At 36.4% G+C, this 144179-nt stretch overlaps 1 protein-coding gene across 1 annotated transcript; it reads right to left on the bottom strand.

Moving 5' to 3' along the window:
- Positions 1 to 31218: 31218 nt before the first annotated feature.
- On the bottom strand, positions 31219 to 125100 carry LOC6040790. Its single transcript, XM_038257272.1, has 8 exons — positions 124526 to 125100; positions 98815 to 98981; positions 80675 to 80909; positions 64159 to 64370; positions 40979 to 41156; positions 40594 to 40916; positions 35541 to 35826; positions 31219 to 31602 (listed from the first exon to the last, which is right to left on the bottom strand). Exons 1-8 carry the CDS (start codon positions 124880 to 124882, stop codon positions 31354 to 31356), a joined length of 2007 nt encoding a protein of 668 aa, XP_038113200.1. The 5' UTR covers positions 124883 to 125100; the 3' UTR covers positions 31219 to 31353.
- Between the last annotated feature and the right edge of the window lie 19079 nt (positions 125101 to 144179).

Here is a 144179-nt window from a genome sequence, read left to right as displayed (position 1 = left end):
AGGAGTGCAGAGAGGAGTACCGGTCTGCAAAGGCCGCGCTCAAGAAAGCGATCAAATGCAGCAAGACAAACTGCTTCAAGGAGTTATGCCAAGACGCTGATGCAAACCCTTGGGGGAGCGCATATCGTGTAGCGATGGCGAAGATCAGAGGCCCATCGATGGTGGCTGAAACGTGTCCCGACAAGCTGAAGGTCATTGTGGAAGGGCTCTTCCCAAGACATGACCCAACGACATGGCCTCCTACACCGTACAACGACGAAGGGGGTAGCAACGCCGAAGGTCATCTGATCACCAACGAAGAACTTGTGGCAGTAGCGAAGAGATTGAAGGTGAAGAAAGCTCCCGGCCCGGATGGAATCCCGAATTTCGCCCTGAAATCGGCGGTTCTAGCATTCCCGGACAGGTTTCGAACAGTCCTGCAGAAATGCCTGGACGAAGGACACTTCCCCGACCCGTGGAAGGTTCAAAAGCTCGTGTTGCTGCCGAAGCCAGGCAAACCACTGGGGGACCCATCATCGTATAGGCCTATATGTTTGCTGGACACCCTCGGAAAGCTTCTGGAACGGATCATCCTTAACCGGCTGACCAAGTACACGGAGAGCGAGCATGGCTTAGCAGCGAGGCAGTTCGGCTTCCGTAAAGGGAGATCCACGGTGGACGCCATCCGGAAAGTGGTCGAGAAAGCCGACGAAGCGCGGAGGAAAAAACGCAGGGGGAACCGTTGCTGCGCAATAGTCACGATTGACGTCAAGAACGCGTTCAACAGTGCGAGCTGGGCGGCCATAGCAGCAGCGCTGCACAAAATGAAGGTGCCTGACTATTTGTGCAGGATCTTGAAGAGCTACTTCGAGAACCGCGTGCTGGTCTACGACACTGCCGATGGACAAAAAACCGTTGTTGTTACCGCGGGAGTTCCGCAGGGATCCATTCTGGGTTCAGCACTGTGGAATGGAATGTATGACGGAGTGTTGACACTGGGACTACCCAACGGCGTAGAGATTGTTGGCTTTGCAGACGACATAGTGCTGACGGTAACCGGCGAAAATGTCGAGGAGGTCGAAGTGCTGGCTATGGAGGCAATCGCAATGATCGAGAACTGGATGCTCGAGGTGAAGCTGCGGATCGCTCACCACAAGACGGAGATGGTGCTGGTTAGTAACCACAAGAAGGTGCAGCAGGCCCAGATACACGTTGGAGAACACGTCGTGCACTCGAAGAGAGCGCTCAAGTACCTCGGGGTGATGGTGGATGACCGGCTGAACTTCAACAGCCACGTCGATTACGCCTGCGAGAAGGCGGCTAAGGCGATCATGGCACTGTCGAGGATGATGCCGAACAACGCTGGACCCAGGAGCAGTAGGCGCCGCCTCTTGGCAAGTGTCGCGACGTCCATACTTAGGTACGGCGGACCGGTATGGTGGACGGCGCTGGGGACGAAGCGAAATCGAGCGCTGCTCGACAGAACGCAGAGACTGATGGCCATGCGGGTTGCAAGCGCGTACAGGACCATTTCGTCGGAAGCAGTTGGCGTCATAGCCGGAATGATCCCCATCGGCATCACACTGGAGGAGGACACCGTGCGCTACACCCGGAGAGGCACGAGAGGTATCCGGGAAGCTGCGAAAGCCGAATCGCTGGCAAGGTGGCAACGTGAGTGGGACACCACGGAGAAAGGCAGATGGACGCATCGGCTTATCCCGTCCGTATCCACGTGGGTGAGCAGAAGGCATGGAGAGGTCACCTTCCACCTCACACAGTTCCTGTCGGGCCATGGCTGCTTCAGGAAGTACCTGCACAGGTTTGGACATGCAGAGTCTCCTCTCTGTCCGGACTGCGTCGATTGCGAGGAAACACCGGAGCACGTGGTGTTCGCCTGCCCTCGCTTCGAGGCAGCGCGAAGCGAAATGCTGGCCATTATCGGAGCGGATACCAGCCCGGATAATGTGGTGCGAAGAATGTGCAGCGACATCGCCAAGTGGAATGCGGTCGTCGGAGCGGTGACGCAGATCACTTCGGCTCTCCAGCGGAAATGGAGAGACGATCAGAGGAGGAACGACTAGGAGCCTAGTCGAAAACCCACGAGTGTGGCTGTGAAGGAGAGCACGTTATGATGGTCGGCTCTACCAAATCGGTACACGTCTCGATGGTCACAGGAGTCGAGAACCCACGAGTGTGGCTGTGAAGGAGAGCACGTTATGACGGTTGGCTCTACCAAATCGGTACACGTCTCGATGGTCCAAGGAGAGGGCTGCATATGACTAGCCGATCAAAAGCAACGCGATTCTTGGGCGCGGTTAAACCCTCGCATGGACTCATATGTATGTAGGACAGGAAATGGTTCTAGCACCCGGCATGGATCCTGTAAGTAGACTAGTGCAGAAAATGCAACGCCTCCCCCCGAAGTTATACCGAAAGGTGGTCCCGGGGGGACAAGGGCACGGCGTTCAAGGACTGGTTTAGTGGGTCGGGAAAACTCTTTTTTTGTTTTCCCAACCCCACACTACCTGAGAAATGAATTCTCAGGTGTCTGGTAGCAGATTCCGACCTTGTAAAAAAAAAAAAAAAAAAAAAAAAAAACACACACACACACACACACACACACACACACACACACACACACACACACACACACACACACACACACACACACACACACACACACACACACACACACACACACACACACACACACACACACACACACAAAGACATTTGTTCAGTTTTCGATTCTGAGTCGATAGGTATACATGAATATAGGTCTACGAGCTGTTTTTCAAAAGTTCATTTTTCGAGCAGGATTATAGCCTTACCTCAGTGAGGAAGGCAAAAGTAAATGTTTTACTTTATGTTCACATAAACGTCCAATATGCAAAAAAAAACCAAGCTTATGAAAAAACCTAGTTTTAATTTAAAAGCCATATAAAAACATCTTTAAATGGAAATATTTTAAATATCAATTATTGTTTGAACATTTTTGTCATTTCAAAATAATAAAAAACTAAAAAATTCAGGTTTTCAACAGTTAAATTATTTAGTTGAGTTAACTTAAAAACTTAAAATTTCATTGATATTTTAAGTTTTTTTGTAATTGAAACATAATAACATATATTCTGAAAAATTGATGTAAAGGCGTTTTGTTACATTTGAATAAAGCAAAACTGATGCAAAATCGTTGCGAAATTATTTTCCAAAATTTATTCCTCCGATTTTCAAAAATTTAGTCAGGCCATCCCTCAGAGGTCATCAAAAATGACAAAAATCGATTTTTGTTATTATGATAATTTTACATAAATTTTGCAATCAGGACCACTGCGCATTAGGGTGCCCAGAAAAAATGAACCCCTGCTCCACAAGCAGAAAATGGATTTTCGGGATATATTAATATTAAATTTGGTCGTAGAAAGCGTAGATTGCGAGATAAAATGTTGGTGTCATCGACAAAGTTGCTTGGATTGGCAAGCCCAACAACTTTTTACAAGACAACAAAAAACCAAAAATATCCTTCAAAATTTAGATTTTGCCTTCCTCACTGAGGTAAGGCTATATTCCTGCTCTAAAAATGAACTTCGTATAAAAACGTCGTAGACCCACCTTCATGTATACATATCGACTCAGAATCGAAAACTGAACAAATGTCTGTGTGTATGTGTGTGTGTATGTGTGTGTATGTGTGTGTGTATGTGTGTGTATGTATGTATGTGACCAACAAACTAGCTCATGTTTCTCGGCACTGGCTGAACCGATTTGACCCGAACTTGTTGCATTCGACTTGGTTTAGGGTCCCATAGATCGAGTTTTATACAGATTGAAGTTTCGATAAGTACTTCAAAAGTTATGTATAAAAATGTGTTTTCACATATATTAGGATCTAACTTAACTGTATGTAAACTATGTCCGGGTCCATCATCCGACCCATCGTTGGTTAGGTTATCAAAAGACCTTTCCAACGAGTCCAAAACATTAAAGATCAGGCAACCCTGTCTCGAGATATGGCCACTTAAGTGATATTGATGTACTTTTTTAAAGCCGGATCTCACTTAAATGTATGTAAACTATGTCCGGATCCACTATCCGACCCAACGTTGGTTAGGTTATCAAAATACCTTTCCAACGAGTCTAAAACATTGAAGATCAACCCTGTCTAGGGATATGGCCTCTTAAGTGATATTGATGTACTTTTTTGAAGCCGGATCTCACTTAAATGTATGTAAACTTTGTCCGGATCCATCATCCGACCCATCGTTGGTTACTTTATCAAAATACCTTCCCAATGAGTCTAAAACATTGAAGATCAACCCTGTCTCGAGATATGACCACTTAAGTGATATCGATGTACTTTTTGGAAGCCGGATCTAAAAAATAGATGAAACTTGTGTACAGTGCAGCGACCTCAAATTTAAATCATTAAATTTGTCCATTTTTCGAACCTCACCACAGTTCTGACCATGCGCGCTTACGCAAGCATAAATAATTTTACCCGTCGACTCGCGTTGCGCGACAAATAATTAAGCTTATGTACAGGTGTGGATCATGAGTCATCCTCACCTGAAAAGCCCTTTATTAATTTTCGCCAATTATTAGGCAATCACAAAAATGGTTAAGCTTTCAATTATGAATGTGCGATGTTATTCCATAGGGAAATTGAAGGTGTGGCTTAACCAAATTCATTGGCATGTTTGTTCAATGGAGAATTCGACCTTCTCATTATTGACTTACATTTTTGAGAATATTTGAGGAACATTATTTTGATATTCCAATAACATAATTTAAAGTTTCACGACAATGGTTCGAACCCATGACTTCCGATTTTGAGGTGAACTCACTACACCATACGGAAAGTCATGAAGAATTGCAGAGGTCTGCACAATTTAATTCATGAGGTTCATCGATGCTTCTCATCGGAACGGACAACTTTTAGTAGAACAAAATTTAGTAGAGTTTTCGGGGACTGACTATAAAAACCCCAAAATTCTTGAGGAGGGCAGTTAGTTCCAGAATTAGTTCCAGTCAGTTCCAGCCAGCTCCACTCCAGTGCAGTTCCAGTTCCAGAAGACGCCCCAGACCAGCCGGACCCGCCAGCAGCCACCAGTAGCAGAGGCCCCAGTCCAGCCGGACTTAGCGGTGGAGGCCGCAGTCCGCCGGGACTTAGCCGCCGTGAAGAGTCCGCCGGGACTTAGCCGCCGTGAAGAGTCCGCCGGGACTTAGCCGCTGTGAAGAGTCCACCCGGGACTTAGGAGTTCGGGGTCTGGCATGGCTCGGCGAAGAGGTCTGGAGGACAAGTCTGGCTTCAACGTAGAGAATTGGCTCGACGAAAGTCTTAATGAAATTAGCAACAAAAAGTTGAGTGATGTGATCGTGCGCGTAGAAGTTGAAAGTGTTACCACAAAAATGTAATCTTTTAAAAAATGTAATACACAGATAAGTGATGTTTACTGATCTGTTTTGACTCTACAAGTAAATATCACAAAAATCCTGAAAGCCTAAACCGCTCGGGCCGTTCAGGTGGTGACTAGCGGAAAGCAACGCTGTGTGTGTTTGGACACGCCATTATGATTGGACAAAACCGAGAGTTGAAAATGTGACTATGCGTGAAAGTTAATGAACAAAATGATTTCGCAAAGTAACAAACAGTTAAAATAGTGTAAAAAAACGTTAAATTGAAGAAAATGTTATGTGAGGAGTTCTAAGATGGAAGCAAATGTGCAGCAGTACAACATGGAATCAAAACGGGCTCGACCAATGGCAGAAGCATCGAAAATTTCAAAACCGGCCAACGATGGACAACACTAGGGATTCAACAATGACGAGATCATCTGGATCAACTGGAGACGAAATTCAGCCGCATCGAACACCCAAGAAGACGACCATGGAAATCTGGCAGTTTAGGGTGAGTAAACAAAAGTTATACCGAAATTTGATGTAAATAGTTAAAAACACGCTTAAAAGGGTGCACAGCAACCAAGGAAGTTGTTGTCTTCTTATGCCAAAATTGACAAACTTACGGACCCAATCCTGCACAAATCTGATTGTAAAAACAGGCAAATTTTGTTGTAAATCACTTAGTAGACAGTACTTTAGGGGATGAATAAAACATTATATCGATAGTTCCCGTAGTTTCGAAAATACTAAAATATCTGTAACAAAAATCTTGGTCCAAAAGCTCTTGTTGATTTGCACCGTTAAAGATGGCGAATTTGGAGATGACGGATTTAATCCAGCTTATTCCAGAATTTGATGGGTCATTAGACTCACTGGAGCAATTTTTAATATTAATAGATTATTATGCTGATCAAATTCCTGAAGGCGAAGATCAGAGTAAATTTTTAAATATTGTTTTTATGAAACTAAAATTTAAAGCAGCAGCACGTATTAACCGAATTTATGCAAGCACTTGGGAAGAAACCAAGGCAAATTTAATTAGAGAGTTTGGTATCAAAACTACTTTTGGTAGTATAATTGAACAAATTGAAACTCTGAATCAAGGACGGGATGAATCATTTAAATCATATGCAGGAAGAGTTCTTGACATAAAATACGAAATCATAAAAATTGATCAAAGTTACAACGAAAATTCATTTACAGCTTATTGCTTAAAAAGCCACTTTATAGTTGGAATTATAAATAATGAAATCAAAGCAATTGCCACTAATAACCGTCATATGAAGTTGGAAAATTTGCTAGAATTTTTAGAAAATGAACGAATTGACAGAGAGTCTTTAAGAACTCTCGAACAAAGGTTACTTGCTAGTACTGAAAATTCAAACCTTAATTTTGACAGAAAATTCAGAAATTACAGGAACAATAAAAATAAAAAAATTTATCAAAGAAATAATTATCAAGCTAACAAATTTTATGAATGTTATAAAACGAATACTGCAAAGAGCACTTTTAAACGAACTTATACAAATAGTCGACGCAATAAAAATCAAATTCCAGATAATTTTAAAATGCAATTTAACGAATACATTCCACCACATGAAACATTAAAAATCAATTTCATTAATGATTCAATATTTTATGCAAATATTGCTACCTTGGCAAGGCCAACAAAATTTCACAAATTTATAATTGACTCCGCATCATGTAACAATTTTATAAGATGGGATGTGGTTAGTAATATGCGTTTAACTAACATTGATTTCAACGATAGAATTTCCATTAGAGGGGTTCATGGAATAGCAGAAGATACAGTAGGATCTGTAAATATGATTTTATTAATAGGAAATTCAAAATACGAGGAAAAGTTCTACATTTTGAAGCATTTCGCTGATGATGCAATTCTTGGAGCACATTTTCTAAAGAAATACACCTTATATATTAGTCAAAGTTTCGACAACATAGTTTTACGAACGCCTGACACAAATAATATGCAATATAATAATCATGAAATGACCAATTTATTTAGAATCAATGACATTGAAAATATAAACAAAGTAAATATGGCAGGTATTGAAGCAAATAGTTATGACAATTTTAATACAAATTACGATGAAAATAATGGAAATAATCATGATGATGACAATGGCTGCAATGGCAGAATCCAACCGTACATTGAAGAGTATTATGACGATCAAATGGAAATTGATGATGATAACCAAGATTACCCAAAAGAGATGAATTTAGAAAACGATCGGGATTATGATGTGATTGAAAACATGAAGCATGAGAAACTTACAGGCAACGAAAGAATGAGAAAAATTTATGAATTGGTTAAAACAGACCACTTGAAAGGTGATATCAATCAAGAAATTAATAATATTTTGAATGATTTCAATGAAATATTTTATTTAGAGGGTGACGAGTTGACTTATACCAATTTAACCATGCACGATATAGAAACAACAACTGAAATTCCAATTAATAAAAGACAATATAGATTTCCTGAAGCTACCAAGAAACACGTAGAAGAACAAGTGGAAGAAATGCTAAAATTAGGGATAATACGCCCAAGTAAAAGTCCGTGGAATGCACCGGTATTATGCATCCCAAAGAAAGACTTAGACGCCGAAGGCAACAAACGCTACAGAATTGTAGTGGATTTTCGAGACCTAAATACCATTACTAAACCATTTGTGTACCCTATACCGCTTATTAGCGAAATTTTGGACAGTATTGGAGAAGCTCGATATTTCTCAACCATTGACTTGAAATCAGGATTTTATCAAATCCCAATTAACCCAAAGGATGCTGCGAAAACTGCTTTTTCAACATTTCTAGGACATTATGAATTTTTAAGAATGCCAATGGGACTGAAAAATAGTCCATCAACATTCCAGAAGTTTACATTCACACTTATTTATGAAATACAACCAGTTAATGCGTTTGTATACTTGGATGATATTATTGTATTCGGTAGAACTATCGAAGAACACAATGAAAATTTATATAAAGTTTTGAATGCATTGCATGAACATAATTTAAAAGTTGAACCATCAAAATGTAAAATTTTACACAAAGAAGTCAGATATTTGGGTCATATTATTAGTGAAGAAGGTATTCGACCAACTAGTGAAAATATTGATACAATCAAAAACATGAAAAGGCCGCAGACGATTAAAAATGTGAGATCATTTTTGGGAACTGTTAATTTTATGGAAAATTTATTCCAAACATTGCAGATAAACGTAAGCCACTTAATGCATTATTAAAGAAAAATGTGAAATTTATTTGGACAGAAGAATGCGAAAATGCTTTTGAAGAATTAAAAACTATTTAATTTCAGAACCAGTTTTAGTTAGACCGAACTATAATGACAAATTTGTTTTGACAACTGATGCTAGCGATTATGCTATCGGAGCAGTTCTTACTAATGAGAAGTCAAATGATCACCCCATCGCTTACGCAAGTCGTGCGCTTATCGGGGCTGAAAGAAATTATTTTACTATTGAGAAGGAACTACTAGCTATTGTTTGGGCAGTAGACCACTTCAAACATTTTATTTATAACCAAGATTTTATCGTTTACACAGATCATAGACCATTGGTAGCTCTATGGCATTTGAAGGAAACTTCACCAACGTTGACAAAGCTTCGTTTAAAAATCCAAGGCATTGGATGTGAAATTCGTTACAAGCAAGGAAAGGAAAATGTGGTTGCAGATTTTCTCTCACGTTTAAATAATGATGAAGATCATGCAGATGATAAACAAGCATCAAAATTAGTAGCAATTACAACTCGTCAACAAGCAAAACAAAATAGACAAAATATTTCAGATAATCAAAACTCAACAAATACTCCAAACAGACAGAATTCATCTAGAAACAATAATAATTGGAATAATAATATGAATGGACTTCAACAAATTGACATAAATTTAGATAATGACGATGATAGCAACGATAAAACATTTACCTACAAGGATTTCCAAGATACAGATATCGATTTTAACGTTTTAAAATTTTCTAAAAATATTATACCATTTGAACAAGCCGAAGCTACATTTATGATATTAAACAGTGTTACGGTACACAAAGAATTGAGTAAATACATTGACCTTCCACATGGTATTAAGGATTACACCAAAGAAAATATATTTGTATTCCCGCAAAAGAAAATTTGGGGTTTAATTTTGAATGGAACATATCGTTCAGCAGTTAAGAATGAAGAATTTTTCGATGGTTTATTTAAAAGCTTTAAAGATTATCCTGATTTTGCTAAAGATGCATCAGTTATACAAATTATTTCTCATAGAATATTTAAAACAGAGTTGGAACTAAACTTATTACGATTTTTGCAATGAAACTTTCAAAGTCATTTACACTATATGCAACAGAAAATGAACGAATTTATGTAAAGCCAGAAGACAGAGATCAAGTGCTTAAAGATTTTCACGACGCACCGTTGGGTGGTCACGTCGGAGGTAAACGAATGATAAAAGAATGAGTCCTCTATTTACATGGGAAAATATGCGAAGAGATGTTTTGAATTATGTAAAGCAATGTGATTCTTGTCAAAAGAATAAAATATGGCCAGCAAATAAGATGCCAATGAAAATTACGACAACATCGTATGAACCCTTTGATAAAATTTATATGGATGTGGTTATGTTACCAATTTCTAATAATGGAAACAATTGTGGACTTGTGATACAAGATGATTTAACAAGATTTTTGATTGTAGCTCCCATGGAAAACCAAGAAAGTACTACAGTTGCTAGAACTTTTGTCGAAAACTTTGTTTGTAAATTTGGTGCTCCTAAAGAAGTTGTAACCGATCGAGGTACAAACTTTGTAAGCAAATTATTGCAACACACATGCAAAATATTACACATTAAAAAGATTGTTACAAGTGCATATCATCCTCAAGCTAATTTAGTAGAGAGATCAAATAGAGAGTTGAAAGTTTATTTACGAAATTTTATTGGCAAAGATCCACAATGTTGGGATGAATTAATACCATATTTTATGTTTGAATACAACACTACAGAAAATTCATCAACTGGATATTCTCCTATGAACTTTTGTATGGAAGAAAAGCTACTATACCAAGCACAATTTATAAAATCAATGATTCAGATTTAAATTATGACGACTATATTTGTTCAATGAAAAATATATTCAAGGATGCTCATGAAACTGCTAGAAACAACTTAATATTGTCAAAAGAAAAAGAAAGGAAATTTATGACAAAAAGACAAATGATTGGGTACCAATGTGGGGAGATAGAGTTTTGGTACAAATGGTACAGACAGGAATTGGTCAAAAGTTACAAAATAAGTGGCGAGGCCCTTATGATATCGTTAAATTTAACAGCGATCAAACGACCACTATTAAAAATGGAAACAAATTTGAAGATGTACATAATAATAGACTAAGAAAATATAATGATTAACATAACACTAAATGATAGTTCACAATGTACCCGTATTAACATACATTTAACATAATTTAAAATCAAATGCTCTAATACAAGAAAAATATTTTGAAATGACTATTACAGTACAATTAAAAAAAAATAAATAAGCGATTTATGCAATGAATGACATAGTATCATAAACGATTAATATCAAAAGACTACAATGAAGGAAAATATTTATTTTTAACACACGGGATTATTTATGTATATTGAACAAAAAAATAATAATATAAAACTTATTGAATTGATATGATTGATGAATTAGAAAAAACGATTGTTATCAAGAGAACTAAATGAATCAAAACAAATGTGTTACAAATACCGATTTTTTTATATAGAAAAATAAACATGAAAAAAGAATATATGATTGATTTGATATGATAAATGAATTAATGTTGAGTTAAACAAAATATGAATGATTATTATCAAAAAATGCGCAAACAAGAATGTTATGAATTGGGGATGAAAGATAATTTTTATATGATTGAATTGATGGGGTTTAAAAAAGAAACAGATTAAGAAAATACCAGTACTGAGTTTATACATTTTTTTGAAAAACACGTGAAGCGATAATGATCAAATATAAACATAATAATGAAGCAGTGATGAAACACGTTAAAACAATTAAGAAGCTGTTGGGTTGCAATTTTGGGAATATACTTAATTGAGCTTAAATGGGTTAACAGGGTTTTAGAAAAACAATTACGCAATTTTTAACTACAAATAAAAACAAATCAAACGGACTGAACAATAATGAAATTTCAACGACAAGCAAATGGAGATGGTGTGATTATTAAATGTTCCAAAACAACATGTATGCAAGTAAGAATGTGTGTGAGAATAATTGGACAAGGGAAGGCCAACCAGAATGAATGTTGAATGTAAACTTGTGTTTTATAATTTACTTAACAATGGATTAAGAATATATTTTCAGATTTTTATACGCTAATACGAAGGATTTACAGGAAACCATTGGAAGACGATCAAGAAGACAACAATTTCAACAAGGACGAATATGAACTACAGCTCAAGGAAAGGTAAAATTTGTGAGTATATCGTGGGGAATCGGAAAGGACGGTAAAAGTTCCGATCTAGGGATACATAAACTGATAAAGCAACGCCAAAGGGATTAAAAAGTAGACAATTGTACTCTATGGGGAGAGTTTTTTTGTCGAATAAAGCTTCAAAACAGTTGTAATCCATGGGGGGATTCAATATGTTAAAAACATTTCAAAACATTTGCACTTTACGGGGATAGTCAAATGATTATTAAAGGGAATGGATAAATAATGCTTCAAGGGAAAATCAAGGGATAAATAATGCTTCAAGGGATTTTCAAGGGATAAAAAAAATGCTTCAAGGAAAAACACCTTTAAACTGATAAAATTCAGAGGGATAAAAAAATCATAATGATTCAGCATTTTATTGCGAATTGCTCAAATAAACAAATTGATTGAATGGATTTGACAAATTTGAAAACACAAAGTGACAGACAAGTTTCATAAAAAGTTGATATAACAGAAAGGATATTCTAACATGCGCAGTATTGCAATGACAAGATGATAGGATGTATAGATCAATGAAAAACTTTATAGAGTAATTTTTTTATTCTTATACTTGAATAAAAATAGTCAATTAGAACTGATTTTTTTTCAGTATCAGTATATCAAGAAGATGTATAAAATTGTATAAGTAAATTTGAATTCAATTTTGCATATAAATTGAATGATAAATATTGTTCATACGAAGAAAACAAGTAAGACATTTTTGTGGGAGAAACAAATGTAGAAACTGAAGTAAAATATGACAGAGACGGGAGACGAAACACAAGGATGATCGACGCGTTCGTATGCTGAGAAGTTCTACGCGTTCGTATGCAGAAGTTTGTGATGGCAAGATGGGGAGTGGCAAAGTCATGCGGGAGGTTGGACAGGTAACGGTGTTGATGTTGTTGTAAAAGGTCATATCAATGAGGATCAAGTCGAATTAAAACGCAAGTTTAGTAACGAAACATTCACGTAAAACAAATTACTAAATCGAAATGTGGAATTAAGCGAAGTAAAGATGATTGAAATGCGAAACATCAATTATGGAACAAAAAAATGCAAGTTGAGATCATACTGCACGTCTGAAACTATTGAAAAGGAGAAGATCATGATAAACAAATGATAACATCATTCGATGTCATTAATTTACAAAAGCAAAAGTTGCAAATAACACGAAAAGACAATTTTGGACTAACAACATGTCCTAAACATTTGATAAAAGAATTACATCAACCGATGTCAATAATTTGAGATTGTCAAAGATGCAAAGCAACTGGAAAAGTCAATTTTGGACAAAAATACTGGATATACGAACAATTCTGCAATACTCGGCAAGTAAGAAGTCAATGCACCCTCAAAACTGACCATAGTCAACTCACAGCTGGGTTATGAAGCATAATTCATGATGGAAACGACAATTGCACTAATCAACGAAATTCAACACCTTAGCCTCGAAAACTGACCAATTGACTAAGTCACTGTGGAATGAATAGCCTCACGATAGAGACGATTTTTGAAGGAAGACGACAACGATAACAACCAGCCGATCAACACAGTTCTACAACAGATTTTGCTTACAGTGAGAAAAATGCAATGATTTTTTTAGGATAGATAATGAAAATTAATTTCAAATGCAAGTTTATTTAAATCAGTTTTAACGAAAATATTTTTAATATAGAAGTTCAAAACGGTAATTCAGGTAATTTAACAGGACAGAAGATCAAAAGAGTAATGAAAATAATTTTACAGTAGAAAAATCAAAAGAGCAATTATAATTATAAAACAATTTACAAGAAAGCACAAGAAGAACAAATTGTAAACCGCACGATCACTACACCCGAAAATATTCTTTCCATAGATGATCAATTCTTTCAGACGATCATCTAGCTGATAAGTGTGGGGGAGATTAACCGAACCAATTTTTTAAATAAATTTTTATAGCCAGCCATTTAAATATTTTTATGATTTTTTGCAAAGTAATTTTCACAATTTAAATTATTAACTTTGGGAATATTCTTCCAACCTACAAATAACTTTCGATAGATGTTCTTAATGCTTTTCAAGAATACAAACATCTAGCTGGTAAGTGTGGGGGAATGCAGCGACCTCAAATTTAAATCATTAAATTTGTCCATTTTTCGAACCTCACCACAGTTCTGACCATGCGCGCTTACGCAAGCATAAATAATTTTACCCGTCGACTCGCGTTGCGCGACAAATAATTAAGCTTATGTACAGGTGTGGATCATGAGTCATCCTCACCTGAAAAGCCCTTTATTAATTTTCGCCAATTATTAGGCAATCACAAAAATGGTTAAGCTTTCAATTATGAATGTGCGATGTTATTCCATAGGGAAATTGAAGGTGTGGCTTAACCAAATTCATTGGCATGTTTGTTCAATGGAGAATTCGACCTTCTCATTATTGACTTACATTTTTGAGAATATTTGAGGAACATTATTTTGATATTCCAATAACATAATTTAAAGTTTCACGACAATGGTTCGAACCCATGACTTCCGATTTTGAGGTGAACTCACTACACCATACGGAAAGTCATGAAGAATTGCAGAGGTCTGCACAATTTAATTCATGAGGTTCATCGATGCTTCTCATCGGAACGGACAACTTTTAGTAGAACAAAATTTAGTAGAGTTTTCGGGGACTGACTATAAAAACCCCAAAATTCTTGAGGAGGGCAGTTAGTTCCAGAATTAGTTCCAGTCAGTTCCAGCCAGCTCCACTCCAGTGCAGTTCCAGTTCCAGAAGACGCCCCAGACCAGCCGGACCCGCCAGCAGCCACCAGTAGCAGAGGCCCCAGTCCAGCCGGACTTAGCGGTGGAGGCCGCAGTCCGCCGGGACTTAGCCGCCGTGAAGAGTCCGCCGGGACTTAGCCGCCGTGAAGAGTCCGCCGGGACTTAGCCGCTGTGAAGAGTCCACCCGGGACTTAGGAGTTCGGGGTCTGGCATGGCTCGGCGAAGAGGTCTGGAGGACAAGTCTGGCTTCAACGTAGAGAATTGGCTCGACGAAAGTCTTAATGAAATTAGCAACAAAAAGTTGAGTGATGTGATCGTGCGCGTAGAAGTTGAAAGTGTTACCACAAAAATGTAATCTTTTAAAAAATGTAATACACAGATAAGTGATGTTTACTGATCTGTTTTGACTCTACAAGTAAATATCACAAAAATCCTGAAAGCCTAAACCGCTCGGGCCGTTCAACAGCCATTGTTGTGAGGAAGGCTCCAACCACATAGGTGGATTAAGTTAGTTTTTTAAAATATGAGCAACTCTCTACGAAATCGGCCGATTTCGACCATTTTTATTTTTTGTATTTTTTGATTAGACTCAAACTTTGTGGGGGCCTTCCCTATGACCAAATAAGATATTTTGTGTCATTGGTTCATCCATACAAGTCTCCATACAATTTTGGCTGCTGTCCATACAAAAATGGTATGTAAATATTCAAACAGCTGTAACTTTTGAGTGAATTTTCTGATCAATTTGGTGTCTTCGGCAAAGTTGTAGGTATTGTTGAGGACTTTTGAGAAAAAATAGGTACACGGAAAAAAAAAATTGCAGATTTTTTAATCTACTTTTTTTCACTAAAACTCAATTTCCCAAAATACGTATTTTTTGATTTTCGAGATTTTTTGATATGTTTTAGGGGACTAAAATCCGCAACTTTTGAGTTATAGAGAAACATGGTCAAAAAATCTGCCACCATGTTATGATTTTTTGAAAAATAGTGATTTTTGGAAAAATGCCAAAAATCATGCAAAAACAAATTTGAAGTTATTTTTTAATGCAAAATTGTATTTGCAATCGAAAACTACAATTTAATTTTTTTGATAAAGGGCTTCGTTTTCAAGATATAGCCACCGAAAGTTTGATTTTAGCAAAATATTTACAGTTTTTTTTATTTTTAAAAATAGTGACCATGAGCGACCATTTCTAAAAATATTTTTTTTGAAAAGTTCAGAAAATTTGCTATAAAATTGTCTAAGAGACATTGAAGATTGGACCTCGAGTTGCTGAGATACAGCCGCTTTAAGAAAAAGAAACACGAAAATTGAAGTTTTCTAAGTCTCACCAAAACAACCCACCATTTTCTAATGACGATATCTCAGCAACTTATGGTCCGATTTTCAATGTTAAAATATGAAACATTCGTGAAATTTTCGAAAAAAATATTTTGAAAAAAAAATAAATCAAGACTGACATTTTAAATGGGCGTAAAATTCATTGTTTGGCCCTTTTAAAATGTTAGTCTTGATTTATTTATTTTCAAAATATTTTTTTTTGAAATGATCGGAAAATTTTACGAATGTTTCATTTATTAACATTGAAAATCAGACCATTAGTTGCTGAGATATCGACATTAGAAAATGGTAGGTTGTGTTGGTGAGACTTAGAAAATTTCAATTTTCGTGTTTCTTTTTCTTAAAGCAGCTGTATCTCAGCAACCCGAGGTCCAATCTTCAATGTCTCTTAGACAATTTTATAGCAAATTTTCTGAAATTTTCAAAAAAAAATATTTTTAGAAATGGTCGCTCATGGTCACTATTTTTAAAAATCGAAAAACTGCACATATTTTGCTAAAATCAAACTTTCGGTGGCTATATCTTGAAAACAAAGCCCTTTATCAAAAAAAATGTAGAGTAGTTTTCGATTTCAAATTCAATTTTGCATTAAAAAATAACTTTAAAATTGTTTTTGCATGAAATTTGGATTTTTTTTCCAAAAATCACTATTTTTCAAAAATTCATAACTTGGCGGCAAATTTTTTGACCATGTTTCTCGATAGCTCAAAAGTTGCGGATTTTAGTCCCCTAAAACATATCAAAAATCTCGAAAATCAAAAATACGTATTTTGGGAAATTGAGCTTTAGTGAAAAAGTTGATAAAAAATCTGCAAATTTTTTTCCGTGTATTTTTTTCTCAATTGTCCTCAACAATACCTACAACTTTGCCGAAGACACCAAATAGATCAGAAAATTCACTCAAAAGTTACAGCTGTTTGAATATTTACATACCATTTTTGTATGGACAGCAGCCAAAATTGTATGGAGACTTGTATGGGTGAACCAATGACACAAAATAGCTTATTTGGTCACAGGGAAGGCCCGCACAAAGTTTGAGCCAAATCAAAAAATACAAATAAAATCCATTTCCGGTTTTGGTAGAGAATTGCTCATATACCAAACACCGTATACATTTTTAATTATAACTTGGGACTCCGACAACCAAATTCAACCAAACTGTGGGAAAATTTATTTTGCGTGCTCTATTTTATGTTCATTCAAGGATAAACATTGAAACGCGTTTTTCTCAGAACGCATCGAAATGCCAAAAAGCGACATTGAAAATCGGACCATAATTTTTCTTGATATCGTTGATTAAAGAATGAACGCACGCATTTAGAATGTTTTTTTTTTGTAAATTTTATTTTTTTCAATGGCTAAATTTTAGTTAAATCGGATCGACAAAAAAGTGACATTTAAAGATTTTTTATGTGTTAAAATTGATATGTTAAATGCCTGGTTTTAAGATAATATTCAATATTTACAATTTCCAGATGATGGTTGCAAGCAAATCCCTTATGTGCCGTTTATACATCATTTTTATTAAAATTGTCTGTTCTACAATTTTGTACAATATTGATTTACTAGAATTAAACCTGCATAGATTCAAAAAACACTAAATTTTAAAAGTAAAAAAATATTCTAAATTGTAATTTATTGGAAACGATAGACTGTTAGCATAACACTTTGTATCATCAGAGAATCACCCCTCTGGGTTATTGCAGATTCGAAAAGTACATGAAATTCCCCATAAAATGTCATGTTCCATTTTTTTACAGTTGAGCAACTTTTTTTTTTTTCAATTTCCAAATCAATATCATTTAAGGCTGCAAATAACTGAATAACTGTTTTTTTTTTTAATGTTTAAAATGGAATGGGTCATACCGCCCCTCCGTCACGAAATATAAAAAATGGACTTCGGATGCGTTATCAATTACCAAAATTAACCCTTAGGACACGCAAAATGAGGGCTCGAGGCAACTGCTGTTTGAGTTGGTGGAGAATGACCCATAAAATAACCAGGAAGGTGCTGTGTCCTATCCCTCGCCTAGACCAGACCAAAATCCATGATAAAACTGACAGACCAAATCTCTCAGACCAAGACTGTCAGACCAAAGAGCAAAAAGTAAACAATCTTGGTCTTCGACTTAGGTGCACACAAATCAAGAAAAGAAAATTTGAAAAAGAATTTTATTTTTCCAATTCAATGACTGGGTTTGGACTGCAAAATTGAATGTACGTCAGAAAATGATTAAACAGTGCGGCGTCCTGTACACCGACAATTAAATAAGCAGTTAAAAGCCTTATTCTTCCATTTTAATTTTAGATCGCGTTTTCGGTTTACACCTGAAAAATCTTGAAATTATTTATACGGATTTGTGATTCCTCTCTTTCCATCATTCCCTTGAAAATAACAAGCTAAAAAAATCTGACTTAAAATAAGTCCTTAGCTAAGACACCCACCATCATGTTTCTTGAACAGTCTCAAGACATAAACCAAAGTGAAGTCCCCTAACCCTAAAGTTGCATCCCTGTGCGCTAGCTCGCGCGCACAGTTTAAGCTTTTGATGGTTAAAAAGCTGCCGGTTTGCATAAGTTCAGGCGTTAAAGGGGTGGACGGACGTGTAGTAGGTTTGTGTGCATTTTCCATTTAAATTTTACAACGTTATTTCGCTTATGGCTCCCGCGCGGTATAACACTGAAATGCACAAGATATGCAAATGCTCGCTCGCACGGGTTTTCTTGGCACTGAGTCTGACTGGAAGAGTCAAAACATGATTGGGCTAACGTTGAGGGGGAGTTTTGCTGGAATAAACCTGGGATACCTGGCAAAGGGGAGAGGCAGCTATTCACTTCAAAAGGATTGCCCTGTGGATGGCTGTTTAAATGGTTTTACAAGGTGTACTACGTAATTTGAGCGAGCAGAGCTCATAAGTGGTATAAACTGCACGACAAGATTAGATTGCGCTCTGTTGGGAATGTTTTGTTCTTGTTCTTAATCTGTTTATTAATTCGAGGAAAAACCAACAACATGAATTTGTTTTAATAGAGATTTTTTGCGTTATCAAGCCTCCCGAAAATTCAGTTACACCAATTAAGAACTCATTTTCACATTCCGAAAGTTTTCCCGAGAAAGCATTCCAAACAGCTACAACAAAATCAAAGCTACTTAACCACCTGTCTGCAAGCCACAGGCTTGTTGAAAGTTTGTTCTGAAATTTTAATGCCTCACTCTCTGTCTCTCCTGCCGCCAAACCGTAGCAAAACAATCCTTTTGAAAGACACCGAATACTGAAAACACTCTCCGTATACCACTGCCATTACCAAAGGAGTGCAAAAACTAACACAACTCCACCCGAACAAGGGGGTAAGGTTGGGAATCCATTGGTTTGCGGTTTTCGATGATCCGGCCATTGTCTCCAGTCCTGCTTGTTTGTTGTCCTCGGTGATGACCGTCTCCAATTTTATAAATTGGCCAAACCGCAAGTCCTTTCTTGTTGTTTGAGCATTCCGCCCCCCTCCCCCCTACCCCACTAACAGTGTAGTTGTGTAACTGAAACTGACTTTTGCTAATCGCATTGTTTGAACTTTTTCTAGGGTTTGTGTATGTGAGTTCGGTGTGTTGAAAGCTCGTAATTGGAACACTTGAGCTTCCATGGTTGCGGTCGGGTGATATCCATGATGATGATGGAGTCCGCATGGTTGTGGCTTTTGGGGGTTTTCCAAACTAATCGGAGTGAAAATTCCTGGTCTCCGTTTTTTTGAGTACAACTATCCATCACTTTGTTCTATTACCGAATGTTGTCCGAAAATTTGCCATACTGATAAATAACCACTACGAGGAGGGTGAAACTTTTTGGAAGCCGAGCAATAGTCTCGAAATGGAGTCATTCGAAGAGTACCTACTACAAACTCAAACTTTCGCAGCCAAAAAACATCTCAAACAGATGCCGTATACAAATTTGTTGAGTTATTCGGTTGCGTTGTGTAAAATTTATTCATTGTCTTGAGAAATGTGGGGTGAAACCAGGGATGCCAGATACACAGATTTGTCTGTGTTTCACAGACTTTTGAGCTTGTGCCAGACATTTTTTGAGGTGCACAGACTTTTAAAAAACTTCATTAAATTAATATTTTGTAATCTTTTTTGTCGAAACTTATTTCGTTAGACTTCAAATGCTTAAAAACGCGATTTCTGATAGATTTCAATGACTGTAAATTTATATATTTGAATTTTAGACAAATGCACAGACATACACAGACTTTTTTACAGACATTTTAAAAAACCAAGTGGCATCCCTGGGTGAAACTGACTTTACCGTTTTAATTATAATATTTTTATTCTGTGGCTCAAACAATTGTCAAAAAAATTAGCGAAATTGGTTCTTTTTAATCCCTAGTCGATTAGAGTTCCATTTTTTAAACAACGTAAAACGGGATGACTTTGATATGTTTCAGATTGTTTAGGAAATCAATGAAAATTACGAACTAAAATCAAACGGAATGGTATGGAACCATACTAACCATGATAGAGAAGTGTTCAGGTGCACCAAGAAAGAGTTATCAACCAATTTTGAAAAGTCTTAAAATTTAGTTAATTTTAGTTTGAGAAACATTGTATAATATCATTGTTTTAATACTCCCAAAGTGTCATGTTGTTCTCAATAAAAATGAATTTAAATAGGAAAACAGACTGCATTTTCGGATTATTGGACTATTTTACTCTAAGAATAGTTGAAATAAGCCTCTATAATACATGACACTTCAATCGTTGATAAAAAAAAATGTGCAAATTTAATTTAGACATTTTTTTATTTGGATCAATTCTTGCGTATACCTTTCCTATGATCAAAGAAGACACTTTGCATAATTAGTTCATCCATAAAAGTTTTTCATAAAATTTTGGCAACTGTCTATTAAAAAAACTATTCAAATATTCAAAAAACTGAGGGAAGTCTATAAAATCACTCGAAAAATGAACTTATTAATTTGACCTCGTAGACCCACCTTCACGTATACATATCGACTCAAAATCATGTTCTGAGCAAATTTCTGTGTGGATGTGTGTAGGTGGTAGACAAAAAAATTGTCACTCGATTATCTCCGGACTGGATGAACGGATTTTGACCGTATTAGTCTCAATCGATTCGTCTTGGGGTCCCATAGGTATCTATTTAAAATCAGCAAGTTTAGTTAAGTACTTCAAAAGTTATGCTAAAAAAAAATTTTGGCGTGTGTCCGGAAGATTGTAAAAAGGGTGATTTTTGCAAGAAAACCTATCATGTATTTCAAAAAGGTATCAAAAAGACCTTTCTAATGTGCTTAAAACATTGATGATCTGACACCCCTATCAAAAGTTATTAGCACTTAAGTGTTATTTATACACTTTTTGGAGGCCGGATCTCAGCTATTTTGATAGAAATATTGTTTGAATTATCCATGCGAACGAACTATCGTTGAATAGGTTTTTCATCAGACCTTGCCAATAAGCCAGAAATATTGAAGGTCTGCGAACCCTATCGAAAGAAATGAGTAATAAAGTTGATTTGTTAAACATGTCAAGGGGGAATGTTGCTATTTTTACTGAATGTATTGTCTTTATGAAAATGAGGAAGGCACCAACCACCTAAAGGTGGATTAAGCAACGTTTTTTTCATAAATTGAAAATCAGATGCATGTTAAAGACAATCACACCACAAAAAAAAACAAAAAAAATATTAAAAAAAACAAATTTGAACAACAAGTCTTAGTCTCCCCATTTGTATAAAAAAAAGTCAACGAAAACAAAAACTTTTTAGGGAACTGTACATCGACATCATTCCAAATTAAAAAGATTTTTGAATGCACCCAAACATGCACAATGTGGTTCTATGCGCATATAAAATTGATTGCACTTAAATTTTTTGAATTTTCATACTTGGGTAATTCTCTACCAACTCACACAAAATCGGAAAAAGTTTCCCCGACCCGATACCTCGTGGCGGAGGGGCGGTACGACCCCTTCAATTTTTGAACATGCGAAAAAAGAGGTGTTTTTCAATTATTTGCAGCCTGAAACGGTGATGAGATAGAAAATTGGTGTCAAAGGGGCTTTTATGTAAAATTAGACGCCCGATTTGATGGCGTACTCAGAATTCCAAAAAAAAAACGTATTTTTCATCGAAAAAAACACCAAAAAAGTTTTTAAAAATCTCCCATTTTCCGTTACTTGACTGTAAACATTTTTGGAACATGTCATTTAAAGGGAAATTTAATGTACTTTTCGAATCTACATTGACCCAGAAGGGTCATTTTTTTCACTTAGAACAAAATTTTTCATTTTACAATTTCGTGTTATTTTCTAAAAATCATTATTATGAAAAATATTATTCAACAGTTACTTTAAAAAGTTGATTCAGGTGTTATTTTGTTACTTTCTCTATCCCATTATATTAATCCATCAATAAAATATTCCATTAAAATCGAAAGTGATCAGGATGCTTTTCAAATAATCGCACTTTGCCCAAACAATCATATTTTTGGCAATCTGTTAACATACCATCTTTTTAACTTATCGATTTGCTCTAACTAGTAGTTTAATTTCAAAATTATTTTAAATTAATCTAAAAAGTTATATCATCCACTTTACTCCTTGATTCCTGAATTATCCAGGATTATTGCATCACACGAGTAAAATTTTAACATTGTTAAACTTTGAGCCTGAAGCCATTATTATCCTCCGGTAAGTATGTTTGCGTGTGCTTGAACAGTACATGTTAGACACACACACATACAACTGAGAGCAAACAAGTCTGCCGAAGAATAATAAAATGAATTGTGGCTTTTTCGATCTTTCCACCGCAAAAGCTCGAACACAAGTTACTCCCAAAATTTTCCTCTCCAAAGAAACCACGCAAAGGCTCATCGTCAAGAGTTCGAGCAGATGTTAGGTGAGTGGAGCGACGAAGGGACACACTCGAGAAAAATAAGTCGCACTCACTGGGAAGGGGTTAAAGAGAAAATTGTTCTGTTTATATTTATTGTTAAACTTTGGCAATGATGGAACTTTTGGGCGCTACAAACAGCAGCAGCAGCGCCACCACAAAGAAAGTGAGCAGTTTTCGTTGCTAACGAGCAGCAGACGAAAATTTTCGGCAACAGATTGCGAACAAGCACTTCCGGTGCGCAGGAAAAGTCTGGAAAAGTCGAACCCAGAAAAGTGACCCCGGAAGATGGCTTCCAGCACGAGTTGTGATGTTATTTTGGGGTGACAAAGATGTGGCTCAGTCTATTGAGCACAGACAAAGAGATGTTTGTTTTGGTGGAAATGAAAGACTAATCGATTGGAGAGGGAGAAATGCTAGCTGAAAATTTGATATTTATTTTTCTAAACAGATTTGTAACAAAAAACCAAGCAACAAGAAACAAGAAACAAGAAACAAGAAACAAGAAACAAGAAACAAGAAACAAGAAACAAGAAACAAGAAACAAGAAACAAGAAACAAGAAACAAGAAACAAGAAACAAGAAACAAGAAACAAGAAACAAGAAACAAGAAACAAGAAACAAGAAACAAGAAACAAGAAACAAGAAACAAGAAACAAGAAACAAGAAACAAGAAACAAGAAACAAGAAACAAGAAACAAGAAACAAGAAACAAGAAACAAGAAACAAGAAACAAGAAACAAGAAACAAGAAACAAGAAACAAGAAACAAGAAACAAGAAACAAGAAACAAGAAACAAGAAACAAGAAACAAGAAACAAGAAACAAGAAACAAGAAACAAGAAACAAGAAACAAGAAACAAGAAACAAGAAACAAGAAACAAGAAACAAGAAACAAGAAACAAGAAACAAGAAACAAGAAACAAGAAACAAGAAACAAGAAACAAGAAACAAGAAACAAGAAACAAGAAACAAGAAACAAGAAACAAGAAACAAGAAACAAGAAACAAGAAACAAGAAACAAGAAACAAGAAACAAGAAACAAGAAACAAGAAACAAGAAACAAGAAACAAGAAACAAGAAACAAGAAACAAGAAACAAGAAACAAGAAACAAGAAACAAGAAACAAGAAACAAGAAACAAGAAACAAGAAACAAGAAACAAGAAACAAGAAACAAGAAACAAGAAACAAGAAACAAGAAACAAGAAACAAGAAACAAGAAACAAGAAACAAGAAACAAGAAACAAGAAACAAGAAACAAGAAACAAGAAACAAGAAACAAGAAACAAGAAACAAGAAACAAGAAACAAGAAACAAGACAGATTTTACCAGATACTCTGACATTCCACAATGGAACTAAACCAATTCCACAAATTGAGACAATTGAGAAGATCCTGAACAATAATTTTCAACAATGAACTGGAAATTAATTTAAATCAATCATTTTAAACTTCATAATTTACTTTCTTATCCCAATTAACAGACAAATTAACCACAAACTTAAACGATTTAAGTTCCCCCAGCCGTAATCAAATCTTTCCCAAATTTCTACTGCAAAACCCACCTCCTCAGCCAATTTCCTAGACCACAATCTCCTCACCACCCGATAATGCGTTTGGCTTTCTCACCTGTACCGAGCCCTGATAATCCGAGCTTAATTTAATTAACGCCTCAATGGCGGCAGAACAAAAAACCTGTTAAAACTTTCACCTCTACCTTTATCACCAAGAACAACCGCCAAGCAGGTGGAAGCTTCCTGCTGCTTCTCAAGGAAAACTCCCAACAGGAACAACAATGGACGACGAAACTTGGCCAACGCTAGCATCTTCACTTTGCCGTGTTGTGATGTTTTTTCCTCCTGTCTTGTCTTGTTTTGCTCCTGGAGATAAGGATTTTTCCTCCTGCCCGTTTAGAACGGACATTCTTCCCGGGTTTCGGGCTCTTCTTCGTCAGAGAACAGTTAACCAACTTCGCTAAGTTGGTTGCCGATGGCTGGAAGGAAAAACGACGTCGGTGCGTTTCCGGGTTGTGATTTAGGGGAAGGTGGCCAATTCAGAGTATCACATAACAACAAAAAACAGTTTATTAGAGAAACAGAACACTAGAAAACTAGAACAACTGAAAAACAGAATAACAGATCGACACGCCAACGACAAACTAACATATATTGTTCTGATCTGTTTTCGTTTCTTCTGTTGTTCTGTTGTTCTGTTGTTCTGTTGTTCTGTTGTTCTGTTGTTCTGTTGTTTTGTTGTTCTGTTGTTCTGTTGTTCTGTTGTTCTGTTGTTCTGTTGTTCTGTTGTTCTGTTGTTCTGTTGTTCTGTTGTTCTGTTGTTCTGTTGTTCTGTTGTTCTGTTGTTCTGTTGGTCTGTTGTTCTCTTGTTCTGCTGTTCTGTTGTTCTGTTGTTCTGTTGTTCTGCTGTTCTGTTGTTCTGTTGTTCTGTTGTTCTGTTGTTCTGTTGTTCTGTTGTTCTGTTGTTCTGTTGTTCTGTTGTTCTGTTGTTCTGTTGTTCTGTTGTTCTGTTGTTGTGTTGTTCTGTTGTTCTGTTGTTCTGTTGTTCTGTTGTTCTGTTGTTCTGTTCTGTTGCTCTGTTCTTCTGTTGTTTTGTTGTTCTGTTGTTCTGTTGTTCTGTTATTCTGTTGTTCTGTTGTCTTTTTTTTTGTTCTGTTCTTCTGTTGTTCTGTTGTTCTGTTGTTCTGTTGTTCTGCTTTTCTTAGAGCGTCCAATTTCCCGTCCCGGGAAAAAATTTCCCGGGAATTCCCGGGATTTCCCAGATAAAAATATTTCCCGTTTCCCGGGAAATTTGTGAATTTCCCGGGAATTCCCGAAATACAAGCAGAAGTAAACACTTTCCTATCTTTTTGGCACCAATGTTTTGAAATTATACAAAAAATAATAATTGGAGAACCTGATTCATATTGAACAAATCAGATTGTCTGTAAATTTCATGTCAAGGTTTAATTAAGATAATATTTATTTCTGAAGTATTCACCACTAGGAATATTGTTTGCTTATATGTTGGGCAACAACAGTTACGCTGTTATTGAATGAATATTAACTATTTTATTTTTGACAACCTTTTTTTTATGTTTTTTTTTTGTAATATCATTTGAAAATAAGATATGTACATCTTCCGGCCAATATCAACATTGAGATTTGTTTGACTTTTTTTACCTTGAACATGTTGGATGGAAATTGAACTGGTATAATTAAATTTTTAAAAAAGGTTTGTGTGAGAAAATTTTGATTGAAGTTATAAATTTATTTATATAAGAAAAAATATCGTTGAATTTCAACCACTTTCAAGTACTCAAAATTATTTTAATCTAATTGATTTATTAGGCTGAATACCATATAACTAAAATCATATCATAAAACCATGAAAAACCATTAAAAAACAACTTCGTATCAAATTTCCTAGTTGAAAAATAGTGTTTCAAGTTAAAAAGCGCTAGGGATTAGATTTTCAAGGTAAATTCAATGATTATTTATTTATTCACAAGTTGAATTTTTTGGTTTTTTTTTATTTTAACTTTCTGGTCACTGTGACAAATTAAAAAGCAATTTTATGGTTGTGGAGCATAGATTTTCACTGTCCAAACACTTTGATTTAAAAAAATCCTTCTCAACATAAATACTAATCATATTTTCTTTCATTTGGGACGATTTAAAAGATTTAAAAATTAGAAAGTTTATATATTTTCTCAAAGTTGCATGATTTTTTACAAGCAGTCAAGCTATTTATTGATCCTCTCACTCATTTTGACCATTAAAGTTGCTGTTCTATACAATTTCGTTGCAAAAGATTAATCAGAAACAGGATAAGAATAATTTTCGTAAAATTTCAAATTTCCCGGGAATTCCCGGGATTTCCCGGGAAATTTGTTGAAAATTTCCCGTTTCCCGGGAATTTTGTAACCCCGGGAAATTGGACGCTCTAGCTTTTCTATTATTCAGATATTCTCAACATTCATCAAACTCCCCTATTCACAAAACAATATCTGCATTCCGGAAACTCAAAACCAAAAAACGCACACACACACACACTCTTCACCACACAGGTATGGGTGCTGCTGAGCTAGCTAGCTAGCACCGATTCTTATGGTGAAAACTCTTTCCAAAAGGAGACCCTAGCCATGTAGAAAATGCTGGCAGGCATGGCATGATCGAGCAGCACTGAACGCAAAATACATTTAATTTAATTACAACTTTGATGAAGTGGTGGTATAATTATTTATGAAGTTAATTAGAATTTTAATTAACAAATTTGCATAGATATTGTACGGAAAGGCGGCGGATTCTTCACCGGTTCTTTCCCCGAGGATTTCGCTTGCATCGTGTTGTATTATTTTCTTTTATCACTTTTTGCAGCAAACTCCTTCACCAGTTAGTCATTGTCGCTTGGAGGCGGTGGAAAACTGTGAAAAATTTAACGAGTTTTTCCGTTTCCGACAACGACGACAATATGTCTTTGGCAGGCATTTTCAATATTTAATTTCTATTGTTTCTGAAGAGAAGACTGCTCTGCCTCCCACTCTCCCAACGTCGACAACGGTTGATGATGACGTTGTCTTGTTCCCTTGCACGACGAAGAACACTTATCGGCGGTTGGTCGAGCCGAAAGAGGCACCGCTGTCTATTGTTTTTCTGCCGGGGTTGGCTTCTTGGAAGAGTGTCGTGAGGTAGGTTGGACAGGGTAAAGTTCACTTCACTGAGGGTAGGTCTCTGCTACATAAAACAATTGGAGGCTTGTAAGGGTGTGAGGATGGTATGACTTTGTTCAGAGGCAGACAATGCACGAGTTGGCTTCAATTTTCGATAAGGTATTTTTAGTAAAAGTTTGGAAAGCCTTCGAGCTGTAAGAAGCTTTGAAAGCACACACCAATAGGTCAATACCGAAGTATGTACGTGAAATCCCGTTGCACAGTGGTCCAGAAACTAAAAACTAAAAAAAGAACAAGAACAAGAACAAGAACAAGAACAAGAACAAGAACAAGAACAAGAACAAGAACAAGAACAAGAACAAGAACAAGAACAAGAACAAGAACAAGAACAAGAACAAGAACAAGAACAAGAACAAGAACAAGAACAAGAACAAGAACAAGAACAAGAACAAGAACAAGAACAAGAACAAGAACAAGAACAAGAACAAGAACAAGAACAAGAACAAGAACAAGAACAAGAACAAGAACAAGAACAAGAACAAGAACAAGAACAAGAACAAGAACAAGAACAAGAACAAGAACAAGAACAAGAACAAGAACAAGAACAAGAACAAGAACAAGAACAAGAACAAGAACAAGAACAAGAACAAGAACAAGAACAAGAACAAGAACAAGAACAAGAACAAGAACAAGAACAAGAACAAGAACAAGAACAAGAACAAGAACAAGAACAAGAACAAGAACAAGAACAAGAACAAGAACAAGAACAAGAACAAGAACAAGAACAAGAACAAGAACAAGAACACAAGAACTAGAACAAGAACAAGAACAAGAACAAGAACAAGAACAAGAACAAGAACAAGAACAAGAACAAGAACAAGAACAAGAACAAGAACAAGAACAAGAACAAGAACAAGAACAAGAACAAGAACAAGAACAAGAACAAGAACAAGAACAAGAACAAGAACAAGAACAAGAACAAGAACAAGAACAAGAACAAGAACAAGAACAAGAACAAGAACAAGAACAAGAACAAGAACAAGAACAAGAACAAGAACAAGAACAAGAACAAGAACAAGAACAAGAACAAGAACAAGAACAAGAACAAGAACAAGAACAAGAACAAGAACAAGAACAAGAACAAGAACAAGAACAAGAACAAGAACAAGAACAAGAACAAGAACAAGAACAAGAACAAGAACAAGAACAAGAACAAGAACAAGAACAAGAACAAGAACAAGAACAAGAACAAGAACAAGAACAAGAACAAGAACAAGAACAAGAACAAGAACAAGAACAAGAACAAGAACAAGAACAAGAACAAGAACAAGAACAAGAACAAGAACAAGAACAAGAACAAGAACAAGAACAAGAACAAGAACAAGAACAAGAACAAGAACAAGAACAAGAACAAGAACAAGAACAAGAACAAGAACAAGAACAAGAACAAGAACAAGAACAAGAACAAGAACAAGAACAAGAACAAGAACAAGAACAAGAACAAGAACAAGAACAAGCACGTAAGCCGAAAGTCTGAAATTTTGATTCACTTTAAAAATAATTGAATAAATTTGAACCCACCTTTTCCAACTGTTCCCGTTCAACAACTCAATTGCCAACATCATAAAACAATGCCCAAGCGCGCGTTATCTACCGAGATTTTCCACCCAGACCCAGTTCAGTGTTCAAACCAGCCGACACGGACACCATCGGAGGCTGACGACGGGGACGAACATGAAAAATTATAAAACAATAAAGACGATAAATTAACGTGATTGTTTCGCACTCACTGTCTGCCACCACTACTACCTTGCCACAAAGTGAAGAGAGTAGCCTAAGCCACGTTGAACAGCAAACCAGCGCACGTGTTGGTATTCGCTTTAGAAGAGGACTTGCTCTCTTTTGTGGGAGGAAAACTTTACCACACTCACACGCACTTCGCCGTGGAACAGATTCTACTTTTCACAGGGCCGACGAAACTTTTTCCAAGTTCGACGAAGTATCATGGCAACGAAGCAGTAAATTATGCAAATTTCTGCATCGTTCTCAATGCCAATAAACAATACATAAAAGTTAGTAACACTCAAAAAAATGTACAAACTTACTTTAGGAATATTTAAGGATGAACACAATTAAAAATGTTAAGAAAAGTGAAGTATAAGTATTGAGAATGTTAGGTTCTTTGAAGATTGCATTCAAAATGAGTCAACTGATGAATATTTCAAACCTTTTAACCCTCACATTCAAAAACAATCAATGGTGCATAAAACAAAACGCTTTTCATCAATTCACCACACACGACTGCAGACTTTCGGAAAATGTGGAAAATTTCCAACATTAAACAGACGCGAGACGGGGCGCGTTCAGGAGGTTCTAAGGCGTCTAAGCACTAAGGCAAGAATTTCACTATTAATTCGCTTTTAGTACATCGATGACGCCGACACTGATGACAACGGCAGCACATAGTTATTTGTTGGAGAGGACCAAAGCGTCATCATCGTCGAGCGCCATGCGAAAATCAGCCTGATGAGACAAAGACATTCTCCCCCAGTCTGTGTTTCATTGGCATTTTCCCTTCCGTTGGAAAAAGCATCATTCATGTTCGCCATTGTGTACGAGGAGAATGTGAGCTCGTGTGTTGACGTGAGGCAAAATTCATTACACAGTGGTTGAGCATATCTTACGAGAAAATCCCTTTACGCGAAGTTCGTCGAGAAGAATTTTCGGGAGAAAATCTGTCACTGGGTAGGAATTTCCATTGAAGGCAAAATTTACTGCTTTGGAATAGTTTGTAGGAGAAATTTCAGTTGAGTCAGCTCATGAAACTTTGACCTGTTAGATTTTTATCTTGGGCATCAGCTTTTGAATTCCGATAAGAAAGCCCTTTCCTAAATTTACCACCCCTGTTCAAATCTTAAAAATTTGAACTTAAAGCTCTTTCAGCATATCTATTAAAGGTATTTGATAGTTTTTTGACTTTCCAAAAGCTTTTTTAACCACAAAAACACATTTAATAGATTATTATTTTCATCAGTTAAAACATAGCTTATTTATTTGCTGGTTAAACCATTTTAAACCCTGTGCATCTTATTTTGAACAAAATCACGTCTTCGTGAAAGAAAATCGTCTCCCTTATTTCACCATGAGCGTTACTCAATGCAAAAGAAAACAGCTTTGAAAATATTCCTCGACAAAGAGCTCCACCTCTAGACCTTCACGATGCAGCTCTGATTAACCTATCATCCCAACAATTTCTAGTACCGTCTGATGGGAACTCTGACAGCTGCTCTGAGTTCAAAACCACGGCGACACGTACTCCCGCTTCATCGAAAATGTCGACAAACGACCTCGGCATCAACATCGCGATCCTTTGGAGTCCTACCCAGGGCGCATCACATGGGTGTAATCGTCTAATTGAATTTAACCAACTTTCAAACAGTTTGCTTTCCATCTGGATTAACCCTCATCGTTCAATAAGGCACGACATAAATTAGAATCCACACAAAAGTAAATGCATCTTTGAAAATTAAATTTTATAACATGAATTTATGGAGACTTTTTTAAACTTTCAAATGGAATTGACTGAAGAGGGTTAACGGATTCGACCTTAAAAGTAGCAATAAAAAACGGTGCTCATGAAAAATTTAAAAACTAATAAAAAGCAATTTTATTGCCGTGAAAATCCACTTATCACGTATCACTCGATTTATGCTCAATCTCTCGCAAAATTCTTCCTCCAGCCCCTCGATTGATTTTCTAGCAAAAAGAACCTCTCTAAATCTAATTACGACCCCGTTCCAGATTGCCGCCGCCGCCGTCGTCCAGCTCCTGCCACGCTCCTGGTCAGCTCCAGTTGCAGGTCCAGCTTGTCCAGCTCGGACTCGATCCAGCCCCGGTAGGTCGTGATGTTGGTGAACAGATGGGGCGCCCGGTTGATGTCCGTCGACCAGGTCAGGATGCCACGCAGCTCGACCCGGGTCACGCCAGAGGATGGGGAGGTGGCCGTGCAGAGGAGGGGGGAGCCGCTGAGATCCTGTTCAAGAGGAATAGAATAGGGTTGATGTGTGATTATGTGATGTTTTATTTGGAACCTTTTAGGCAATTATCGTTTTAGAACGAAATGTTGTAAATTTGCTTCATAAAGATGATAGTCAGAAAACATCTAAATACTGTCATAAATATAATCAGAAAATGTGTAGCAAAGCAATTCCAGTAAAAAATCAGGTTTGATTCCAAGATCAAGATTTCAAATGTTGCAAATAAAATTCGGCAAAACACTTCTTTTGGCAAGAATTTCTAATATCCATTTACTGTGTAGCGCAAGACTCTATTAATCTTGTAGAATAAAATCTCTGGCACTATATTTCAAATACTGATTGTTTTCTGTTTGATTATGATAAAAATCGTTGAACCAGATTCGGATGGTAAATGTCTCTTAATCCCCTTTCTTTTCCAGTTTGTTATTTTGTTTTCGATGATTTGCTATTAAGTTAGATTTGTTAGAGCGGTGCAAATATTTTTCAAAGTTTATGCAAAGTTTATGATGTTAATAAATTGATATTTTGACTGTGTGAATTTCATATTTCATGATAAACTGAGAAATTTCACCATAAAACATTCACAATTAGGCATGAGAATGAGCATGAGCATGGTTGACTGCCAATGAGCTGCTACTCCGTTATTGACAGATCAGCTGAAGTTAAACAATAAATCAAAAATGATCAGTGGGAGCCAACCATCCGTTCACTGTTTAACCTCTAAAGATCTCTACTTTATAAGTCAATACCGGCGCCCTCCCAAGAAGCCTGCAGTTCAACGATAGAGAGGAATGTTAGTCCGATAGTTGAAGTTGCAGACTCATCAAGCACATAGTTTTTCGCTTTACACTTGTTGATACCGCTTGAGACCGTTGAATCCACAGCATCTCCTTCAAGCATCACGTGATTAATATTTTTTTTGGTTAGTAGGATAAGGTATTGGCTTTTCGATGCCTCCCGAGCTACGACGCTATGGGGAGGACTTTCATAACAGGCCCGTCGGCGAGCCTTCCGAGCAACGATGCTATGGGAAGGTCTTTCTGGTTAACACACAAAATCACTCACACACAGTTATTTTGCTCCACTATTAACTCAACGATCCAAATTGTCAGTGCGTCTTTCGTTCATTATATAGAAATGGCTTTTTCACCGCAAAAAATAAAACCTTATTCGAAAAATTTAAACACAATCCACCCGACGCCGTGCCTTCCGATCAACGATGATATAGGAAAGGCTTTGAAAATCACAAAAGAAATCACTTTTCACTCTGAATATTTTTTACGACCACGCGCTCCCTTTGTCAATTATGCACTCACAACAAAACATTCACAATTTGAAGTATATTAACTAGTTTCAGTATTTCGAATGGAACAAGTAAATCAAAATGATTGAAACATTACTAAATGTTCGTTTTCGGAATATTTTGAAAAGATTTCATACTATTAATTCTGTGTAATATCACAGTAAGGAATATTGTCAAACTGATATTTAACTACATTATAATAAAAAATGACAGTCGTATTAAAATTGCTTTTCTATAACTATATTATATAAAATAATTGTCGTGATAGTCAAAAATCCATTTTTATCATACAAAACCGCGGAATTCATGAAAATTACATCCAGTGTGAATTTGTTAATTTAAATGTTTATTTGGAGCTATTTTTATACTTTTTCAAACAATATTTTCAATAATATTCATGAGTATACTCAAGAAGAATGGATTGAGATTTAACACTCAGCTGAAAGAAACTCCAAAACTCTGTTATTTACTGCAAATGAACTAATTGTAACATGATCATTCACTAATTAAACCGAATTGAATTTGAAATTGAAACGAAAAACAAATGATTTGAATAAATGTGAAAAACAAGTGTTCTTTTCTTCAATCTAAAAAATCGCCAAAAATCAATCAAAAACCAATTCTCATCCTTCAAATAGCATTGAAAAAGAACTCCTAAATTTACAGAAAATCTTGAGTATAATTATTTTACTTGTTTCACTTGACTTTGTCAAAGCATTTAAAAAATCTGTCAACGACTGTCGTGTTTTTAAACCTCCTATTTTTATTGCAAAATGCAATAGTTGTTCCTACATTCCAAGTTACGTAATTTAATGGTTTAAATTGAAAAAAAATATTTTAAAAACCCAAAAAATATATCCAAAAAGTTACAGGAAAAGTACAAAAAACCAGCAAATACGCTGAAAATAATGATTGCGGATTGTAGAACAGACTCAAAACCACTATCCAGATTTTTAAGCGAAAATGGCGTTCGAATGATGAACGCCCGAAATGTCAAAATCACGCAGTGGTGCCAACATTACGAAAAAAGTGTGCCATTTATGACATCCACATTTTATTTTCTAATGTTGGTGCTACTGCACGATTTTGACATTTGGGACGTTCACCATTCGAACGCCATCTTCGCTTAAAAACCTGGATTAAAACACACAAAAAATCACAAGATAAATGCAAAACTTAAAATTAATTAAAAGTAAAGTTTTTCGCAGAACTAAGTTGATAAAAATGACCTCCTGAAAAAGGGAAAAAAATCCAAGAAAAAAATTAGACAGCAGAGTGTTCAATGAGTTGATTTTTTTTTTCAAATATTTTTCAAATTTCTGATCAATTCAATATCAAGTAAGACATATCAAAAAGACTACGTTAAAAAAAAACCTGGGTTAAATCTAATGAAAAACATGCACATCCCTTTTTTCTTCATAAACATGCACAACCCTTGGTGAGAATGACAATCTATAAGAAAAAATCACAAAACACGCAAGAAAAATAAATAACCATTCTCAACGAAAACCTGGCATGGAATTTGTTAACAATTTTTGAAAAAGCCGGAACTTTTTGATGACCTCCCTGTGTTGAAAAAATTGTAAGAATCGATACAATTTTGGCAGCAGTACTTACAAAAATGATATTCAAATGTTTCAAAATCTATACCTCTGGAAGAGGTTTTGTGGTCGATAAGGTGTTTTCAGCAAAGTTGAGAAATAATAAGGACAATTAGAAAAAAAAAATTCACAAGATAAAAAAACATTTTCCAAAAAAAGTGTCCACGTGGTTTATGGATGGAGCCTTACCTCATTGCATTCTACAAAGATTTATTCATTCATAAATTAAAAATTCAATATTTTGATCTGGTGTTTAATGGTTGGTTTTGACTACTTTTTCAATAAAAGAATTTGCTATCAAAGAGATTAAAACTACTGTCATCTGGAGCGAATCAGGACTTCTGTCTCAATAGGGACAGTAGTTCATGGTTTAAATTCGGAAATTGATGTTCACACTTTGTTGGTCTGAGTCTGTTCTAACCGAAACTAACCAGTAACAACAAGGTATTATGCTCCAACATGGTTTAAACAGCTATCCCAAATTCGCCCCATGTGTCCCGATTCACCCCAGCTGACGGTAACTAATATGATACTAAAGTTTGAGCTAAGTAATTGAAAAATATGCAAACTAATAAAACAAAGATTCACAATTCACTTAACACTACTACTTCATCCCACAATTCCTCCCATTCTACCCCAATTCATGAGCCATCCAGCTTATTAACCGAAATTAGCTAAAACAAATTTCGAAAATGCCAAGACAAACAATCAGCGCGAGCGCTCCACCAAAAAGCCGGAAAATCCTGGCGGCCATTGAAAGCCAACCGAATCCGAACCAAACTCAGAAACCCGAAAATCCTTGCCACGATTTGCCCAAAAAGCATTTCCATCGTTTTCATTTGAGCAAATCTCTGGAAAATACATTGTTTAATTATTTTTATAAACAAAATTTACATGTTCAGGGTGTCCTAGCAGTGTTGCCATTTAGAATTATTTTTCTCTTTTTTCAAAAAAAAAACAAAAACATGGACTTTTCGAAATCCCAGAGAATAGTTCATTAGAGTGAAAATCCTTCAACACATTTCCTTACCACGTCCAGGGTTCGACTTTTGTCCGCCGGTCCGGCACACAGATTGCCCTGGTGCTGCAGATAGTCCCGATGTTCCCGTCGACACTGCTGGCCGGAATCGTCGTCGGAACCGTCGAGGCTGGTGGCCGGAAAAATGCTAATATTTGCCGTTATGTAATTAGTGCCATCGTCCCCGGTTCGAATCTGGCTCTGGTTCTGCTGCTGGCGTCGCTGCCGCCGTCGTGGCCGTTGTTGCCTCCGCTGTCCTCGTGGCCGCTGGCCGACCAGGCTGGTGCTACTGTTGGAGCTGGATTCCGGCGGTTGCGATGGTTGGTTGGTGGAAGGCCCCGAGAAAGATAAATGTGATAATTGAATAAATAATGCTCTTTCGCTAAAACTATTTAATTTTCACTTTTGCGAGCAAATATAGCGACAGAGGCTGCTGGGGAGGAAATGGACGAGGAGTGGTGTTTGGAGTGGCAAATGAATTTAGAGGGTATAATGGTGGGATTGTTTGCTTTGAGGAAATGAGGTTATAAGAATAATTAGTGTAACACTATAAGCTTGGCAATTGAAGCAATTGGTTTGTAGCAGGTCCAATAGTGCAATTAATCAAAGTTCTTGATCTAGTTCAAATATATGTTGTTCAATCATACAACCTAATATAATTACATATTCTGAAAGCACGTTTAATTTGCCATAAGCTTCCGGAGGTGGTTTTGAGGTGTTGAATCACTGTTGATACATCGTTTTTTTTTGCAGTTAATACTTCACTTGCGTCAAATGTGGAGTTTATAAATCTTTGAAAGTTTGTAAAAGTTGGTTCAAAAAGCCAGAATCAATGTAGAACCTAATCACATCTATTTTTCCATTAAATTTATATTCAAAAATGTTCCACTTTATTTCCAATTTCAATGTGGCATAGTTTAAGTTGTTTGGTAATCACAAAAAAAATATTTTCGAAAAACACTTATTGAACTTCAATTTTAAATAATCATAGCAATAATTAACTAAAGTTAAGTATGCATACAGTTTTAATTTTCATAATAAACACTTTGGCTTCCTAAACCAATTATTTGTTTATTTTTGGTTTTGAACATTTTACGAAAAACAAATAGTACGAAGCATGAATTTATCCTGCAAATTTTGAGCGAGTGAGACAGAAACTTGTTTCGTAAGAATGAAGAGATTTGTTTATCAATGGACCATGGGGACCAACATAGTTTCAATCTTCTTATTATGTTTATGGGTAATTCTCCGCCAACTCACACAGCAGTTGCCCCGACCCCTCTTCGATTTGCGTGAAACTTTGACCTAAGGGGTAACTTTTGTCCCTGATCACGAATCCGAGGTCCGTTTTTTGATATCTCGTGACGGAGGGGCGGTACGACCCCTTCCATTTTTGAACATGCGAACAAAGAGGTGTTTTTCAATAATCTGCAGCCTAAAACGGAGATGGGATAGAAATTTGGTGTCAAAGGGATTTTTATGTAAAATTGGACGCCCGATTTGATGGTGCACTCAGAATTCCAAAAAACGTATTTTTCATCGAAAAAAACACTAAAAAAGTTTTAAAAATTTTCCCATTTTCCGTTTCTCGACTGTAAAAAATTTTGGAACATGTCATTTTATGGAAAATTTAATGTACTTTTTGAATCCACATAGACAAAGAAGGGTCATTTTTTAATTTAAAACAAAAATTTTCATTTTAAAATTTCGTGTTTTTTCTAACTTTGCAGGGTTATTTTTTAGAGTGTAACGATGTTCTAAAAAGTTGTAGAGCAGACAATTACAAAAATTTTGATATACAGACATAAGGGGTTTGCTAATAAACATCACGAGTTATCGCGATTTTACGAAAAACTAGTTTTGAAACCAAGGTCCCATAGATCGAGTTTTATACAGATTGAAGTTTCGATAAGTAGTTCAAAAGTTATGTATAAAAATGTGTTATCACATATATCCGGATCTCACTTAAATGCATGTAAACTATGTCCGGATCCACCATCCAACCCACCGTTGGTTAGGTTTTCAAAAGACCTTTCCAACGAGTCCAAAACATTGACGATCTGGCAACCCTGTCTCAATATATAGCCACTTAAGTGATATTGATGTACTTTTTTATTCTGGATATAAAAAATAGATGAAATTTGTGTACAGTCATTGTTGGTAATAAGTGAGGAAGGCCCCAACCACATAGGTGGATTGAGTTAGTTTTTCAAATCAGGTTTCGTGATTTGTAGCATTAAGAATAATTTTTGAGAATTACGAAAATTTTGTAGAAATTACGAAAAACCAAAAAAAGTGAATAAAATAGATGAGAAGTTCTCTACGATTTTGCAAACAAACTTGTTTTGTATTGTCTGATTTGGATAAAACTTATGTCGAAAGAAACAATTTCGCATCATAAAAAATGGGTACGTAAATATATGAAAATTTGTATCTTCAGAAATGATTTCCCGATCGATTTGACGCCTTCGGTAAAGTTGAAGATTTTGATTTGGACTATTCCATAAATAAAAGTTACACTCTAAAAAATAACCCAAATTCTTTTTTGAAAAAACATTAAAAATTGCCTTCCCCAATTTTTTTTTCTAAGTTGTTGGATATGTTTTATGAGACTCAAAAAACAAACATTTTTTAAGTCACAGTACATGATGGTGCCCCCTTTTTGAGTTAGTTTTTTAAATGCTTTTCTAATGAAAGCCACTCAACATATTTTTGAAAAGCTAAGAAAATTTATAACACTTTTTGCTCTCTGAGACTTTGAAAACTGAGCAATTATCTTCACAAAGAATTCGAATAGATGAAAATGAGATTTTCTAAGCGTCACCTAATAAGCCAGTGATTTTTAACTGGTTCGCTTTCCAATATCAAAAAAGAAAACCTTTGAGAAATTTTCTGATCTTTGCAATAAAAAAAATAAAAATTTTGTCTATTCGTATTTAAGAGCATTCATATTTTATGAGGCACATTATTGATTTGAAGACCTTTTCAAAATTTATGCTTGATTTTTGTCATGAAATTTTGCCGAAAAACATCCTGCCCTGTGTTCAAATTCTAGCGCTTTGTGATGTTCTATAAAGTTGTTTCCGGGATCAAAACCTATAAGAAATCTCTAAGACGAGAAAATTTTAGTGGGTTGAGGAAAATTTTCTACAAGAAAAGATAAAAATGAAAATGAATGAATTTATGATTTAAATTCCATTCTTACTTCAGACCAAAACTGGAGCAACTAAGCCTTAACCAGATAAGTTCAAATTTTCAGGCTAGCTTCTGTTTCTCTGTGTTTTTAAAGCTTAAAAATTCCGATTAATGTGTTCGAAATTCAACGTTTCTGTCTTTTTCACATAACCGTGAAACACGCATAAATTCTGACAAAGTTTTTACAAAGGTGAATTCGAATAGATGAAAATGAGTTTTTCTAAGTGTCACCTTATTAGCCTGTAATATGCAACTGACGATTGGTTCGATTTTTTATTGTCAAAAAAAAACCTTTGTAAAATTTTGCTATCTTTAAAGAAATCAAATATACATCAAATCAAGCATACATTTTTAGAAGGTCTATAAATCGATAATTTCCCTCACAAAATATTAATTCTCGAAATTATAGCGTATTTTTCATTAGATAATTTAATTTGTTTCTTAATTTATTTGGATGAATCTTCTTCGATGCTTTTCCTTTGTCGAAAGAAGCAATTTAGCATCAATAGGCATCTTTATTTACGAAAATCTGTTGAATAGCTGTATCAATTTCCCAACATTATCTTTTTTGGACTTTGTTGATCGGACTGGCTGGTTGCTTGGATACAGCCTGATGAGATGACTTATGTGAAGTCACTAAACTCGGATTTGATCTTAAAAGCCGAACAAAATTGTTCGAAGAGCTTCGCATAATCTAAACTTTGAATAATTGAGTATGGACGCCCTCTGCCTGGTCCTTTATGTTAAAATAATCAGAGCCAGTCAATGCCCATTGACCCCGTAATTTAGTCGTAGGGTTCATTGTATTTTTGAAAAAGGTCATTCAAAGCAGTGCGAGGGCTGACACCACCAAATACCTAGCACTTAAAAAAAACTTTATCTTCATAAGCCAAATTTGATACATGCCTATAACAATTTTCCATAATTTCGCTGCCAGCCAACGGATATTGAATTGAAAGCACATACACACATCCACACCAACTTGACACTCAAATCTAAACTTAATGGAATAAGGTGAGAACAATATTTATTGTCAATTGACAAATTATCTAAGAGGATTTTCAATTGAAATTCTCCTTACATTGTGTCACACACGACTTAGCCCTCATCAAACCAATCCACAACAAATGCACTTCCTAGAGGCAATCCTGTTCAACTCAAATACCATCCCTTAACCGCCCCTTTACTGCTGTACCGCGAGTATTTAACTTTGGCGGAAACTTTCCATTTTAACTTTCTGTTTGCTCTTGTCCGTTGATTTTTGGCCAAAAAGTTTTACCTTTTTCCAGTGCCTAACGATAACGATGGCAGGCGCTGCTGCGAATAAGGTGAATTTGCATTTTTATTTCAATTCCGAAATTGTTCCAACTTTTCGACCAAACTTTCGCTCGCTCACTCTAATTTGAGCCGGAACGGAAATCTTCCCCGGGATAACAACGAGTGTGTGAGCGTGTGTAAGTGTGGAAAAGCTTATGATCGCTTCCGGTAGTGTTTGCATAATTTTACCTGACTATGGGGAAAAGTTTTTTGCTCCCCCTCAAATGTTCTTGAGTGGAGGGTGGAGACAAATGGAGAAACTATAGTGGTGGGGAATATATTTAATTAGAAGACGAGAACGGCGATAAGAAGCACTCTGAGGAGGCAATGTGTGCACTTTTGAGTGCTGGCAATTAAGTTAGGTGCTCATTTGTTGAACTTATTAATTTGTGGAATGGAGTTGGAACAAACTTGCAATTGCTGTGTAAATTACGGCCTCACACCATTTTAATTGCGTAAGGAAGTTGGAATTGAAAAAAATTCTTGGAATTTTGAATACTATTAAGAACTGACTTTTCTATTGTCGATTTTAAACAAAATTGCCAATACTTACGCTACACTCTTGCGCACTGGTTTCCGCCAGGAGAAGATTTGGCAAACACTGGACTCCACTGGAGCAGAGGCATGATTTATAATTGACGATAGGCAAATATAAGACGGTTCCCGGTGCTTCTGTTTGTCTTCTTCTTGCAGCGAAGAAGTTTCCTCAAATGGGTAGGAAAGTTGGCCCACGTTTACCAGTCCGGACTTGGTGATGATCCCAGGTGTTCTCGATCCAAATACCTGTTTGAATATTGAGCCACCCTCATCGATTGAGCTGGGGAAGGATTCCTGTGGATGCTGCTTGACTTTGATTGGCTGGAGTACCAGGAGAGCCTAAATAAATTAATAAGAATTATACTTTCCATAAAATTATCCAAATTCTCTTCTATACCTACAACATTGTTCTCGAGCCGCTCGAAAGTCGTTGCGAACTGGTCCGGGATGAGGATCCGCTGGACGGCACGTGCCAGTTCGGTTTCCGTTTCCGCTTCCACGGCTGGCTGGTCCGGAGACGTTCTTCGGCCGCTGGATTCGGTTGGCTGGCGTCGCACAATTAACTCGTCTGGATTTTTGCTGATGATGACAAAAGATAAAGAGTATTAGAACAGTTCGAGACAAAGAACCATGAACCCGAACAGGAAGAAGAATTGAAGAAATTTAATTAGCACCGGAGATGGAAATTGTAGAGTTTGACTTAATTTAAAATTACACTCAACCCCCGGTGGTTGGTCACTTTTCCGTTTGACACTTTTTTAGTTTGTACCCCGATGGTTGGTCAAACTCAAACTAAATAGTGACGAACTGTCACTTTTTACACGGCACTCACGCACACTATCAAAACAAACGATTGATAGTGTGTGTGAACTCCAAAGACCAATATGAGCAATTCACTAGGTGACGGTGATTTTACCGGATTGCAGACTGGATTTCGCCATGTGATGTAATGATTGTCTAAGCACAAGTTGCAGAGGAGTTTATAATTGGGAATTGAACCAATTCAACCTAAACCAGATTCTCACCACCATGACAGCAGTCCATTGCCGACCACTTCCATCTCCACCGCGCACCAGGGACAAGTAAAGGACGGGAAGTGGTGATGCTTCAATTTTTTAAGGGAAAAATCTCCACGGTATCCCCAAATAAGTTTCGCTTGGAGTTGGACAGTTTTTGGAAAGGTAAAAGGTCTAGGATATGATCAAAAAGACACAGAGAATTACGAACCAAAATTTTGCCACAAAATTATAATTTTAACAGAAATAAAGATTTTCAGAAAAAAAAATATGCTCCGAATAAAAAAAATGCATAATTTTTAATATAACATTGAATTTGAAATCGGAAGGTAATTCACAAATTTTTTGAAAAGAACATCACTTAAGAATTATACAGTCGACTCTCTGGCTGTCGATCTTCTCGATATCAATATTGGTCCATCTATCGATGAATTTTTCAGTCCCTTCAAACTGCATACTTCGATTGGCTTTATTCCTCGATATTTTCTCTTGCTTGAAGGATCTCTACCTCGACGGTCCCTTGGATTCTGTTTGCTTTAAAAATCTCTTCCGGTTGTCAATATTGTCACTATCTCATGGCTTGCATAGACATTTTTCTCTGCAAAACGAAGCTTTGAGGGGTGTTTGACATTAGTTTGTTTTTGTTTGCTGGACGTTGCCATGAATCTCTCCCATAGCTGGGTACCAAGAAAAACATATTTTAAATCGAGTCTTCATTTTGCATCATTCTGTAAACTGATGATTCTCTTCCTCGACGGTCCCTTGGATATTGACAACCAGAGAGTCGACTGTAGTTATAATTAAGGCTACCAACTGTACGGATTTTTTCCTTACCATACGGATTTTCGAGTTTCTTCGCGGATTTTTAACAGGCCGGAATTTTTTGTAGGGAATTTTACGTATAATACGGATTTGTACGGAATTTTAACAACTTTTTAATCATTGAATTGCTTTTTTGATTTGGTCGAAGCTTTTGTTAACTAGAGTTAACTTTTTATTTTTCTGTGAGTTTGATTTAAAAAGGGAGAGTTTCCGGGGTTTCCTCAATTCAAACTTGATTATCAATAATTCTAGAGTTTTTGAACTATTGTCTTTCATATGTTGATAGGACCTTTAAAAAAACTCTAAAATTGTTCTTTTAGAAATTCCTTACTAAATATATTTATCCATTTCCAAAGGCTTTCTAAAACTTGTGAAAATATTTGAACATTTGAATTAACAAATCTAGAATTTTTTTAAAGGTCCTATAAACTGTTGTATTTCACATGTCATAGGACTTTTTCAATAAAAAAAAACTCTGGAAAAGTGTTCGTGAAAACACTAAGAACGATATTTCGTAAAAGCAAACTTGACATTTCGTAAACTTTTAAACGTTTAACAAAAAAAATTAATAACATAATGATTTGATTCAAATCACGGTTTATTTTATAAATACTTTTAAACGTGCAAGTCATAAGCACTCTGATAGCCTTTTGTGAAATTTGTTAGCTGTAAAAACGACACAGTTTTATATTTTTAATTCTCAAAAATATTAAATTTAATTTATCTAAGTAATTCATTGACAGTTTTTGTTACACCATGGTGTCATTGATTTTATCGTTCTATAATTTGATACCTCCCGCTCTCGACGGTACCATAAATATCGACACAGAGAAATTTCACTTATACTTTCACTTTTTATTAAAAATAGCTTAATTCCCAAAAAAAACGAATTCGAATAATTTACGAAAAAAAATTTGGTGGACTAAAAAATCGTCTTCTGAGCCATAGTGTGTGTTGATGCAAAATTTGGTTAAGGAGATAAGATTTGAATTCGAATCGATGAAAGTGATTTTTATTATTGTAACCTAGTCAGCCTGAAATTAATCTAACGATATCTCAGAAACTATTAGTCCAATTTTCAATGCTAAAAAAAAGGATACCATTGTGAAATTTTGTGATCATTCAAATAAAAATAATCTCAAATTTTCAAAAACAAGTTTCACATTGTAAAAGGTTCACAAATAGCTAATTTTCCAAATTTCATAGTTCATATTTTTCCATTTTTCGACGAAAGTTTCATATTTCGACATCGAATATTGGAACAATAGTATCACAGATATCGATAGTTGAAAATTACAGGCTTATTAGGTAACACTTAGAAAAATGCATTTTCAACGATTCGAATTCTATGTGAAGCTTTATCTTATAGCTTTTCAAAAATAATTGTTCCCTGGTGAGATTTTATGTTAATAATATCTTTTCACAAGCAAAACAAAACGAAAAGAAATCGAAAATGTACATCTAAAATAGCTATACGGTACATTTTATAAAACAAATGGTAAAGTTCTTTTCAATTGCCAATTAAATTTTGCTTAAAAATGTTTTTTTTTATATTTTCTATATTCTGATTCATGTTTCCTGAACCATCATCGCTATGACTCAAAATATGTCTTTTGTAGTCCTCTAAAATCCATCAAGTAATTTAGATATTACAAAAAATCCGTATTTTGGTAAGTTAACTTTTAGTGATAAAAAACGATTTTTTCCGTGAAGTGCATAATTGGCAAAGGGAGCGCGTGGTCGTAAAAAATATTTGGAGTGAAAAGTGATTTGTTTGTGATTTTCAAAGCCCTTTCTATATCATCGTTGATCGGAAGGCACGGCGTTGGGTGGATTGTGTTTAAATTTTTCGAATAAGGTTTTATTTTTTTGCGGTGAAAAAGCCATTTCTATATAATGATCGAAAGACGCACTGACAATGTGGATCGTCGAGTCAATAGTGGAGCAAAATAACTGTGTGTGAGTGATTTTGTGTATTAACCAGAAAGACCTTCCAATAGCATCGTTGCTCGGAAGGCTCGCCGACGGGTTTGTTATGAAAGTCCTCTCCATAGTGTCGTAGCTCGGGAGGCATCGAAAAGCCAATACTAACCCAAAAAATATTAATCACGTGATGCTTGAAGGAGATGCTGTGGATTCAACGGACTCAAGCGGTATCAACAAGTATGTAGCGAAAAACTATGTGCTTGATGAGTCTGCAACTTCAACTATCGGACTAACATTCCTCCCTTTCGATGAACTGCAAGCTTCTTGGGAGGGCACCGGTATTAACTAATAAAGTAGGGATCTTCAGAGGTTAAACAGTGAACGGATGGTTGGCTCCCACTGATCATTTTTGATTCATTGTTTAACTTCAGCTGATCTGTCAATAACGCAGTAGCAGCTCATTGGCAGTCACCATGCTCATGCTCATGCTCAAAAACGATTTTTTCCGTGTTCTTTTTTTCCATGAAATGTCCTGACCATAACCTAAAACTTTGTCAACGACACCAAATCGATCAGAAAATCCTTTCTCAAGATACAGGATATCATAAATTCCCATACTCATTTTTAATGACCAGCACCCAAAATTGGAGACTTGAAGAGAAAAACTAATGATGCAAAATGACCTCTCCATTTTTGTACGAATTGCTACAAAAAGTATACAGAGCCTTCAATGATCCATGATGTAAAATAGTTTCTTTGGTCACAGGGAAGCCCCCTGAAAAGTTTCAGTTCAGTTTAAAAAAAAACAAAAAAATCCTTTTCCGGTTTTCATGGAGAATTGCCCACACGTCATTTCTAATATTATTGTCATACTAAATCTTGAAATGTATACATCTTTAATGTCCGAAAAATGTTTAATTTTACCAAAGAAATAGAGCAACAATGCATCTTAATGTGCGAAATTCCATTTTTTGAACAAACCTTAGGGAGTGTTCTTTTATTACGTAACGCAAAAAAAAAGAGTTTTGGACCCCCTCGCCCTCGTAACAAAATTCCCACACAAATTTTCAAAATTTTGTATGAAGCGTAACACATCTTTCGAACCCCTCCCTCCACCCTAACTACCGTTACGTAATAAAAAAAACGCTCCCTTAGGTTTTTTTGTCATAAAAGTGGTGATATTATAACACTGTATTATACTTTTTGATGAAAACTACTATCAGTATTCGCATTCGCATGTAATATAAAAAGTCTTTTCTTACTAAAGGGCCATCCATAAAATACGTGGACACTTTAGGAGAAGGAGGGGGGAGGTATGCGATTGTCCACGCTCCATAAAAAAATGTATGGACAATTGTCCACGAGAAGGAGGGGGGTTTGAGATTTCGAAAAAGTGTCCTCGTGGTTTATGGATGGTCCCAAAGGTTTACGAACGATTTCACCGTTTTTTTTAAACCATTGCTCAATCACCGGCGACATTAAAAACGGCCTTTATTTTTTTCGGAGACAAACTACTCATGTTTTAAATTAAGAATTTGTTGCATTTTCTTTCAATTCATTAGAATATTTCCTTAGTAACCCTTAGTAATTCTGAACAAACAAAACCACTCAATTAAATTGGCCCGTCAACGCAGCACTGCACTGGACCAGTGTTGCCAGCAAGCGTTGTACGAGGTCACAATCTTCGAGCCCCTCCAACCAAAGAGGTTTATTTTTCCTATTATCGTTGGGGCATTTAGTGGGGCCTAAGCGGGCTGCCAAAATAAATATTTGCCATTCGTTTGTGCGTTTTCAAGCAACAACGGAAAAACCACTCTCTCAGCTCCCATCGGAAAGGTTCCCATCAATAGGGAAACTTCCTTGAGAAGACTCTGACTCGGTCGGTCGGTTTCGGCAACCGTAATTTGGTTTCCCGCTAAATAATTAACAGAAATTAAGCTGGAAATTGCTTTTCGCTTTCTTATCATAAAGAGCCGGAAGGGCGGCGAACTTGGCTCCGTTGCACTGTTCCGTTGTTCTCCGAGACAGTAGCCCTGGTTTTCGTTCTTTGCCAGTAAAATTGGCAGTAAGAGAAAAGGCCAAAGGACCAGAAAACAATCTCACTGACAAGGTTGCTGATTTTCTCGTTGATTTAATTTTCCCACTGGCGAAACGACGACGATGACGACCAAAAGACTTTTGGTGAACAACAAAGGAAATTGATTTTTGACGAGGTGAAGCGGTATTTGGGTGCACTTTATTTTCAATCTATTCTAAAATGTTTATGGAGGCAAATTTGGAAATGATGGCTTTCGGAAAGTGTTTTCAAATTAAATTACAAAAAATTATAAATTTGTAAAGCAGACAAAATTTGTGAGCAGTCATTCCTCAAAAGTACTGGTAATTTATCAAACAATAATTTCCCTCCCAGATCCCTAAATATTGCATCAAGTCCAAGTACATTTGCATAGCTCCACCGTCATCCTAATGAAATGCTGCAAGTTCATTCCAGATGGTTACCCCTCAAATGAGTCGTCGCGTCACTCTGCCTCTTCAAACAGATCTTTGAGGTTCCCTTCTCGGGGTGGATTTCAACCCCGAAGAGATCTCGCGCAAGAATGAAGGAGTATATTACTTTTAATCAATCATTTCTGAAAGCATCTTTCATTTGTGTGTTTCCCTTTTTCCCGCGCATAATCCTAAGCCCTCGGGGGAAAATAAGCAGATTCGCAGTTAGGTCTCGATTTTTCATAGCCAGCTTTTCCCAGTCCTTGACTGCCTCTTGTATTGTGCCGCAGAATACATTATCCACCAGGGCTCTGACAGACTTTTACTTTTACTCCCGTCCCGCCATCGCCATCTCATTTGTATGACTCTTTGCTTATCCTTTTCTTGTTGGCTTTGTGAACGCGTTATCGCTAATGTTGCCTTTGCAAAACGAACTGTCAAAAGGTGTTAATTTGATATCATTTTTGTAAACCTTTGTAAAAATATGTTTAATAATAAAAAAATCATAAATTCAAAAATAGAACTCAAAGCTACCCCACTTGACGGAACCCGACAAAGCCTTACCCTGTAGTTTTTGGAAATGTCAGTCAGCTGCTAGGCAAAAAAAATGACTGGTTGTATGAAAAATGGTGGAAATAAATTTTCCTTTCAGCGAAACATTGTAAATACAAATGGAAATAAACATCTTTTGTATTTCTGGTGCAGCTATCTCCGTTACCAGTTTTGCTGCTGCTGGTATTTATTGTTTGTTTGGATTTGTGAATAAATACAGTGGTATGACTAAGCCCTTGTACACAGCTTTTTGCTTCCAGAATGTGTTGGAGCAGATGAAGCTTTCACTTTCTCCAATCCCATTAAGTGATTACGGGTTCTATGTAGTTGTTACTAGGATAAATTTGTGTCCAATTAAGTAACAAGGCACGGTGGCGTCGCAATGTCTAGGAGAGTTTTTCGCCTACTTTGACGCTTGGTCACAACTGGATGAAGCATTGAACCATTGAAATTTTTTCAGATATGCTTGATTTCATAGCCTTACCTATTTTTAAAAGTAACAAAAACAATGTAAAGGATATCGAAAAACTGTTAACGTAGCATTGTTCTTAGATAGTTTACATCATTTTCAAAAAAATATGTTGGAACCTGATGAATTCTATCTTAAATGCAAATCATTTGAAAACTGACCCAATCCCAACCGTTGAATACAAAGAAAGGTTCAAAACAAGTCACCCAACTAGAGTGTCCAATTTCCCGGGGTTACAGAATTCCTGGGAAACGGGAAATTTTTAACAAATTTCGTAAAATATCGCAATTTTTGTTGCTTTACGAATAAACAAGATCCCAGTTGTAAAAGCTTCAGAAACCAAGTTAGAAACTAATATTATCTGAAATATACCTTGACGTGAAATTTTCAGACGAACTGATAAGTTATAAGAACATGACATTGAATTAAATCAAATAAATTTGAGTGTTTTCATTTTTTTTATATACATGTGCCAAGAAGTTAGGAAAATGTATACTTCCGCTTGAATTTCGGGAATTTGTAAATTTCCCGGGAAACGGGAAATATTTTTTTCCGGGAATTCCCGGGAAATTTTTTTCCGGGACAGGAAATTGGACGCTATACACCCAACAAAGTATTGACATGCTACAATGTAGGAAGGGGAGATTTTTAAACATTATGGTACTTTTCGAGCTATACCAAACAAAATATTAAAAGGTTGATTTTGAGAGACATAATTTTTGGCCAAAAACATACTTGGATTTTAGACAGCTGCCAACATGGCATGATTTGTTCTAGGACGTGATTTTTTCAGCAAAGGTTTCCCTTTCAAAAGTATTATGTTTCATTTAGAAGAACCTCAGAAAATGACAAAATCCGTAAAAAGCATTTTGACCCAATTTCACCTTCAAGGTAGAATAAAGTTCTGAAAAACATTATTCAAAATTTTAATTAAAAATTTACAAAATCTTGAGCTTGAGCCATGGCTGTCCTTCTCCGTTGCTTAACAAGACCGTAATAGATTATCAGCTCAACCAATCATACTCACATATATATATATATATATATATATATATATATATATATATATATATATATATATATATATATATATATATATATATATAGAAAAATTGAATGGCAATTTTTAACACATCAAACTACTTATAATATTTCTTGAAAGGTTCGTATTGGCCTTGAATGATCAACTTTCTTTTTGGCTTCATTCAGAACAGACGTAGCATTTTAGGGGGAAGGGGTGTTGAAAGGTTTGATAATATTCATTCAAGTACAATGAATATTGTTACAGACTTTTTTTTTATATTCTCAAAACAAATACTTTTTTCTTATAGACATGATAATAACAATGCAATAGAAGTTTTGTTTTCTTTTATGATTCAAACAACATACCGTGCGATTTTCGTAGTACAGAACCCCGTTCACACTGATCATTTTATTCACATTGCTGGTTTGGGATTTGGCGAAGAGTATATATAATCATCATAAACTCTAAATAAATATATATATATATATATATATATATATATATATATATATATATATATATATATATATATATATATATATATATATATATATATATATATATATATATATATATATATATATATATATATATATATATATATATATATATATATATATATATATATATATATATATATATATATATACAGCAATTCCCCACGAAAACAGCATGGAAAAAAACAAAAGTCCTCGGATTGGGCTCAAAATTTTTCTGGGGGTTCCATGGCCAAAATAATTAGACCCGTATTTTTTTGTTTGGCCATTAGGGTGACCTACGCCGTGTTAGGGTGGTCTGAAAAATGGCCATTTTCGTCGATTTTCGCAAAAACCACTTTTTTCGAAAAATCATAACTCCTCGCCATTTTAACCGATTTCAATTGTCTTATACGCAAATGAAAGGTGATAAGTTGGCCTTTCAAAGAAAAATAACAAAAAGTTTCAAAAATTTAGCCTAACATATGAAAAGGGCGTATGAAACTTTAAAATGTCGTTTTGACAGTGTCTGGACCAAAGAGCCTATGTCTGGAAATATTTTTATCGGATTCTCCGGACATTTTTACATAACATACTAAAAAATGGAAGGAGTTCATTAACAGGATTCCGAGATATGAGGGTGTTTCATCCAAATCCAAAAGTTCTCAGAATCAGGCAAACCGAGGTTCCCCTAGTAGAGGATACCCATAGGGACTCTCATGCCAAATATCAGCCCATTTGGTTGAGAATTGGCCTGTCCCCAGCGGTTTAAAGTTTACATGGAAATTACTATGGGATTTTTGTGCTTTTCGTTCAATCGTTCCTACAGGTCTGGGGACAACATGGATTCACTCGGAATAAAGACAGGTGTGTAGGGGATGGTCCAATGAACACATTCCAGAAGGAATTAGGCTTGTCCATTCTGTCCCCAAGGTGCGCATTGGGTCGACGTCCGGTGTCCTTAGTATGCTATGACGGCTAGGAGAAAATTACGACGCCCCAAGTCAGACGGTGAACACGTGGCAGAGCATCTACTCGAGTTTTGGCTCAGAAACATTCTTTAAAGTACTAAAATTATAATTATTGATGTTCCTGGAAGAAGTTCAACTATTCTAAATAAAGTAAAATGATGATTTTGTGTTAATAATGCAATCGATGTCTCTCCACGTGTTCACCGTCTCATATGGGGCGTCGTGGTTTCCACCTAGCCGTCATAGCATACTAAGGAAATGCGATGCTTTTGAAGGATGAATCGTTGGTATTTTCAGAATGGTGCTTCGTTACATCGAACATGGACACTACGGTATTATTATCCATATTTTTAAAAGAACACAACAACTAACTGATATGAATATTCGAAGAATTGTTGCTGTTAAATACTTAGCATAGGTATTTCTAATTTTATTAAACGTACCTAAGTACCAACAAAGTCATGAATATCAAATCAATTCCAAAACATACATAGCAGGTACGTCATTTCTGCCTCCGCAGGTAAATATTGTGATTTTAACCAAGCGTATGCGCGAAATCATTAATTTTCTTGCATGAATCAAAATGTTCAAAATGGCATAACTCAAAAAGTGCACATAAGTGCACTTTGAAATTTGGAGACAAGTTAGGACATGGTTCAAATTTTAAGCGGGGAAATTTTCAGATCGCACAAATGCACACAAAAAAAGTACTCCATTAACAAAGTTGAAAAAAACTAAATTTTGAACAAAAATCCATCTTTTTGATTTTTATTATTTTTTTAGCCTGTAAAAGTGTGTTTTGTAAAATTTTATTGAAAAGTTGAATCAATTACCTTTCTGAATATATATAATGATGCAGGAAAAAATACATAAACAGCTACACAGTACAACTATGAAAAATAATCATTTTTTTTGTCAAAAAACATGTTTTTTCTTACCATTTTTGCCTTTGAAGGTCTGCAATTCAGTGAATTTTGAACCTACAACTTTCAAACTCTGGATTTTTCTTAGTTAGAATGTTTATTTTCGAAAAAAAATACCAAAAAAAATAATTAGAGTATGTCGGTTTTTCGATTTATGGCCGCCTGAAACCCCATAGTGCGGTGGTCTCTTAAGCAGCGGTACTTTTAAAACGAATATGATAATAAGTTGAAATAATACTCATCACCGTGCCTTCCAAGCAACGATGCTATGGGAAGATCTTTTCACTCAATCTTTGATTAACGAGTTTTTCTATCTAATACACTGCCGTTCTACGCACAATTGCCAATTTTGGATGATTCTGAATTTTTAACATTTTTTTTATAACGATTACTTTTAGAAAAACCCATGAAATGTAGTACTTTGTTCGAGACTGAAATTTTTGGAGCTATCAATACAAAAAGGTCATTTTAAAATCTTCTTTATCAGAACAATTATTTTGTTCGATTGAGTTGGGTTGCGCACAATATTTTTTTTTTTGTTAACTCTTTTTTATGTGGCTTAACAGTCAGTTAGTCAAAATTTTTTTTGCAGTTTTGCTAACTTTTCAAAAAAAAACAAATCAAATCGAAACAAAATCAAAGATGAGAAACGAGTTTTTTTTTTTAACTTCGCCAAAAATGCGTTGAAATTCAAAATGCAAAGCGCCAGCTCCTGTTACGTTCAATCAAGCTCATATTTGGGATTTGGGATCAGTATGCCCACCGGAACAAACCCTTGAATGCCCGCCAAAAAGTCATTTTTGTTACACTCCAATGGAGATTGGAAAACAGCCAATTGCTTTTTTTGCCAAATGCTTGAGGCTTGTGCAATAGCTCAAAAGATGGCGTTTTCTATCATCTAAAACATATCCAAAAATGGGATTTAAAAAAATATATCTATTTTTTATGTTAAAAGCAGGGTTATTTTTTTAGAGTGTAAAATTTTTTTCTGAGAAATCCTAAGCAATACCTGCAATTTTGCCGAAGACACCAAATCGATCAGAAAATCCGTTCTCAAGATATAATTTTTTAAATATGCCAATAGCCTTTTTAAACGAACAGCTGCCAAGATTGCAAGGAAACTTGTTTGGACGAACTATTAAAGCTAAATGACTTCATTGGTTATATAAAGAACACGCAAAGTTTCATCCAAATAAAACAAAAACAGAAATTAAATTTTCAGCAAAAAAAATCTCATTCTTGAGAGAAATGCTCAGTTCTAAAATGAAGGTATAGTTTTAAGTTCTAAAATGAAGGTAAAGTTAAGTATAAAAAATTTACGTTGATGTATTTTTTAAAGAATTTTAAAAATTATTCAAAACATAAGCTAATTTTCATGAAAGGTAAAAAATATGATTTCGGCAATTCGAGTTCGGAAAAGTCCAAAGTTAAATTGAGCAATTCTCTGCGAAATCAGTAGACTTATGCATTTTTATTAGCCTCAAACTTTGTTGGAACCAGGATAACGCATTTGATGCCATTGGTTCACCCTTGCGAGGCTTAACATTACTTTGGTTGGTTTTCCTTGGTACATGAATATTCGAAAATCTATATCTTCTGAAGGAAATTTCTAATCGATTTGGTGTCTTGGGCGAAGTTGTAGCTTTATAAATAAACTTTTTTTCGCAAAAAAGAAAAACATCCCTGAAATCCATATTTTATAATTTAAGATTTTTTTATTTATGTTAGGGGTAAAAAAAAATGTTTTCGTTAAAAATCAAAATACAGTTGTAGGTACTGTAAAATCAAATTAAAAAAAATTGAGAAGGTGCGCCGTTGTCAAAATATAGTAAATAAGATGTTAACATAAAAAAAAACAGTTAAGGCCATTGCAAAGTTCACGAAAAAAAATAAAAACAAGCTCGCTTTGATCATTTTTTAGGAAATTTGAAATTTTCCAAGCCAGTTTGACAAGTCGCAATAGTGCGATCGATAGCAATAAATTAGTGCGAAGTCCAAGTTAGTGGGAATTGCGCAATAAATCCGACAAAATTTGTATTTTCATTTTTTTCGTTTAATGACGTTTTAAGCTTGTTTGCTTATTTAGCCTCCTGTGATCAAAATATAATATAACGTAACTATTCCCATACAATTTTCCAATGCTCCAAAATCGGTTCCAGAGCGGCCAAAGTTTCAATTAGTTAGCGGATAAACCTTCCTTGGGCGGGTCTAGCTCATTTCCCCGAATGACATTTCCCAGAATGCCATTTCCCCGAAAATCATATCCCCTAATTGACCACATTCCCGAATACCACTTCCCCTAATCAGCCACATCCCCGAATGCCATTTCCCCGAATGTCATTTCCCCTAATCGGCTATATCCCCGAATGCCATTTCCCCTAATCGGCCATTTCCCCGAATGCCGTTTCCCCGAAGTGACACTTACGCCAGTTGCTGTTTATTTAAATTTAAATTTTGCCGATTTTTCATATCATCCTAATCCTAATCATCATTTTCGCTCAAGCCTTTTTCCATGACTAACAGTTATTTTCTTTCTCGATTTTACCGAACAAACAGCTTTTTCGGGTATGCTGTTGATTAAATGTTGTAAATTGGGTAGTAAAGCCCTTTGTAATTTTTATGAACAACGGTAAACACGGTTAAAAACCATTTCTGATAACGTTTTTTTATTTTTATGAAAAAAGTTATTGACAAGACAACATTTTTCGATGGATCAACTATGGTCCCCTTGGAACGAGCTGTCAAGTAGGAGCTTTTCTACCAAGAAGGGCCGTGAAGTGATTTTTTTAAAATTGAATTAAAAATCCATTTTAAATCCTTTGCGATCGTTCAAAGGGTCATTGTACTTAGAAAAAAAGCTTTGTCGTTGTGAACAATAATATCACAAATTAAATTTTCATTTTAGGACCCAATTACAGTCCAGATTCGATTATCCGAAGTTTCGAATATCCGAAGTTCGATTATCCGAAGGTTTGTATGGGACTTCGGATAATCGAATTACGAACAACATTTTTTTGTTTTTTTCTTTTTCTTGTTTTAAACATCAAATTTGAGTTCTGCAACCCCATTTTAGTCAAATTTGAATAGTTGGTTGCCTATTAAATAATAAAATGCATTTTTTCAATATTTCAACACCGCCATATTGGCCGCCATCTTGGATTTAAAAGTTTTAATCCGAAGTTTCGATTATCCTAAGTGAATGTTTTCCGAGGCCTTCGGATAATCGAGTCTGGACTGTACTAGATTTTTTTTTGTTCAATTAACATTTGTATTCAACCGCATAATTATAGATGTTGTTTTTGAGAAATTTGTCTTTTTTTCGAATTTTGTTCAAGAACCCAAAAATCGAACAAATAGGTACATAAGGCTGGTACAAATTTTATTTAGAGTTTATGATGATTATATATACTCTTCGCCAAATCCCAAACCAGCAATGTGAATAAAATGATCAGTGTGAACGGGGTTCTGTACTACGAAAATCGCACGGTATGTTGTTTGAATCATAAAAGAAAACAAAACTTCTATTGCATTGTTATTATCATGTCTATAAGAAAAAAGTATTTGTTTTGAGAATATAAAAAAAAAGTCTGTAACAATATTCATTGTACTTGAATGAATATTATCAAACCTTTCAACACCCCTTCCCCCTAAAATGCTACGTCTGTTCTGAATGAAGCCAAAAAGAAAGTTGATCATTCAAGGCCAATACGAACCTTTCAAGAAATATTATAAGTAGTTTGATGTGTTAAAAATTGCCATCAATTTTTCTTCTTAAAAAATGCTATTTCCCCGAACGCGGTCAAGCGGAAATGCCCGGTGCCCAGGAGCGCGCGCGCGCTCCGGGGCACCGGGCATTTCCGCTTGACCGCGTTCGGGGAAATGGCATTCAGGGAAATGACTATTCAGGGATACGACTAATCGGGTAAGTGGCATTCGGGATTGTGGCCCATTCGGGAAAATGGCATTCGGGGATGTGGACGATTAGGGGAAATGGAAAATTCGGGTAAATGGAATTCGGGGAAATGACTATTAGGGGAAGTGTCTTTTCGGGAAAGTGGCATTCGGGGAAATGTCCCTTCGGTAATATGGGTTTCGGGGAAATGTCATAGATCCTCCTTGGGCTTATACGAACCCAACGCACACAGTAACAAATCGTGTAAATTTGGAAGATGTAATTTTGGAAGGTAGAATATTACCTCTTTTGTGATGTAATTTTACCACACAGTAAAAAATCGTGTAAATTTGGAAGATGTAATTTTGGAAGGTTGAATATTACCTCTTTTGTGATGTAATTTTACCTCACTTTTGACTGAAAAAGTGACATTACACCAGAAAAGTGATAAAATTACTCATTTTCAGAGGTAAAATCACACATTTTTTCTTTGATAAAAGATGTTCTCCCTTTCAGTTGTAACATTACCATGTTATTTTTACTGTGCCAGAAGAAGATAAAAGTGTTATAAAAAGCATTATCTGTACATCTGTCCAGTTGTTTTGCAATCATAAGTTTCCAAAATATTTGAGTATTGACGATCATTTTTTACACAAAAAAAGTAAATGCAGTTCTGCACATCATGCTAATATGATTATAAATGCAAAAAAATACAATTTAGATTGATTTCATTTAAAGCATCTTAAAAAAACAAATAAAGCCCAGATTTTTTGGACCAATTTGCCTAACTGTAAAAACCCATTTAGTCTAAGCATGATAAAGAGCAAAATTTAACTTGCAAATTTTTTGATAACCATTGAAAGTCATAACCGCAAAGATAATTTGAACTCCACCAGCGCTTCTCAACGAAAATAATGCTCAAAATAATCGCATTTATTTATATTTCTGACAGATTTACTACTCAGGAATAACTTTTAACCGAAACAATAAACTTCCGTTATTGTAACGTATGCTTCCCAAACCAAAGAGAGCGAGTGCGTTTGCCCAATAACCAACCAAACTTCCGTTCACTAGATAGGAACACTTCACTGGAATGGTGTGCAAAGCCCCCCGGAAAATATCCTGCTCACACACCTGCACCAGAACGGGTAAAACTCTCGTTAGCAATTGCGTGCGGTCAAAGTGCTTCCAGGTACCGGGACTTTCCTGCACTGCAGTGCAAATCTATTAGTATGAAAGTATGAAAAGTGATAGTATAGTGTTTGATGAAATGGGTGAAGCGATTGGAGAGTGTCGTACTAACAGATTCTTGCTTTACTAGTTGTTCTGGTGTGTGTGTGTGGAAATGCATTAATTTAAATTTCTGAATAAATGGGACTTTTCGGGGGTGTCCTTTCCCCACACATAGACTCGAAAAAGGTGTTAATGGGAAAGAGATTGTTATGGAAGAAAAGTGAGATCCTCTTCGGGGATACTGTCATTAGAGGCAAATAGTGGGGGATCCAAGTGAGTTCCAGAGAAACAAAACGGTAGAGGAAAAAGTCATTATTACTTTCCGGTTGGTAACGTTTTCCAGAGCTACTGGGAAGGTTGGTTGGATAAATTTTCCGCACCGAGTCCTACCTCCCAACAAAGGGATAACCCTGCAGGGCTTGTTTTAACCCAACCCTATTATACGTGCATTTATGAAAAAAACCGCAAAATAGCACGCAACTTCTGACCTTTGGAAAGTGTCATCGTGCACCACGAACAACAACGGACATAGTCAGGCAAACCGTCATCCGGTGCGCATTTTTCGGGGTGTTGGCCGGAAGTTCTCGTAGGGTGGATTGTGGTGGTCAAAAGAGGACATCTACCAATGTTCAGCGTTTAGCTTGTGCAGCCAAAACGTGACCAAGGTTCCATTGTTTGTGACAGTGACGAAGTCGCATTGTTGGCGGTTCTTTTCTCACTGGCCGGCAGCGAAATTATGGAAAAGTATAGTCTTAATCAGACTTGGCTTACGCCGATACGGCTTAGCTCAGTCCCAGGTATTAATTTGTAACAGCCTTCACGCTGCTTCCAATGACCCATTTCAGAATCACAGAGATTCCGAGGTTATTGGGCATTGCCTGGCCCCACCTGAATAGCCTAAATATTTTCATTTTTTTCATAAAAAAAACTTTTCTGGCAACACTGCCTGTGACCATGAGACAAGAGCCTCCCGAACCCCACAGTATCCCTCTGACATTGCACACGTGGCACATTTGGACCGTATTCTGAACCTCTGTACCAGACACAGCCAGGAAATTTGTACAAAACGAAGAGTTCCGCTCCGGCAGCATTGTTGCAATATTGCTGACCACTTGAACATGGGCGTTGGTTGTTGTTTCAATGTCACAAATGACCAATGACCAGACACATTCCACTCTTGAATCGAATGCCAAGAGCCCTTGACTTTGAGTGGGGACCCCTTGACGTTTCAACCCGCACGCCACTGCACTTCTTCAAGGTTTTGTGTTTGTTCGCTGTTGCGACTGGTCGCCACTTTCCAACGTGGGGGAATCAAAATTAAAATTTAACTTCCTCGAGCACTTTTCGTCCTGCCCGGACTCTCTCGTCAACAAGTTCACTTTGTGTTTTAATTATTTGCGATCTGCTCTGCTGAAGGGGGTTGTTTCTTGCTGGTCCTTTGTCCAGCTTGGACATGGTGAAACGTGAGTCCTTAAATTTGTACTTGACTTTTTAAGCAATTTACTCTTCTTCTTGCAGGTTTTAGTATATTTACAAATAATTAAAATTTCTTCAACATTGCATACCTTTTACATATCTCAGAAGAGACTGCTTCAAATGTTTGCTCATCGTAAAAAAACCCTAAACTATAATAATTTCAAAATAATCCTCCGCGAACTAAGCTCCAAGGGGGTGTTGAAAAAAGATTCATTATAAACCTGTTGGCCAAACCAACGAGCATAAAAATCCTCCCCCCACCCACCCACATAATATCCATGGGGGATCTTGGCCCCGTGAGTTAGGTGCTCGCGAGGAAAGAGAGAGAGTGTGTATGCACAGCACTTGAGCCCCCGAGCCAATTTAGGGAGCGAAAATAATGAAAAGCAAAGCCAAGCGAGCTAGCCAGCCAGCCAGAATTTTCCCGCGCACTCGAAAGCGCTTTTCCGCCGGAACAATTTTCGGAAGGGAAGGCACTGATAGTAAAAAGGGGTTTCATTAAATTTTATTTTTATCTTTGACATTTATCCATGATTTTTATATTAGATCAAACATTTCCAAAGAAATACATATTTTTACTTTTAAACTTTAAATAAAATTCCCCAAATTGAACTTCCTTTTTTTATTATTTTTTTCGATCTTTTCGAAAACAATATTTTAAATCAAAACTAACACTTCAAACGGGCCAAAAATTAAATATTATGCCCTTTTGAAATGTAAGTCTTGATTTAAAAATTTTGAAAATATTGTTTTCGAAAAGAACGGAAAATTTCACGGATGTTTCATATTTTAACATTGTAAATCGGACCATTGTTGCTGAGATATCGACATTAGAAAATGATGGTTGTTTGGGTGAAACTAAGAAAACATCAATTTTCCTGTTTTAACCTTTGCATGACAATATCTCAGCAACTAAGGGTCGTATCAACAAAGATCAATAAAGCAAAATCTAGATAATTTTCTCAGCTATTTAAAAATATTTATTCCAAAGGTGGGCAAACATAAGCACTAATTTAAAAAAATGAAAAACTACGACTATATTCAAAAAGTTACCTAAAAATGGCTATAACTTGTAAACGGTGCACTGTATCAAAAATCCACTAAAAAACTTTGTAATTGCAATTTCAATTTTACATCGAAAAATGAAGTTGAAAAACTTTTGCGACCAATATTTCGATTTTTTTTTTTAATCTGTATTGATTCAAAAAATCATAACTCAGTCAAAGATTTTTTGCCCATTCTGGAAATTTCTGAAAAGTTGGCATTTGATGTCCTCTAAAATATATCAAAAAATAAAAAAATAGTGTTTGTTTTGGCAAATCAAGTTTTAGTGACAAAAAGAAAAATGAAAAATCACCAAAAAAATTTAACCGTGTATCATTTTTTTCAGTGTAGTCCATATCCATACCTACTACTTTGCCGAAGACACCAAATCGATCAAAAAGTTCCTTCAAAAGATACAGATTTTTGAGTTTTCACATATCATTTTTGTATGGACAGCTACCCAATTTGTATGGAAAATTATATGAACGAACTAATGATGCAAAATGGCATACCCAAGACACCACAAAAGTTTCAGCCGGATGAAAAATTCAAAAAAAAAATCAAATGACCGAGAATTGCTCTCATAAAAAAAAATCATAAAAAATAGTTTATAAATCGTGGCCATTTTCTGTTACTCAACTGTCAAAAATCGTGAGACATGCCATTTTATGTATAATTTAATGTTCCTGTCAAATCCCAGAATATTTCATTTTAAAATGCGTGTTTTTGTAACTTTGCAGGATATATTTAAGAATGTAACTACGTATTACAAAGTTGTAGAGAAACAAAACCAAAAAAAATCATATAAAATCATGTTTGTATGTATTTTTCACGAGTTAGGCCATTGCAAATATTTTTTAAAGTTTGTGTCCCCCCCCCCCCCTTCTTCTTCACAGTTGGCCTGAATAATCGAGGGGGCAAAACAATTTTTTTTCAAAAAACTCCAAAATTTTAATGAAAATTTAAGTTCAACCAACCGAAAACCGGTTAAAATACATTTTCCTGCGTTTATAATCTGATTCAGCTTATTTGAAATCCTTTGAAAACATTTTAAATTTTCATGAATTACCAATGTACAGTCCCAGGAAAAGTATTTTTTGCGAAAAAAAAAATTCCGTCAATACCTCGATATTTTCAAAACAAATGATTGGAAAGCAACTGTACATCTGTAAAATGCATTCTAAAACAATTTTTTCATCCAAATGTTGAAACCTAGGCTTGTAATTTAAATTTTTATATTTTTTTTTTTTATTTGCCCCCCCCCCCCCCCCATGACTTTGGTCAGATCCGAGGGACATAAACTTCAAAAAATATTCGCAACGGCCTTATCAAAATTTTACAAACCAGTTTTTCGAAAAAAATATGATTTAAACCATTTTTGACCCGTTTTTCGAATTTTGAAAGTTTTTTTTTCGGAAAGGACAGCCAATTAAGCATACGAAAGACTCCTTGTAAGGTTGTTGCAACTAGTATATTGTTAGAATCAGACATTTTTTTTTTTTCAAAAAAAAATGATGAGCGGCAGTATCCAGTTTGTTTTTTATTCTTATTTTCGAAAAATCCCCTCATATAAGCAGTACACGAGCAACATCAATCGTCCAAAAGGTCATTCTTATGCAAAATTGGCCAAAAAATTAAGTTGATTGTTACTATCGAACAAAAATAAATCACTTTGAACGTTTACGAAAATTTCCAAAAAAAAACCATTCAGAATTTTTCTAATATTTTTTTTGTGAAAATGAATCGAAAGGCTCACGAAAACATTATTTTACCTAGAATGTTTTATTTAGAAAGAATGGAAAAGCACTCCAAAATATTACTGATACAGAAATAAATTAATTTTGAAAAAAAATATAAGACTTTTGGAAAAAAATATTCAAGTAAAACCATGTTCTGAGATGCCTTTACAAGTAGTTTATATAGATCACACAAAGTTTATCCAGGAACAGGAATAAATTATACTGAGAAATATAATATTCTGTGATAAATGTACAATCTTAAACTTTTTCCCTTAAAGTTCTAAAGGAACTGCTAATATTGGAATAAATCGTAAAATTCACGTAGAATAAACATATAAATATGCTGAAACTTTCAATCAATACTTTTGAACTGTTTTAAGTTTTTTTTTTTCAATTTTTTTTTACAGAATGGAAAAAAGCAATAATTCCAAATCAAAAATAAACTAATAAAAAAATAAAAATTTAAATTTAATAACTTCAAGTTTTTCAAAAAGCTGTTGACTGTTCACGTTTAAAAGAATAAAAAAATCAAAAAAATGTCACAAAAACAAAAAAAATAGAAAATAAAAAAATAAATAATTTTAAAATATCCTGGAGTTTTCTAAAACTATCCAAGAAATTTTAATTGAAGAAATGGAAAATTCTGCACGTATATCACTTAAACAAGAATAATATTTTATGATAGAATTATTTGAATATTCTTTGATTGCATCAGAGCTTAATCTAAGACAACTTTTAAATTAATTGCTAATTTGGAACAGACAAAAAGATACAAAAGTACATATGAAGTATTTTGAAGTATTAGGGGGAGAGGGGGTAATATGCACCCCCGGGGCAAAATGCACCCCCTGCTTTTCTCGGTATTTGAAAGAATTTTCCAGAGGAAAAATCATAGAAATTGGAGGCTTAACACTGCTAAACCATGCTGGAAAATTTTGAGCATCTTGGTATAAAAACATCTTATGTTATTTGCAAAACATTAAAATGATGTGTTTTCATCTAATTTTCATAAAACTCATTATGATTTTTGGACGATATAAGCGCTTCTTTGTAAAAACAGCGGTGTCATCTAGTGGTGACTAGTTAAAACTGCTTTTAGCCGGTGCATTTTGCCCCGTTGTTATAGTGCATTTTGCCCCAATGTTGCGGTGCATATTGCCCCGCGTTGTTGTTTGAAATGAATCAAAAATATTTTTAGAAATCTGTTATTTTTAAACAATTTTGAGGTTTTTAAAGACTTTTTTCACTTGGATGACGTTGAATAATAGTTATTTATGAACATCTAACGAAATTCTTTCACAGAAATTCTGTTATGGTTGAGAAATCACAGTTTTCCCTTAGGGGGTGCATTTTACCCCCTGTCCCCCTATTTAAATGTTTGCATTAAGACTATGTCCCATTTAAGAACACTTTTCGAACAGAACAACATTTGTCCGTTTCATATTTTTCCCCACTTTAACCCTTTTTCCTTTCAATCTTTTTTTTACATCCAAGGAAGTTAACAATTTATCAACAATTTTGTAATCGCTTCTTATGCATTAGTTTTGAAAAATCATGATTTCATCCACCTATGCAGTGGTTTTCTGCTTTTGATGAAATACTCTTGAAATGCAGTATGTTAAGAAAGTATCGAGAAAAAAAGGTGTACTTGACATCCTATCGACAAATTACCATCAAAGTGCTCCTAGTTTGTGGGTGTTCCGAATATTATGTGGAATGACTATACTTGAGTACGCGAATCTGTTTTGTTTTGTTAATTGTAAACCGTTAATTTGTTGTCTTATATTTTTTAATGTCTTATTTGTTATAGCCTTATCCATAAATTTGAAAAAATGTAATTTTTTTACCATGAACTTTTGAAAAAAATTTCAAGAGGGGAATTAAAACAAAATCTAAGAATATTGAATGACTAATATATAAGAGAATCTCTGTGTATTAATTTCGAACTATGCTTAATTATTCCTGCACAGATTATTTATAAATTTTCCACAGTGCCTCCGTGCTCATTCCGTAATCCAGTGGAAGCAAACTGGCTCTTGGTTCCGCGATTTTCTCACCAGCCCTCGAGGAGCAACACCAGCAAAAGCCGCGACCTTGTGTGAGGGGGGGGGGGGGACTGGGATAAAACTCAGTCGCTAAAGGAGGGAGGGGTGATGGTGGACAACTGAGAGAGAGAGAGCGGGGGAAAACAATTTCGTATGCAATTTAGCAGTACGATTCACAGGTTGAGAGAAAGTAAATATAATTTTAGAGGAACGAATCGCTTTTTGTTTCCCGGGCAGCTCCCACCCCCTGTAGGATAGGGGAGGGTGGGTTGCTCCAGGCTGAAAGTCAAAAGTGTTTGAGAGAGAGCGAATTTCGGATTGGAATTGTTTTTTCTCGGTTTGGTTTGACTTGCGGAGGGGGTTTTTTATCCTAACCACTAGCACTCTGGTCGGCAGTTCTCAGTGGGTCCTATTTTAGAGTACTGCTCAACAACGCAATTCAAACTTTTTTAATTATAACTGCGCAGAGAGGAAAGACAAATTTTCGTATGGCAGCGTGTTGAAGGAACAACGAAAAAAAATGCTGTTTGTTCTACATTTTCCGCATTGTGGTGGTAATGATTGCGGAATGTTGGTGCTGCTATAGTGAAGTTACACAGCTTGGAACTGATTTGAAAAGAAAATGGTGAAAAAAATAAGGAAACACCTTTTCAGCATGTTTGAAGAATATCAAATCAGTTAATTTAATAATTTAAAAAGCTACATTTGACAAAAAAATTAATCAATAAACTTAAAATAAGTCTTAAAGCTTTCAACAGTTCATATCATTTAAAAAGCATTTCAAAATCCGAAAAATATTACATTTTCCAAATTACTACTTAGATTTTTCTAAATTGAATCCATAAAAGCAACCTGTGCTAACTAACATCCCCGTCCCAATCCCCCGAGATCTACAAACTGACATGGCGGGCGCCGTTGGTGGCCAATGACTGTTACCTATTTGCTTCAGATCTAGTTTTAATGATCTTGATGTTTTATCTTTTCAGCGCATTCATACATGCTGTTGATAAGGGAAACACCATTAGATCGTTCAAGCGTATGGTCGGTTGTATTTATAGGATATTACGGTCCTGTTCAGCAACGGAGAAGGACAACCATGGGTGGTCTCTCATGCTCATGCTCATGCTCAATTGAATCCATAAAAAAGCACCAAACCTCCAATTTCAAGTCAAGGAAAATTTCAATTTTCGTTACAGTACCTCTCACGACACTTATCGCAAAGATATAGCGTTTGCAAACAGACCCTTCAATACTTTGCATTCCTGCAACCTGTACATCTCCTCAACGAGAGAAGGAAAAATGTTACCTCCTAACAACCCAAGCCAAATTAAAAGTCTCTGCATCTCTCTAAACGCTTCTGGTCATCTACCCAACTGGTACAGGTACGCAATCCAATAACAACAACTCAGCCTGATGGGAGGCCCTCCCGTTCCCGAACTACAAACTACCGGACTAGAGTCGTGTACGAGAAACCTCCAACACTTACTTTATCACGCAGACTGCAGTGGTGAGCAGCACGCTCGGGTGGATTAACGTGCCGGCGCAAATTGTGAGCTCCTTTTCAATTAAAATCACCCGATACAGCCACGGAAGCTGGAAGTGACCACCGCCGGACTGCCGGAGGTTCTGGTGTTGGCTGTGGGTTCCGCTCCGTTGTCCACTGCCGTTGCTGTCCCGTTCGCTTGAAATTGCAATTTGCTAGACGAAATGAAAAAGAAACAGCAGAAAGAACGAATATAAATTAGCATTCCACGTGTCCCGCTCCCCCACCTCCCACCCCTCCTGGGCTGATGATGACGTCCTGACTGCCAACAAGACTATACAACCAGAGCTGCCAACGGTGGAGGGGAAATCATGGCGTTGGAATTCGGTTCCTGATGAGGACGTTCATATCCTGACTTTTGGCTCGCCGGAGGGCATCATCAGGCAGCATCAAACGAAAAAAGGGAACCCCCTTCCACCTCCGCACCCCTCATGGAAAATCGCACCACAATTGAAAATGACTGTGTCTGTGTGCGATTCCACTGGCAGTGTCATTTTGAGTGTTGTTTTTTTTAATGGTTTGATACGAGATGTGAAAATTGTTTCACTTTGATGTCAATTTGGGTGAGCGGCTTTACACTTTTACAGTTACAGTTATACCGTAAGGTTACATGTTTTATTTGATAAAATGACAGTTACATGTTTGTTTAACTATGTTTATTAACTTTTAATTACATTTTTCAAAATAATAGATTAAGTAATAAAAAAATCCAAGTTTAATCTACAATCATTAGAAATTGAATTTGTCATAAAATATCGATTTTTGTTGTCACCAAATCCTATTTCATAAATTTTCAAATTAACTTAGAAAATTGTTCCTCTAAAAATGCCTATTAATCTGAATTATTTGATTTCTGATTCAATACCACTTAAAACTTGTAGCCTAGAAACTATCTTTAGCTTTTATTAAGGAGGTATTAGACTATGACAAACAAACAAACTGGCACTTTTTTTATGTTTGACGGATTGCCAAACTCGCAAACTTGTTTGCGGCAAACTCGCAAACAAAGCAAAATGTATGCAGACTGACGTTTCTGCAAACAAATTCAGGCAGACAAACAAGAAATGGCGAACTGTCAAAAAGTGGGAGTTTTTTATTTGTTAGTCTAATTCCTCTTTTAGTTTAAAAATATCCAAAGAATCCGAAAAACATGAAAATTTTAGAGCACTTAGATCTTATTAATAACGTTTAAATAATTAAACTTGACTATTTTTTTTTTATTTTGTTGAAATTTTATTCTTGGGGTACTTTGAACACTTCTCTACCAAGATCAGTATGAATCTACAGGGGAGAGTGGGGAGACTTGATCCCCTTTTTTTGTATCGCACATAACTTTGTCGATTTCTCACAAAACTATGAACTTTTTGCTTGAATTAAAAGCTTAAACATTCAACTATGTTTGACTGATAAGGGTATTTCATCAGATAAACTCTTCGAATCATGCCAATCGTGTAGAAAAAATATTTTAAACCGGCATTTTAAAAATGTTGGGGGTAATTTTATTCCCTCTTTCAACATTTTGAAGAAATCTTAAGCAAAATGTTTCTTATTCATCCAAACTTTTAATTTTCTATAAGTTACAGCAATTTCACATTAAACCTGTACGTTTGTGTTCAAAATATAACAAGTTAAGCATGCAAAATATTTAAAAACTTAAAATTTTCTTTTTTAGACCAAAATTGAGCATGTTTACAAAAGCTGGTAATTTTTGTTTTAAAAACTTTTGAAAAATGGTTCAAACTGCAGTAAGTTATGTACAACTATACTAAAGGAAACTATGTACGAAAACCCAGCCCAATTATTTAATCTTGAGGCTGTTTCCGGTGACTGTAAAAATGCAGGGATCAAGTCTCCCTAAACGCACTTTTTTAAACAATTGATTGTAAAAATAGTTTGACGATAAATTTAACGTCAAATGCCTAAGGGTTTTGGAGTTGATATTTTTGTCAAACAATTCATGTACAAAACATATTTTTTTTGAATAATTTTTGAGTGTTTTATATACTTATCAAAACAAAGAAAAAAGATCTCTTGGAAGTTTTTTGCAGCACTTTTTATAAAAATGTATGTAACTCAATCTAAACATTTTTTATTTTTTTTTCTTTGTTTTCTACAATAAGTTTTAGTAAATTTTGCACAACTTTCTAAAACAAAGCTAATTGTTTTACCCACATGCTGACAAGATACAGACTTGGGATCAAGTGTCCCCGGGGATCAAGTCTCCCCACTCTCCCCTACCATTCCGCTTGTTTTTAATTCATGTTTTTTTTTAATTTTGCAAAAAAAAAATATCTTCAACCTATCAGTGTCACCCTGGCTATCAATCTCACCCCGGTTTACAGTACCTATCTTCTGAAATTAAAATTGAATAAAACTCTGTGACAAATAAGCTTAACTTTTTTAATAAAAACAATAAACGATAAAAAATAATGATTAAGGCCAAAGCATTTCTTAAAAGTATTTTAGAAAAGTTAATTTTCAAAAGCGGAACCTTAAACACAGAACAAAAAAATCATGGTAATATTACATCTGGGAAAGGGGTACATCTTTTATGTCAGAAAAAAGTGTAATTTTACCTCTGAAAATGTGTCATTTTACCACTTTTCAATTGTAATATCGTTTTCAGTCTAAATTGAGGTAAAATTACATCATAAGTCATAATCATAAACACAATTTTTAACTGTGTAGCTTTTTACAAGTTTAAGTTTTTAAGACAGCAGTTCGAAAAAGACGTGATGTTTCAGTAAAAGAAATATTTTCATGAGTTCCTTGAAATTTAGACAATCTTTGTTGCAAGCATAACTGTTATAGCTATAAAGTATTTTGTTCAATAATTTAGAAAATTTGGCATGAAATTTCAAATTTAGTGTTTTTGTGGCCCGCCGACCTATTTCAAATGAATGTGTAAAATGACCCATCTTTTTAGTTATTTTTTAATTCTTGAAAATAAAGGTTAATGTTAAGCTTTTTTGTATACCTTTTCCCAAGCAACACACTTTGTCAGATAAACGTATTTCCTAACTGGTTGTATAACCAATCCGCCTCGTTACCACAACTTGTTCTACAACTCCTGTGAACTGGAAAAAGCGCACTTTTTTTGTTGTATAACTTGCCAGAAAAAGATGCAAGTTATCAGAGTAAGTTGTACAAATGTATTTGCCAACACTGTGCCATCTAACAAGAGATTCAACGAAAAAAAGGGGGCGTGGTTTACGGCTGTGCTGTCAAATCAAAGCGCACACTGGAAAGGAAAGTTAGATTGAAAACAGCTATCTAACCGTCGACTAACTTACATGTTGTGGTGACCGCGTGTATCTACACATGAAGTGTGACCGATAAGCTTGAGACTTCCAACCTAACTGAGCGCGACGCGATCGTTCATCGTGCACACGAGTCCACTGCACCGGAGATGATTCTGCACATACAGTTGCGCATTCAATATAATTATTATATGCTTACCAATAAAGGCATCCACCACATCTCCCTTTCTTTAACATTTTTATTTAATTTATTAGTTGTTATTCAACTTTACTGTAGTAATTTATTAATGTGTTAACGAACAACCAAATCTTTCATTTCCAAGGCGGAAATTGTCAAGATCCAGCTGAACTTAGTTTCTCTATTACACTTGAAGCAATTACTTTAAATTTGATTCATGTTACAAATATTTTGGTCATGGTACTTGTTTTAACCCATCTACAAATATAATTTTGTTAAACTATTCCATCACATCTTCCCTCTCTTTCCCGCTTTTAAATTTTGCAAACTTAGATAGACAAAAAAAATCATCTTTAAAAGATTTCCCGATTATCACATACGCTAATAGGTTACCTAAAGAGCGATTAATAATATTATATCTACATTTGAGAAGTGACCGATCATGTCGATTTATATGCTATTGTCCTGTGACAATTATTAGGATGCGTGATGAGTTCCATTAAACTCAAGGTAATCCAACCGTTTTTCACCATCAAATATGTTTATTAGAATAGCAATTGGACTTTCAATAACTCGATGTCGGTTTTCATCGCCGTTTTTACTACTGAACTGAATACTAATAAAACAGTCAAACACAAAACACCTAGAGGAGATGAAACGGAATGGAACCATGGCAACATCGGGATCGTTAGTCGATTGCTGTCTTTGGCTGTAATATTTTTCATCCCAATTAGCGTTTTAAAAATATCAAAACTTTTAGTTCTCAATGAACACAACTATCGTACGAAAATTCATGTCTCGAATATCACTGTTCTTTTTTTTCGTTCTGATAATCTTCACGTTTTATTATTAACACACACTCGTTTGACACTTCCTTTCTTCTCACTCATTTCCGCTTTAACAATCATCCCCCATCTACCGTTTTAAACTACAGAAGCCGCTACAAAAGCAATTTCGCAAAGCGTACACAACGCAAACCATAGTGGCGGTCGCTACACTCTCTGATATTTTGGTGCTCTGATATTTTGGTGGTCATATGATACCCCATTTCTATCACTCATTTTCAATACTGCTCACAATCAATTCCACAAACCTGCTGAAATAATAAACTACTACCAGGATGAGCCCACCGATGAGCACCAGGAAGTCAAATGGTGAATCCGACAAAGATTATACTGGAATGATTATCACTTCAAACCCAGGTCGACTAAATACCTGAACTAGACGACACACTACTCCTACGCTAACACATTCTCATTACCTGTTAAATCACCAACACTACACAGAAAAAAAAGTGTAAATTTACCTGACACTGAAACCATGTTTAAAACGTAAACGTGCTCAATGTAAATCCGAAATTCAATGTAAAATGGTGAATCGCATTTAAAGAACCTGCATGTAAATTGAGATTCAACTTAATGCATGAATCTCATCTAAATGAAAATTTTGTTTCAGAGAAATCATAAATTGTAAATACGAAAAACATGTAAATGTACTTTTGATGTAATTTTTGGAAACGTAAACTAATAAAGCCTTGAAATTTGTTTTTGCGAATGACAACTCAAGTGAATGACAAAAACAAACCAGTTCAATTTGTGATGCGCAGTGAAATGGAAGTGGAGTTGTTTTGAAGTTTGCTGAAAGTGCTTGCAAATGATTTGAATCATAAATTCAGATCTCAGGTAATGTAAACAAACATTTATTTGATTCTTATGTGAACGAACAATGTACTTTGATTTGTTCAGTTGATTCAAATTAGGTAAAAGAAATTGTTGTTTACATTACAGCTGGTCTCAGCGGAATGGTCTACACTCTATCAAGACGTTCTGGGGGATGGACTGCTGTTAACTAGACCACTTCGGAGCGGCAAACGAGGCCCGGATAGAAGGCCGCCAGTAGACCAGTGATTTGTGCTGACACTAACCTAATCAAATACTAACCAACGCAGCAGCAGCCACCCGTCACCGATGCTGTAGGTTTAAGGCTTACAGCATTCATCATCTTTCAAGTGCTTCCGGAACCGCAACCGTACTGTTCACCTGGAGCCGACCTGCCGCTGCGTGCGGTCTATTAAACTTGGACTGGGAGAAGCACTTGCTGTCCGTGGAGGCGATTTGAAACGATTCGTGTCTTGTTCCCTCCGATGTTGGCCGATTCGGTGTTGAAAAAAGGAAAACATACACGTCCCACTTGCGTCCCACAGAAGATTGCTGCTCGAACTCGGTTAGGTAGCACTCGCTTGACTATGTAGCATGTTCTCAGTGTTTTTTATTAATTTTATATTTTTTTTATCTTCAGAACCTATTTTTTTTTCAACTACGTATTTTGACAACTAGGACGCCAACGCGGGAGTTGTCAAAAGTGTCGGAGTTAGCACGTTTATCTTAGCACACCAAAAATGGTGATTAATTCAAATTCCGATAAAAAGGTAAGGCTCATTTCTTATCCAAAAGTGGGTACACTAAAATTAAGGGTACGAAAGGTGGAAAACTACTCGGGAGATTTTTGAAAAGTTGCGGGTTTTCGTGTATTAAATAACGTTTTATTCAAGATAAACAAATTAAATTTTCAATATCAATTTAACTAAAATTAAGCTTAAATTCCCGGTCGGAAATGGTGGGCTTATTTCTGGTGAGCGTCTGGGGGCTTGCGCCAGCCATTTGGCAGATGTCTGCCATTATTTCGGGCGAATATGCAAACAACTGGTCGTGCCCGCTTCAACTGATTGAACCGATTGATTTTTATCCAGACAGCTGTAAGATAGTCCCCCCGATGTTTGCCAGATTCATCTGGCGTCTGTTAAAACCAAGGTTAAAACAGATTATTTTCAAAGTGGGTTTTTGATATTCACAATTATGAAACTTATTTTTATCAGCACAATGATATTTTGTACGACAAAAAAACGTTTTAAATATATAGTTTTTTAAAGGTCCTATAAGCTATTGTGTTTAATATGTTTATAGGACCTTTTAAATAAAAACTCTTCAAATGGATTTTCAAATCATTTTCTAAAAATCAATTTCACTTCTTTGATTTACAGTAGGCGTCATCCATAAAGTACGTACGATCTTAGGGGGAGGGGTTACGTAAGTATGACAAGATGTGACGAAGGAGGGAGGGGGGGGGGGGGTTTGCGAGACTGTGACGTCACTTTAGGTTTTTTTATGATTGATATTATTTAGAAGTATCACATTATAATTACTCACTTAGTAGTCACTTTTTTTTTTATTCAGTTGGAACTTCAATATTTAACAAATTCTTGCAAGATAAACATAAATGGTTTGAAAGCAGGGTGTTCATAAGAAAACTGCTATAAATGGTTGGAACTTATTTGATACAAAGCTGTGAAAAACAGTTTTCAAGATTTTTTAATACTTGAATGTTATACCAGGTCTTCTAATTTTTAAAAGATACAAAACTGTTTTCTTATATCGCAATGTTTATTCTAAATAATGAATAATTAGACAACTTATTATTTTTCATATTAAAATTGGCAAAAATACCAAAATTATGAGAGTTTGAAGAAATAAGAAATAAATTATGAGAGTTTAAAGAAACTATAAAAATCCCATCGAAAACAAGCGGGGGCCCCCCCCCCGGTCTGGCAAAATATGACGTACTTTTTTCTTTTTTTCTTTTTTTACGTCACACCGTGTATGCAACAATCGCTTTAAAAGCTTTATTAACTGATATCAAGTTATCCTTTCATAAATCAGTTTCTCCAAAAAGTAGTTTTGCAATTGGCAAAAATACCAAAATTATGAGAGTTTGAAGAAATAAGAAATAAATTATGAGAGTTTAAAGAAACTATAACAATCCCATCGAAAACAAGGGGGGGGGGTCTGGCAAAATATGACGTACTTTTTTCTTTTTTTCTTTTTTTACGTCACACCGTGTATGCAACAATCGCTTTAAACAAGCTTTATTAACTGATATCAAGTTATCCTTTCTTAAATCAGTTTCTCCAGAAAGTTGTTTTGCAGGCAAAAAACTACAAAAAAAAACGCTTCCTTAACAAATTGACACCCTCCCCCTACGGTTGTATCACAAAAATGTTTAATCCTAGTTGAACTGAAAAAATCCATACGTGTGTAAAAGTGAACTGCAGAATGTGTAATTCTGATTACCAGTGCGTGACCCCGTTCCTAACTCCGACAGTTATCAAACCAGTCTACCAAACATACCTGGTCATTGAAATTGAACTTAACTGTCAAAATTTTCAAACGAACCAAAACAAAAGAACAAAGCGGCGTTCAGCACCGACTTTCTGGGTTTCGCATCCAACCCCGTCGCGTTAAAACATCCAACAGGACAAGATTACACAAATCACGGATGGCCCCGGTGCTCCACCTGATATTATCAGCCACGCAGGTGAGTATTGGCGGGGTTTTGTTTGTTTGGGGTTTATTATTCGCTCGTAAAATCATTCACTCCGAAGCGCTTCTTCGGCTGGGTTTTGCTAGACACACCATCCGTCGGTCTCCGAGCCCTATCGCAAACCAAAGCTTAAACGTAGTCAAAGTTCCTGAACTAAAAAAACAGTTTGCCTTCTATTCACAGTTCCTTGATCCCGACTGCGGCAAGTGGCAGACGTTCAAATTCCTGCTTAAATGTATCAAATCGAGTTGGCACCGGGTGCTCCGATGCCTCTTCACATGCTGGACGTTCTGGAGGCGTTCCTCAACTACCCCGGCCCTGTAATCCTGCGGCTAGACGCAACAACCAAGGTCAAGCAGATAGTACTGTTGATAAATCGCTTCAACTGAACAAGCGAATGTTTGTGTAGAACCGGTCGACCCGTTCCGGAGGCATCAGTACAGAATCCGTCGCCTTCTACGATTCTGACTCGAATCCTACCAGAGACGCGCAGGGGCAGGTTCGGTGCTACAAGGTAAGGCTGTGAGGTACATACTCGGCGATCTGCCAACGTGGACGGCAACTTCACGACGGCCTTCTTAAAGAGTTGTACAAGACGGCGCGGCTTGCCGAGGTCATTGAACGGTTCAGTTGGTCATCGTCGAGGCTGAGACCGAGCAGCAAACGCGCGACTTAGAGGCGAATCAATAGGCGCAACTGAAACCCGAAAAGGAATCGGCCCCCGAGAGAACAATTCATGTTTGATGTGCCTCCTGCAGGGAAGAGGTGTATCTCACCTGGCCAAGCTCGATTGGCTGATGCATATGTACGATGGCTGTTATGTGTCCACCAAACTTGAGGACAAATCTTCTGGAACTATGACGCCGCAACCGGAAATCGCATCGCAGACGATTGCCTTCAAGGAGTCCACTTCGTACACAGCACACGCGAGGTAGGTCTCTGTGCTGTGGTTTATTGATGACCGTAATTTATTTTTATAAATGTTTGAAAACGGATCATTTCTTCACTTAAAACAAAATCTCGCTCCGTTGAATTTTTAGTTCGATGTAGTCTAAATGTTTGTATTTCATACTGTTTTTCTTCACGCTGTTCAAAAGTATGTGTTACAAAACAATGGAGTACTTGATTTGAGTGGTACCATCATCAGGGGTGAGATTGGGTCTTAGAAATTTCTGCATTTTTGTGTGACCCAATGTCACCCCTAATGACGGTAGTTTGAAAATTCACTTCATATGAAAAACATTGTTCACTACCAATCGCGTCGTGTACTCCATTGGCATAGCTTTTGAAGTAGCTCCAGAATACAATGAAACACAACAAGCATTAAAATTACATCGGATTCAAAATTCAACGGGGCAAAAAAATTTTTTGCTCCGGTAAAATTACATCGATTTCATCGGAAAATTACATGTTTCTGTAGCGTCATTTGTTCGGCACATTTAAGTCGGATGGCATTTAAATTTACAATGAATTTGATGTAAATTAGCATCATTAATGACGTGCACTTTTGGTACATCATAAATGATGTAAATTTACCGGATTTTTTTTTTCTGTGTATGTTAGTAACCCCGCATACAAGTTTAAACTGGATATTCCTCATGTGTCAGCCCTAACATCCTTTCGAGTAACTACACACACAATATTTTCAAATGTTACATCATTTATGATGTAACACTTTTGCACGTCATTAAACATTTAAATTTAAATGCAATTTGATGTAAATTAGCGACAAATCATACGTAAAAACGTGATTTTACGTGTAATTCAACCATTTACGTCGAATCTCAAGTTTACATCAACTGAGTTTACATATGATTCATTTTTTTCCGTTTCGAGTAAATTCCACTCCTGTACTTCCACTTGAAAACTGAGGAAACTTTGACTGTTCGATCATGATCTGTGACCTATATAATAACATCATCATCAAACAGATAAACACCAAAGCTTGAGGAAAATTAATAAAATGCTTTCTAAAAATGACCGAGTCACGTAGCCTAGTGGTAACGCTTCCGCCTCGAAAGCGGTAGATCGGCGCTCAAATCCCGGCTCGGACCAACACAACTGACGAATCGTTTCTCCTCTGGATTCGATTGCTGGCAGCTGGACCTTATCAACGACACCTTAGGAAGGCGACCTACGGAATGTTAACATTAACCTTAACATGTTAACATTAGTTGAGATGAAAATTGCCACTGAAACCGCTTTGTAAATGCCGGCACCGATACTCTTCAAGGATGCTCACCTCAGTAACTGGGAAAGATTTACTTACTTTTAACCTTTCTAAAATATATGGAAATATCTGGCTAACAGTTTAAATTCAATGATTAAATCAGTCGCCACAGACTCCAATCGCTAAAATTTGGTGATGCTTCCGCAATCCCTCTCAAGTTCTACCTGAGTAAACGTCTGACTTAATATCAAACTATAAACATGATCTCTCCTTCTAGTAATCTGCTAAACCACATTAAATTGGTAGTACTGTTTGTTACTCCTCATAGACGACTCTCTCGCTAATCTATTATTTACCAAACAGTGCCTGCCAGAATCCTTCGATCCAGTATTCACGATCCGATCTGTTCTGGTTTTGAAACGCTGTCAACAATGCTCTTCGTATGAATAATTCAGAGCTACCTCTTGATGCAATGTTAAAACCTTCAGCTTTGTAATTTCGTCATCATCAAGCTATAGGCAAAGCCAAAATCTAAAATGTGCACTTTTCCTGCACGACATCGCGACATGTAACCAATTCGTATTAATCTTCGTCTTAAATCAAATTGACCTATTACATAACCGTCAAATGCAATATTTCCACTCACCCTGATGACTGCATACAAGAACCCATAATGACTAAACGTTTGCAATTCTGACTCGGTCATCTTCATGAAGAGCAACTACAACGACTACACCCTTCTTAATCAACATTGTACTGCCTACGGTCCTCGATACTGGCAAAACTGTAATCTTTCCTTTACAATTAGAAAATCATTTCAACACAAAACACTTTTGTTTCCTCTACATCCACCGGATGCGTCTTTTTTGTGTAACAGCAGAACCACCAACATATTTATTCTTTATGTGACAACCGGAAAAATCAGTCTTCCGTATCAATCAGATCAGAAATATATATTTACTTTCTACAACCAGAAATATGTTTCTTTTCGTATCAACCAAGAAATTTATTCTGTTTTTTTTTATCAACAAGAATTCTTATTTTTATTTTTTTTTTTTTGCTGCAATAAACAACAAACCTCTGTAACAACCAGACATTTTCATCTTTCCTTAACTACCAGAAAATAAATCTTTTCTGTAACAACCGGAAATGTCCATCTTTCCGTAATAACCAGAAACTTAATTTTTCTGTAACAACCGGAAATTTAATATTTTCCGTAACAACCAGAAATTCCATCTTTCTGTAACAACCGGAAATGTCAATTTCTCCGTAACAACCAGAAACTTCATTTTCTGTAACAACCGGAAATGTCAATTTCTCCGTAACATCCAGAAACTTCATTTTCTGTAACAACCGGAAATTTGATATTTTCCATAACAACCAGAAATTCCATCCTTCTGTAACAACCGGAAATGTCAATTTCTCCGTAACAACCAGAAACTTCATTTTCTGTAACAACCGGAAATTTCATATTTACCGTAACAACCAGAAATTCCATCTTTCTGCAACAACCGGAAATGTTCATTTTCCGTAACAACCAGAATTTTCATTTTCCGTATTAAGTAGATATTTCATTTTTCTGTTACGTCCGACACTTTTATTTTTTTCCGTAACTTTTTTTTTAAAATAATTATCAAATTCTCCTTTTCCGTATCAACCAGAAATTTCATGTTTCTGTTACATCCAAAACATTTTTTTTCCGTATCAACCAGGTTTTTTTTACTTTCTATTTTTCCGTAACTACCAGAACATTCATCTCTGTGTTACAACCAGAAATTTTAATCATTATCCTCCAAATGGAAACTTAAATATTTCTGTAACTTTCATATTTTATTTATTCATGCGTGGTAATACCACGTTACAGCGTCTTTAAAATAAAAAAATAAGAGAGCACAACCAAAGGGTTCATTCCTGATGCAGTTATAACTCGTGATATTATTTTTCTCCAAACTGTAACTTTAACCTTCTATCACAACCGAAAATAAGCTAATTTCCGTACCTTATCCATCTTTTTTTTCCCATTACGACTAGACATTTAAATACTTCTGTAACAAATTCATGACAACAAATAAATCTCTTTTTTTCCATTCATGATTAGATAATCATAAAGAAACATCATGCCAATCAGAACTCCTTTAACTGTTGCATATAACAGAAAATACGCACCTTATATGTACAGTAAGAACCTCTTTTGCTCCATGCGAATAATTACCACCACCGCACATTTCTTTTTGCTTTTGTGCGTTAATCGATCGTAATCCTCCTCCAAGGTCATTTCCCCGCAGCCTCGGATGATGCACACCTTTTTTTTCTCCTTTGCGCACACACTTTCCAAGGTCACTATCCATTTCGATCCCCGCTGCAATATTTCTCTACCACAATTTTCATTGCATGTAATCTTTTCTGCAATAACATACTTTTTATGAAAATTATTTTACACATGGCATCACAAACATTAACACCACACAATTTAAAACACTTTTTTTCACAATATTTTTAACACAGTCATTGAGAGCACGTTCTTTCATTAACCATCTCATATTTTTCATTTAATTAATTGACTATAATTAATATTTCAAAAGGCAATCTAAGTTTTATTCAAATTATCGCTTCATCCTCGTCGCCATTATGTGGTGACCGCGTGTATCTACACATGAAGTGTGACCGATAAGCTTGAGACTTCCAACCTAACTGAGCGCGACGCGATCGTTCATCGTGCACACGAGTCCACTGCACCGGAGATGATTCTGCACATACAGTTGCGCATTCAATATAATTATTATATGCTTACCAATAAAGGCATCCACCACACATGTAAACAAACGTTTTGAATTAAAAAAAAAACAATCATGGTGCGCATGTGATTCGCGTGAAATTCCCTGCCTGGCGAACATTTAGATTTTCCTTTTTTGATGAACTACCTCTTTCCCAAGATTCGATCCGATGACTTCGACGATTTGTTGTTATCTCCACGGCAGGTCCAGGCGCGCTTCCACATCTCTCCACGGGGCTTCATAGTAAACAAGCTGGCCCAAGCGTCAATAAGAAGGCTGCTGTCTGTTTTGTTAGCTAAAGAACTTAACTCCAATGAGGCTGTCATTGGAATTGAAGTTATATAAGTTTGTTTCAAATCAGTTTTTGTAACTCCCCTATATAACTTTGTTATAACACGGAGTAACATTGAAAATCAGTATGGTTTTGATTTGTTGTTTTTCTCTATCATAAACTCTATAAGCTGATAATTTTTGTAGCTTTTACCAGCGATATGTTCACAAATAAATCGTTAAACAATCAAAACTATTGCAATCTTCAATACATAAACATTTTTGAAACTCTAAATTCCTCATGTACAAATTTACACCACCTAACAACACGCAATGTCAAGTTGGATATGTATGTTGAGCATCAGTTATATAATCTATTCTCCGATAACATTTGTGTAACAAAGCGAGAAAACCTAATGTTATTTATAGAATGGTTGGCCACGCCCATTTTTTAGAAGATGCCGTCACATGACAATGTTAGATAAGCAGTGAAATAAACAGTGCAATATTGTTTTTATTCAACAAACTGGTTTCGAGTAAAACATTGCAGATGAGGAAACAGCATCTTGGCATATCAGCACTTTGACGTTCAATTACAGCTCATAAAAAGTTTTTTCAAGTGAAATAAAGTGATAAATAGCTCAATAGGAAGTGAGCAAGCAAGTTTCTATCAAAATTGTTCCAAAATAAATTGTTTAAATAGTGAAAATAAGCAAATTGGATGGCGTTAGGAGCGAGTGCATATTCCCTATGTTGTGTGTTAAAGTTGGATAAGAGTGAAGTTGACTGTGTTTTAACACTTGTGTGGCACAAATCTCAACAGTTACATTAGTCAGTTATACAAGTAGTGAAACAAACTGTTATTTAACTAACGTTTTGATTTTTTCTCGTATGTTGATCAAAAACAGCTGTCTAACTATTATTCAACAGACGACAAGTTATGAGTGCTACTTGGGTGAGTACTTGCGTGAGTTATGAAACGTCATATTTTACTAGAGTAGAAAACTGCAAAGATAGAAATAATATAGAATCCATATGAATCAAAAAGTCACTACGCACCATTTTGTTATGGGCTGGGCCTCAAACTTTTTTTTTTGCACTTAGAAACCTTCCACCTCGGGATTTGATCTCATGACATTTGGGTTACGAACCTAAGTGTCTCAATATCTCATTCAGGCAGACCAAAATTTATTGAAATTGGTAGAACAATTGTTGCTTTCAAAAGAATATTTTAGTTTTCTTTATTTATAAATTAAAAACGCCTTTTTTAAAGTTTGTGTCCTTAAAAATACTTTTTCACATAAAAAAAAATCTGAAAAAGTTCTGTTAAAAGATATTTGTTAAATGACGATTCTCCTTAATCAGAGCGTTCTATATAAAATTCTTACAAAGATATTCTAAAACCTAAATGTTTGTTGAAACATGAAAAATGCAATGAAAAGTGTTTGAATAATCATTTTTGACATTTTTAGGTATTGTTAACTTAAATAAATTTAAAACAATTGAACCATTTGATCAAGCTGTTTGAAACCTATAGTTTTTGTTCTCTAATTTTTAAATGACGAAAATGTCCATAACATTCAATAAACTCCAACTGATAGATTTTTTAATAGATTGAAATAGCGTAATTTTTAGAAATAAACAATTATTCACATAAGGCTTGCAAGCTCATGTGAAGTTCAAACATGTCCCGCCTTACAAAAACATTGGGCACCCCTGCTCTATAACAAAAGATGCATGTTTAGTTCCCTTAATAAAGATTTAAAAAATGAAAGTCTATAATGGGATTTTAAATTTAAGTAATACAAAGTAAAACAGAAAAATTGGTATAAAGAAACCGAGTACCATTTTTTAATTGCTTAACCAAACCTACAACTTTGCCGAGGACACCGAACCTATAAAAAAATGCTTCTTAACACTGGAACGCCCAACGCATGTCCAACTTACACGGACGCCCAAGCCACCCAAAAAAGTTGGAACGGTAACTTCAACTCGCTGGTTCTCGGGCATAACTCAACCAATCGGGACGATTCTTGTTTCCAGGGATTTGTAAGAATGTCTAGATGATCCTAGAACTTTGCAGAACTCAATTTGATCAAATCTGTAATTTTTGGGATCAAAAAACATCGTTCCAACTTTTTTTTTCGCGTGTAAAAAAAAAATCGTCAAAAATTCCGCGGAGGCAGTCTTTTTGAAAAAGTTGGAACGATGTTTTCGGTCGCAGAAATAACAGATTTGTTCGAATCAAGTTCTGCAAAATTTTAGGATCATCTAGACATTCTTACAAATCCCTGGAAACGAGAATCGTCCCGATTGGTTGAGTTATGCCCGAGAACCAGCGAGTTGAAGTTACCGTTCCAACTTTTTTGGAGCCTTGGGCGTTGGAATGTTAAGATACTTGCAACCAAATTGAGTTAAGAACGCCATTTTGTGCAGCTCACAACGCCTCACCTTTTGACCTTCACAGATCCCCCAAATTCGGAATCAACCCTGAGATATTTAATAAAAACCGAAAAAAACTCCGTGCATTTTTGTCACTTTTCATATGGAAGAAGTTTCAACCTTGTCACTCCCTGAAAATTGATGTAAGTGCGACAATTGGCCAAACGGATTTCAGGTCAGAACGAGTTAGGCACATGTACGAGCTCGACTAAAGCAAACAATTGTAATTATAACTCGAAACCTCGTCATCCAAATTCAACCAAACTTCGGGAAAATGCACAGAATGGTCAACCAAACAAAACGTGTTTGTTATTGTTTACATTGCGTGCTACCGTTTTTGTTTATTCAAAGTCAAACATTAAATCGCGTTTTTCTCGGACCGTCAAAAAGCGACGCACGACAAGTTAGCACGACGACAGCGAAATGCCCATGTTGTATGACCAGCCAGCTAAATTGCATGAAAAAATATTTTGCAAAATCGCTTATTTTGTCACAACGAATGCATACACAAAAATTCATCCTATTAAAAAATAACAAAACGAATTGTAAAATTCTTAAGAATAATATAATTTATCGCAATATATTTTGAAGTTTTGGTAATAACAAATTGTACTAACTTTATTTAAAATTACAAAAAAAAATCTTTGAAAAGAAAAGTAACTATTTTTATTTACAAGGGAAGAGCGTCCAATAATCAAGCAACTATAAAACCACATTAGCTTCATCAACATTCTACGCTAGATAACTTCAGATTTCCGTGTACCATGAGCCATCAACTCGCTGTCAGCTCAAATATGCTCGTGTCTAATGAAAAGCATTTCAAGTATTTTATTGTTTTTTGAGAACGCGGTCCTGCACTGAAATCCCGAGCCAACCTACACAAACCGTTTTGCAAATATTTTCATAGCCCCGGTGATGACCATCAGCAGTCCGGCAGAATTCCTTAGATTTTTTCCCGCGCACAAGAATTGCTTCGGTTGATACGTACGTCCACTACGGTGCCACCTTCGCAGGTTCGTCGCCAGCGTGATGCCAGCTTGGGAATGTGCGACGACGACGACGCCAAGGTCGGTCGAGGGTCCGTCACCTGGACGCGGGATGCCGGAGGCGCGAACGAATTATGACGAACCGCTGCGGCAACTGCGTTCTGGATGCTGGGGTCGATCGAGCGGTTGAATTTCTTCTTCCGACAGCAGTAGTCTCCGCACGAGGTGTGGATTTTTCTGTGGATGATATGAAAGAGAAAAATATGTAGAGTACTTGAATGGACTATAATGCAATTTCAAAAGATTTGTTAGCCAAACTCATAAGCTTACAGTTCATGTTCCAGGAAACAACTTTGTCGAAGACTGAAAAATGGTTCAATTCATAACTTTAAATGTTCTAAAATAATCCCAAAATCAATGAAAAAGGAAAAGCTTATTTATGCATTTTTTGCTGTGTACCGATTCATGCTCGAAGGACATAACTAAGTTAATAGTAGGGTTAATCTTCTAGGCGTATATCATTTAAAATAATCATCACACTAATAAGGGGCTGGCATTTAACCGCAGTGGTGGACGTCGTAGCACGAGATTGTATAATTGGTGGCGCGAGTATTGGATTCCACCGTGGAGGCAAAGAAGAAGAACGAATCAACGTGTAACATAATACAATCAACTATCAACCAGAGGGCTGAAAAGCAATTGCATCAGGCAAGGTTGAAGGAACGAAGAAAATTTCGTCGCTGTCGTGCTAACTTGCCGCACGTCGATTTTGGGCCAAATTGAGTTAAGAATGCCATTTTGTGCAGCTCACAACGCCTCACCTTTTGACCTTCACAGATCCCCACAATTCAATTTCAATCCTGAGATATTCAATAGAAAACGAAAAAACGCCGAGCATTGTTGTCACTTTTCATATGAAAGAATTTTCAATCTTGTCGTGCTATCTTGACACATCCTGAAAATTAATGTAAGTGCGACAAAGGGCAAAGAAATTTCAAGTCAGAACGCGTTAGACACAAGTACGAGCTCGACTACCGTAAACATTTCTGGAGTATTTTTTTTTAAAAAAAAAGGTCCAATAAACCAAACTTCCAGTTTTCGATTTTTGGGTGTTTTTGAAACAGCCAAAAAGCAAAAACTGAAAATTTGGTTTATTGGACCTTTTAAAAAAAACTCCAGATTTGTAATTATGAGTCGAAACTCCGCAACCAAATTCAACAATACTTCAGGACTCAGTATTGGGACTGATTGTTTATTTACCCAACTTTGTTTTAATCACCTTAAATTGTTGATATTACGGGCTTTTATCGGTAGTTTTCGGTGAAATTAAACTCACAAATTAGAAGAAAGTAATGAAACTGATAGGTGGATAGATGACTAGTGTCTTAGAAGAAGATGGAAAAGGACGGAAACTAAGTCAGCCAAATTAGAAGGTTAAAAGACTTGATCACACACGTACGCTTTCTCATATGGCCCTTTCGCTGACTTAGTTTCCGTCCTTTTCCATCTTCTTCTAAGACACTAGTCATCTATCCACCTATCAGTTTCATTACTTTCTTCTAATTTGTGAGTTTAATTTCACCGAAAACTACCGATAAAAGCCCGTAATATCAATACTTCAGGACAATTCACTGAATTTTCAACCAAACAAAACGTGTTTGTTATTGTTTACATTGCGTGCTCTCGTTTTTGTTTATTCAAGGTAAAACATTAAAACACATTTTTCTCGGAACGTCAGAAAGCGACATGCGACAAGATAGTACGACAACGTCGATATGATATTGGGGGGAACAAAGACCCGCGCGCGCGTTCACGATGAATGTGATTCTGACATGCACACCGAGAGTCTTTAACCTGTCACCATTAGCGCCTCGTAATGTCATTACCAATCGCCGTGAAGTTGTCCTCCCCTAGCGTTCTTTGGAAGGTTTCATTTTTCTTAGAACTTAACGAAAGGTCGTAAGAGTAAACTATGGTAGCGATGCATCATATTTCAATAGAAAATTGTTGAACATATCTGGAGCATCACGAGGAAAGCGCGTATAAGCATTTTGGCAGTATGAACTGTTTTGCTTATTCTCAGGCTAATTTAAACTTTTTCACAAAACTCGAAGTGTTCAACAATAGCTGACGTCTCCAGCTAAATTCCATCACTGCGGGTTTTGTTAAATAGTACAGTTATCCCTCATATTCGGAACAGTTTACAGATCGGCCTCAAAAAATCATAGCAAATCGATAAATGAACTTAATGATTCGCCTTTACCTTCATTTGAAGGCTTTTTTGCGATCTTTCGAATGCTGTATCGGAAAATTACAAATTTTAACTTTTATATCAAGTTTTTGAAGAAAAACTAACTTAATCCACCTATGTGGTTGATGCCTTCCTGACTCTTTTCCAACAATGGGTGATATGTGATAAGATGGGTTTGCACACAAATTTCGTCTAATTTCGTTAAGTTCCGGCATCCAAAAAACACACATATCACTCAAGGCCAAGGGCTTATAAGTGGTATCATAAGTGGTCATAGCTTGAGACAGGGTTGCCAGATCTTCAATGTTTAAGACTCGTTGGAAAGGTCTTTAGATTACCTTACCAACGATGGGTCGGATGATGGATCCGGACATTGTTTACATTCATTTAAGTGAGATCCGGCTACAAAAAAAGTACATAAATATCACTTAAGTGGTCAGAACTCGAGACAGAGTTGCCAGATCTTCAATGTTTTAGATTCGTTGGAAAGGTCTTTCAAATACCTAACCAACGATGGGTCGGATGATGGATCCGGACATTGTTTACATACATTTAAGTGAGATCCGGCTACAAAAAAAGTACATAAATATCACTTAAGTGGTCAGAACTCGAGACAGAGTTGCCAGATCTTCAATGTTTTAGATTTGTTGGAAAGGTCTTTCAAATAACCAACGATGGGTCGGATGATGGATCCGGACATTGTTTACATTCATTTAAGTGAGATCCGGCTACAAAAAAAGTACATAAATATCACTTAAGTGGTCAGAACTCGAGACAGAGTTGCCAGATCTTCAATGTTTTAGATTCGTTGGAAAGGTCTTTCAAATACCTAACCAACGATGGGTCGGATGATGGATCCGGACATTGTTTACATACATTTAAGTGAGATCCGGCTACAAAAAAAGTACATAAATATCACTTAAATGGTCAGAACTCGAGACAGGGTTGCCAGATCTTCAATGTTTAAGACTCGTTGGAAAGGTCTTTCGATTACCTTACCAACGATGGGTCGGATGATGGATCCGGACATTGTTTACATACATTTAAGTGAGATCCGGCTACAAAAAAGTACATAAATATCACTTAAGTGGTCAGAACTCGAGACAGGGTTGCCAGATGTCCAATGCTTTAGATTCGTTGGAAAGGTCTTTCGATTACCTAACCAACGATGGGTCGGATGATGGATCTGGACATTGTTTACACACATTTAAATGAGATCCGGCTACAAAAAAGTACATAAACATCACTTAAGTGGTAAAAACTCGAGACAGGGTTGCCAGATTACCAATGTTTTGAACTCGTTGGAAAGGTCTTTCAATTACCTAACTAACGTATACATCGCATGATGATGTTTGGTTCAGTTTACTGCCATTTATTTAACTTCCGAAAATATGCGAAAACACATTTTTATACATAACTTTTGAACTACTTATCGAAACTTCAAACAATTCAATAGCACCGTATGGGACCCTAAACCAAGTCGAATGCGACTGGTTTGGTCAAAATCGGTTCAGCCAGTGCTGAGAAAACTGAGTGACATTATTGGTCACATACACACACACATACCCACACACATACACACAGACATTTGTTCAGTTTTCGATTCTGAGTCGATATGCATTAGCCTGGGTCAAAAAAATTAAAATTGCTCAAATCATAAAGTATATGAGATTGCCCGAAAGAGTACTCAAAATGGGGCCTACAGCCCAAATTTCAGCCCATTTGGTTGAAAATTGGCTTGCCTTGAGCAGGAACAAGTTTAAATGTGAATTAACCCGTAAAACTTGAGCAATTGGGTACATTGCTCTGTACAAGTCTGTCGTTGAAATTTAACGACTTTTGCATACCATGGGGTCCAAGGGGATTGTTTGGGAAACAATTCCTTTGAAGGGTGCAAAATGATCCGAGGCCTCTAATCTTGCCTAGAAGCAGATTCATTCCGGCGTCACCGAAATTCTCATGGTCCCAGCAAGATGTACAGGGATAAATCAAAGCACGCTAAGAAGGCTGCCTCGATCAGAGGACGTCAGATGTCAATCAGTCACCACGTGGCAGGAGGGTTTCTCCAATTTTTGCTTTAAAAGTGGTTCTGTCAATGTTATTACATTTTATTTAGTCAGATATTTGTGCAAAAACACTTTATAAACGTCAAATATCAATTTATACTCCAATTTCCACATACCCTGACCCTTGAAATCCACAAATTCGGAACACTTTTGACAAAGAACTTTGTCCTAAGGTTTCTATACGTGGTGTCAATCCAAAATTTTCGCGAAGCGAAAACGTTACGTGACGAATTCCCCTCTCGGCAAATTTCCCCTCTTTTTGGTGCACGCTGGTTGGATGAACGGACGTTTCCCAATCAGTCAATCGAGAGACGTGAGATTGATGTATCTAAATTCACCCCCACTCCACCTCATAATTTTCGGATCGCCGACGAGCCAACAAAACTCGGCTCGGTCGGTCCCGAAAACTCATTCTATTGCTGGACGTCGACGAGAACACATCAGAAGCAGATGGCCTGGTGGCCCGGTAGCAGACGGCCTGGAGGTCCGAGAGCAGATGGCTTGGAGGCAAGGACCAGCTAAGACATGCCAGTCGCGGGAGTCGATCATTGGAACTGGCCACCACCTGGACTGGAGTGGCCGGAGGCCCCGCAGATATTCCGATGGGGGGACATTTGCCGGACCGTAAGTGTTGGGGCAATATGGGTATCAAACTTTATGGTTTTGATACTGAACATGAAATTTGACATTTCGGCAGTAGTGGCCACAATCCGGAGTGGCCGGAGGCCCCGCGGATGTTCCGATGGGGGGACATTTGCCGGACCGTAAGAGTTGGGGCAATATGGGTATAAAACTTTATGGTTTTTGATACTGGATATGAAATTTGATATTTTGGCAGTAGTGGTCACAATCCGGAGTGGCCGGAGGTCGCGCGGATGTTCCGATGGGGGGGACATTTGCCGAACCGTAAGAGTTGGGGCAATATGGGTATTAAACTTTATGATTTTTGATACTGGACATAAAAAGTTGCATTTGGCCATTATCTGAAACTAAGCAGTTAAAATAATATTATATTATAATATTATATTGCTTATTAAGAAGGAAGTAATAAATAGATTACTGCGATGCACATTTTTTTATGCCACTGCGAAAATCTGTTTCTGGAAATTTAAAATAACTATCTCGTAATCATTAAGAGCCCTGTAAGGGTAGTTTTTAATGTCTGCTGTTCAAATTTCCTTTACTGCCGCCGATTGCTTGCAACAGCCCTGCAAAAACATTCCCGCATCTTGGTAACTTTCGAGTGGTGAAGGAAAGTAAATTGATTTCACTTCGATTTCTATTTCAGCTCCACTTGCAATTTCCGTCCCCTTAGTTCGATAGGACGGTTATTATAAGGGGGGAATTTGGACCGGACATTTTAATCGAAAATTTCAACAATCATCTTGCAAAGTTCTTTGTCATACTGGTCATGTGTAACATAACCACCTGCACCTTTTTTCTTACGAATGTAAACAAACTTTGGATCTCTCCATGAGTACATAATTAGTAAACCTTTTAAAGCATAAAAGTTATTTCAAAATAAACAAGGGAAAGGTAGGTGGGTAATTCTCTGCCAACTCACACGAAATTGGGAAATGTGCCACGACCTCTCTTCAATTAGTGTAAAACTATGTCCTAAGGGGTAATTTTTGTTCCTGATCACGAATCCGAGGTATTTTTTTTATATCTTGTGACGGAGGGGCAGTACGACCTTTTTTTATTTTTGAACAAGCTGAAAAAAATATTTTTCATCGAAAAAAAACACTAGAAAAGTTGAAAAAAAAACTATGCAATTTTCCGTTAATCGACTGTAAATTTTTTTGGAATATGTCATTTTAAGGGACATTAAATGTACTTTTCGAATATACATTAATCATGAAGGGTATTTTTTCATTTGGAACAAAATTTTACATTTTGAAATTTCGTGTTTTTTTCTAACATTGCAGGGTTGTTTCCGTTCCTTGTAATCATCACGAATAATCGCGATTTTACGAAAAAAGAGTTTTAAAAAAGTTACTTTTTGCACTTCTCTTTGTTTCGTCGTCCGTGTCTATCGCGGGTGACCATAACGGCCACGATCGACGACGACAAACTTTTTCAAACCTTTTTTTCGTAAAATTGCGATAGCTCGTGATGTTTATGAGCAAACCCCTTATGTTTATATATCATTTTTTTGAAATTGTCTGTTCTCACTAGCGTGGACAGGGTGGGGCAACATGAAACAACTGCCCCACTATCCTCAGAAATTTGTACAACTTTGTAGAACATTGTTACACTTTAAAACATAACCCTGCAAAGTTAAAAACACGACATTTTAAATAAAAAAAATGTTTTAGATGAAAAAATGACCCTTCTGGGCAGACGTGCATCCGCTCTAACTCCTCTTTTAGAAGAACTTGTTTGGCATTTCGCGTAGATGACTCCCAGCATGTTGTGCCAGTGATTAGAGTACACTAATTAAGCTAATCTTTAAAGCTCCCGAAGGCCCTGGGAGGCTATATTATACACGAAGTGAGATATAGGGTAAGAATCGTTAAGTGCACTCAAAGAGCTTTTAAGAAGTTCTTCTTGAGAGCTTATGAGAACAGTCACATACAAATATACCTAAAATTGTTTTTTCCAATGAACCAATGTTTTCTACACATTATTCAAGCTAAAAACAATACGTTTTTAACTGGCAACAAGCATAACATTACTTTAAACGTAAATGCCAACTAGAACAAGCTGAGTGCCGTTAAGAAGAGCTCTTAGTGCCGATGCATGTCTGCTTCTGGGTTTATCTAGATTCGAAAAGTACATTGAATTTCCCTTAAGATGACGTGCCCCAAATTTTGTTTACTGTTGAGTAACGAAAATGACAGAGTTTTTAAAACTTTTTTTGTTTTTTCGATGAAAAATACATTTTTTTTCGGAATTGCGAGAACGCCATCGAGTTGGGCGTCCAATTTTTCATAAATGTCTCTTTGACACCAAATTTCTATCTCATCACCGTTTCAGGCTGCAAATTATTGAAAAACACCTATAAAGTTTTTTTTAATAGGTCCTATAAACATATGAAACACAATAGCATATAGGTCCAGTTAAAAAAAATCGCATGTTCAAAAATGAAAGGGGTCGTACCGCCCCTCCTTCACGAAATATCAAAAAACGGACCTCGGATTCGTGATCATAGGGGTCAAGGCAACTGCTGTGTGAGTTGGTGAAGAACTACTCAGGTACAAGAGGGTACAACAAAGATTTAATAAAAACTTCAAAACGAAATAATCTCATTAATCTTCACAAATCAGCCATAAATATTTCCAGCTAAACAAATAGGGGTAATGACCTAGCTCTCTTCCTCCTCCTTCAAGCGGAATCAATGATACTGGCTTACGCCGGATTTAGCAGCAATTACTTCAGTTCCATTAATTTGTGAATGCACATAGATTTGCTCAAACATGATGCTAATGGGGAGAGCAGGGACATGCAGCTTTATGGTGCTAATGTGGTACACCTGGCAAGTAGTAAGTCCTCTGATGTCTGCTCCTGGATGTCTAATAGAGCATGCATGTACTTAATCCATTCCTTGTAAGAGCTGCTACCGTCACCATCAAGGTGGAAACTTTCTGCAGCTGCATACATTCATGGATGATTTTCACATCTTCTGTGTCACTGAAATCTACTTAGCCTTACGGTTGCTCCAAAAGCAAGTTTGTGTTTGTTGCACGGTGGGTTTTTTGCTGATTTTTTTTTTAAGTCTTACAATGTTGTACTCTGTTTTTTAATTATTATTTTGATGATTTATTCTGAATGCTGAAATCACACCGTGCTCGTGGTTTGTCGAATGCAGCATTCGTTTAAAACGCACACATTGCAGCAAAGTCAACGAATCCTTCACCACCGGAGAACGGGTCCTAATCCGGGCTATAATTCACTCAAAAGCCCCACTCTCGTACGGTGATAGATTTCCACCTGACCCGGCACTGACTGATGATTTCCCTTTCGATTTTTCTCTATGATCATCCCCATCCCTTTGCTCCCCCTACGGAGAGAATGTATGCTAGTTGCCGGTGATGCGTAACTGTCTGTGCGTGCCTGATGCGTTTGAACCAAGTCTCGAGTCTGACTATATTAGCATTACCATAAATCACTTTAAAAACCCCTCCTTCCAAACCGAACGAGTAGGTGGTCCACAGGTAGCTACTACCCCGACCTGATGGATAGAAGCCAGGAACGTGATTTGCTTTTCCGAGCGCACCAGCAGACTGGGCCCGTTGATGTGTTCAATCACCTGGGCTGATCCGGAGATAGGACGCACCATTTGGCCTCGGTCAGGAAGAGAGTGTGGTAGCTAAATCATTCATTTATGCATCAGACATCAGAGAAAAACTTCAGTCGGACAAATACACGCACGCACACGTGTACGCACTAGAAGGGAGCTGTACCTTGTCGAAAAGGATTTTAAACGGATAAGCACTTTCACGTTGGTGTTGTCTCTCAGGGCTTAACCTAGGATCTGACCCTGGAAAATCTCTTGCGTTCGATGATCGCAAAATTTAATTTTTGCATCCTAAGCTCAACAGTCATGGTCGTACTAAAATCAGTGTCAATGATTTAATTGATTTTTTTTAAATACAAGTTTAAGTAAGAATAGTGCGGTGAAACTTTTTCGATGTTTTATAAAAAGTAAATTATTACAAAGTTTTGGACAATTAGACCCACCTTCATATACAGCCATTCCACGTCAAACAGCCAGTCCATCGTCAAAAAATCATATCTCCGAATCGTATTAATGGATACTCGCAATTTTTGGATATGTTATGTGAAATATTGCAAGGAATCAGGGAAAAATATTTTCAGATATGAGCTCCTTGATCCCGAGTCCTTCAAATTAACAAATGCAATTTTCATAGGACCTTTTCAAATATTCAGCTAGCTTCTTCGAAGCTCCACATATTTTCCCTAAAAGCCCAACTAATAACCTTTCTTTTGAAACGTGACGCTCTAAAATTGATTAAGCTGTTCCGAAGATATGATTTTTTTTTTTAAATGTTTCATTTTTTGGACCACCCTATTTCGAATAGGATCACTGTAATCACCAAACAAAAAAAAGGGGTCTAATTATTTGGGTCAAAGAAACCCCCCCCCCCCTCAAAATTTGAGCCAAATCGGAGCACTTTTGATTTGGAGACTTCCTGTTTGACGTGGAATAGCTGTATATGAAAGTCTACGAGCTTTAAATTAAAAGTTCGTTTCTGGATTGTTTTTGCCTTCCTCACGTTACTGAGGAAAGGCTATAAAATCACTCGAAAAATGAACTTCACTATTAGACCTCCTAGACTCACCTTCATATATACCTATCGACTCAGAATCAATTTCTGAGCAAATGTCTGTGTGTGTGGTGGGATGTTGATCAAAAAATTGTCACTCGATTATCTCGACATTGGCTGAACCGATTTTGTCCGTTTTGGCGTCATTCGATCCGTCTTGGTGTCTCATAAGTCGCTTTTAAAAATTATGCAGTTTTGTTAAGTACTTCAAAAGTAATGCTTAAAAAACGATTTTAACAAAAGTCCGGAAGATTGTAAAAAGGGTGGTTTTTGTAAGAAAAACCGTTATGCTATACATTTTCAGAAAGGTATTTAAAAGACCTTTCCAGCGCGTCCAAGACATTGAAGATCTGACAACCCTATCAAAAGTTATAAGCACTTAAGTGTTATTTACGCACTTTTTGCATTTTGGATAGCACCCTTTAAATGTGAGGAAGGCGCCAACCACCTAAGGGTGGATTAAGTAACGTTTTTTTGAAAAGGTCCAATAAACCAAATTTCCAGTTTTTTCTTTTTGGGTGTTTTTGAAACCGCCTTGAGTCAGGGGTATTAAAAAACACCCAAAAAGCAAAATCACAAAATTTGGTTTATTGGACCTTTTAAAAAAAAACCTCCAGATTTTCATCTATCATCAAAACAAATTTGAAGACGTTTGGTTGTATCATTGCCGAGATATATCTACTTTAAGTAAGCTGTTTCTGAAAACGGATGCCACGATATCTTAACACTGCCTTGACCAAATCGGCTCAAAATTTTGGTGAAGACTCGTCAAACCGGTCTTGTGGGCATAACCAAAGCCGATTTTCGAAAAACTTATTTTAAAAAAAGATAAAAATATTTTTGTGTTTTTTCATATAAAAATTCTCAGTTTTTGATATTTGTATTTTTTTAAAAAGCAATATTTCAAAATCGGGCTTCGTCAAGCACACGGTATGTCTTGAGAGTCTTCACCCCAAATTTTAGCCAAGTTGGTCCATCCTATCTCGAGATATCGTGACACCCGTAAATCAACTCGGTGTTTCGAGAAAAAAACGCCAAGAAACTTTGACAGTCCGCTTTGCGCACGGCAAAATATTGGGCTTAAAATCGTTTCTAACTTAGTCTAGTCACAAAATGTCTTCATGAAACTTTCAGGAGTGATTTAAAATCATCTTTTTAGTGGGCTTAATACATTTTTTGTAACATGAAATTTTGTGATCAATACCTACAACTTTGCTGAAGACACCATTGATCAAAAAATTCCTTCAATAGTTACAGATTTTCGAACAATTACGACTCATTTTTGTATGGGCAGCTGCCAAAATGGTATGGAGGCTTGTATGGGCTAACCAATGGCAGAAAATTGCATCTTTGGTCATAGGGCAGGCCCTCACAAAGTTTGGCCCAAATTAAAAAAGTAAAAAAAATCCATTTCAGGAATTCGCGGAGAATTGAAAATATACTTTCTGCTTTTATGAAAGAAACTTTGCCATCTAATGTAGATAGACGCTTCGAAATCAAATCAAATCCCAGTCACGGCGTCAGAATCATCGCCATATCAACGTCGTCACCAGTCTTCTAGAACAGGATAGGACATGTACGAACAATTTCCGCGTACAACGTTGAACGTACCGGCTAATAAACTTGGTCATGTTCTGCGGAGTAGTTGAACATACTCTCTTTGTCTGATGATTAGGGTGGTTCACGGATATATGAAAAAGACAAAAGTGTTCAATTTCGTTTGCATCAACCGGAATTTTAAAGTTCTTTGACCCCAGAAGCTACCCTGAAAATTTGAAATGGTTTTGGAGAATTTTCTATAAGAAGATGTAAAAAGTTACAAATCTCCATAGTAAATTGATTAATGTTCCATACTAACTTCAGATCAAAACTGGAGCAACTAAACCATAACCAAATAAGCTCAAATTTTCAGGCTAGCTTCTGGGGTCATAGTACTTTGAAATTCGGATTGATGCAAACGAAATTAAACACTTTTGTCTTTTTCATATAACCGTGAACCACGCTACTGATGATTCACGCCAGGAGGCAGGTGTGATAAGTGCATAGCTGAGCCGAGCTAAATGATGCATGACTGTCAAAAGTTATCATAAATTTAGTTTCCATCAAAATGGGATGAATTTTTCAAGCTCTAAAGCCTCATGAATTTTAAATCAGCATTTTTAACGATTCACTCTCCACAGTCGAGCCAGCTCGACAGTATTTTCCAATCAGTTGATGAACTTTGCTGAACTTTGGAAAGTGTGTGTGATTGAGTCGTTCGCATTTGCTTCCTTCCGGAAAATCCACAAACACCAGTCAACAGTGCCAGAGTGCTTGCCTATTTGAAGTGCTACAATTGGGCCGACGAAAGCTCTGAGGTAATTGCTGAAAGAGCTTCCGTGTTTCGAAACTAGATTGATCCCGAGCAAACACGTACGCACGCACACACGCATGCGAATCAAACTATTCGAATAAAAGCTCATTGCTTTGCTACTCTGAGTGTGAAGGGGGGGGGAGGCACAGTTTTCCGGTTCACGAGGCCCACTTCCGGTCGTCGCAGTTAGGGTAGCGCCATTTTATAAAAGTCATTAAAAAACAAAATATTTTCTAGATAATTTGGAAGTCAAGGATTAATTTATTGCATAATTACCAAATGGCAATAGAAAAAGGTCAAATGTTGCATCAAAAACCTTAGTTCACACCTCACCACTTCAATCTATCCCAAAGCCGGGACTCCATTCTGTATACCGGGGCTGAAAATTGCTTTCGATTCATTCTCTGCTCGGCTCGGCATGGACACTAGAAACGACCTCTCGATTTCCTCGCTCCTCCCGAATCCTCTCATCCCGGAACGTGATTTCGTTCAAATATCAATTTAATTAATTCATAAATAATAAATCAGTTCCATTGAGCCGTGGCACATCGCTCGACTCTCTCTGGAAAGCCGCTCTTTTCATTAGGCCGAAATGCACTTCCCGAGTATAACATAGTGGATGAACGTAGTGTACTACACACACGCACACGATGATCCACCTCGGGGCTCTTTTGTGCAACCCAATAGAGAGGGAAAGCGATGAAACACACACTCGCACACACGCACTCTATACGGAAAATGAGGGAAAGAGCTTTTCCACCGCAGAGCTTCTCGTCGTCGTCGTCGGTGTTTTGTTGTGCAGAAATTGCATGCAATTCGATTTATGTGATGAATTTTCCCATCCACAAAAGCCGCGAACGCAAACTTCCGTTGGCGGGTTTCAATCCCCCGCCATTCAGCATAAAACACAAAAGCAGGTGCATTGATGTGCACACGCACCTACATCCGATTCAAAGCCGGTGTGATGTAATTTATGTAATGGCACGGATGCGACACGGTTTATTGGATTCCCGCCGCAGTTGCCGCCACCACCGCCTGTACAATGGCCCTTCCGGGTGTGGGGAGCGATGCTTAACGGGTTCTAAATCCTGGCTTTTCCTGGCTAGCTGGGGTCTATTAGCGACGTAATGAATGATATTAGTTTCTGTGATCTGTCTGTGGATGCAAATCGTAGCGAAGCGATGGAATGTTGATGTTGGAATTATCAGCAGCTGGGATTAGGAAGAAGATGAGTGTTAATTATTTTGACTCGGTTAGATTACGCTACAAGTTTTTGTTCTTACTGTTTTAAAATATTACTGATTTTAGTATATTTGATAATTTTATGTTAATGTAAGCTGATTTACTATTTAGGTTCCTACCATCCAACTGACCACACTGAAAAAATATCCTGTTTTCAATTATGAGCAATATACTTTTAAGATAAAAACTAACTTAATCCACCTATGTGGTTGGAGCCTTCCTCACTTATTACCAACAATGGCTGATATGATGGAATTGTACAAAAATTTCATCTATTTTTTAGATCTGGAATAAAAAAGTACATAAATATCACTTATGTGGCCATATCTCAAGACAAGGTTGCCAGATCTTCAATGTTTCGGACTCGTTGGAAAGGTCTTTTGATAACCTAACCAACGATGGGTCGGATGGTGGATCCGGACATAGTTTACATACATTTAAGTGAGATGCGGCTTCCAAAAAGTACATCAATATCACTTATGTGGCCATATCTCGAGACAGGGTTGCCAGATCTTCAATGTTTTGGACTCGTTGGAAAAGTCTTTCGATAACCTAACCAACGATGGGTCGGATGGTGGATCCGGACATAGTTTACATACATTTAAGTGAGATCCGGCTTTCAAAAAGTACATCAATATCACTTAAGTGGTCATAACTTGAGACAGGGTAGCCAGATCTTCAATGTTTTAGGCTCGTTGGAAAGGTCTTTTGATAATCTAACCAACGATGGGTCGGATGATGTACCTGGACATAGTTTACATACATGTATGTGAGATCCGGATATATCTGAAAACACATTTTTATACATTACTTAAGTTTTTGAACTACTTATCGAAACTTCAATCTGTATAAAACTCGATCTAAATCAAGTCGAATGCAACAGGTTCGGGTCAAATCGGTTCAGCCAGTGCCGAGAAACATGAGCTAGTTTGTTGGTCACATACATACATATACACACACATACACACATAAATTTGTTCAGTTTTCGATTCTGAGTCGATATGTATACATGAAGGTGGGTCTACGACGTTTTTATCCAAAGTTCATTTTTAGAGCAAGATTATAGCCTTACCTCAGTAAGGAAGGCAAAATTCATAGCTCGAGTTGAAATGCTGTCAAGGCAAACTTATGTGAAATTGGATGATTTTTCCGGTAAAAATATTAACGAGACTTAAAACTCAAATCTCACAAATAGAAATTGATAAATATCACCGAAAAATAACCAAAATCGCAGATTTTCAAACATTTTTATTTTTAAAGCCGCTGTATCTTCACAAGGATTGGGATATTGGTCAAATTGTTTCCAATGGCCTTTGAAAATTTTGATGCATAGACCATTTTTTCAAAAAACAGATTTTGTAAATGATGTTTGTATTTTTCTAGGAATGTTGCTCAAACCTTATTTTTTCGTGAGTATTTTTGTAACATCCATTTTTACAAAAATTTTGAAGGAAAAAAAATCGTGGACTTTTCAACTGAAAATTCACAAAATCTAATAGAAGGGGCGTGTTTTTTTCTTTCAGTGTTTTTTTAAACCCATCTCATTTTCTACAAGTTTTGTCTTGGACCACACTTTGACACACGGCTTCGAGATATAGCAATATTAAAATTACTAAATACAAAAATACTTAAATAACATACGCCCATCCCGAAAGCCATTCTCGAGTGTTGAAATTTCTTGATTCAAAAATATTCAAAACATTGTTTTCAGAAAGATCGAAATATTTCACTAATCTTTCATATTTTAACATTGAAAATCAGACCATTAGTTGCGGAATTTTTCGGACAAAATAAAACTGTTCATGGCTGTATTCTGAAAAAGGTGCACTTAATAAAAAAAATTGTTCAGTACTTTTCGATTGCAAATTCGTTTTGGGTAATTCTCCGCCAACTCACACAGCAGTTGCCCCGACCCCACTATGGGGTATTTCCATATAAGCGAGCGGCCAAAAATATTTTTTTGCTTTTTTGTGACTTTTTTGTGTTGTTTATATTTAGTATAATGAAAACAAATGAAATTTGATATTTTTCCAAAAAAAAGTTTAATTTTCGATTTTTTCATATATTTGAGCCACATGCATTAAAGTGGTGAATTTTAATATTCTTGCTCTGTCTATTTGATGCACGGAATGGCGGTTTATGCTATGTTAAAGTTTCTGATTTACGTTCAATCTCCCTCCCTTTTTCTTGAGTTGAAATCCACCTCTCTTTGAAGAAACCCCCCTCCAATTAAAATTTGATTTTTGCGGTGTTTTAGAATTTTAGACGGTTTATTTTATGGAACATTGTATGGATTCTCGTCCACGTTTTTGGTTGATCCACTTGCTAAATTTACGTTTTCCACGATAGATTCTTCTAAATCAAAATCACTATGTAACCGATTGTCGTTAGATTACTTAAAATATGAACTTCTTCTATGGGCTTTTGTATACCTCGTTTTGAAGCTACAGAACAACGTGCGTAGTTTTTCCTCTGTGGTTTTTCCCCGAGTTGATCATGTGATGGTTCTGCAATGTTGTAATTCTTACAAATATACTCGAAAGCAGTTCTCACGTTTTGAGAATAGTGCTTCGTTATATCGTACAGGGACACTACGGTATTATTATCCATACTTTCAAAAGAACACAACAAACTGATACGAATATTCGACGAATCGTTTCTGTAAAATACTTAGAATAGGAATTTCTAATGGGACCATCCACAAACCACGTGGACACTTTTTTGGAAATCTCAACCCCCTCGTGGACAATTGTCCATACAAAAAAACTTTTTGTATGGAGTGTGGACAATCGCCATACCCCCTAAAGTGTCCACGTGGTTTATGGATGGTCCCAATTTTATTAAACGTACCTAAGTACCAACAAAGTCATGAATATCAAATCAATTTCAAAACCTACATAGCAGGTACGTCATTTCTGCCTCCGCAGGTAAATAACGTGATTTTAACCAAGCGTATACGCGAAATCATTAATTTCCTTGCATGAATCAAAATGTTCAAAATGGCATAACTCAAAAAGTGCACATAAGTGCACTTTGAAATTTGGAGACAAGTTAGGACATGGTTCAAATTTTAAGCTGCAAAATTTTCAGATCGCACAAATGCACACAAAAAAAGTACTCCATTAACAAATTTGAAAAAAACTAAATTTTGAATAAAAATCCATCTTTTTTGATTTTTATTATTTTTTTTAGCCTGTAAAAGTTTGTTTTGTAAAATATTATTGAAAAGTTGAATCAATTACCTTTCTGAATATATATATAATGATGCAGGAAAAAATACATAAACAGCTACACAGTACAACTATGAAAAATAATCATTTTTTTGTCAAAAAACATGTTTTTTCTTAACATTTTCGCCTTTGAAGGTCTGCAATTCAGTGAATTTTGAACCTACAACTTTCAAACTCCGGATTTTTCTTAGTTAGAATGTTTATTTTCGAAAAAAAATACCAAAAAAATAATTAGAGTATGTCGGTTTTTCGATTTATGGCCGCCTGAAACCCCATAGTGGACCCCTCTTCAATTTGCGTGAAACTTTGTCCTAAGGGGTAACTGATCACGAATCCTAGGTCCGTTTTTTGATATCTCGTGACGGAGGGGCGGTAGAACCCCTTCCATTTTTGAACAAGCGAAAAAATAGGTGTTTTTCAATAATTTGCAGTCTAAAACGGTGATGGGATAGAAATTAGGTGTCAAAGGGATTTTTATGTAAAATTAGACGCCCGATTTGATAGCGTACTCAGAATTTTGAAAAAACGTATTTTGTCATCGAAAAAACACTAAAAAGTTTTAAAAACTCTGCCATTTTCTGTTACTCAACTGTAATTTTTTTTAGAACATGTCTTTTTAAGGGAAATTTAATGTTCTTTTCGAATCTACACTAACCCAGAAGGGTCATTTTTTCATTTAGAACAAAAAATTTCATTTTTAAATTTCGTGTTTTTTTCTAACTTTGCAGGGTAATTTTTTAGAGTATAACAATGTTGTACAAAGTTGTAGAGCAGGCAATTACAAAAAAAATGATACATAAACATTAAGGGTTTGCTTATAAACATCACTAGTTATCGCGATTTTACGAAAAAAAAAGTTTGAAAAAATTACTTTTTGCGTTTCTCTTTGTTTCGTCGTCCGTGTCTGTCAAAACCTTCAAAAAATTTTTTCGTGAAATCGCAATAAATCGTGACGTTTATAAGCAAACCCCTTATGTTTGTATAAAAAAAATTATGTAATTGTCCGCTCTACAGCTTTGTAGAACATTGTTACACTCTAAAAAATAACCTCGCAAAGTTAGAAAATAAAAATGAAATTGTAAAATTAAAAAAAAATGTTTCAAATGACAAAAATAACCTTCTGGGTCAATGTAGATTCAAAAAGTACATTAAATTTCCCTTAAAATTACATGTTCCAATTTTTATTTACAGTTGAGTAACGGAAAATGGCAGAGTTTTTAAAACTTTTTTAGTGTTTTTTTCGATGAAAAATACGCTTTTTCGGAATTCTGAGTACGCCATCAAATCGGGCGTTCAATTTTACATAAATGTCCTTTTGACATCAAATTTCTATCTCATCACCGTTTAAAGCTGCAAATTATTGAAAAAAACACCTCTTCGTTCGCATGTTCAAAAATGAAAGGGGTCGTACCGCCCCTCCGTCACGAGATATGAAAAAACGGACCTAGGATTCGTGATCAGGGACAAAAGTTACCTCTTAGGACAAAGTTTCACGCAAATCAAAGAGGAGTCGGAGCTACAATCGATCACTCAATATACAATCGATCAACATATGAGGAAGTTTCCTTTGATTGCTGGGATCGTTCATAATGAATTCCAGCCCAATGTTTGTACAAATCACTACCATAAACATTTACTTTTACAAGTTTAACACTAGCAAACTTGAAATCATATATCTACCTCCGGTTATGTTTATGTTTATACGTTACCTCTGATTAACGGAGTTGAAAGGTGACGAAGACGCCGATGACGACGACGACGACGAGGATGAGCTCAGCAGATCTTTGCAGGAGTATCGCTCGCAGGCACAGTGCTTGGTGGTAACGTTGAGGCTCGACGAGTTCGCCAGACAGGTGATTAATTCCATCTGCGGTGGCTGTCACGACCAGATTGGAATCGTTCGCGAGGCGTTTTTGGATCGTGATGTCGCGAGCGCGCGGCCACATTGTCCATGAATGGAGAGGGTCGCACAGCAGAAACCGTTCATCGACGCCGGATGATTATCGGGTGGACATGGAAATAAAAACAAGGAAAAAAAATCATCAGCAATCAATTATGTATTCCTCGTGTACTCGCGTCGCAAAGAGCTGATCATTATTTGTGTTCATTTAGAGCTTGTTTTTGCTTCTTCTATACGCTGTTCAATAACATTGATTTCATAGAACATTCTCTGTAGGACTACGTGCCCTCCGAACACATCCCTCCTTCCTCTGATGCTCCGAGGGTTACTGGGTTGAGGCTCGATAATAGACCAGACAATTTATTTTACATTTCAATTTCTCGTGGTGTGTTGTCTGGACTGGAAATTCTAAGTGAAAATGGTGATTGATGATTATTAAAAATCACTTTCTTCTGCTTTCTTAACAGTTATTAAACCCATTTCAACCTAACCATAACTCTTAACAATTTATATCATGAAAATATCACTTCACTATCAATTTTTGATCCTTGAAATTGTTGAAAAGAATAATTCTTTTATTCTGTACATTACATTATCACTGGAACGCCCAACGCATGTCCAACTTACACGGACGCCCAAGCCTCCCAAAAAAGGTGGAACGGTAACTTCAATTCGCTGATTCTCGGGCATTACTCAACCAATCGGGACGATTCTTGTTTCCAGTGATTTGTAAGAAAGTCTAGATGGTCCTAAAATTTTGCAGAACTTGATTTGAACAAATCTGTAATTTTTGCGACCGAAAACATCGTTCCACCTTTTTAAAACGACTGCCTCCGCGGAATTTTTGGCGAATTTTTTTACACGTGAAAAAAAGTTGGAACGATGTTTTTGATCGCAAAAATTACAGATTTGATCAAATTAAGTTCTGCAAGGTTCTAGAATCATCTAGACATCCTAACTGGAAAGAAGAATCATCTTGATTGGTTGAGTTATGCCCGAGAACCATTGAGTTGAAGTTACCGTTCCAACGTATCTTAGAGTATTGAAAACATAACTTCACCATTTTTTAATATGTGATGTGAAATTTTCCGAGGAATCCGATAAAAATATTTTCAGACATAGACCCTTTGGTCCCGAGACCTTCAAAACAGCATTTTAAGTTTTCATACGACGGGTCTCGTGGCGCAGGGGTAGCGGCTTCGGCTGCCGATCCCGATGATGCTATGAGACGCGGGTTCGATTCCCGCCTTATCCACTGAGCTTCTATCGGATGGTGAAGTAAAACGTCGATCCCGGTTTCTCCTGTCTCGTCAGAGGCGCTGGAGCAGAAATCCCACGTTAGAGGAAGGCCATGCCCCGGGGGGCGTAGTGCCAATAGTTTCGTTACGACCTTTTCAAATGTTAAGCTAGATTTTTGAAACTTTTTACTATTTTTCCCAAATAGCCAAACTAATCACCTTTCATTTGCAGCTAAAATAGGATGAAATGGCGCGGAGAGATGATTTTTTGAAAAAAGTGGTTTTTGCGAAAAATGACGAAAATTTCCATTTTTCGGACCACCCTAACACGGCGTAGGTCACCCTAATGGCCAAACAAAAAATACTGGTCTAATTATTTCGGCCAAGAAACCCCCAGAAAAAATTTGAACCCGATCGTAGAACTTTTTTTTCGAATCATGCTATTTTCGTGGGGAATTGCTGTATATTTTTAAGCTATTATAACGGCCATATCAAATATTATTTTAAGTTTTTGTTTTGTTATTATTTATACCTTTTACTGAATGAAAAAAAAATTACTGTACCAAAAAATAGAAATTTACTTATTTTAAATTCAACTCCCTATCGAACTCGATCAGAGCTGAAGGAAAAAATCATAACATAAAATGTGTAAACCTAACTAACAAAAATAAAAATAAAACTATTTTTCAATTATCTGTTCAAACAAGAATAATAAATATAACTCTTCAAACAGTTCTATAAGTTTAAACGAATAAAAAATTTCTTTTTTTTTCTTAAACTTAATTTGTTTAAAGTTTCGAACATGAAATAATAGAACTTCTGTCAAAATTTGCTTTTTATATTTTGAAGAACTGCTCGTTTTTTTAGAGGATTTTTAAAGTCTTAGAAAGTAATCGATATTTAAAAAAATGTAGAAATAAAAAGACTTTTTTTGCTTATGATTACAGTCATCTCACATATTCGGAACACCAACAAATTCGGAACACTTTTGTGATAATTTGTCAACAGCATGCCATCTTTTCTTTCAACCCTTCTGTATTTCGGACCTTTATTTGGACATTCTTTTGCTATTTCACTAGTAAAAGTAGTACTTTAAAACAAAAAATTGCATTTCAAGACTTTTTCATTGTTATTGTTATTGTGCCTCCCACAATGGAGCACTTCCATTCGAGCAGTTTTTGCTTTTTTCTACAATATATTTCTTATGGAGCGAACTGTCAAAAACTGCTCGACTGCTGGAACATCTGAATTTAACTGATATTTTCACAAAAAAAACATATCGGACCATTCATAAATCAAATCTAAGATTGAATTTCGTTGGTTTCAGTGCGTGAAGTCATTATTTTGTAAAAAATATGTACTCATGGAGAGAACCAAAGTTTGTTAACATCCGTGAGAAAAAAGTGTTCCGAATTTGTGGATTTCAAAGGTCAAAGTTTTTCGTCAAAAACTTTACATAAAAGTAAAAATTTGCAGTTGTTCGATACAGCATTCGAAAGATCGCAAGAAAAGCTTTCAGATGAAGGTAAAAGCGAATCATTAAGTTCAATTATCGATTTGCTATGATTTTTTGAACATTGGCCGATCTGTAAACTGTTCCGAATGTGGAGGGATGACTGTAGATGAATTCAAGAACCGAGTTTTATTTATGAAAGTCAAACAATTTTTAAAGAAATATTTATTCGCATTTGAAAGAAGGGTGTCATAAGTTGGACATTTCAAAATTATTTGAGAGCGAAATTAATTATTAAAACAAAATTTCGTTTTGCAAAGAATAACATGAGTAAAAACATGGAATTACTGCGAATTGAACGAGGAACGATGCACGCGCACCCGCAACCACAACGAGACCCCAAATCGGGGTTGACCATCGAACCCCGACCGACGTGCATGACAGGAAGCTGATTGAAACACTCTCGCTGTCATCGCGATGTAGAATATGCCCCCGAGCAGGGGGGAGAGGACGCTCCGGAAAATGCAGTCCGTATTACTGAGGAGGAGCCCCCAGTAGTCAATGCGGTTGTTATAAATAATGATGATAGTAAAATGCAATCCGCTCTCTGCACAAGGGATAATTGTTTCAAGCGGAGAGGTCATTTTTCCCTTTTTCGATTTGCCGAGCTGTCAGCAGAAAATTTTCCCCTCGGGGGTGTTACGATGGAACAAATCCTGGTCGATGGTTCAATCCAATGGGGAAGAACACCAAGGAAAATATTTTTTAATTAAATGTTGCGTATCCTTTTATTTTTCAATAAAAGTTTTTCACTGTGCATCAAATCTATCTACATTGTGTTACAAAATGCTGTTTTTATATTAAACCCACAGATTGTAAAACGCTCTCCCTCGAGAAGACTCCAGTTCCTGATTGCAATAGTCGTAATTCTATACAGCGATTATGTCTCCTCTGCCGGCGGGTAGCACCGATTAAGCATCGATTGATTGACTGATGCTTGCTTGTTTAAAAGTCAATGAAAAATAACGTCCATTTAGCGACAAATAAAAAGTCGTCTTTCCATACGGATTTCCATTTGTGATTCAATTTCAATATGATTATTTGTGAAAGATTGTTGCAAACGAGCTTGCATTAAGTGTCTTTGTCTTATTAGTTCGCATAACTTATCGACATAACCTTATTAAATTTTAGTTTTTATAGTGAAGGCAGTTAAGAAATGTGGCTCAAAATGTATTTCATTTTATTTTATTCAAGCAGATAATAAAACAAAAACTGTTACATTGATTCCTGCTTATTTTTGCATTTTATGTGAAATTCAAAATCCCTGCATAAAATATCCAATTGACAAAACACTGCCAAAACTTCGACATCTTTTGATGGCGTTCACCGAACTATACCGGTTCATCGAATTTCAGCTCTCTCCTCAACCCATCCATGTTATCAACCCACCAATTCCATTTGTCACCGGAACAACGCTCATCGGGCAGCAGCATTTTATTTAGTTTTTAGCCCGAACCACGCCATGTCCATGTAAAATAGATTAGAACACCGTTTGGCCGGAGCATGCCGCCAGAATCTGGGCTAAACTCCGACTGACATGCCGTATCGAAGGCACACATATTCACACACCGGGGACCAGCACTATCCGGAACACGAGCTTTTATTAACATTTTTATTCTCATCCAATTTTATTTTTCCACGCTATATTTTATTCACAATAAATCAACAGTGGACAGGGTTTTCGCTTTTTGGTCATCGATTCGGCCGCTGCCGCTGGCCAGTCAGTCAGTGTTACCGACCAGCAGCGGTCTTATATTGGCACATGGTCGGATTTTCAGGGTGGTCATTTCATGAATGCAATCAACAAAATTGTCGATTTGAAATAGATTTTTTTATTTTGAAATGTGTTTATGAAACATATCGAACAACTTCACGATAGTAATTTTTTTGCAATCCAATATCGGACACATAGTTGTTGAGGTATCGCCACTCAAAAATCGCCTTTTCTAGATTTTTTCCACAGTTTTCGAAGATCATGTTTTTTTTTAAATCGGCAACACTGCCAAATTAAATGACTAAGAGGCAGCGATGGTTTGCTGAGAAGAGGATTTCATCTTTAAAGTGGACAACTCTAGAGTTTTTTTTTTGTAAAGGTCCTATAAACTATTGTTTTCAATATGTTTATAGGACCTATTCAAAAAAAACTCTTGGACTGTTTCGCAATAAATGGAAAAGTGTGCTAGTTATCGAAGTGTGTAGGTACGTGATACGCTCATTTCTTTTGAGATGTTGAGGATTTCTAAAAATTTTGAATTTTGGATTGCATGAAAAGAAACTCAATCCGAGTCATTCTCCGCCAACATACACGAAATTGGAAAAAGAAGTTACCCCGACTCCTTTTCAGTTTCCTTAAAACTTTGCTAGAGGAAATTTTGAACCCTGATCACCAATTCGAGGTCCATTTTTCTGGACTTTTATTAAGACCAGACATGCATCGGCACTATGAGCTCTTTCTAACGGCACTCAGCTTGTTCTAGATGGCATTTTCGTTTAAAGCAATGTTATGCTTGTTGCTAGGTAAAAATCTCTTGGTTTTGGCTTGAATAATGTGTAGAAAACATTGGTTCATTGGAAAACCCAATTTTAGCTATATTTTCATGTAAATGTTCTCTTAAGCTCTCAAGAAGAACTTCTTAAAAGCTCTTTGAGTGCAATTAAGAGTTCTTAACCTATATCTCAGTTGGGTTTCAAAATAATCTCTCAGGGTCTTCGGGAGCCTTGAAGACAAGCGTAATTAGCGTATTCTAATCACTGGCACGACATGGTGGGTATCTTCTACGTGAAATGCCAAGCAAGTTCTTCTAAAAGAGGAGTTAGAGCGGATGCATGTCTGATTAAGACACGTTTTTCAGTGATTTGAAGCTCGACACCGTGAAGAGAAAGAGATTTTGTGGCGTACTTAAAATTCCAAAAGAACGTATTTTTCACCAACAAGTAAAATTAAATTTAAAATTACGTGTTTTTTGTAACTTTGCAGGGTCACTTTTTATTTCTGCATGTTCAACAAAAACAAAAATGTTATTGATCACGGGATTTCGAAAAATGTACCTCGGATTTGTGATCAAGGACCATAATTACCCCTTAAAAACAAAGTTTTGAGGAAATCGAAGAGGGCTCCGGGCAACTGCTGTGTGAGTTGGCGGAGAACGACCCATCTGGAAAAAGGGATTACAGTCAAACGTCTTTTACGCGAATTTTGGTTCACGCGTACAAAAATTTTACCCCATTGTGAATTTTTCGCGTAAAAAGAGTTCGCGCTTTTTTGAATTACTCGCGTAAAAAGAGTTTTCAATATTTTTTAGTTTTATAAAGAAATATTATTTTTAAATAATAAAAATGAAATTACAGGTTATCGGGAATTCCAAATAGCTTCAATGACCTACGCTGGATACTCTGCAGCAGGTTGAGATGTTCTGGGTTATCCAAGAACATCCGGAAGTTATGAACTGAATATCTACCTGTTCAACAAGGGTCTTTACCGATGTATTCACCTCGGTGATAATGGGATCTAAGGGGACCCTGAGCAAAAATTTACAACCAAAAAATTCACTCAAATTAAAAGTGTCTATTTAATATGTTAAACTGCCTTACCCAAAGCGTTCTCAGTCTCAGATGGTATTCCAAGATGTCCCCTACAAGCTGCAGGTCGAACCGAGTTGATATCTGGATGGAACACTTTTCTTATTTGAGTTTGAAAATTATGCTATTTTTTTCACTAAATTTCCAATAACTCCCTCAAGATTTAATTAAATTGGATGCTTCTCCCTGCGTTTTGTTGCATTTTTTAGCCCTTTCAGATGCATTTTAAATTTTGAAACTAAATTAAATTTTGCCTAAGTTATAGCCTTTTAAAGATTTTTGACGTTTTTAAACCTTCAAACTTTGTGTCCCGATTGACCCCACTTCCTGTTGACCTAGAGTGCTCATATTTGGGCCAGATGCTAGTTTTATATGTGCAAATAACCCCTGAAAATTTCAGGCAGATTGGTGAGGTCGATGCGAGATGGGAATGCTTTGCTCGTGGACTTGCTCTTAAGTAAATCACGATGAATAATCTATTAAGTCTCAAGTTACACAGCAGTTCTTTTAACTAGCTGTAAGGATAAAAATGGTAAAACATTGGTTTTTTTAAACTGTTGTTCAACAAGTTTGCTACCAAGGGTCACCTTGAACTTTTTTTCCTACAAATTTACTTATTGATGGTACATAATTATCATTAGTCATTTACACGCATTTACACTTACCAGGATTAGGACTCATTTACAGTTACATCAAGCTGTTAGAAACTACAAAAAAAAACCCTTTAAAAAATCGAGCAGCCACCCTGCCCAGCCCTAGTATCTCTTCGCGAGGACAGCACGGCAGAGCGCCGTCCGGTGGACATCGTCGCATCGCTTGACTGCAATCAACTCGGGATTTTGTGTTTGTTTGTTGTTTGCTTATCCGTTGAAATTTCCTCGCCAGACGATTCCGTACCTCGGGTCCCGGGTCCGTTTGGAGTCCGGCTTACGGCCGTGGTGGCCACTCGGTCGGTCCTCAGTAAGCGGGGCGTTTTGGAAAAACCTTTTTTTTTTCTCCAATCGCTGCGTTCCGTGTTCACAGTTCTATTTAGGTTTGTCGTTGGCCAAAATATGTCTACAAACGGGACGCCACACACACAATTTCCATACGGTGCGTCGGACCAATCCGGAGGATACCACCACCGGGGCGGTAAACGATGGCCACATGTTTTGTTTAACGGTCAGCAAACAATAACCGGACGTGGACAAGCGGTCAACTGGTTTGGGGAAGCGGGGACGACAATCTGCCAAACGACGTCACCGGAACGTCCTCGACAATTGCGATATACCTCGATGTTTTGTGAGTTGGATTGGTGGAGGTTTGAGGCATGTGTGTCCAGGGATCCATCAATCAGTGAGTTGTGGCCTCAAGACAGGGTTCAGAGCTGCTGTAAATATGGTTTGTGGATTACACGCAATTTAAAGTTTGCAATTTTACGTTTTGCATAAAAACTCATCTATAAGGCAATTGCAATCCCGTAGGATCAACAAACTTATTATTATTCAGGCGACCTCATTTTGACAAGGAAAATCAGTTTCACTGTAATCCTCTTTAGTAAGAAGGTCAAAAAGTAAAACAGTCTAATATGATAATCTGATTGCAACATCCGATCAATGTTAATCTTATTGTAGAAACTCGTTCGTGGCCTGGACTATAATCTAATAGAGAAATTTCCGATAAAATTCTAAATGAATAATTTTAGAATAATAATTTATAACAATAATTGTACCGGGAACCGTGGTGTAGGGGTAAGCGTGGTTGCCTCTCATCCAGTCGGCTTGGGTTCGATCCCAGACGGTCGCGGTGGCATTTTTCGATACGTGATTTGTCTGACCAAGCCTTCCATCGGACGGGAAAGTAAGTGTTGGTCCCGGTCTAACCTAGAGGGTTAGGTCGTTAGCTCAATCCAGGTGTAGGAGTCGTCTCCCTGGGTCCTGCCTCGGTGGAGTCGCTGGTAGGCAGATGGACTCACAATCCAAAGGTCGTCAGTTCGGATCCCAGGGTGGATGGAGGCTAAGGTGTAAAAAGAGATTTGCAATTGCCTCAACAATCAAGCCTTCGGACACCTACTTTCGAGTAGGAATCTCGCAATCGAGAACGCCAAGGCAATGCTGTAGAGCGAATAATTTGATTTTGATTTTTGAATTTAAAAAAAAAATCGTGATAATCGGAACATTTTTATACTGGAACACAACAATAAACAAATGATAAATCAATGCAAACGATATGCAAGAATTGCGAATTATGTTCTAAAAATAACACATGTCCAATTCCAATTAAAGTCGATCAGTTTGTCAAAGGCGCCCAAGTTTGCACTCAATCACGCAATGACTGATGGTTCGTTACAGATGTAAATGAGGTTATGATTGCGTGCCAATTGGCCGATCAAATCTCTCCTAATCAATTCCTGAAACACATCCCAGCAGTCCAGCAGACTCTCTAATGCTGATGTGTTTGCCGTTGGTGGTTGGTTCTACATCCACACCTAATAATCTCACTCGATATAAATCAATAACGCGTCACAACGGCCGCATTAGACCCGTCAATTGGGATGTAAATTCCGATTAGCATAAGGCCGGCTGGCCGGCCGGCGTGGTTTGATGCGAACCCCCATATTATTATGACACAACACGACAGCTTTAAATCATCCTCTCGATACATGAGCACTGTCGGATCCCCACTTTCCGCACGATTTGGCGTGGCTAATTGATTACAAAACCCCGGGCACAAGGAGCAAACACCAACCCCGTTTCATTCCGTGGTCACCTCTCCCGAAGCAAAGGGAGATTTAAAACCATCCGGACCGCCGCCGCCGGAATCAGAACGTCAGATTCATTATGCCAAACAGCTAAAACAAACTCATGAATAAATAATTTACAATTCTCGCGCGCGCGGCATTCGGGTGCCGGCCATCTGTCCTTCCCCGGAATAGATGTTGGATGTTCTGCGGAATGAGTGACGACGACGGTTGTGCCCGATGGAACAACACACCCTTCATCAATTGCAGTGGGTCGCACCGTGGACAGATTGGACGTTGACCAAGTGGACACATGGAATCATGGAAAGCAGCTTACAAAACATCCATGGTTGCTCTATTTAAAAGGTTGTAAAAGTATTCATCTGAATTAAAACGTTGCAAACATTCGTACAGGTAAATTTACGATCTACATTTTTAACAAGGAAGGCGCCGTTATTGATTGTTGCACATTTGGTATTGATTTTTCCACTGAATCCAAATCGTAGTTCTAATTATAAAAGCCTACTAAAATTGATGATCCGATTCGCAGATCTAACTTAGTAAACTTCTTAACTTAATTGCCTAATCTGAAACAAGAAACCACAGTTATGTTACATTACAGCGGCGGTCCCAAAAAACGGGCCAAGAACATACACAAAACTGGGACTCAATTAAACACACCCAAAAACAGCAGTTTCGCCCAGCTTAACCTCCAAAACTAACAGTATCGCCACAAACACAAAACCCGAAATCGTAAAAGCCCATCTAAACATGACTAAATACACTACTAATGATCAGATCACAAGCATTTACCCGGCCCGACAGCATCCCCGCGAAAGGAATCTTCCACTTCCTCAAAAAAGATTTCAACAAAAAACCAGTTGGCAAGTGTTATTACCCACGAGGGAGAGTGGACCCGGGAGGGTCAGATTTTTACGATTCCGCGCGGGCAACTTGTTTTCGCAACTCGAGTGCCTACCTTTGAGCGCCCATCATCAGGCCCCCGATGATCGTCATCAACCGCATGCGAGAGAACCTGCAAAAATAACATCGCCAGCCCAAAAACAAAAAAAAAATCGACAAGTTTCGGAGGGGGGACCTCCTGGAGGTTGTTACGGTACGTTGGCCGTTTATCGAGTTCATCAATCATCAAACAAAAACAAGAGGAAAGAACAACACACATGGCATGAGGAGGGCCTCCGAAAGGAAAGGAACGCGAGCTGGTCCAGGGAACAGGCCAGAAGTGATAACGTAGAAGGCGCTAATTATGTGCCTTTTTGAAAAGTGTGCACTTTTTGGGAATTGAATTGGGCAGAAGCCAAAGAGCCAACAAAACAGACGGAAAAAGCGACATTTTAACTGAGGGCATATTTAACAGTAAGATAATGTAAAGATATGTGTTTATCAGGATTTAAATAAATGAATGTCTTCACAACGCGTCAAATTCAGCAGAATTGGTCAACGATTACCAATTGACATACTTTTTAATACAATCCTGAAGTATCAATGAGTTCATGTTGACCATGTACCTATGCTAATATTTGAATAAAGAAACATTTTAGAAATCTAGATAAAGTTGATTTTTTTTTTAATTGTAGCCATTTTTAAATAAAACCATTTTAAATAATACTTATGATTTTATTCAATTCAATTTTAATTAGCAGAAAATTTTACAAAAGTAATGAATGGCCATCGATCTAATTAATTTCGAGATATCGCTAGTAGAAAAATGAGAGATAATTAGATGACACTGAGACAAACTCTTTTTTTCCCCAATTATTTTTCAGGCTGAATCTCAACAGTCTATCAACAAAATAAACAAAAACAAAAGTTGTAGGAAAATTTCTCAGAAAAATGTTTCAGAGTTGCTTTTTCATCATGGATTATTTATAAATAGCAATAAACTGTACAATTTTAGAAAAAAAAAAAACACCTTAAAATGTTTCAAACATGAAAACGGTGCACTTTACCAAAAAATAAATGTGAGGTCATTTTTTGTTGAAATTTGAATTGGCATCTAAAAATTAAATTTGGAATTGACCATAACACTATTGCAGATTTTTGTTCAAACATCAAATATTTTTTGAAAAAATATTGCTTTGGTTCCAGATTTTTCACTATCCCAAACTTTTTTTAGTTCCTTTATGTATGTATGTATGTATGTATGTATTAGTACCCCCGTCTTGGCAGCACTTGGCCATGACCACAGTATGTTTCAACTGAGACGGTTCGGTTAGTAACCGACTTATATTTTAAGGACCTTAAAAGATTATCATTCTCAATCCAACCATTTGTTATGATATGATTAAATAGACAATGACATTCATGTGACTTGGGCCAGGCGATCCACGACTCCCTCATCCAGTCCATAAAATATATGAAGGCCCTGGGATTATTTTTTGAGAAGGGTTAGTATTTTTGGGGTTGTTAGGCGTTTGAAATATATGGTAATATGGGTTATATAACATAATGAAAACAAATAGAAAATATATAATGTATAACAAATAATAGTCAATATATGCCATAAACTTTGGAAGTTGTTTCGAAGCATCTATTATTTTTAATCAACATAAATCAATTGAATATCTTATCTTGTAATGAAAATAAAACAAATTAAAATAGCAAATTATAGAAAAAAGAACATTAGGGTGCTTGTAAAATTAAATATACCAAAAGCCGCTGGAATTGTAAAGGCTAGGTAACAAAAGCTTCGAAACAGCTTTCAAAGCCTAAAATTTAAACAACTGTCCCAATTTTGGAAGCAGGAATTTTATTATACAATTGTAAATAAAAATAATACATAAAAAAACTAGGCAGACATAGGTTTGTCATTTATTGGAAATGCTTAAAAAAATAGCAATTCATCCAATTGAATAATTATGTCTTGGAAAACTAATTAACAATTAAGTCTTGGAAAACTGCTTAACAAAAATATTACTGATTCCAAAATCGAGACTTAACAAGAAATAACTACTGAATTTTATTAAAAAGACTCCATGATGGTATTTAAAGTGGTCCTGAAAAACAATGATGTTGGAAGTTTTTCAACGCCATTTGAAATATAGAGAGTAATGGTCTAATGGTAATGGTAATATAATGAGCATGAGCATGAGCATGAGCATGAGAGATCACCCATGGTTGCCCCTCCGTTGCTGAACAGAACCGTAATATCCTTTCAGCACTACTGATGATAGGCTTCGACGATCTAGTGGTGTTTGCCTTATCAACAGCATGTATGAATGCGCTGAAAAGATAAAACACCATGATTGCTAAAGCTAGATCAGTTGCGAATAGGTAACAGTCATTGGCCACCAACGGCGCCCGCCATGTCAGTTTGTAGACCTCGATTTTAAGGGACGGGAATGTTAGTTAGCGCAGGTTGCTACTAGGGCAGCTGATTTACTCTGTGCTTACACCCCACGAGCGCCAGGAACCTGAAAACTTGTTAGTAGGATAGGGTGTTTGGTCAGGATTCATCATAGAAGATGATGATGCGACCCAAAATCATAGTGTTTGTTTAACGGTATTTTGTTTTATTCTCAAGGCAAGCAATCGGATGCTGCGGATGAGACATTTCCCGTTTATCTATTGTTAAATTTTAAATGAAATGATTTAGTCTTAGACAGCCGGCTGTGGAAAGATAGAACCAAAATCATATGAAATTAATGAATGAAGGATTGAACAGTGCAATTTTTAACTTGAGATGATTTAACGAGTTTTAAATGATTGATGTTTAGTGAGGTACTGGTTAACGTTGCGAACGACGAGTTACAATGTTTATCGAACTGAAATGGTATGATAAGGTTTTGTTGTTGTTGCACACCGACAACGGACGCAAAAAATTTTGCGACCCAACGAAAAGGCATCGCAAATCGAACTGGCTTACTGTCATCGGGACAGCCAGAGCGAGCCGCACCTTCACACGCACGCAAAAGGAAGCAAAGCATAGCATAGCATAGCATTGGTGTCTACCCGTAGCTGCTACTTCGTTATTGACCAGGACCCCCAAACATTGCTCCGTGGACCACAGATGAAAAGTAGGAACCAATCATCACCCCTTCGCAATTTTCAAAGGTCCCTATCGTGCTGATCAATACTGACGCCGGCCACGACCAGTGGTAAGAACACGGGAATTCGACCGCGATTCTCCAGAAATTCTCCGTCGGCGTGCCTTCCGATCAACGGTGATGTAGGAAGGGCTTCATTCATTAAAATTATTTTATATCATAAGCCTTAAAACATATCCGTCGACGTGCCTTCCGATCCTCGATGATATGGAAAGGACTTAATCCAGCAATACGACTTGCTTGTCTCAAAAAACAAAAATCGGATCGTTTCTATCGAAAATTATATAAAGAGAACAAAAATAAAATTCATCGGCCAACGAACGCGCGAACAAAAAAAAAATGAAAAAAGAAGAAGAAGAAATCCAATCACCCCATGCACTCGAACAGCGACACAAAAGAGACGGAAAATAACACGAAAAAACAGGACTGAGCGTCCACACAGGCACCGCACTACTCGGTCTAATGGTAATGGTAATATAATAATGATAAATATAATAGATGTATTTAAAATATTAAATAAAAAATATCACAAATATAATAATAATATAAAATATAAAAATGTGTTTTCAGATCTTAACAAATGTTTCGAAGTTCAAATCAAAGAAAAAATAAAATAAAATGATCTTATTCAACAACTAATTCTTGTACTAAATATTAAATAGTCCCATATAACTTATTATAAAATTTAATCATATAAATGTTTTTTTAAGGGACAGGAACTTGGATGAGAATATTACATGCAATAATATTAAAAATTATTTGTTATTGAAAACAATAATTTTATTGACAAAAACATCAGTGCAAAGAAAATAATATGCAGCGGCTGAAACCAAACTTTTAGGGATGTAGAGAACAAGAGCTTCGGAACAGTTGTCAAGGCCTAGTTTCAATATCATGTGGACAGTTTATAGTCCCAATTTTAGCAGCTGGTTCTAATAGCGGACCTGACATTTAATTTTACAATAGATACCTGTAATCAGACAAAACTCTATCGAATATTCATTAAATGTAGACACCAGATGGATCCAAAAACTGTTGAGTTAAAATTATTAATGGATTATGGAAAATATAAGTTTGATAAATTTCTTGTTTAAACAATTGTGAATAAATGTACAATAAATGTTGTTGAAACCCGGAAAAGAGACTGTAAAGAAGTATAAGTTATTAAACTAGATTCAGCATTTAAAATTCAAGAATAAAAATACTGAAAAATGGTTGAATTGTAGTAAAGCTAAAATTATTGAATTTAAACTAAAACAAGTAAATCAAAAATGCAGTTAAAAAATCAGCAGCGCTGAAATAAAACATAAAATTAAATCTTAGACATCATCCAAAGCAGACAAAGCATTGCAAAGAGATGTGAATATCTAAAAATTTGTGACAAGGACTAGCTAATGATACATAACAACTCCTTTTGTAACATAAAAAATGTAACCATATTAACTGAAAACTTCTACCATACACATAAAAAATTCCATGGGCATCAAATAATACGTCTTTTTTGAGAACAATTAAACCATTCTTGCACAAAACTGAAAAAGGGTTAGGGACATCAAACATTACTAAAAAGTAACTTGATTAGTGATAAATATATGCTTCACCTAAATTAGGATGGACTACCATAAATTGAAAATAGATTGAGTACGGAGCGAGCTAACCCGATCGGTCGCAGTAGGCACCGAATTATTTTTGTAACAGCTTAGTTACAGCTGCAGCAGTCTCATCTCCTCAAAGTTTGTTGTCTAAATTCAACGTCATGCCGCCATTTTATGAGGGACAAAATTAGTGTACTCCACAACTCAACACGAAATAATAAGAATGCTCTCACCCAAATTCAGTGTCCAATGTGGCTTGCTGAGCAGTTGCATCCGCTCAACCGATGTTGCCTTTCCTCTATGGGCAACAGGCCGGTTGGAAGCCATGCTTCTCCATGACGACCACTGGACGCTTCGGCTCGAAGGTAGCTCGCTTCCACGCCATCTTTTCAACCTTCTTCTCTAGTTTAGTTTTGACACTGACACGACATTTTCCTGATTTTTTCACACAATTGAAATTTTGATTTTTTTTTATCTTGTAGCCACTCGACACACACAATCAAATTAATCTTCTTTTGGCAAGAACACTTGGAAGAGATGGGCCGAAAGCACGAAACCGTGGCCCGGACTTCAAATGATCTTGAACAAAAAGTTCCACCAGAACCGGTGCACTTTTGCTACCACCGTGGTCACTGGCATTCACAGGCACTTCGTTTTTTTCCTTTTAAAAAACTAATATTTCCACAAAAAAATCCCACTAAAAATGACCCCAAACTTTTTTTTAGTTCCTTTACATATAAAAAAAAACAAAACTGAAAAATACGCTTGATGGGACAACATCAACTTTAAGTGAAAAAAAAGTACACTGAAACCCGATTTTTAAAGAAAAATCCTACAACAGAGAATTGATCTAAAGCATGATTCTTTTAAAAATCGCTAATACACTCATTATGAACATTTAAAAAAGTAGGGCTTGATTTGACGTCAACATTATTTTTAATACAAAGCGCAGAAAATTTCACCAAAGTTCCTTTTTAAACATTGAACGAAAATTGTAGCAAATTTTCTCAGCTTTAAATGAAAATATATTTTGCAGTTGTATTTACTTTTTCAAAAAGAAAAAAAAACTTTTTTTCTGAAAATTTTACCCAAACAAACAAATGAAAAGGTGTACTTTATGCAATTTTTAATAAAATATTAAAATCAAAAATATTTATTTCATTCAAAATTCCTATACAGGATTTTTAAACAACATACACTCTAGTTACTCTAAATCTATTTTTAGTCCTCTAAAACAAATAAAGTCAAGTCTCGATTATCGGAAGGTTTCGAAATTTTTTATTTTTGATGGTTTAACTTGAGTATGAAACCTAAACAACTCTCAAATGATTTAGAAGTTTTAAATACAAGATGGCGCCCAAAATGGCGGTGATGAATATTGAAAATATGAATTTATTAAGGCAATCAACCATTTAAATTTGATTAAAATGGGGTCGCAGAATCCGAAATTGATGTTTAGAATAAAAAAACATGATTTTTTGCTCATGATTCGATTCCAAATAATGAATCGTAACAAAATCAAAAATGTTAGAATATGTTTTTAAGAATTTATTTCAAATAACGGAAATAAAGTTAGTTAAAAAACGAAATAAAATATTTCCTGGTGTATTTTTTCTTAAATATCCCAACCAAATTAAGAATCATACCTACAACTTTGCCAAAAACACACAAAATCGATCGGAAAATCCATTTTTAAGGTGAGCAATTCTCTACGATATCGGTCTGTTTTCTTAAATTTTAATTTTTGTATTTTTTAATCTGACTGAAACTTTTTTGGTGCCTTCGGTATGTCCAAAGAAGCCATTTTACATCATAAGTTTGTCCATATAATTTTCCATACAAATTTGGCAGCTGTCCATACAAAAATGATGTATGAACATTAAAAAATCTGTATTTTTTGAAGGAATTTTTTGATCGATTTGGTGTCTTTGGCAAAGTTGTAGGTATGGATATGGACTACACTGAAAACAAAATGATACACGGTAAAAAAAATGTGGTGATTTTTTATTTAACTTTTTGTCACTAAAACTTGATTTGCAAAAAAACACATTTTTTTTTTTTTATTTTTTGATATGGTTAGGAGGACATCAAATGCCAACTTTTCAGAAATTTCCAGGTTGTGCAAAACATTTTGAGCGAGTAATGATTTTTTGAATCTATACTGATTTTTTTCAAAAAATCGATAAATTGGTCGCAAAAATTTTTCAACTTTAATTTTTGATGTAAAATTAAATTTGCAATCAAAAAGTTCTTCTTTGAAATTTTGATAAAGTGCACCGTTTTCAAGTTAAATCCATTTTTAGGTGGCTTTTTTGAAAATATTCGCAGTTTTTCATTTTTTAAAATTAGTGCACATGTTTGCCCACTTTTAAAAGAAATGTTTTTGAAAAGCTGAGAAAATTCTCTATATTTTGCACATTTGAACTTTGTTGATACGACCTTTTGTTGCTGAGATATTGCCATGCAAAGATTAAAAAACAGGAAAATTTATGTTTTCTAAGTCTCACCCAAACAACCCACCATTTTCGAATGTCGATATCTCAGCAACTATAGGTCCGATTTACAATGATTAAATATGAAACATTTGTGAAATTTTCCGACTTTTTTCAAAAAAAATATTTTCAAAATTTTTAAACCGAGACTAACATTTTCAAAGGGCGAAATATTGAATGTTTGGCACGTTTGAAATGGTAGTCTTGATATTAAATTTTTAAATTTTTTTTTCGAAAATATCACAAAATTTCACGAATGTTTCATGTTTTAACATTGTAAATCGGACCTATAGTTGCTGAGATATCGACATTCGAAAATGGTGGGTTGTTTGGGTGAGACTTAGAAAACATAAATTTTCCTGTTTTTTAACCTTTGCATGGCAATGTCTCAGCAACTATGGGTCAACAATGTTCAATAAAGCGAAATATAGAGAATTTTCTCAGACTTTCAAAAATATTTTTTTTAAAGTGGGCAAACATGGGCACTTATTTAAAAAAAAATGAAAAAATACGACTATTTTCAAAAAGTTACCTAAACATGGTTTTAACTTGAAAACGGTGCACTTTATCAAAATTCACTTAAGTACTTTTTGATTGCAAATTCGATTTTACATCGAAAAATTAGGTTAAAAATTTTTTGCGTCCAATTTTTCGATTTTTTTGAAAAAATCAGTATTGATTCAAAAATTCATAACTCGCTCAAGGGACCATCCATAAACCACGTGGACACTTTTGGGGGTTATGGTGATTGTCCACGCTCCATACAAAAAAGATTTTTTTTTGTATGGAGAATTGTCCACGAAGGGGGGGGGGGTACGAGATTCCCAAAAAAAGTGTCCACGTGGTTTATGAATGGTCCCCAAAGATTTTTTGCACAATCTGGAAATTTCTGAAAAGTTGGCATTTGATGTACTCTAAAACATATCAAAAATAAAAAAAAATTAAAATAGTGTTTTTTTTTTGCAAATCAAGTGTTAGTGACAAAAACTTGAATAAGAAATCACAATTTTTTTGTTTTACCGTGTATCATTTTTTTTTCAGTGTAACCCATGTCAATACCTACACCTTTGCCGAAGACACCAAATCGATCAAAAAATTCCTTCAAAAGATACAGATTTTTAAATTTTCATACATCATTTTTGTATGGCTAGCTGCCAAATTTGTATGGAAAATTATAAGGAAAAACTAATGATGCGAAATGGCTTCTTTGGGCATACCGAAGGCACAAAAAAAGTTTCAGTCGGATTAAAAAATACAAAAAAAAAATCGGGTGACCGAAATCTGAGAGAACTGCTCAGGTACAGATTGACAAAATACAAAGGCAGAGAAAATATACCTATTTTCGTCACACTAAGCTATTCGACCTATTCTCATCCCTTTTTCAGTTTCCGCTATTCAAACAACATTTTCAGACACATCAACAATAGAGAGTTGCTTGCTCACATTTATTTGAGTTGTTTATAACTTTGAAATAGTCAACACACTTTATAGAAGCTGTAATTCATGACCAACGTTTTGAAAAGCTGATAATATAAATAAACCGAGAAAGGGTATGTTTCCGCTAAACGGTTTACGAAAAAGTAAAGAATTTTTATGAAAACCTTTTATGAATGACCATTCCATGCAAACATGCACAAGATTTACGTTGTTGACCCAAATTTAGTATGAATACAATAACAAACTGGATAAAAAAAATCGATCCCACCATTAAGCTTCCTTTCATGTCATGCCTGATCAGTTTGCAACATTTTTTGGTCATTGAGAATCAGTCCATTTAGAACATTCCAACGTGTATCGGCTAACGGAAATCTTTATTTATGTGCGCTACTTTGAAATTTTCGGCACGCTATTTGGATCGCCAAACCACCTTGCATGCTTAATCAACCGAACCCACATGAGCCAACACAGTCGAGCATTCTTAGACATTCAATGAAATCTTGTATTTTTATTGTGTATTTTTTCGACCACGTTCAATCCATTCACGTTGCTTTCAATTTGCTCATCACTTGTCAACTTTATAATTGCAAGTTTCACAAACACCTTGCATCGACCGGAAAGCAGAAGTTCAACTCCGGGTACAACTCCAAGTGTGTTGGAATAGAGCCAAAACCAGAAGTGAAAATTAAACCCGTCACCAGCAGCGATAACTTAGTTTTAAAACGAAATAAAACTTTGTCCTAAGGTACGGATCTGGCCGCGTGCTCGGCAGTCTTATCTATTTTTCAGGTTTGTCCCACTGTACGCGGTTGGTCTTTTTGTAAGGGGTTACGTACTTTCGGTTTGTTTTTATTTTAACGGGAGTGTGTCCTTTTTAAATATTGACAAACAAATCACCAGCCTTCAATTTATGTGATGTTTGAAAGGAAAATGTAATTGAAACAAACCAGATTTTTGAAATTATTGAAATCAAATTGCAAAAAGAAGCTCATGTTATATCATCTTTGATCGGAAGGCACGCCTACGGGTAAGTTCACTACGTTTTTTTCAAAAGCGGGCGTTGTTTTTTTGAAAATGCATCAAGTTAAAAAAATAGCGACCAGCATCTCTCCTAAAGCATTGCAGTTTGGGAGGCACATTGATTCAAAATTAATTTAGAAAAAGCTTAAGTTAAGTTACGTAACCCCTTGAAGCCCACCGCTGTGGCCAGATTGCGTTCCATCGAGTTTGTTCGAGTTCAACTTTTGTGGTTTACGGTAATTCTACCCTCCACTCGTTCGGACCTGCTCGACTATCAACCTTGTACGTGCTCTCCAAAACTGATCCTCCCCGCGCACCACCGAAGGAAACTAGAACAAACCGCGCAGTCCAACCGATCCATCTTGAACTCACCACGGTCGCTGTGTGTTGCGGGACAAGTTTGTCCACCTGGTATTCCTCCGATTCTGATTTCTTCTCTTGTTTCTCATTTCATCCGAATGGTGCTGCTGCTAATCGTTGACCGTTTTGGTCGCTTGTCGCGCGAGCAAGAATGATGGCGAGCGCGCAAGTCAACGGCACCAGAAACGGCAACGCAACGACTGTTCAACGACGAACGAAGAGAGATCCGTAGCACGCGTCAGGTGTTGTCATTGACCCCTAATTTAACTGTATCAGATGTATGTGATGATATGGGATTTCCTTTTTTTATGATACCATAACAGAGATCTCCACGTGCTCTCCAACAAGTGCCATAATTGGCGTTATCGTGTCATGGAATGGAAGTGCGATTGAACAAAATAATAATTGTAATTTTCTGGCTATGTCTTGTATTTTTTTATAAAAAGTTATGTTAATATTGTTCAACAATTATTCGAATATTATGTTTCAAGTAAAACAGTTATATTTTTTAAATTATGTATGTATGTCAGGAAAAAAAGAATGGGGGTTTCAAGTTCAATATTATAAAAGGCAAAAACTACAAAGAACAACAACTTGTTGTTGAACAATTCTCCACGAAATTAGCATGCTTTTCAAGTTTTAATTTTTTTTATTCTGGGTAAAACTAGTTGGGTGCATTCCATGTGCCCGAAGAAGCCATTTTGCGTCATCAGTTTGTTTTCCATACAAATTTGGCAGCCCTCCAAACAAAAGTTGTATGTAAAATTTTTTTTTTTATTGATTTGGTGTCTCCGACAAAGTCTTAGATATTGATGAAGACTTCAGTTAGATAAATTGATGCAAGGAAATAAAATTGGCGATTTTCAGAATCACATTTTGTCACTAAAAATGATTTCTTAAAAAACACTATTTTCATTTATTTATTTATTTTCAGGAGACAAAAAATCCATTTTTTTTTTTTGAAAGTTCTACAAACAAGTTTCATTTAAGTCAGAATAAACTCCAAAATGAACTATTCGTAATTCGTTGCTAGATTTAGCATTCATGTGGTTTGACAATAGTTTTTTGATCAAAATGTGAACAATTGACCAAATTTTATAACACTTGTTCAATAATTGACGTATAAAAAGGCTTGTGCAGCAATTGTTCAACAAAAAAAATCGATGTTTGACTTGCTTCTTAAGGTGTTCTGATCAGCCAAAAAAAATCAAGATCAACCCTATGATTTCAAAGGGGATAAAATAATGAATATAAAGTTATTTTTAGACCTTTTTTCTTTTATAATCTAAATCCAGCCATCCATTAGGAAGCATCCTGAAGAATGCCTGGGCGATTACTTCTAACATCCTTCTTTTCTAAACGGCCAGGCCAGCTGCGTAAAGTTAACCGCTAAGATGATTCGTTGAGGAGCAATTCTCTCAGATTTCGGTCATTAGCTTAGCTTAGCTTAGCTTGGTTGACCGTACTCTAGCCGAGCATAAAGCTCGCAATAGCTAGGTTGGCGCCGATAAGGAAAATAAATGCGTCAGGAATGTGCCGAATGACACATCACCACTCATTTGTCCTTTTGGTCAACTCCTCACGATCAACGGGGGAGGTGGGGAGGGATTTGATGATTGGATACCCTATAGAGATGCCTAAGAACTTAGACGACCTCCAAGATATCCGGATTTGGAAGGGAAAGGGTTTGATGGGATACTTCACCGACGAATGAAGTAATGGGCATTGGTTGATAAATATTATGAACATTAAAATGCAGTAATATAATAAGATATAAATTAGAACGCTCTCACCAAATTCAGTTCCAGGATCATCCAACCAGCTCCCGACTGCGATGTAAACCTCTTCAATTATAATGACCAATCACCCCATGCACACAAACAGCGACACAAAAGAGACGAAAATCATCACGAAAAAAACAGGACTGCGCGTCCCTAGAAGCACTGCACTTATGATCATTCTCTCAGATTTCGGTCATTCGATTTTTTGTATTTTTTAATCCGACTAAAACTTTTTTGGTGCCTTCGGTATGCCCAAAGAAGCCATTTTGCACCATTAGTTTGTCCATATAATTTTCCATACAAATTTGGCAGCTGGCCATACAAAAATAATGTATGAAAATTCAAAAATCTGTATCTTTTGAAGGAATTTTTTGATCGATTTGGTGTCTTCGGCAAAGTTGTAGGTATGGATATGGACTATACTGAAAAAAATGATGCACGGTAAGAAACATTTTGGGGATTTTTTATTTAACTTAAATAGCAAAAAAACACATTTTTTATTTTTTTTTTATTTTTTGATATGTTTTAGAGGACATCAAATGCCAACTTTTCAGAAATTTCCAGGTTGTGCAAAAATCATTGACCGAGTTATAAATTTTTTAATCAATACTGATTTTTTCAAAAAAATCGAAAAATTGGTAGCAAAAATTTTTCAACTTCATTTTTCGATGTGAAATCAAATTTGCAATCAAAAAGTACTCTAGTAAAATTTTGATAAAGTGCACCGTTTTCAAGTTAAATCCATTTTTAGGTAACTTTTGTGAAAATAGTCGCAGTTTTTAATTTTTTTAAATTAGTGTAAATGTTTGCCCACTTTTGAAAAAAATATTTTTGAAAAGCTAAGAAAATTTTCTATATTTTGCATTTTTGAATTTTGTTGATACGACCCTTAGTTGCTGAGATATTGCCATGCAAAGGTTTAAAAACAGGAAAATTGATGTTTTCTAAGTCCCACCCAAACAGCACACCATTTTCTAATGTCGATATCTCAGCAACTAATGGTCCGATTCTCAATGCTAAAATATGAAACATTCGTGAAATTTTCCGATCTTTTCGAAAAAAATATTTTCAAAATTTTTAAATCAAGACTAACATTTCAAAAGGGCCAAACATTCAATATTACGCCCTTTTAAAATGTTTTTTTCGAAAAAATCGGAAAATTTTACGTATGTTTCATATTTTAACATTGAAAATCGGACCAATAGTTGCTGAGATATTGACTTTGGAAAATGGTGTGTTGTTTGGGTGGGACTTAGAAAACATCAATTTTCCTGTTTTTAACCTTTGCATGGCAATATCTCAGCAACTAAGGGTCGTATCAACAAAGTTCTAAAGCAAAATATAGAGAAATTTCTCAACTTTTCAAAAAAAAAATCAAAAGTGGGCAAACATGTACACTAATTTTAAAAAATGAAAAACTGCGACTATTTTCAAAAAAGTCACCTAAAAATGGATTTAACTAGAAATCGGTGCACTTTATCAAAATTTCACTAGAGTACTTTTTGATTGCAAATTTGATTTTACATCGAAAAATTAGGTTAAAAATTTTTTGCGTCCAATTTTTCGATTTTTTTGAAAAAATCAGTATTGATTCAAAAATTCATAACTCGCTCAAAGATTTTTTGCATAACCTGGAAATTTCTGAAAAGTTGGCATTTGATATCCTCTAAAACATATAAAAAAATAAAAAAAATAAAAAAAGTGTTTTTTTGCAAATCAAGTTTTAGTGACAAAAAGCTAAATTAAAAATCACCAAATTTTTTTTACCGTGCATATTTTTTTTCAGTGTAGTCCATATCCCTACCTACAACTTTGCCGAAGACACCAAATCGATCAAAAAATTCCTTCAAAAGATACAGATTTTTGAATTTTCATACATCATTTTTGTATGGCCAGCTGCCAAATTTGTATGGAAAATTATATGGACAAACTAATAGTGCAAAATGGCTTCTTTGGGCATACCGAAGACACCAAAAAAGTTTCAGTCGGATTAAAAAATACAAAAATTAAAATTTAAGAAAAAAGACGGATTTCGTAGAGAATTGCTCTGAGGTGGATTGTTCAAACATTAGCAGGTATAGCTACAACTTTGCCGAGAAACCAATTCGAAAAAAACCTTCAAAGGATAGAGATGATTCAAACTGGCTTCTTTGGCATTCGAAATGCACCCAAAAAGTTTCAACCACATTAAAAAATGTTAAAAAATTTTGGCTGAAATCTAGGAGGACAAATAATTTGTTTTCATCAAGAGATAATTGAACATCAAATTTCAGCTCCAACCACACAAACACACACTGGATTTGTTTTTGATAATTTGAAAAATGTATCCTACCTGAACCAAGGTCCAAAGTCCCTCAAGGCCCACACGAAACGTATCGAAATGCGAATGGCAGGACGTCGAAAGGCCCCTTTTTGGCACATTTTTCCCTCCCCAGTGGACCTGGTTAAAAATTCTATAAATTTTCTATTCTCCATTCGAATTTGTTTGGTGCCAGCACATTTTGCATAACGATTAGGGTTTGTTTCCCATTATTGGACTAGTAGTAATTCGTTTATATTTTAAATGTAATCAGAAATGTTAATGAAAAATCGCTTAAAATCATATTTTTTATAATACTAAAATATTATACTACGCTCTTGATGTCTGAAAAAGCAGTTTTCTAAACAGCGGGAAGGTTCAACAGAGGACATAATACCTTTTTTCTAATCTCACTTGGGAGTTATTTTTTGCTACCTTCCCCATCAAGCAAAGCATTTTTTTCGACCTTCCAGGGGCGATATTTGGCGATTTGGCGAGCATTTTTGATTGGACACAATATCACTTTTTCCGGATCTGCGCTCTCACGAATGAATTGGAAGCTAAACTTTTCCCCCGTTTTAGCGCAGTGGAACGGATTTTGCGTTATTTAGTGCAAACATTTTACGCTTTGTTAATTCAATTTGTCGAAGGGGGGCAGCACTTTTGTCAACTGACACAGGATGTGTACGTTTATGCGAATAGTGAGATATTGTTTTACTCATCGAACCGATCGCCGCACCTGGGAATCCCGAGCTCTGTTTGACGACAGATTGATTGGGATTGGAATAATAAACAAAGTGCATTTTGGCTGCCAGCAGGTGTGTGCCAAGTGTGGTGGCAAAAGCATCCGGTCAGGCAAATATGTAGCAATTTGTGATACAAATGTCCTTCTCGATTGATTGGTCAATTGGAAAATATTTGACACTTTTCTGATTTTGATTAACAATTGAGATATTGTATATATTTGATGATTAGATGATGCCTACTAGAAAAACAATCCATGGAAGTTGAACAATTTTAACAATCAATTTTCTTCAAATTTTCAAATAATGAAATAACTTTTAACTTTGCCTTGGCTATGCATTTTTTTAAACTTAAGATTAATGCATATGAATGTATCTAAAATTAAGGAAAACAAAAAACAACGTGACGTGAACAAAAGATTCTAAAAATAATTGTCTGAGCTCAAGAAAAATTAAAAAAAAACCTTTTATTTGAAAACAATTCAGAAATATCCTAGATTGCTCTAAGAAAAACGCAAAAATGTCGCAGGTAGTTATGTTACAAACATGACCATTTTGACAAAGAACATTAAGAAAAAACAAAAACTGCTGGAAACTCACATAATACCATTAAAAAAAACTCAAGATTAATTGTTGCTTAACCGTAAGCCATCATTCTCCACCAAGTCAATACTCACAATATCGTTAAGCATATCCGCCAGCAGGATGATCTTCAGCTTTGACATCTTCGTCCGGTACACGTTCTTCTCGCTGGAATCCGCTCTCGTCAACATTCCACCACCGCTCTGGATGGACCTTGGCCTCGGCAGCAGCACTTGGTTCGTGCCGTTCCTGGCCCCCGCCGTTGGCCTTTTCAGCACTAGCACTGCACCGCCACTGTTGGCCACTTCCACGACACCCCCACCAGCAACATCCCCGGCGTACGACACCACCGTGGGACTGGCCACTGTCCCGGCGTGCACCGCCGTCCCGACAATGACGGTGGCCACACTTAAAATCACTAATAATCGCATTATCACTGGTTGAATTTGCATCTCATTTGAATTCTTGATGGCGCACAAGCACTCGTTCTTTATTTCTTCGTTTGTTGATTTTTAACTTTGTTATCGTAGAAGAGAGGAGCTTCCGAGAGTTTAGCGAAGTCACTTACTGTGTCCTATTCTTGATCCATGAAAAATTGCAATCCCTTTTTTTAATTAAAAGGGTCAGTACCAACAACCTTCAATTTTGACGAAAATAGGTCTAAAATAGATTCTTTTATCCTAGAAGGACGAAAGACTTGGAGTGGCTGCAAAAAACTGGGACAAAACGGTGGTGCAACGGTGCAATGGACGAAATTCATTCCACGTTTTCTGGACGACACTGGACCACAGTGGGTGGACAGTTGCAGTGGTTTTGTGGTACGAAAGTTAAGTTTACTTTTTTGTCAATCACGGAATGGCCTTTTTTCAGAGGCATTGCTAAACAAAACCACGTCTAAGCTGAGATTTAAGCAAGAATGAAAACGGTCGTTTAATGACTGCGATTGAGCCAGTTTTTGACTGTGATTTTGTGAATTTCAGGCAGTCAATTATTGCTTCACAAAATTATTCAACTTTTGAGATCAAAAAATACTTCAATACATTCAAGGCACCATATGCTGATTCATCTTGATGCAACAATTCGTATAATTGATCTTAGCACAGAGCATTTTAGAGGGGTAATCATTTTTCTTTAATGATTGATGGCTTCACCTTAATTGAAAAAAAAATACAAACATGATAAGGAAACTTTCCAATTATTTGCATGCAAAATTGCGGACGAAAACAAAAATAATAGCAAAAGAAAACTTTTTGCGGTACTTCATATCGAAAATTTTCTGAAATTAAAAGTATTTTTGTATAAACCCAAACATGCTTTACGCTGATTGCACTTAAATTTACATTTAAATTTTGAAGTTTTTTGAGAAAAATATTTTTTCCACCTGTTTTTTCGAGCCGATTTAGAAGGTAAAGCTCATGTTGGCTAGAATCCATCCTATTCATCATCGATCTGAGCTAAGCCGCATTGCTCTCTGAATGTGCTTGATTTGACTTCCACAAATTTGAAATATTTTGTTTGCACAAGAACTGTATAATTTTGTATGGCTTTACTCACAAAGCTGACCTACATGAATTTCTACGATGAAACTTTTTTTTAAACTAGCTAAAACAACGATTTATATTAAAGTAGGTATCGGGTTTTTTCATTTGAGTTTAAATTTTTTTAATAAATGCTGATAGATTTGGTCAATGGAGATGCTTCACCCTTCAATTTGCTGTATTTTTTTGCTCTTCAGGAGCCTTGTTGAATTTTGGGATTTTATTGAAATTGGCCCTCAAGACATTTTAAGATTTTTGAAGGCTCATAGTTGGCCCAGATGCTAGTTTTATATGTCCAAACAACCCCTGAAAATTTCAGGCAGAACGGTGAGGTCTTAACAACGTCCTGTTCGTGGAATCGCTCTAAAAATATGTTCAGTTAACACTACTATCCTCAATTAGAAAAAAAAAAATTTCTGATGCTACGGAAAAATATGGCCGGGAATTAAAAAAAATCCACTCTTCAGTTTGAACCAGCTTTCTGTAAAAAAAAACGTTACTAAATCCACCATTAGGTGGTTGGTGCCTTCTTCACATTTTGAGTGTAATGCTAGGTAATATCTGAGATCCGGCCTCTAAAAAGTTCATAAATAACACTTAAGTGCTTATAACTTTTGATAGAGTTGTCAGATCTGCAATCTATTGAATTCGTCGAAAAGGTCTTTCGAATACCTTTCTAAAAATGTATAACATGTAGAGCATCCAATTTCCCGTCCCGGGAAAAAATTTCCCGGGAATTCCCGAAATACAAGCAGAAGTATACATTTCCCTACATTTTTGGCAACAATGTTTTGAAATTTTACAAAAAATAATAATTGGAGAACCTGATTTGATTTTATTTATTTCCATCTGCTGTTCATATTGAACTAATCAGTTTGTCTTTTAATTTCATGCCAAGATTTAATTCAGATAATATTTATTTCTGAAGCATTCACCACTAGGAATATTAATTTGCTTATATGTTGGACAACAAAACTCATGCTGTTATGGAATGAATTTAAATTATATTATTTATGACAACCTTTTTTAATGTTATTTTTGTAATATCATTTGAAAATAAGATATTTACATCTTCCGGCCAAGATCAACATAGAGATTTTTTTGACTTTTTTTTTACCTTGAACTAAGTATTCGAGAAATTACATATTGAAGTTATAAATGTATGAAGCACGTGATCTACCAAGGGCGTAAGAGGGTTATATATGAAAAAATATTATTGAATTTCAACCGCTTTTAAAAACTCAAAGTTATTTTAATCTAATTGATTTATTAGGCTGACTACCATATAACTAAAATCATATAAAAAAACATGAAAAACCATTAAAAAACAACTTCGTATCAAATTTTCAAGTTAAAAAATAGTGTTTCAAGTTAAAAAGCGCTAGAAATTAGATTTTTAAGGTAAATTCAATGATTATTTATTTCATCAAAAGTTGAATTTTTTGGTTTTTTTAATTTTAACTTTGTGGTCACTAAGACAAATTTAAAAGCAATTTTACAGTTGTGGAGCATAGATTTTCACTGTCAAAACACTTTGGTTTAAAAAAATTCTTCTCAACAAAAATAATAACAATATTTTCTTTCATTTGAGACGATTTGAAAACTTAAAAATAAGAAATTTCTTGTGTTTTCTCAAAGTTGCACACTCATTTTGACCATTAAAGTTGCTTTTCTATACAATTTCATTGCAAAAGATTAATCAGAAACAGGATTATAATAATTTTCGTTAAATTTCAAATTTCCCGGGAATTCCCGGGATTTCCCGGGAAATTTGTAAAAAAATTCCCGTTTCCCGGGAATTTTGTAACCCCGAGAAATTGGACGCTCTAATAACATGACGAGGTTTCTTACAAAAATCCTTTTTACAATCTTCTGGACTTATGTTAAAATCGTTTTTTCTAGCATAACTTTTGAAGTACTTCGATGCCAACATTTCAAAAAGCATCATGTACTCACCATCCTTTTTGAGAAAAACGCATTTGAATGTTGAGCATCCATTTTCAATTCCCATTTTAATATAAAAGCAAAATAAGATGTTCTAATGATAACAAACGATAAAAAAACGTTGCTTTTATTGATACTTGATCATCCAAATTCAATAAAACATCATTTCCGTAATTTTATTTGAGAAAAACAAACATAACTTCTTTTGAAATCACCAACGTCTATATCACCCTGCTGTCATTGAGGGGGACGCTTTGTTATGATTCGTTTTTCTTCGCAGAATGTACATGGCGCTTTTTTCATGATGCTTTTTTTTGTCACGAGGTTCATGTAGTCTTTTGTTTGACAGGTTGACAGGGCTGTATAAACAGAGACTGCTGATTGCAGAGATTTTGTTTATGTTACTTTATTTAAAATCATGATTAAACCGACTTTACTGAAGTAACTTTTGCTCATTTTTGGTGGAGAGGTAGCTTATTAGGAGTACTTTCAGAATATGCAATAACCCAGAATGTGTCAAAATGTACATGATGCCTTTTGAAATGTTACCGTCGACTTAACTAAACTTTATCATTTTCAATAGCGACTTATGGGACCCCAAGACGCCAAGACGGATCAAATGAGATCAAAATCGGGTCAGCCAGTGTCGAGATAACTCAGTGCAAATTTTGTTGATCAACATCCCACCACACACACAGACATTTGCTCAGAATGTGATTCTGAGTCGATAAGTATACATGAAGGTGGGTCTAGGAGGTCAAATTAAGAATTTCGTTTTTCAAGTGATTTGATAGCCTTTCCTCAGTAAGGTGAGGAAGGCAAAAACACTGTAACAAGTCGAGAGTATTAAAAAAAATCGATTTTGTAACAGTCTCATCATTTTTTCCACAAATATAGAAAACTGCAACTCGTGCTTTGAACATTGCTCTATCAAGTTCAGCATGACTGCAACATTTGGGTGCCCAGAAAAAATGACCCCCTGCTCCACAATCTGAGGACGGGTTTTAGGTTATTTTAAGCATCTGTGCAAATTTTGAGCGAAATTGAGTGAGACTAACTCATTGATACCCGAGTTTAAAGCTGGTGAAAAAAGTGTTTTTTATACAAAAATGGGGGGGGGCCAAAAAAAATAAAAAATATATAAATATTAAAATAACATGCCATTGTTTCAACATTTGCATGGAAAAAGTGTTTTAAAATGTATTTTACACTAGTTCAGTTGTTTTGCAACAAAAGTTTGCAAAAATTTTAAAATTTGACGAAAACAAAAATTTTAACGAAAAAAAAAAACTTTGCGATAGTAGACATAGAAAATTTCAAAAATTCTAAAGATTTTTAAATCAACCCAAACATGCTAAAAATGATTCTAAACGCAGGGGAATTCATTTTAAATTGATTTTAACTAATTGCACTTAAATTTTCATAAAAATATTGAAGTTTTTTGAAAAAATATTTTTTTTGCCCCCTGATTTTTCGGGCCAACATTGAAGGGGGGGGGGGACAAAAACTTTAAATAAAATTTGTACCAGCCTAAATTAGCTCAAGGAACAATATTCATATACTGGGCACCCTATAATCATAATAATATAATCATAAACAAATATAATTTTTTTATATATTTATGTTTTTATTTTATTTCAGCTGTTCTAATTTCGAAATTTTATGTCTTCATTCTATTAAAAATTCATCTGCACATTATAACAAAAAATCCAACTAACTTAACATCACCCCAAAGAAAGATTCTCACATCAAATTCCTCGTAACTTGTTAAATCCATGAATTCAAACCACTCAATCCACTGTCTGCTCAGCAGGTGATCACCGCAAAGTCCACTTAACGCATGAGTTAACGAACCTTCCTATTTCTCAGTCTTCTTGTTATCCACTCACTCACATTAAAAAAATCAACTCTATTCTCTATTCTAAGCTCTCTATTCTAATTCAAATCCAGGCCAACCTCTTCCACGAGCGCACTTGATCCACCGAAATTAAATTTGATTACGCTTATGTAAATACCCCCCACACACATTCAGTCGAACTCCTTGTAATCACTGACCACAATCCACAGGGCTGATAATCCGCTTATACTGCACCCGACCCGACCGGAGATTCAAACTTTCCTCCAAAGAACGCGATCCCGCCGAGAATATTGTTTTGCTTCCACTCGCCAGCGCCGACCGAAACGGACTAAAACATCATTGCTCCCTCTCCGCGACCGGGCCGGCGCATCATCATTTCGAGAAGATCAGGTTGAAGTGGCCACTGACCACCGTCCAGCAGCAGTGCTAATGACAATCATCACTGAGCGATGACGATGATGATCGGAGGAGCCTTCAAGTTCGTTCCTGCGCTCCAACGCGAGGCCGCGATCGAGAGTTGGGATCTTCTTCCTTTTTCTGGGGGCAGGGGTTCTTATGGTTTGGGATTTATGTTTTGTTGTTTTTTAACTAATGGTCATGTGTACCACTAATTCCAAATTTTTATAAAGAGAATCTTCAATTCTGATGGCCTCTGCTTACTCACCTCCATTCTAAATACATGTTCCTTCTTTTTAATAAAATTTGCTTTATTGAACTTTCTTTTAATCAATTACATATCTTTTACATGTGAAGTTGTCGGCTTAAATGCGTTTCAAGAGAAATTTTAGAAGTATCTTTGGGCTCTTTTAATCTATTTTTTTATTTGAAACTATTTGTGAAATTATAATATTCAATATTCTATTCCCAAATTATTTTTTCAAATGCCTCAAGGTAGCCTATTAGACAAAAAATGGAAATGTAAACGTGATGTATTCTTAATATGTTGTTATTAATTATACTATTTTTTCAATAAATTAAAACATCTTCCTCAAAAAATACAGGCAGCGAAACTAAAGTTTAAAGCTGAAAGTTCAAAAAAGCATGTTGTTCAATTGCAATGTAATTTTCAATAAAGAAAATAAAAGTATTTTTTAAGGTTGAAAAGGAATAAAGAGGATTTTTTACAAAAAAAATAAGTTGAATGAAACTTAATGAAAATTGTGCAACATTTCTAAATATCACAAAGTTTTCGATTACCGTAATCCGGGGTGACTTTGATAGGATTTCAATTTGTTTTTGGAATATTTTCCAACAGGTAAGGTTTTTCTCAAGATCATTATTTTTAAAACATGTACTGGGGTAGGCCAAACAAAGTCCATGCACTGTTTTGGAAAAAAAAGTTTTTTTCAATAGTGTTCAGAAAAATAACTACGTTCAAAAATCTTAGTTTATATTCCGAAGTGACTTTGATAGTCATAGTTTTTTTGTTAAAATCATATTTAAGATGTTCAAACTTTATTTGTACGTTAAATTTACCATCACTAAAGTAGCTGATAAAGTTTTTAAGAAAAAAAATCAATGTTTATATTGAGTTAACTAAGTTTATAAGCTTTTTAACAAAATACATATAAATTTCAGGTAAAATTGTTAAAAAGTCAGAATTTTGCCTGAAATTTGTTACAACTAGTTTTGTTTATAAAATTATCGATTTATATTGCATTTTATATTGAATTTGAAGCACGAATCACAAGTTTTCACATTTTACATGAAATTTGTTCAACTGAAATTGCTTATAAACTTGACGATTGTTTTAACTTGTGTTTCAAAAACACATATTATTTAGTATTTACAAACTTATTTAACTTTCTCCTAGTGGAAAATTATCCAAGAAATCCGAAAATGCATTCCGTTTTCCGATTCAAAATCATGTTCATTGAGAAAATCATGACACTTTGAGAAGTTTAAAATAATTACTTTCATCAACATTTTCTTATCTATAGTTAACTAACTTTTTGAACTTTTCAAAATTTTATGAAAAGTTCTTCTTGAGGTACTTCGAACACTTCTCTACCACAGTCTGTATGATTCTAAACCATTCCGTAAGTATTTTAATTGTACTGTTCATTTTGCGGAAAAATCGCGATCCTATCAAAGTCACCCCGGCTATCAAAGTCACCCGTTTTACGGTACCAATAAGGTTTAACATCAAATTATTACATTTCTAATGTAAACATTTTCACCTCAAAAATCACATCCATTTAAATAAACAATTCCTTGACCAAAATATAGGCAAGAACTTTCATGTCAATTTAGATTTTCATGCATAACATGTTGTTCAAATTTGAGTTGCGTTGGAGAATTTGAACGGTGTGCGTCGCGGTCATCACGCAGGATTTTCGTTGCCGTTTCCGTCTTTGTTGTCCCCCCGATTGTGCGTGTATTTCGATCCGGGCGGTTTCGCGTTTTCGCATTTTAGTTGGTTTTATCTTTCCACAGCCGGCTGTATAAGATTGAATCATTTATGCTAAACTTAACACCAAATAACCGGGAATAGTCTCATCCGCATACTCCGACTGATTGCCTTGAGAATGCATAATACATCACACCATTAAACAAAATTTATTGATTATTGGGTCGCATCATCATCCTCTATGTTGAATCCTGGCCATTACCCTTACCCACTAACAAAATCCCAAGTAGAAGTAGTTTTCCGGCACACGCGGGGTGTGGATATCGTATAGAACCCACCCTTGGTAGCAGCCTGTGCTAACTAACATTCCCGTCCCATTCCCTCGAGATCTACAAACTGACATGGCGGGCGCCGTTGGTGGCCAACGACTGTTTCCTATTCGCACCGGCTCTAGTTTTGATGATCGTGATGTTTTATCTTTTCAGCGCATTCATGCATGCTGTTGATAAGGGAAACATCATTTGATCGTTGAAGCGTGTGACCGGTTGTGCTGATGGGATATTATGGTCCTGTTCAGCAACGGAGAAGGACAACCATGGGTGGTCTCTCATGCTCATGCTCATGCATAACATGTTCTTCAAATTTGTTTGTTCTACCAATTAAAAAATGTATTCATTTCGAACCATCATAAGTTACAGCTTAATATTGAGCTTATTTTCAAAACAATGTCAATTATACACGAACACTTATAAGTGTTTTTATAGAATTTTGATTTTTTTCGAGATGTTTAATTTTATTTTTTGAAAATAAGCTTATGTCAAATTTTGCATTATTAGTTTTCCCATGCAAAGCTCAAAACAAAAATACTATAATTTTCTCCTCTTGTCTATAACGAGAGGAGAAAATTATTGATAGGATTGAACAGAAAAATTAAATATATTCAAAAAATATAATCCAGACTAACATTTCAAAAGGGCGTTGTCGTAGTTTTTGGCCTAAACCGAGCGAGAGTCTTTTCTTTTTTTCAAGATCCCACCACCCACCACTTGAAACCAAACTGCTCGCTTCAACACTGAAAACCAGACTAAAGACCTCTCTCTGATTTGCGATGCACCAAAGCTACTCTCCCGCTACCAACAATCCGATGTGCACAGACACACAAAACACTCTAATTTCTATCTCCCGCGCCGCCTTCGTGTGTTTCGCATCTCTTTTCAACACCAACGCTTCGCGTTGCGTCGACTACACTCAACGCTCGCGACGCACTAATACAGTCGCACACGCATTGCTTGTCTATTTCAAAGCACACCGATGTTGCTCTTGCTTCGTGAGCGTCGTCGCTCGTTCGAAACTCGACACTAATAATACAAATGGTCATAAATGACTTCTCTAAAATATTGCGCACTAATTCTGATATTCTAAGCTATCCAAGGGGGTTGACACTCGATCATTCTGGAATAATTCCAGTTTCATTCCGGAATGATTGGAATGATGAGAATGATGTGTTCTATAATATGAGTTTTCCAGATAAGCGTGTAAACGTCAAAACATTCGACAACAAAAACAGAAGCACTTTTGCGTGATTGGTTCTCTCCGATTCTTTTCGGCGATTTAGACCCAAAGAAAACCTACGGAGTGGCCATCGTTGGTCAGTTCCAGCACGCATTTATTAGCGAGGGGCGGATTTGCCTAGGAGAGAGTAAGTTCCGGAAATAGTTGGTGCTCAGTTATCTGCAAACTGCTATACTCGTGCCGGTTCGGAAGTAGCAAGACAAGCTTCTTTTCCAGTGCTAGTTCCATCATACGGTAGAATCTGGCCTGCTGTCTCAGATCACCGGAACGGCCTGTTTTATGGCAGAGGCTGAAGATACCAAAAAAAGACCTCTATTTTTCAGCTGCTGTCAACAATCATGGCCCACCTTACCGCACTCGCTACAGATGATAAAGAAGAGCCAACAACAACATCACCGCCGTTAACGTCAACCTGGATTCGACGCGTTATTCCAAACTGAGCAATCAAAACGGTATCCGTACTGGTACTGATCTTCGTTACGATTTTAATTTTTCATGTGCAAAATAATAGCGATTCTTTTCCATGTTTATTTTTGCTTTTTCTTTAAAATCGTTGGTGTGGGAATTGGGTCAGCGCCTGAAACAAGCGGAAGCTCTCTGTTTGTCGATAAGCTTCTTTACCAGCACATTTGATTGTTTGAGTCGACGTCCTTAGCCGCAGCGCTTCGTCTGAATCCAGCTCGGTTGCTGGTCAGGTTTAATCGCTACGCAGCTGCATGCGTCGTCGCTTCCGGGCAACTCCGCGTTGGCCTCTAAACTGGTGTAGGGATCCTCGTAAACCTAAGACAGTGAATGACTCAAATAAATCACCACCACCTCGTAGTCCTTCTTCTTCATCACCGCCACCGAATGGGCCTGCTGTGGGGCTGCTGCTCCGATCGCAGCCCGGATTCTGGACTTTCCAAAATCTCTTGAACGTTGCGTGGCCTCGGTGGCCATTTTTAGAGCACAGCCTGGTTCCCCTTCGTCAGCAGAAACTCGTCGTACTAGACTCGGTTCTATCCGCAAAAATGACCTTCTTGTCGACCGCGTGTCAATTGGTTGCACCTCGTTATCCCTCGCGATGGTCATTCCTCCATTTGGCGCCTCGGCCAACTTCGTCGGATTGATGTAGAAATCGTTAGGTTCATAGTGCTCCGTCCAACCACGTTTCACGGCGATTCCGTGTCCGTTAATTTGGGTTGATCGACAGTTCCTTTGAGAGCGGTGGTATATTCGTGTCATGTCAGAACATGATCTGGTGGGTTTAGATTTTGTCTGGAATAAAGAGTTGGATTATGGGTTGTTCAAGTAAACGCGGGCTACTTAATTTTTCTGGCCATGTTCTCCCCGGAAGTCGCCTCGAAACGACTGCGTGGTCGCGATGTTCTACTCGTCGGCGTCCCAGTGTCGGGTCGTAGAAGTACGCGACATTGCCGGCCGTCGTCCGTCAGCGTCGGCTTAAGCTTAAGATTTTTGTCCTGCACTTGGACGGCCTTGATCTGCATCTTGGGCCAAACATTTCCGCCTTCTTCGCGATCGCGATCAGTCGTCCACTGGGTAAGATATTTCGGCAAGATGGTGAAAGAACTGGTACGACGGCCACCTTACTGCCGGGCTTTAGCTTCTGGCTGAGTTCTGCGAAATACCTCACATTTCTTTAGCATGATGATGATCTTCGGCCAACGGCGTCGATTCAAATACCGCGTCACCGGCAGACACTTGCTGTACTTGAACTCGGTCGCATCCGTCGAAACGTTCAATCCGATTAACCACGACGACCCGCTGCACTTCGTAACTTTACGCGATGGCCACTCGCTCGTTCGACGCCGTTCCTCTACTTGAACTTTAACGGTTTCAGGTCCATTCATCCGGAATGAATCACAGATTTTTCTAGTGCTGCGGATGCACGTACGGCATCTCCGGAACTTTGTTGTTGACCGGTTCTTTGGCCTTTGCGTCATGTCCCTTTAATAGAGTGCAAACCGACAAAGCTCGCGGTTACAAAACAGCCATCAACAGGGTTGTCACCTCGTTCGGGAGGTCTTGGGGCGAGGCAGGGTAAAGCTGTTTGAAGTCCTGAACTCTTGGTGGGTTCTGGTGCAACATGCTGCACGGTAGGTTCTCCGTCGAAGAGGCCTATCTTGTAAAGTAGGCTTAATTAATCACCAGCAGTTAACGCGATGGCTCCAATGATGTCCTTCGGTGGGGGAGTTGGCGGTGGACACGCAAAAGATGTTTTGAGGGAGTCTAGTTCCTTTAAGAGAAATAGGTACATAGTTGAAAAACCCTCAAAATTCACACTTAAGACGAGTCACATCGGAACAATCTTGATCGCAGCACGGTTCTTTGAGCTACCAAAATAATTGTAGAAAAATTCACTAACCAACTTTTATCCAAGCGAATCTGCTCCGTCACTATTGCCGCCACCGTACTGGCACCCTGAATCCGGTACCTACCACCTCCGGCACCTACGGAAGTGAGCTACCTCCACGATCGACGACGGAACAGGACACAGGAACACTCAGGAACATTGCCCTTACAAGGAGGATTTTCGCCGTCAGCAGTTTTTCGACTCCAAAAAACATGTTTACTTTTCATTGAAGCGAATGGCAGCTGGCCTAGCACGCAAAAATGGTATTAGGAAGAATCAGAAAAAAATGCTTCATTCCAAGCATCATTCCATCATCATTCTGGGTTCATTCTGGAATTACCGGAATGATTCGAATGAAAATATTCGAAGTGTCAACCCCCTTGAAGCTATCTCTACGAAACATTATTATGTACACGCCTTATCTGCGACATTTTCCTTCTCCTGTACTCTGTTTAACAGAGAAAAAAATAGCCACAACCGTCCTTAAAACTGACAGAATTTCTCATCGCAAAATTTTTACTCATCATCATCGTAAAATTCTTCCTAAAAATTCAGGCGAAGGATACAACATAAAGCCCTGTGGGTCATTAAGCCTCCGTTTCCTAAATCTTTGCATCAAATTGAATGAAACATTCTCGCCAGGAAATAAAATCTTTAGCACAGTCATTTCTTTACTCACAATCATCTTTAAATTCTCCCTAGGTTATCAAACAAACGCTCTAACGCAATGCGTATAGGTCATCAGGACACTTTTTCAAATCTTCGCATCAAACTTATTAAAACTATCAAACACATAGAAACTCGCCAAATCATCATCAACCACAGAGATTAAATCTCAAAGCACAGCGATTTCCCACTCGCATTCATTATTTCTTCACTACCCTAGAAACAAATGATTCCTCCTTGAAAACAAATCAAGACTACCAAATACCACTCTTCAAATCTTCACATCAAACTGACCAAAACTTCCAAACACATCGATCATTCTGGGCGCTACGCTCATTTTTTTATTCTCAGCTGAAATCAAATTCATAAGAACAACGATTTGCTTATCATCATCAAATCTTGGCATCAAACTGATTAAAAAAAATAATCAAACACATCGTAGCTCTCAATCATCATCTTTTAAAATGTCCACAGCGATGAAATCCCAAAACACAGCGATTTCCGCTCACAAAACAAATCCTCCTAGTAAATAAATCAAGACTATCAAAATACCGCTCTTCAAATATTTGCAGCAAACTGTCAAACTGATCAAAAATCTCAGGTACATCTTTTTTTTTCTCACTACAATCATTCTTTAAATTCTCACAGAAATCAAATTCTGAAGAAAAACAGCACTTTTTATTCACAATCATCATATTTAAACTCTCCCTAAATTGTCAATCAAATCTTCCTCAAATTCTCAAACACATCTATTAGTTTGATCGTTATCATCATTCTTTTTTTTCACTAGAAATCATTTTTCCCCTAGGAATCAATATCTTAAGCCTAGCAGTTTTTGCACACAATCGCCATATTTAAACTCTCCCCTAAATTTCAATCAAATCATCATCGATCAAAACCAACTCATTTTTGAATTCTCTTCAGAACTCAATCAAAAGCTCCAATCCAACTCATGTAAGCCTTCAAGCTACCATTTCTCAAATCCACGCCACAAACTGACCCAAATTCATAATCACATCGATTATTATCGCCCAAAACCAACTTTTCTTATATTCTCTACAGAAATGTGATACTGACTGACGCTCTAAAACTTACGAAAGTTCTCGATTGCAATGATCAACATTTAACATCTCTCTTGAAACACAATCACAAGCTCCAGTCTAGGCTCCAACTTAGACGTGAAGGCTCTAGGCCACTTGCTTCAAATTAAACGAATTTCCCAAACACATCGATCATTTCTAGACTACTTTTTCAAAACAACCAATGCGCCATATCGATTACCGATTCTCAAATCTTTGCCTCAAACCAAACAAAACGATTTTTCCAGCTCTCAATCATCTTTTAATTCTCTCTAGAAGTTCAATAATTGGCATTAACAGAAAGGTGTGTGGGTCCTCAGGTTACCGCTTCTCAAGACTCTCCACACATATATTACTCCTGCTCGCAATCCTCATCTTCTAATTCCTACTCGAAATGAAGTTTATAAATACAGTGAGTCCTTTACTCACAATCATCTTTAATTCTCACTAGAAGAATACTCTTTTTAAAGTCTTCGCATCAAACTGATTGAATTTCTCAAAACATCGATGCCCGCAATCATCATCTTTCAAATTATCAACATTGACCAAATTCCAAATCACAGCGATTTTCCGCTCACAATCATAATCCCTTCATTACTAAGAAAAAACAAATCTGCCTAGAAAACAAATCATTCCTCCCTGAAATCAAGACCATCAAATACCGCTCCTCAAAACTTCACATGAAACTGATCAAACTCTCAAGCACATCGATCATTCTTTGCGTTACGCTCATTTTTAATTCTCACCAGAAATCAAATTCTTGAGCACAGCGGTTTTTGGCTCATCATAATCTTTAAACTCTCCCTAGAATGTCAATCAAATATCTCTAAATCAAAACCAACTTATTTTTTTAATTCTCTTTAAAACTCAATCAAAGGCTCCAATACAACTCATGTAAGCCTTCAAGCTACCCTTTCTCAAACCCACGCCACAAACTGACTCAAATTCATAAACACATTGATTATAATCGCTTAAAACCAATTTTTCTAAAATTCTCCCCAGCCTCCTTTTACTGAAAGACACTCTCAAACTCACGACAATTCTCGTTCGTAATGAACACAATTTAACATCTCCCTACAAATATGCTCCAACTTAAAATGTTTCGCCTCAAACCGACTGGTAAACCTGAATTCCACAATTCCTCCCGTTAGCAACCAGCTTCATCCCCAAAAACTCAACTATAATTTCTGAACTCTTTCCAGAAACTCAACCAAAGCCCGAAGCGAAAGCGTATATTTTATCAATCTACCCTCCATCATAAGTGATTGATTTCATCAAACTCGACTATTTTCCTATTCCACCTCTAGTTTTCTCTACAAACCCACAGAAAGGCTTCATCGTAAAGGTTGAACAACTCCAACTAATTTCAAACCTGCAGCCAACAGTCACGCTCCTCCCATGAACCTCGATCTACGTAGCAAATTAGTAACGCTCGTCTTATCAACCTTTATACTTCACCCTCTCCATCTGAAGTCACAAAACATATATATTATAGCCTATAGCCAACGAGCAACGTCCGTTTAACAGATACCCCGTTACGGCCATCAAGCAACGCTCGTCTCGCCAATACACCCGTTTGGCCAGCGACCAACAACGCTCGTCATACAAACACATTGTTAAGGCCAACGAGCCACGCTCGTCTTACAATCACTCTGTTGTTGCTAAAGAGCTTCTTTCTTTCACAAATACACCCTTGCGTTCAATGAGCAACGTTCACCTTACAAAATACCCTTGATGCCAACGAGCAACGCTAGTCCTGCTCATCTCACAAACACTCTGATGTGGCCAACGAGCAACGCTCGTCTCACAAAATATTATCTTTTCACTCAGATCTTATCAAAAACGCACGAAGCAAAATGATCATCGTTCGGTCAAAACGTTCATCGTTTGTGCTAAACGAGAGAGAATTGAGAGAAAAATGTCTATTTCCGGTCTCTTTTCGCTCAATTCTCTCCCATTTATCGTCGAATTCCTTCATTTCCTTGACATTCGCGTCCTATTTCGTACTCCCTGATTCCTGTTTGTGACTTTTTACATGCATTGGAGTTCATCGCTCAAGAAAGTGAGTTCATTGTAAGTGCTCGTTTGAAAACTTACCAATGAAATCGAGAATATTCTTTCTCCTCATGGTATCCAACGAGTAACGCTCCTCTCATGATTTTCCTCGTATCATACGAGCAACGCCCGTCTCATTGTTTTCTTTTCGTGTCCAACGAGCAATGCTCGTCTCACGATTTCCTCTTCATGTCCAACGAGCAACGCTCATCTCATGATTTTCTCTTCGTGTCCAACGAGCAACGCTCGTCTCACGGTTCCCTCTTCGTGTGACCAACGAGCCACGCTCGTCTCACGGCTTCCTTCTCGTGTCCAACAAGCAACGCTCGTCTCACGGTTTCTTCCTCGTGACCAACGAGCAATGCTCGTCTTACGATTTCCTCATCATGTCCAATGAGCAACGCTGATCTCATGATTTTCTCTTCGTGTCCAACAAGCAACGCTCGTCTCACGGTTTTCTCCTCGTGACCAACGAGCAATGCTCGTCTCACGATTTCCTCTTCATGTCCAACGAGCAACGCTCATCTCATGATTTTCTCTTCGTGTCCAACGAGCAACGCTCGTCTCACGGTTCCCTCCTCGTGTGACCAACGAGCCACGCTCGTCTCACGGCTTCCTTCTCGTGTCCAACAAGCAACGCTCGTCTCACGGTTTCCTCCTCGTGACCAACGAGCAATTTTCTAGATTTCCTCATCATGTCCAATGAGCAACGCTGATCTCATGATTTTCTCTTCGTGTCCAACAAGCAACGCTCGTCTCACGGTTCCCTCCTCGTGACCAACGAGCCACGCTCGTCTCACGATTTCCTCCTCATGTCCAATGAGCAACGCTCATCTCACGATTGTTCAAATAATTACAGTCGTACCACAACTTACCATGACCAAAACTCATTTTATAAGAAAACACGTGCCATTTCATCCAGACTTTGATCGAAACATTATCAGAATATCGGAGTAATCTAAAATCAATTCGTTCTACAGATAATAGTTCTCCAGTCCGGTGTCGTACCAAAACAGGCCAATTGTTAAGCGTAATCAACACCAGGCCAAAAAACAATCGGTTACATCGAACAGCTTCCGTACCAATCCAATCTACAGGAAAATAGCTCGACGCTTAGTTCCGTCACAAAGTGCAACACTCGTCTCACAGTTCTCCGCATTGCTGACCTGCAAACAACGGTCGTCTCACACTGATCTATCTTTTTTCCATTTACAAACATTCAGCTGTCAACCCAAACAATCAATCCTCCGCACAACAACGCATCCTTCAACTTTAAATTTTAATAAAAGGAAACGTAAAATGATACACAAATCATGAAATCCTCACGAAATCGAACCAATGCCTCTCTAAAAAAAAAATGCAGAAAACAACATTCTTGAAATCTCCCCTCAGTGTTTGATCAACTTGATTCCAAAACACAACTTAGAAAATCAAATATTTCGGCACGTTTTTAACTCAACATCGGCCCGAAACAGAGCCGGTCGGTTCTACATTCTCCCGACTCAGCACAAACACATCACTGTGGGTTGTCGTCTCTTCCAATTGTCCAACAAAATCTCAAGCATTACTTACCGGTTGCTCCTAGTCTTCGTATTGTATCACTTGCTCACCTTTTCACAATTTACACTACTTGTGGGGGTGGGGGACCATAGAATATAATTTTTTCGAAGGTATTCTATTTTTAAACACTAAATTCTACCAACTGTGCCATTGTCGTAGTTTTTGGCCTAAACCGAGCGAGAGTCTTTTCTTTTTTTCAAGATCCCACCACCCACCACTTGAAACCAAACTGCTCGCTTCAACACTGAAAACCAGACTAAAGACCTCTCTCTGATTTGCGATGCACCAAAGCTACTCTCCCGCTACCAACAATCCGATGTGCACAGACACATACAAAACACTCTAATTTCTATCTCCCGCGCCGCCTTCGTGTGTTTCGCATTCTCTCTTTTCAACACCAACGCTTCGCGTTGCGTCGACTACACTCAACGCTCGCGACGCACTAATACAGTCGCACACGCATTGCTTGTCTATTTCAAAGCACACCGATGTTGCTCTTGCTTCGTGAGCGTCGTCGCTCGTTCGAAACTCGACACTAATAATACAAATGGTCATAAATGACTTCTCTAAAATATTGCGCACTAATTCTGATATTCTAAGCTATCTCTACGAAACATTATTATGTACACGCCTTATCTGCGACAGGCGTAATATTGAATGTTTGGCCCTTTTTGAATTTGGCCCTTTTTGAAAACTTTCGATGGCTATATCTTGAAAACGGAGCCCTTTATCAAAAATCTGTAGATTACTTTTCAATTGCAAATTCAATTTTGCATAAACAAATTAGGCTGTTGCAAATATATTTTGAAGTTTAGGTCTCTCGACTTTGGTGGTTATCAAGGCGGGGAGGAGGGCCAAAAAAATTAAAAAATATAAAAAATTTAATAACAAGCAATTGTCTCAACATTTGAATGCAAAAGGTCCCTTAGGTCAAACATATTTTTGTATAAAATTTCGATTTTTTTTTTCTAAAAAATCACTATTTTTCCAAAAAATAATAACAGATTTTTAAAATCAAATTTAACCCTCTAACACCCATGGTTACTTCAGAGCACCACTATTTGTCTTCAAAATATACTTTCTCCGCAACCATTCATTTTTTCAACTTGGTTCAACTTCCATTAGTTTATGTAGAATGTTAACTTACGGGTCTAGCTCATTTCCCCGAATGCCATTTCCCCGAAAATCATTTCCCCTAATTGGCCACATCCCCGAATATCACTTCCCCTAATCAGCCACATCCCCGAATGCCATTTCCCCGAATATCATTTCCCCTAATCGGCTTTATCCCCGAATGCCATTTCCCCTAATCGGCAATTTCCTCGAATGCCATTTCCCCGATGTGACACTTACGCTAATTGCCGTTTATTTAAATTTAAATTTTCCCGAATTTTCATATTCCCTAATCTTTATTTTCGCTAAAGCCTTTTTCCATGACTAACAGTTATTTTCTCTCTCAATTTTACCGAACAAACAGCTTTTTCGGGTATTCTGTTGATTAAATGTTGTAAATTGGGTAGTAAAGCCCTTTGTCAATTTTTTTGAACAACGGTAGGAAACACGATTAAAAACCATTTCTGATGACGTTTTTTTATTTATGCAAAAAAAGTTATTAACAAGACAACATTTTTTCGATGGATCAACTATGGTCCCCTTGGAACGAGCTGTCAAGTAGGAGCTTTTCTGCCAAGAAGGGCCGGGAAGTGAATTTTAAAAAAATGAATTGAAAGTCCATGTTAAATTCTTTGCGGTCGTTCAAAGGGTCATTGTACTTTAAAAATAAGCTTTATCATTGTGAACACTAATATCAGCTTAATTTTAGGACCCAATTACAGTCCAGACTCGATTATCCGAAGCCTCTATTATCCGAAGTTTCGATTATCCGAAGTTCGATTATCCGAAGTGAAATTTTTCCGAGGCCTTCGGATAATCGAGTTGTTGTGTGTTCATGAACCCAAAAATCGAACAAATAGGTTCAGGCTGGTACAAAGTTTTTGTTGATTATACTTTTCGCAAAATCCAAAACTAGCGATGTGAATAAAATGATCAGTGTGAACGGGGTTCTGTACTACGAAAATCGCACGGTATGTTTTCTGAATCATAAAAAATAACAAAACTTCTATTGCATTATTATTAGGGTTGGTGAAATTTCACGATTTCGCAGACAGCGTGAAATCCACGAAATTTGGCTTTTTCCGCGAAATACCGTGAAATTTTATGTTTTTGAAACTGTAAGGATTTTTCTCAAAATAATTTATCAAACTCAAATAGGCATTAACATAATCTTATGAACTACTGTAGATTTAAGGGAGTGAATACCCTGGTTGAATTACTAATATTGGATTAGTGATTTTTGACGATTTCGTGGACGGCGTGAAATTCGTGAAATTTATCAATTTCTCAATATTTTTTTTAATATCAACACAAAAAATATTTCATCCATAAAGATTATTTAAGTAAATTTTATAAGTTTTCAATCGAAAACCTTGATATGAACCATTTGAAGAATTGCTAAAATTTTTCAGGTTTTATTAGAAATTGACTAAATTTAGTAATATTTTCATTCGCTGTTATATAAATTTAACTGCTATTTTATTTGAAAGGTAGTAAAATGAAGAGTATTTCTTGTCTTTGAAATCGCCTTCTAAAAACACTTCATTTTTTCTAATTCCTGTTTAAATTTGATTATTTGTGTGAATTATTCCCGTGAAAGTAAAAAAACTATTGTTTTTGTTTTATGTTCACATTTTGAATAAAAATTTCGATTTCGCTAC

Source organism: Culex quinquefasciatus, chromosome 2 (genome assembly GCF_015732765.1).
Source record: "Culex quinquefasciatus strain JHB chromosome 2, VPISU_Cqui_1.0_pri_paternal, whole genome shotgun sequence".
Lineage (NCBI taxonomy): Eukaryota > Metazoa > Arthropoda > Insecta > Diptera > Culicidae > Culex > Culex quinquefasciatus.
This window is presented reverse-complemented; position numbering and strand designations above follow the sequence as displayed.

Excerpts from the sequence above, each read along its gene's own strand:
- LOC6040790 (XM_038257272.1), bottom strand. The coding sequence starts at position 124,882 with ATGCAAATTCAACCAGTGATAATGCGATTATTAGTGATTTTAAGTGTG. Across the intron at positions 98,982-124,525 it reads CGGATATGCTTAACGATATT|CCACCGCAGATGGAATTAAT; the intron begins GTGAGTATTGAC and ends TGGTCGTGACAG. Across the intron at positions 80,910-98,814 it reads TTCAACTCCGTTAATCAGAG|AAAAATCCACACCTCGTGCG; the intron begins GTAACGTATAAA and ends TATCATCCACAG.